We start from the raw sequence: 123,726 nt of genomic DNA, 5'->3' as shown, positions 1-123,726 counted from the left end.
AGCGCCCGCCACCACGTCTGGCTAATTTTTTGTATTTTTAGTAGAGACGGGGTTTCACTGTGTTAGCCAGGATGGTCTCGATCTCCTGACCTCGTGATCCACCCACCTCGGCCTCCCAAAGTGCCGGGATTACTGGCATGAGCCACCGCGCCCGGCTAGTGGCTTTTAATATAATCATTCATATTTTTTAGTTCTTGGATATGTTCTTATATTTTTCAAAAATTTTTTCTTTCGTTTTTCTGGTTGTCTTTTTGGAACTTTTTTCAGATGAGTATTGCATTCAGCAAATTTTCAAGGAGCACCTAAGAATGCTCTCATCCTGGGTGCTGTGCTATTGTGGGCTGCTCTGCCAGGCAAAACTGCATCTGCTCTGTTTAGTGAGCATTGACTGAGGGCGAGAATGACACTTGGGCCTAGAAAATGTTACAGGATATTACACCTGACTGTAAGGATACAAACCTGTTAAGGTTAAGATAAAATACAAATAGAAAAATATGAAAGGGGCTGGGCATGGTGGCTCACTCCTGTAATCCCAGCACTTTGGGAGGCCAAGGTGGGCAGTTCACTTGAGGTCAGGGCTTTGAGACCAGCCTGGCCAACATGGTGAAACCCCATCTCTACTAAAAAGACAAAAATTAGCCAGGAATGGTGGCTCATGCTTGTAATCCCAGCTACTTGGGAGGCTGAAGCAGGAGAATTGATTGAACCCGAGAGGTGGAGATTGTAGAGAGTTGAGATCGTGCCACTGCACTCCATCCTGGGCGACAGAACGAGACTCCGTCTCAAAAAAAGAAAAGAGAAAAGGAAATAAAAAATATGAAAGGCAAATAAAATGGGAACATGGATATTACTACAGCACTAAAATGTATTATATTTGATACTGTCTTGATCTGTATGTGTAAATCATTTCCTGTTTAGCACCTGGCTCAATGCCAGGCTCCTAGAGATGCTCAGTGTGCATAACTACCTCAGAATGGCCCAAATGTAAAGAAGTATCAAAGGCCAATCAAAAGCAACTGTTGGGCTGGGCACAGTGGCTCACACCTGTGATCCCAGCGCTTTGGGAGGCCAGGGCGGGCGGATCACTTGAGGTCAGGAGTTCGAGACCAACCTGGCCAACATGGAGAAACCCCGTCTCTACTAAAAATACAAAAATTAGCTGGGAGTAGTGGTGTGCACCTGTAGTCTCAACTACTTGGGAGGCTGAGGAAGGAGAATCACTTGAACCCAGGAGGTGGAGATTGCAGTGAGGTGAGATTGTGCCACTGCCCTCCAGCAAGCCTGGGTGACAGAGCGAGACTCCGTCTCAGACAGCAACAACAACAAACCACTGTTGGGACTATTATTCTGATCTTAATAAAAATGTAGTATGAATAAAATATCCAAAGTAGGGACTTGTTTCACTGCCTATTTAGTATAAAAAGTCATTTATTATTTACCTTAAGGTGGCAGACCAAATGTATGCCTTTGCTGGAGATCTTAAATGTCAGTGATGACGTATAAAAAAATGAACCAAGGGAACATAAGGGGGATAATGAGTGCATCAGAAATGTCGACAAATTTGTGGGAGATGGGAAGTGGATGGAGTGTATATTGACGTACAATGAGGAGTCCCAAAGAAGTGAAATGGAAAGGCAGGACCCTGGAAAGGCTGTGGGCTGAAGTCACTGAGCTGAAGGATAGGAATGAGGAGAGATGGGCACAGGAAACACGACCAATACTTGGAAGTCTTTCTGCAGATCAACTGTTACCAGTTAGGACTTTACCCAAACATGCATCCCAGGGAATACAAAGTTAAAAAATAATAAAAATACTAAAAGTAAGACTTGCCTCAAGAGAAATTGAATTAACTATTCTAGGGGAACTGAGGCTTCAACTTGGGTACTTGTTCCTGAGAATAAAGTATTTTGTATTGTTGCATTTTGGAGGTGAAGGTCTAAAGGCACTCTGAAGTGAAGGCTGTCTGACATTTGATCTTGATGCTGGAAACTTTAAAGCCACAGATAAGAAAAGATGGCCCTTGCTGCTATGTAGCCGTGTCCCAAGCTACTTGCGTAGACATAATTATTGGGTTCCAACTTTTTAATTAACTGCAGATAAAATACAAAAGACCCCATAATAGTTCCAGCACAGAATGTCACTGTGGTAAAGGTATAGTTGACAGAGGCAAAAGAGAAAAAAAGTGGAAGAAGATTTGGGTAGGGTCAACACATCTTTTTGTGGGAGGGAATCAAGAGACACTGGCTAAGGATGGAATAATAAACAGTGATTTAATGTTTCTTTAAGTTGCAAAGATATCTAGTAGAGGAGTGGAGAATAGTCATACAACAGCATATGACTGCAAAAAGTCAAGAAGAAGAAGGTAGGGACAGGGAAAGGAGTAAAAACATAAGTGAGGTAAACCCCATTTTTCATCCTGGGCAATCAATAGAGATCCAGATTTGATACATTAAGAAACTGAGGAATAAGCATGTGATTTAGAATGATCAGGGTTACCTCAGAAAAACCAAAGTTAGAAAAGGTTTAAATTTGCCGTGTCTTGGGGAGCATTGGGGGAGGGGCAATACTTTTTAGCATAAACTCTGTGTGTACTATCGTATTTTTTTACCATGTACAAATGATTTTGATCCAAAAATGAAATAAAAATCACTAGATGAACTTAATGTAAATTTGTCACACATATTTTTAATGGCTTATGTTGTTAGTTGCATATGATTAGTAATATTTGTGGAGGTTGTTTTGTTTTGTTTTGTTTTGTTAGAAACAGGGGTCTCCCGTGTTGCTCATGCTGGTCTCAAACTCCTGGGCTCAAGGGAGCCTCCCGCCTCAGCCTCCCAAAGCACTGGGATTGCAGGCATGAGTCACCACGCCCAGCCACCATTTGTGTTTATATATAAATAGTAACAGCTGTGCTACTGTTCAGTATTTTTCTACAAACTACTGACATATTAGCTGATCCCAAGGACACTAATGGCCCTCCATTTAGGGGAGTGCTTTCCTGTTCACTTGTGGGTACTATTTAATTAGGAAACGTGTAAATGAAGAGGACTAAGCTCAGACAGGCAAGGGAGAAGATATTCCTGGCCTTGTCAATGGGGTAGGATAGGGGTGAAGGCAATTGGCTGAGGTGCTTCCAGACTGTATGTGGCCTTGACCCCAGCTGGCACCTTAACAGTCATTGCTTTTGTCCACCTGTCTCTGCCATGAAGTCCACAAGGAGGGGTCACAGCTAAGCTGGACTTAGGCATCTGGGCTGGGTTGGTAGGTGGAAATGCTGTCTTTGTGGCCAAATGGGTCCTTCCAACCTCCTGGGATGAGTGAGAGAGAGAGAGAGACCTTCAAAAGTAGGGAGAGGGGAGGACTGGGGGAGAGAGAGTGGATTAAACAATTGTATGTCATGATGAAGGGGAAAAAAATGGGACAAATTTTAAAACCAGAACCAACTCCTAAACTTTAATTCTGATGTTCAAAACAGAAAGAATAAAGTTCAGATTCTGACTAGAGTCCCACCCTTAAATTTAGAGCATTGTCCTGGGAAGACACAATGTGGCAGGCCCTGGGTGATTTTAGCAGTTTATTTGCTCATTCTGCAAATATTTACATAGAAGCCACTTCCACAACAGTTTTTTTCTGATCAGGAGAGAAGACACATCCCCATAGAGTTCTTTTCCTAGCTATTTTTTGCCTTGCCAGGAAAAAGTGATTTTGGAATCTAAACATTCCCTGCTAAGCCTTGGGATTTTTGATTTGTCACAGAGCACCTGTGTTCCTTTTGGTTTAAAATAAAATGATAAATGGATTGTAATCTAAAGACATAAGATTTTGGGGGCTGATGGAGGGTAAGATTTAAAAGCCTGAGTGTTCTTGTTCACCTTCCCTTTGTGGGACTTCATGCCAGCATTTTTCTCTTTGTGAGTACAACAAAAACAGATTTGCTATCCTCTTCTCTGAGGATAGTAAATCACTTGTATCCAGTTCCGTATCAGTCCAGAGTCTTCACATGCCCTCGATAGACCAGGATTGTGTTTTTCCAGGCTGTTGGACCCATTGGTATTTGCTCTGAACATAAGAGAGATGGAGAACATTCATTTGGGGAACTGAAGTCCCCGAGCTGTTGAAACTCCGTTTTGAGATGCTGAATGTTTTCTATGGCGGTTGGGACAGGAGGTTAAATATTCTAATACTTTTTTATTGAGAGTGTGGAGTGTGGCAGACATTGTGCCAAATGCTTTATATAGTTATTTAATCCTTACAATGATGACAAAGAACATGTTGTTTTCCTCACTTAACAAACAAGGAAACTGAGCTGTGAGATACAAGGAGGTAACTTACAAGGATGTCTAAGAGACAGTATGAGTAATGGTTAGTGAAGAGTATGAGCCTTCAAACCAGGCAATACTGCCTCGTGTGTGTGTGTTTGAGTGGGCAGATGGGGTACCCAGACACCTTTCTTTTCAATTTTGGGAAAATTTTTCAAGGCAGTCTTTGCTTGAAGAGGAAATGGCAGGGGTATTTGCTGCTGCAAGTAATTGTGCTCAAGGCTAGCCTGGAGGCCAGGCACAGTGGCTCACACCTGTAATTTCAGCACTTTGGGAGGTCAGGCAGGAGAATTGCCTGAGGACAGCAGTAAGAGACCAGCCCGGGCAACATAGGAGGACCTCTTCTCTACAAAAAATCAAAAAGTAGCTTGGTGTGGTGGCACACTAGGTGAAGGATGGCTTGAGCTCAAGAGTCTGAGGCTGCAGCAAGCTATGATTGTGCGACTGCACTTTAGCCTGAGCAGTAGACCAGTACCTGGGCAATAGAGCATATATATATATATGAGCATATAAAACATATGTATATACATATATATATATGAGCATATAAAACATATATATACATATATGAGCATATAAAACATATATATACATATATAAGCATATAAAACATATATATGAGCATATAAAATATATATACATATATATATATATATATATATATATATATATATATATATAAAGGGCTAGCCTGGAATACATTTGTGTGAATCACACAAGTTTATTTTTGATATCCTACTTCAGTATCCCTTTTGAACTCTTTTCAGGATATTCAACCTTATAATCACAGAAATGCAAGGGAAAACCACGTTAAGATTCTTTTTTCACCTCCCAGATTAGCAACAATCCAAGATTTTGACCATACAGCCTGGTGGCCAGGTACTCTGATATACATTGATGGTGAGGGTATTCACTGGTACAGTCACCGACCTTCTATCTTCTTTCAAAATTCTTTTCACGGCTGGTCACAGTGGCTCACAGCTGTAACCCCACCACTTTGGGAGGCTGAGGAAGGAAGATCGCTTGAGGCCAGGAGCTCGAGACCAGCCTGGGCAGCATGGTGAAACCCCATCTCTACTAAAATTAAAAAAAAAAAAAAATAGCCAGGCATGGTGGCATGCACCTGCAATCCGAGCTACTGGGGAGGCTGAGGTAGTAGAATCTCTTGAGCCCAGGAGGCAGAGGTTTCAGTGAGCCAAGATCATGCCACTGCACTCCACCCTGAGTGACAGAGCAAGACTCCGTCTCAAAAAATAAAAAAAAATAAAAATTCTTTTCACAAGCACAGTCCCCATCCATGTTCTCTCGGAGCCAGTCTAGCTGTGTCCTTTCCTTAGGACCCAAGAACCTTCGCCACAGGGTTGTGTGAGAACTACCCTCCAGTTCCGTGAAAACTATCCTCTCTGTTCAGTTTTCTGCTAAAGGTCAGAACGAGTTACCCTTGCAAGATTTAATGACTGCATCCTAGTAGGGGCCCTTGTGGGACAACAATTTGGGCCTGGAGGGACTTGGATGGAAAGTCTACCTTAGCAGGATGCTGAGATATGCTAGGACTGGGGGGTGCTTTATGGGCATTCCATCACGCTGGCCCTGCTTATTTTCTAGCTAGTGGTTCACATTTACTAAGCATCTACTACATGCCAGGTTCTGTTTTAAGGACTGTATATTCATTAACCCAGTTAAGATTTACAGTAACACTATGAGGCTAGTGCTAGTATCATCACTCCCATTGTACAAGCGATAAACTGTGGCTCAGAAAGAACTAATATTCCCAGGAGCATTTAGTTCACAGTTTGACAAAGCCAGGATTTGGACCCAGGTAGCTGTGTTCTAAGCTGATGTTCCCTCAAAGCTCAATGATGTCCAAAACTTTTGGAAGCGGGAGGAATTGCTCATGGGTAAAGGAGAAGTGCATACCTCCAACAATTGCTCTGACACCATTAGGGTGTAAAGCATCAGCACTTGGCTACCTCACCACCTGCTCCTAGTCACCAGTACTCAGCAATCTCTCCTAGAATAGGGGCAGACCCTCTCCTTTTCACACACAACTGTTCCCAGGGGAGTCCCACTGCAGAGATGCTTGGGCTGGAAGGCCCAAGTCAGTGGCAAGAGTGGTGTCTGGGGTGTGCTGCCCTCAGAGTTTCTTTGAGGATCTGGGTCTCGGTGCCGAGTCTGGCCTTTCCGCCATACTCCTTAGCAGTCATGGAGTTTTCCCCCTAGGATCCCCTCTCTTCCTCCTTATAGCCTCACTTCCTGCAAGCCTCCCCTACCCTTCTCAAGTCCCTCATTCATATTTGTACACACCTTTATCCTAGCCATGGAAGGATTTGATTTCACTCTTGTAGAGCTCCTGACCAACTGCAGGGCTCCCTGGCTCAAGAAGCAGAAAAAAGATGGACTGCTACATAGCAGGTGGAGTAGACTTCAGGGTAACTACCAACTGACTAACTGTAATTGACATTCAAGCAGGTAAGCCTGAGGCACACCTGGGTTACACCTGTCACACAGTGCTTAGGGACTCAGACACTGTGGCCAGGTATGTGCTCACAACATCCAGTGACACTTACCTAGGTCCCACCATTAGGGCCCAGCAAAGCCCCCTCTGTAATACTTGGAAATAAGAATTCTTTACATTCCGTGGTGTCCCTAAGTTTCCAATAAACACATACATTTGCATATCAGTTGTCACTCTGTCTCCCTCAGCCTGTTTAATCTACTAGAGTTGTGGTATCTCTGGCTGGATTTTATTGCTTCTGTAGTAGCAGAAGGCGCCAGGGCTTTGGATAGAGACATGGCACTCTGGGCTGAGGTAAAGAAGTCTGGGCCTAGATGTGGAAACATGCTTTGCATGAGCAGAGGTCAAAGGCTGACTTTAAATGATAGCTTTCATAGAAATGCTTGCCATTTCTTAGAAACCATCAAAGCTTGGCATTGTTTGTGTCACTAAGAAATTGTAAACAAAACACAATTTGAACCTGTGTCTCTCTCTCTGGCTTCTGGTTTCCCTTGGCTGGGCCACATCATCACAATGTTGATGAGATATGGGCCGCAGCTTGCTTTGGGCTACTGACTCTGAAAGATGCTGCCAAGAAACCTACAAAATGCTGGCCATGAAGACTGAGATCTCAAGCCTCACCTCACAAAATAAAGCCCATTTAGGAAGGCAGACAGAGTGGTGAGAAGGTCAGGTTTGGGTAAAATGAGCACATGAGGATTAAGGATGGAACAAACAATCTGGGAAATGTCATTCACTGCTGACTCAGGAGTGTGATATCAACATCATGAACTAGAAAGGCCATAGGATTAAGTGCCAGGAGATTTTGTAGAGGAGGGAAAAAACTTTTTTCTCTATCCTTTTCAATTCTGCAGATGTGGCCCTGGAAATTAAATTGACAAAAGCCATAATTACAAGAGAAAAAAGTTTATTTCATGGGCATGTAAGGTACCTCAGAGAAATGAAATGAAAATCCCAAAGACATAGTCAGATTTGGAGGTGTATATACCGTTTTAACAAAGGGCAATGAATTTCTGGAGAACTAACAAGACAAATGAAAAGGCAGTTGAGCTTCTAGAGGCAGGAAGTTGTGAGAAGGTAAATATATGGGGAAGCTAATGGAAGGTAAGTGTTGTTTTAGTAGGGTTTGAGGTGTAGATTCCTTTTGGGGTCATCTTTGGGATGAAAAGAGTCTAGAGTTATCTCTGGTGACTAAGAGTTATTCTGCCTTTCCTGGTATGAGAGAGGGAAAGGGAACACCTTCACAAAGAAAAATATATGCCCTGCTTTTAAGCAAATAGGGGAAAGTAGAGAGCCTTTCTGTAGTGTTCTCTTTCCCAATTGCCTTCAGCTCAAAACAATCCTTTTATTAAGGCAATACACTCTGATCCCTTTCAATTTTTTATAATTTATTGACAGTCTCTTTCCTGCTAGGCTGGAGGCACTTTGAAGGCAGGAACTGTGTCTATTTCACTCACTTTTGTATCTGCAGAACCTAGCACATTGCCTGCCCTATTTACTTGACTAAAAATTAACAGATGAATGACTTTGAACATCAACTTTGAGTACAACCACCTGGGTCCAAATCCTGGCTTTATCAAGCTATGAACTAAATGCTCCTGGGAATATTAGTTCTTTCTGAGCCACAGTTTATCACCTGTACAATGGGAGTGATGACACTAGCACTAGCCTCATAGTGTTACTGTAAATCTTAACTGGGTGAATAAATATACAGTCCTTAAAACACAACCTACACATAGTAGGTGCTTAGTTTGAGTTGCCCTGAGCCTCAGTTTCCTTATCTGTAAAATGAAGGTAATGATCTTGTCTTAGCGCTTCAATAGATGCCTTCCTCCATTGACTTACTCCTCAGCAGAGATTCCCATCATGGGCATGAGAATAAACAGAATAATCCCTTATTTTGAAAAAGTAGTGTAAGTGTAAACTATCTTTTCCTTTTTTCTCTCTCCCTTTTTTCTTAAACCAGGCAGGCTCTGACCCAGAATAGGTTTGGAGAGGCTCCCAAAATGTCTTTTCTTGACTTTCATGGCAGCTATTCCTCGTTTGAATGTTCCCAGGGAAATACGGCAACTGTGGGAGACCAGAATATGCCTCCTCAAAATATGAGGATTGTTGAGCTGAAGATAATTAAGATGCAGGGGAGCTCTGTGTCTTCCCTCTGCTTGCCTAAAAGCAGGACAGAGATTTACAGAGACAAAAGGTCTTTTTATCCTCCCTGTCTCTTTTCTTACCTAAAGATAAGATGTACATTCTTCATTAATGGAGACAACCCTTGATCAGCTCCGAGATGGTGCCAGAGGGACTTGTGAGCAGACTTTACTCCATTAGTGTTTGCCCATATATTTACCTTCCCATAGCTTCCATCTTTGGAAGCCCAGGACTGCTTTCCTTTGTCCTGTCACTTCTCTGAAATTTATTGTTCTTTATTAGACATACTATATACGCCAGACTCGTAAACACTGCCTTGAGTTAACTCTTCACTGAGGTTTCTCCCACATTATGTGTCCTGTACGTGTTGATAAGCTGGACTGTTCTTCTCTTGTTAATCTTTCCTTTGTTACAGAAGTCTGTCCCAACTACAAACTTAGGAAGGTTGAGAAAGAGAGCAGACCAAGAGACATTGCAGCAAACTACCAGTGATTATTTTCTCATTTTGTCTAATTCTGTGACACATGTTCTCCGGGAAGTTTGAAATGTAGGGACAAGCACACAGACACATACCACACATCTTCCTAAGCTAAGGAAATTACACTGAGATCAGAAGTGGCTGGAGCAGCAAATGTCATGCTCCAAATGCCACATTCACAGAAGCAGAAAGGACAAAAACAAATCAGCAGCCCATTTTTGCACAGCTGTGAGATGGAGTGTCTGAAAAATGTAGTCTTGAGATATCTCACTTGTGTTTTTATCAGAACACTTTAAATGATAGCAGCAAATCTTTGGCTTAGTGGAAAAAAGTCTCCAGAGTTGGAGTTAGATGTCCTGGATCCTATCTAGAGTTCACCCTTTCCTTGTCCTTGGGCAAATCATGCTTCTCTGGGTCTCAGTTTCCTCCTTCAGTCTAAATGGCTATATGGCCTCTCATGGCCCTAACACTGTAAGACGATAATAGTGGTATTAATTTGGATTAGTCAAACAAAGGACAGCTCCCTCAGGGCATAACCTTCTGCTTCCAGGTGATGCTGGCATCCCTCCACCAGCACCTGGATCCACTCCCCCAGGAGGATGAGGGTGTGATTTGTACATCCAGCTCTCCTAGCCTGAGAACTTGAGTGACCCAGGATGCAGCTAAGAGACACTGACCATGCCCACGAAGAGAGCAGAGGCCTGAGAAGGGGCTGCAGAGAGACGGGAGAGTTTTGCTCTGCTTGCAGAAAGCCCAAGAACTTAATTTAAACCTAGTGAGTTAATCAGCTGCATCTTCCAGTTTAATCCCTTAGAGCCAAAGCTTTCAAGAAGCCTTGACAGTCATCTGGGACCTATAAGGCACTGTCCTGGGTCATGGTGGTGGTGGGGGGAGCTGGGGCAAGGAGCTGGCAGTGGGGGGCCCTGCAGACAACTTGCTTATGATTTAGTAGGAGAGAAGTGACACAAGTCAATTAGTCACAATTTTTCTCTGAAGCCTTCTGAGGTGTAGCACAGGCCAGGATGTGATAGAAAGTAAACACAGGTGAAACAGAGGTCTTTGAGAGTGCCCTGGAGGCCCAGGGGGAGTAGATTGTGTGTAATTATTTAATCATTCATTGGCTGGAGTTAAACTGTGGAAAGCCTCCAGGAGGAATAGTAGAACTTCCAGGAGGAGCTGGAGGGTGGGGAAGGTGAGATAAAGAGCATTCCAGATGCCAGCAGAGCAAAGGGGCAGGGGTAGGGAGGGGCTTTGGGTGTCCTGGGAACCAGAACTACTCTTGGCTAGCAGCAGACCTGGAGGAAGAGCAGGAGGCGAGCTGGAAAGGTAGGTCAGTGTCGAACCCGTACAGACCTAGAATGCAAAGTTTATGATTTGGGCTGTAACCTGCATACCAAGGGTCAAAAATTGGCCGATTCCACTCATCCTGCAGATGGCTTTTGTTTGACCTGTATCATGTTTTTATTTTTTTCCTTTTAAACTTGAGTTTGGTTAAACATACAACATTTCACATACAACACGGATTTCCAGCTTCTCTTTAAAAATGGGAAGGTCAGGCCTTATAGAGAATCTTCGAACAGAAGCTGAGTAGCCGCTTCCTTTTCAGACAAGCGACACAGGGTCTAGCTTGCCACTGTCTGCACACCTGGTCCACCTCACTCACTTGTGGTAGCCTCTGGACCTTCACAGGTGTTTGAGTTCATCACCCTTGCCAGAGACAGCAGGCTGTAGAAAGTTTAGAAGGTCACAACTTGCAGATAACAGAGGAAGGTTGTGCCTCAGACTAACCTGATGTCAGCGTTTTGATTGGGAAGGGGTGAGAGTACAGGAAGAATATCTGATAGGAAACTGTTTTATAGGTTCAAGCTAGAGGTGGTGAGGTCCTGACCCAGTCAGTGGCAGTGAATGAAAATAAAGAGGTGGCCTTATATGCAGAAGGAACAGAGGCTGCCGAGTGCTGTGCTTTGAGGGCCAACAAGGTCTCTGTCTCAGATTCATGCTCAACAAGCTTGAATCCCATGCTCTAATAAGAATACTACCTTAGCTAGGTCAAGGCTGCAGTGAGATGTGATCACACCACTGCACTCCAGACTAGGTGACAGAGTGAGACCCTGTCTCAACAAAAAGAAAACAAATGACCTTAGCTCTAGGTAGTGAATAACACTTTAACACTTTTATCCAATGAGATCAGGAATGTCATTCCCCACCAGAACCTTGTGAGCTTGGTATTGTGACTGTCATCCTCATTCTGCAGATAAAGAAATTGAGACTCAGCGATGATCTATTATTTGTCTACAACCGTTCAGCCAGCAAAATGGCAGAACCAGAACAAACCTTTACCCATGGGCTCCCAGTCTGAATCCATCTCCCTTGGGCAGGGTGTACTTGCGTGACACATAGCATCACTCTCTGTGCTTTTTAAAACTGCAAATACATCTAGGAAGGTAGGAGAAACACTTCACCTCCCAGTGATGGTCTGAATATTATCATTGGATCTATATTTGTCTAGAGGCACGCTAGCATTAGGGACAGAGTGTAGGCTCTGGAGCCAGCCTACCTAGATGTGAATCCCATCATAACCACGCATTGGGTAAGTTACTAAATATCTCTGTGCCTTAGTTTCCTCACTTTTAAGAAAAGGTGATAACACCCACTTTACAGGGATGCTGCAAGGATTCAATGAGTTAATGTGAATAATGCACTTAGCACATAGAAAATGCTGTGTGAGTGTTTGCACATTATTTTATTTTTGAGACAGAGCCTTGCTCTGTCACTCAGGCTGGAGTGTAATGGTGTGATCACCACTCACTGCCACTTCAACCTCCCGGGCTGAAGCAATCCTCTCACCTTGGCCTCCTGAGTAGCTGGGACTATAGGTGGGCATCACCGCGGCCAGCTAATTTTTGTATTTTTTGTACAGACAGTGTTTCGCTATGTTGCCCAGGCTGGTTTCAAACTCCTAGGCTCCAGTGATCCGCCCACCTTGGCCTCCCAGAGTGCTGGGATTACAGGCATAAACCACCACACCCCTCTGTTTGCACATTATTATCCACATTTTTCATAAGCCAGTCTGCAGTCCCAGGTTTTTTGTCATGAGGAGAGAATTGGAGGGAAGGAGTTACAGAGGAGTCTGGGGAGACATAGCGTGGATGTGGCAAGAGAATTGGCACAACTCACTCCCCATGGTGTTTGTCAACAGGAAGACACACCAGCTGCATCCATCTGGGTTGTTATCTGTGGTGGAAAGTGAGGGGAAAGGATAAAATGGGGGTGGACCTTTCTTTAGCTCTCCCTACCAGAGAGTCAAGCATGGTGCCATGTATTTCTGAGCCAGCCAGAGGAAAGGGATTGGGAGCTGATGGAAGTGCCGAAATGCAAATGTCTACAGGTGCCTGAAGGAAGACTAGATGTCTGAAGCTTGCTGGGATAATCATGGGTGCCAAACTGCTGGTATTGTGCTGAGGCTAATATTAATACCTACCCTAGTGACACCATCTTCTAAAAACTCTGAGCTCATGACCTGTGTCCAGATCCCTAGAAGTGGAGGCATAGAGTTTGAGCAGTGTTGCTATACCCAGGAAGTCATGGCTATGGTAGGCAGAATGATGGTCCTTCAAAGATGTCCACATCCTAACCACTAGAACCTGTGACAAAACCTTACGTGGCAGAAGAGACTTTATAGATGTGATTACGTTGAGGACCTTCAGATGGGAAGGCTAGCCCGGGTTGTCCAGGTGGGCCCAATCTCATCACATGGGTCCTATTGTTCCTGGTGAGTCCTGAGGAAGACACCCTGCTCCTCTGACTCCTCATTGAGAGGCAGCCACCCCTCAATTCAGTCCTCTGAGTCCTGAGAGTCTTGTGGTCAGTTTCTCTGCACACAGGTAAATGCAACCACAACTCAGGCATTTATGAATGGCAGTTACTTGGGTAACTGAAGGAGATAGTTTTAATTTTGAATAGTCACTAATTGCAAAGGGGCCATCTTTCTAGAAAACACCTCCTTATCTTTTTGGTGAGTGTATCTACTGTTTCTCCTGCAGTGTTTGCACCATTCTGACAATTATCCCCTTGACAACATCTTCCCAGGACTGAGCAGAGAATTCCAAAGACTGTTCCAATGATCAGGAACTAGAGCTAATCTTAGAACAGCATCTAATGAGTCTTTCTCCCTCTGTATTGCCCCATCACCCCTACCAATCCAGGTAAATTGGGCAGTCACTGCCTACCTAGACAAACGTGGCCTGGCAGAGGGGTGGGACCCAAGGTTGAGATTTAAAGGCACTATCAGCAAAATCTCACTGTGTGTCCTCTGTGTCCCATAAATAGATTTGAAATAATTGCTTCATTTCTAGGTTGCAGGGAACTTTGCACAATTGATCTGGTGTAAACAAAGTTCTGGACACCTGAGGAGTAAAGCAATTAGGCTTTGAAAGATGTTTCTCAAACCGTGAAAAACAATGTGTCTCAAACAGTGAAATACTTCTCCACCTGCCAGAAAGCATCAGAGAAGACTAACTGTCACCAAATTATTCCCCCGTTCAACCATTAGTGTTGCCACATCTATAAGCATAATGCGTTAAATTTACACCATGATCACAAATACTTTCCATTCCCCCACTTCTCAGCATTGTAGTGATCACCGTTTTTGTCCCCTTCCTCTGCCTCTCCCCATCCTAAACCCTGCCGGTACTGCTCCTGGTGAGAAAGTGGCAAGGAGACGCTAAGAACCTCTTCCTAACATACCAATGTCCCATAGCACGTATGGAGAAGGATGACCCGGGTACCCATCAGTCAATGATATATACTAAGCTAGTGAAAGTAAACAGTGGTTATCTCTGATGGTAAGTTTATGGGCAATTCCAAATTTCTTTTAATGCCTCTCTGCATTTGCCAGAATTGATATATTAATGTTTGCCAAAAAGTTTGAAAAACTCACAGGTGCTTCCCAGTCTGCTGTGCCATTGGAAAATGTAGGAAGAAAAGACAAAAGAATATTGGCTGTCTCAGAAAGACTTCAGTAGGAATGGTACCAAAATTAAAAAGATTTACAAAAAAAAAAAAAAAAACTTAAAAAAAAAGATTAGGGGGAGAGTTGTACCATGCCCCTTCATGCAGCTGGCCCTCGGGGTACAAGCAACAAAGTGGCCACATGAGCAGCTGTTCTCACGTCAAGAGAAACCTGCTTAATGACAGTCTTGGTAGGAGAAGAAGAGCCTGTTCCAAAACTTGTTCTTTCTTAAAGTTAAGCTCTTGATCTTTACTTTTCTCCTGACTCTTCAAGTTCTTCAGGATTATTTTTCCTAACTCAGAAGGTCTGCTTCAAATGCTGCTATTTCTTGTTGAGTTGGGGCAGGGGGCACTCAGGGCTAGGAATAGGAATTTGCTATTTATAATCTCCATGACCTCTATAAAGGTCATCTTTTCTACTCTATCATTAAGAAACAGGCTGTACTTTTTCTTACTCAATTCTGCTCAAGATTAGAGCTCTCAAAACAGATGTATTGAGACGTCATTCAGCAATTACAGGAAGGCCATTAGATTTTTGGAAGGAGCATTACTTTGTGGGACATTTAAGGCTTTCTTGCTCTCGAACATTTTGGCTGTTTCCAAGCTAGTGTTTTTTTGTTTGTTTGTTTGTTTTTTGTTTTGGGACGGAGTTTTGCTCTTGTTGCCCAGGTTGGAGTGCAATGGCATGATCTTGGCTCACTGCAACCTCTGCCTCCCAGGTTCAAGCGATTCTCCCACATCAGCCTCCCAAGTTGCTGGGATTACAGGTATGCGCCACCACACCCAGCTAATTTTTTAATTTTTTAGTAGAGATGGGATTTCACCATGTTGGCCAGGCTGGTTTCGAACTCTTGACCTCAGGTGATCCACCAGCCTCGGCCTAAAGTGCTGGGATTATAGGTGTGAGCCACTGTGCCTGGCCCAAGCTACTGCTTCTTAATCAAATGTTTCCAAAGACAAGGTTGGGCATTTGCTTTAATTTTACCTTATACTCTGTTGTGCTTCCCATCTCCTCCTGCACTTTAACTCAGCCTTTGTGGACTGACTTAGGGTTTCCCAATATTCAGAATTTTCTCTTGGCTCTTAGAGGCAATTGCTCAGGCCCTTTTGACTACTCTTGTGGGGCTGCTCCTGGGTAGAGTTAGGAAATCATTGAAATTTGCCTACATGCTATCAAGATTTCCCACAATCTTCCAAACCTTCCTATTTGCATCAGTCTTTGGCGCATCACTACCTTTCATTTATTTCCCCTAAGCTACCCAAAGTCTGAGTGCTACCCTAGACTTGCAAATTCTTCCCTGTATTAAGGGCAGTCTCATCCACTGGTGGGTGAGGAACATAGGGTAACTATTTGGCACACTTGCCTCTGCTTCCCAATCCTGTGCCCAGAGCAGGCATCGCTGATCAGTCAGCCATGGCACGCATCCCTACTGAGTTGACTCAGCAGCAGAATATTTCTTAACCAGCACTTCGGACAACCACCACCAATGGATCAAGCCCAGCCGTTGATTTAAGTTGAAGCTTAACTTGCTGTAGTGTAAAGGGATTGCTCCTATAAACTACATAGTTGAAATGGCTCACAAGTACAGTCTTAGGGTTATTGTTTTGAGATTTATGATTTTAGAGTCTTCTTTCTGGCATCTCCCAGTCATTGGTCCCTTCTTAGTACAGAGATATTTTCTCAACTGACCCTAAGTTTTACTGTCCTTTTAGATAGTAATAGATTCCATATGGAGAGCCTATTATGTGCTGGGACCTAACATTTGTAGTATTTATTGCCATAGCAACCCTGCAGGTAGTTTTCATTATCCCCAGTTTACAAATGAGGCTCCAGGTGTTACATCTACTTTGACTAAGTAGATGCTAGTAAGCGTGGGTGTTCAAACTCAGGGCTGGCCGGGCATAGTGGCTCACACCTGTAATCCCAGCACTTTGGGAGGCTGAGGCAGGCAGATCACCTGAGGTCAGGAGTTCAAGACCAGCCTGGCCAATATGGTGAACCTGCATCTCTACTAAAAATACAAAAAAAATTAGCTGGGCATGGTGCCTCTGTAGTCCCAGCTACTCAGGAGGCTGAGGCAGGAGAATGCCTTCAACTCAGGAGGCCACGCCACTGCATTCCAGCCTGGGCAACAGGGTGAGACCCCATCTCCAAAAAAAAAACAAAAACAACTAAAAACCCAGGGCTATATAACCCCAAAGTCCAGATTCCGTCCACTGTTTTATGATACTTCCCTACTTCTGTCAAATTCTGAGTTAGAGGAAGGCCTTACTCGTTCATGTCTGGGTAGAATATGATCCTTTCTTATTCAGGTCCCCAGGGACCTAAAGGAATCATGTTTAAGATTTAAAGGATCCAAAGTTGAAAGATCCAAAGCTGAAAGATCTGTAGAGGCCTCAGTGTTGGTAGTTCTCACTTGCTCTGAATGGTCCTAGCATCTACTAGGTTTGAATTGGGGGCAGCCAGGCAAAGAACTCCTCTGACACAGTGTTGGTGGAGGCCACAGAAGTCTCCCCTCCACTGCAATGGTTAACTATAATGATCTGATTGGGAATCAGCTCACATTTACTGAGTATCTACTAGGGTCAGGATCTGTGCTAGGTTCACTGAGCTCATGTCTTCTGATCCAGTTTGTGGTCTTTGCACCACACCATGCAGTTGGCTCTTTATATCGCAGTGCTCAAAATAAATCCACTCCTCTAGGAGACAGTGCAGAGGTACACACCCCTGTTGGGGATGAAGGAACAAGCAAGGAGAGGAGACTTTGCTTTTAGCCATACACTTCAAAGATATACAAACTATAAGGCAAAGAAAGATATCTCTCTGCAACTGTCCACATTAATTTGGGATTATAGGTCCAGGCCTGGAGGAAATTAGCTAGCCATTAAAGAAATCAGATGGAAATAAAGAACAGATCATGAGAAAAGTAGAAACTGTTATCTGATATGGATTCACTTTTTTAAGCTGTTGGGAATTCCTGGTACTTTAGTACCTCTGTTAGCCAAATGCAGAAGTCAGTGAGCATTCCGAGGGACTTCAGAATCCACTGCAGGGCAACAGATACATTGGACCCTGCTGCAAAGTGGTTTTCCTGGTAAAATTATGGAAATTAGTGAGGTCTAATCATCACTCTACTCATCATACACTAGGAAACACCGCTGGTATTTTCTTCTCTTCTATAGAGGAAGAAAAATAGCCAGAAAAGAATGGGTAACCTTCATTCTGAGTTACATCTGACAAAAAGCCGAATGTAGGGCACTGGCCATGCCTTGTATATAGAGTGACCATCCATCCCAGTTCGCTCAGGAGCCTCCCGATTTATGCTTGCTGTTCCAGTGCAATTACAAAAAAAACGCTACTCTTTCCTCTAAAAAGTGTCCTGATTTTGACAATAAATTGACTATTTGATCACCCTACTTATATAGCAGGTTTCAACTTACTGCTCCTTTGGCCTGAATACAATAAATTGGGCTGGATGTATTTCCAGGACTTGAGGAAAAGTTAGTCTGCACAGAAAAGCCATTTCAGCAAAAGAAGCCTGTGTTGCTTCTGCAATCTCCACACTATCGTTCTTCAATCTACCATACACACACATGCACACCATGTCCAGAACTGGCCAGCATTCTTAGGATAGTCTTGCACAGTTTTCTGAATCTCAATTCTGCTGCTAGATATTTACTGGATTCAGAAGAAGAAGGTGCAAATATGGAAGCCTTGAGTGGATTTGACAGTGATCCCCCAAAAACTCTGCACTGAGCATTAGACCACAGCAAGAGGGGCTGTGGGCCTCTCAAGAGAGTCACAAATCAGGCCACTTGCTGGTCAAATGGGGACAGGTTGGCCCCTCTTCTGGCTGTCAACAACCCCAACCTCAGATACTAATCCCAGGATCCCTCTCCTATTCATTCCAAATCAGGATATTCAATTTCCTCATGCAGCCAGGACAAACTGGCCAGATTAAAAAAAAAAAAAAAAAAAAAAAACGATGGCCAAGAAAACAGATTTCTGGACTACTTGCTGAAGAGTTGGCATGGCAGGAGTTAGGGCACTGTAACCAAAATGGCATTTCTGTTTGAATATACACCTTAAATCTTAGATCCTGTCACTTGCAGCTTTGAAGGTCAGTCAGAAAGATCTGGGGTGTTCCTATTTTCTTGTGAATGTGAAAATCAGCTCCCCCTAACACTATGAAGAATAAGAGCAAAAACAAAAAGGCTGGGACAAGAGTGTCACCTAGTGACAAAGGCATGCTTTTGTTCATTTCTTCCAATAGAGCATCAAGAGCCCATGAAATGTGTCCAGTGCTTTATAGGGATCCTTTTATCTCATGTTCACAACAGAGAGATGCTTTGGAATCAGAGATTTAAAAGAAATGGGCCCTGTCCTCAACCCACAGTTTGACGGAGTATGTAAAAACAGAATTAACATGGAATGTGATAACTGCTGGGATAGAGGCAATGTGGAATATTTTGGAGACAGACAAGGGACAACTTCTGGGGGAATCAGGAAAAGTATACATAGGTACTGAGCCTAACAATTAATTGGGTATTAGCTCCCTGCTTGGCTTACCTATCCCTATGCCAATTACACAAGGAGAGAAACTGTGAGGCTGAACTTGACACACATCATCCATTGACTCTTTCTTATGATGCACCCCTTGGTTGATGGCTGCACTGTCCATTACAGTAGTCACTGGTCACATGTGGCTATGAGCACTTGGAACATGGCTAAGCCAGTAAAAGTGTGGTGGAAGTGTAAATTACACTCCAGATTCCAAAGATTTAGAATTTTTTAAAGTGTAAAAAAATCCCATTAGTAATTTTTATATTGAGTACGTGTCAAAATGATACTGTTTTGGATAGTACTGGATTAAAATAAATTATTAAAATTAACTTCACCTTTTTCATAAAAAAATGGCTCTAGAAACTTAAAAATTACATATGTGGTTCAAATTATATTTCTAGTGGGCAGCACTGGTCTAAGCTCCAGTGGGAATTGTAACATACTGGAGTTTTGATGTTATTTCTTTAGAACTGGACTCTACTCCTGGCTCTGGCTATGAGAAAGCATTCTGGAGTTAGCCTTGCTCCACTACTTAGTAACCAGGATGAGCCTGACAAGTTTATTTAAACTCTCTTAACCTGAAATTTCTTATTTATAAAATAGGAATAATAATACCTGTGTGTTGTGAGCACAAATGAGATAATCCATATAAAAGAAGGCCTTCTGCCCCATACTTAACACATAATCGCTCAAAATTTTTAAACAATTTTATTATTACTTGCATATAATTTCTTTCTTTCTTTTGAAAATAGGGTTTACTCTGTTGCCCAGGCTAGAGTGCAGTGACGTGATCTTGGCTCACTGCGGCCTCCACTTCTCAGGGTCCTGAATAGCTGGGACTCCAGGCACGTACCACCATGCCTGGCCAATTTTGTTTTTATTTTTTCTAGAGATGAGGTCTATGTTGCCCAGGTTGAACATATAAGTTCTTGATTCTCTGCATTTTTAAATTAACAAATAATGGTACATGTTTGTGGAGTACAATGTGATGTTTTGATACATGTACACATTGCAAAATGAGCAAATCAGACTAATTAACGTATCTATCACCTCATATACTCACCCTTTCTTTGTGGTGAGAACATTTAAAATATACTCTTTTCGCCATTTAAACATGCATTGTTAATAGCTACAGTGACCATGTTATGCCATAGATCACTAGAATGTATTCCTCCTAGCTGAAACTTTACATACCCTTGGACTAATATCTCTGCTTTCCCCATCCACTCTTCCCTCCAGCCCCTGGTAACCACCACTCTACTCTCTTCTATCAGTTTGACTTTTTTAGATTTTACAAATAAGTAAAATCATGCAGTAACATCTAAGTTCTTAATAAACATTATTAAGACTAGAATTTACTGAGTGCTTACAACTGCCAGACCCTCTGCATGAATACACGCCTTTAATTTGTGAGGGTCCTGGTTATACTACCTGAGGCAAACAACTTCACCCTTCATGAGCCCCCATTTCCTCACCTCCACATGGGGATAGTTGGTCAATAAGTGACTTCTAGGGAAACTTCCAGCTTTTACATTCTATGTGTCATCTGACATTTTAAAATATTTCACTATCACGTATGTATTATTCAAAGGCTCTGACTTCCAATGTTTTCTAATAGCCTTTTGTTCTTGTTTCTTCTTCCATGTCTTTGAAGAAATAGAATTTTGTTTTTCAGATTTCTTCTACTACCTGCATTTTTTGATTTCTGTCATGTCCCCTTTCTCTGCTTATTTAAAAAGTCTGATTCTCTGTCACTCATTTAGACTTTCTCTTCAAACACCTGATGTTCCTTGCTTGTCCATTGATAGCCAAGAAAGAGCCACTACAATGTTAACTAGAAACTACGTGGGTAGGTGGTACTTGCTGAGAGGCATGGGAGAGGACCTATTCTGTTGATTCCTAAATGTCAGTATCCGTAGGTCTTTTTTTGGGGGAAGGGGTCTTTTCCCAGAGGGGAAGCCTCTACTTTCCTGCCTGATGGTGTGAGCCTGACAACTTGAGTTCTGGGAGTTGGCTGGGGATCCTTCCCGCAGGGTCTTGCTGTTTCCATGTGGTGCTTTACCTTCCATGGGAGGCCAGTTGAGTTGATTTGCACTTTTTAGCTTCCCCTGCTTCTGGCTGAGGTCTCAGATCTCTCTGGAACAGCAACAGTTATAATACATATAATGGCTGCTATTTACTGAGCACCAACTCGATCAGGCATTGTCCTATGCAATTAACGTGGAGTGTTATCTGTTACTCTTTTCAACTCTGTGGGTAGGTATTATGATAATATTTCCTCTAATTTATCATGACATGGAGAGTTAACTAACTTGCTCAAACTCAGTTGTGGATCTAGCACTTCAACACAGAGCCCATGCTTAATTATCACTTTACCACTTGCCCACCTGCTATCTATTTTCCAAATTCTAACCTGTCTTGTCTGCTTCCAGCACCTCTCCTGTCCTCCCTGTCTTGAAGGACTTAAGTCTTTTCTTTTTTTTTTGAAAGATATGGGTCTTTCTATGTTACCCACAAACTCCCTATGTTGCCCTCACTCAAGGGATCCCCTGGCCTCTGCCTCCCAAAGTGCTGGGATTACAGGCATGAGCCACCACACCCAGCCGTATTTCTTTACTACTATTTTAGTGGAGTTTCAGGAGACAGTGGAGATAAATGTGCAGGTGTTGTTCACTATACATAACCAAAGACTGAAATCACTTTTTGGATGTGGAGGCTATCATAACTGGTCACAGTGACCAATGGATGGTCACTGTGAAACTGGGATCCCACTGCATCGCCTTGGCTTCTGTTTCTGCTCTGACTGCAATTGGATTCTCTGTTGCCAGAGAAGCCTTGCAAGCCTTAGCCCATACATGTCGTGGTTGCCAACTTACCTAGAGCTGTTGCTGACACTCAGCATCTATCACTGGGGAAATGATTGGCCAGGTTTTAAGATCCAGAGCACGAAAGCATCAGATAAAGGAGACAGAACTGGAAGTGTTTCACTGTATGACTGAAAAATCACACATACATGTGAAAGGCCAGGATGATTAAAATCAAAAAGTGAATAATGGGTGAGGTGACTATAGGTGATTTACATTTTATTCTGTCTGCTCATCTATTTTCCAGTTTTTCTACAGTGTATACATTATTTACCAAAAATGTATATTTTAAGATATTTAAAAATGTTCACTCTTTGATTCAGTCATTCTACTTCTTAGAAACATCTTAAGGTAATAATTCAAGAAGTATGCAAAGATTTAGCCACAGGAATGTTTATTCCAAAAACATTTACACTAGCATTAGATTAGAAAACCAAAATGCATAAAGAGTATAAAGTTGGACTCTAAAGTCATTAAAAATATTTAACAAAATGCTTACAGGGCATTCTTATGTGAGGAGAGAAAGCTTACAAAGCATTATGTACAATATAATCTCATTTTTATAGATGCACAGAATAATCAAAAGATAAATACCGTAGGTTGACAGTGGTTAGTAGAGGGCCTGGGATTGAGGATTCAAGGCTAATGCTTTCCCATGGGGGCTGGGGGTGTAACTGAAGTGTACACCCCCAGCCCCCATGGGCCCCAAGCACCCTCACCTGGCCCTCTGCTAAGGGGTAGGAAGGGGGCTGGGAGGAAAATGCAAGACAGGAGGAGGCGATTAAACATGATGGTGCTCAGGCCAGATTCCCTCTGAGGATATCTCCTGAACACAGTTCCAGCATGATCTGAAACGTAATTTCTGTAAAATGCTTTCATTGTTTTTAAAAAGTTAATCCAGATGCTGCTGTCAGCTTTCCATAGTATTGGTTTCTGTAATGTCCTAATAGAGCAAAGGAAGGACACTCCTGAAGTTAAAAAGTTTCTACGGCAGGATTTGCAGAGACCAGAAGAAAAAGGTTACATAGCAAAAATCTTCTGGTTATCTTTGGGTGTTTTATTAAATTTTATTTTATCTGTATATTCTAATTTTCTCACAACAAATATATATTGCTTTTGTATTTTAAAAATATACAGAAAATGTAATCTGGAAAAAAGTTCCTTTTTCAAGTTCCAAGTTAAATAAGTGAAAGTCACTTTACTGCTTACAAAGAAATCTTTAAATTTGAACTTGGTATCCACCATCTGCAACAGATCATTCAATCTAGGGATGTTGCAGAACAACAGGGACTCCTCAAATCTCACTTTCCTTAGGAATATATTTTTCTAGCTATATTTGACTATGTCCTAATCATGTTCTATTTATTTGTATATCAGAAATAACAGTCATATCATGAAGAGTTACCTTATCTTAGGCAAGTTGCTTTTCTCCCTCTTTTCCAACTTGAAAAACACACTTCTTAGATTGCTACAAAAGGCCAACCTAAGAACCCTTTTTTTTCTTTTTTGAGACAGGGTCTCGCTCCCTCACCCAGGCTGTAGCACAGTGGTGCAATCTTGGCTCACTGTAGCCTCAACCTCCTGGCTAAGTGATCCTCCTGCCTTAGCCTCCCAACTAGCTGGGACCACAGGTGTGTACCACCATGCCTATTTTTTTTTTTTTTTAATTTTTAGAAGAGACGAGGTCTTGCTATGTTGTCCAGGCTGGTCTCAAACTCCTGACCTCAAGCAATCCTCCTGTCTTGGCCTCCCAAAGTGTTGGGATTATAGGTGTGAGTCACCACACCTGGCCAACTCTCTTCCTTCTGTATGCACATTTCTCCTTTAACATAACGTGTACTATCATTATTATTTTTTTGAGATAGGGTCTCACTGTGTCACTCAGGCTGGAGTGGAATGGCACAATCTTGGCTCACTGCAACTTCCACTTCCCGGGCTCAGGCAATTCTCCTGCCCCAGCCTCCCAAGTAGCTGCGACTACAGGTGTGCCCCACTGTACTTGGCTAATTTTTTTTTTTTTTTTGGTAGAGACGGTGTTTCGCCATGTTGCCCAGGCTGATCTTGGACTCCTGAGCTCAGGTGATCTGCCTGTCTCAGCCTCCCAAAGTGCTGGGATTACAGGCATGAGCCACCATGCCTGGTCTGTATGTGCTTTTTAAAAAGCCTATCCCATACTGAATTGTGGGAACCTAGGAAGTGTCTCTTAATGTCAATTAAAAGTAACAGTGGCTGCAGATATTGATTTCTGAAAGTACATGAGAATTTGTCTCTAACTATGGTTGAAACAACAAAACCAAATCTGAATCAGGTAGAGGTCTACCAGACACAAACTCTGAAATTAAACACTAATAGGACTGTTACTGGGCAGGGGGACTCCTCTGAGTAAATAGGTAACATACAGTTTTCCTAGGTGGCTGGTGCTCTCCCCCAGCTTTCATACTGGAACAAGAGTTAGGCTCAGGTTTACATGATCCTCTACTATTCTTTTGTGAAGAATGACAACTGAGTCAGTTGGTTGAGCTTGAAGTGTTCCAGTCCTACGGGATTCACTCTCACTTAATGTCATATATTGGTAAGGTGCCTACATGAGGTCAGTGTTTTTGGCTACATATAAAGACCAATGATGAAATGAGGAAATTATTTTTTTTTCTTTTAATAAGGGATGGGGTCTTGCTATGTTGCCCATGCTGGACTCAAACTCCCAGACTCAAACTCCTGGGCTTAAGCTATTCTCCTGCATCAGCCTCCCAAATAGCTGGGACTACAGGTGCATGCCACCATACCCAGCTAGAGGCAATGATTCTTAAAGTCTCCGCTGGCTATCTAGGACTCTTATTAAATATCCTGTTACTTTAAAAAGGCCATCCAAATACATTTTCTTGAAAGAAACATTTATTTATGATCTTTATTGGTGAAATAATTTCCAACAAGTCCAGAACAGGTTCTCACACTTTGAGCCTTTAGTGCAAAAACATTATGCCATGCGGGAAATAAAATGCTTATCCAGTGGAGCGCTCCCCTGATGCATTTAAATATTAGGATGCTCAAGCAGAAGATGACTTATGTGACAGAAATCTGCTCATAAATCTGCTTGAAAAAGGGCATGATAAACCTCATATTAAGGTTTCTCACAACATAAATATGCTTAAGCAACTTAATTCCAACTTAATTTCAAAACACCCCAAGAATCAACTATCCCTTTAAATAAAAAAAATAATCAATTTATATTCTTCTTAAAAGAACTCCAACAATTTAAGTTCCAATTCCATATATATATATGTGTGTATATATATATATATATACACATACATTTATAACTTAGGTGCTCTTTTGCGCTATATACTTGAATTCATGCAAAAGTGATAGAGGACTGGACTTGAGGCTCTACAGAGGCCTTTCTGAGAAAGCTGTGTAGCTCCTTACTCTGGCGAAGAACAAGGGGGTGTACATCTTGTCAATCTCAAAAGCACTGACTGCAGTCTCACCAGTTGATCTGTAAAAAAAAAAAAAAAAAGCACAAAATTACTAGTATGAGGAAATTTCAACTCATTTAAAATCCTTGTGTGTTTGGGGAAGGTTATTCTATGCTTTAGCCTTTTTTATTTTTAATTCATCTTAGGAAATTCTATATAATATAGGCATATTGTAGAAAACTCGAAAAATTTAGAAATGTATACAGAAACGTCACTCATAATTCCAACACTCAGAGCTATATGAAGGATATTTTCTAGTGTTTCTTGAGATCAAACTTAGTAATTCTTTTTATTTCATTTAATTGTACTTTCCCACATCATTATTTTGCAGAAACCATTTTTAGTGGCAGGATGATATTTCACTGTCTGCTTGTACCACAGTTTACTTAATTGGAGATTTAGGTTGTGTCTACTATTTCTCAATTAAAAATTATGTGATTTTGATGTCCTTCAGAGATTCCTAAGATAGAATTTTTAGGTCAGAAGCTATAGACATTAGGTTATTGTTAAAATGTTTCAGAAAGAACTATATTCCTAGAATAGAATTTGATTATTTAATAATTGCATGATCAACAGCATAATTATAGGCAGGGGGGAGGGAAAGTAGGTGGTAAGTTATGCTACCACTGAGAGAGACAAACGAAAGCAAGAATTCAAGTGATTTTATAAATATTACAAGGAAGTCAATGTGATAATTAGCAGCTACAAATAATGCCTATGGTAATGTCCTTTTTTCTCCTAAATAAACAATGTTTTTCTAATGGGTCAAGTATAAACTATAACCATCCATCGTTCACTTGCTTGGTTCTACTTCAGGGTTTGGTTTCTTTTTTTCTTTTTGATACAAGGTCTTGCTCTATCACCGAGGCTGGAGTGCAGTGGTGTGATCATAGCTCACTGCAGCCTTGAACTCCTGGGCTCAAATGATCTTCCCACCTCAACCTCCAAATTAGCTGGGACTTCAAGGTGCATATCACCATGCCCGGCAAATATTTTTATTTTTTGTAGAGATGGGGTAACCCAGTTTTGCCCAGGCTGGTCTCAAACTCTTAGCCTCAAGTGATCCTCTTGCCTTAGCCTCCCAAAGTCCTGGGATTACAGGCATAAGCCTTCACACCTGCTCAGGTTTCTTTCTTTGAAAAGTAGAAAAAAAAAGTTCCACAGCATTACAGAGAGAAGCAAAAAGGAGATATAGTAGAATTTGTAGGCAAAGATGAGAAAGAAAAATGTTCTGTTGTCAGGACCTTCCAAATGAGCAGGGAAAAGTTATCTGTAAAGTGGAAATGTGACACAGTTTTCAACAATGTGGTTAAGGTTGCAAAGAGGCTAATGGAAGCTGACCTCAAAACTTCTCTCTCAGAATTTTAGATTCATGCAGAACAAAGAGCCTTCAGTCACATACCAATATTCTTTGAAATCGAACAAGAGCTAACCTTAATTGCCACAGGACTTGATATTTCACTTCCCTGGTTCCTTTTTAAGTTTTATATATTTCTGTATAGCTCCTTTCTCATACCTCCCCTCTTCAGTTCACTGATTATGATGTACAGGTAAATGCTACTGCATAGAACAAAGAGTTTTAAATAGGAATCACCTAACAGATGTGGCTTTGGAATACCTCTGATCTTATTTTTTTAGCAGACTTACTTTCCTAACTACAATTTTATTCAATCAGTGTATAATCCCTGAGAATAAAACAAATGGAAATAAAGCAAAAAATGGTAACTGTGGGAAAAGAAAAATGATCTGGTATTTTAAAATGGCTTTCAGTCATGCATGGACAGCTCACAGCTGACTAAGTACTATTCTTCCCATGGAATGCTACTTTCATTTCCAAAGTGGTGGTACCAATTCACATTCCAATGGGCACTATATGAGTGTTCCAGATGCTCTGCTTCCTCAAGCATGCTTAGTCTTTTTCGTTTGGGCCATTTTCTTGGTTTGTAGTAGTTTGCAGTAGTACTGATTTTAGTTTGTAATGTAGTGTTAACTCTGAGAAATTAGAAACATATCTGAAATTCTTAAGCTGGATATGAAGTATACATTTATAGTGTAACCTTGTTATTTTTATTGCATTCACCTACTTGTAAGTAATGTGACAAGAATGATGTATCCAGATGAGTTTGTTGAACCTCTGGTGGCCACTGGAACATAGTTGTAGCCCCACATGAAAACTCTGATCTGCTTCTTGTACAGGGACACGACGAAAATATCTGTATTTATAGTCAAGTGGTTTCTGCAAAAGAAAAGATGCATAAGCTATAATGAAACCTTTACCTCACTTCCATGTTTATAGAAATATGATGCAACAGTGACACTAAAAGTAACATATTTGCACACAGTAAAGAGCTGTTTTGAATATCACAAGAATGTATGAGTGCTTTAAAAACTGTTAAATACTCTAAAAATATCAGATTTTTCCCCATAATAATCATCATCTCAGTTAATCATCACAATAACCTCATGTGTTAAATATGATTGCGTTATTTCTATTTACTAGCTAAAAAAATGAAGATCCAGGGAGGTAAAACTACTATGTAACCAACATCACATAGATGGGATGTAAAATTATTATCTCCTACCTCTAAGCCTAGTATTTCCTTCTACTGGAAAACACTTAGACATTTTTTAAGAGGGAAAGTGATAAATTGGTGAAGGATGCTGAAAAAGCACAGAGTATAACTTATCTTTTGCAATAACAGTAAAATAAATGAGCAAACAGCTGTGACAAGGTTCATTAGAATTACACTTCTGCAAATACTGCTGCTAAAAACAAAAAAATGTAAACACTATGAATGTTTCATCATATTCTGAAGAGAAAATTGACATTCTACATGGGAGTTCCTAAACTCTTTTGATTAGATAAAACCTAAGCCACTAAGGCCTTCCAAATTCCCAATTTTGACCTCAGGAAACCTGCAGTCACAGTCACAGGAAACCTGCACAGAGAGTGCAGACACACTCTGTCTCTCAGGCTGCTGCTGCCCAGGCTCTAGGAGCCCATCAGAGGGAAGTGGAGACGCCAGCAACAGGCAGCCACAAGGTGATAGGACTCGCAGATGAAACTCTGCCCTGTCTTGACATACGATGTTAGAGAAGGGGGAATTTCATACAGAAGAAATATCCTTCAAAAGCTGTATTAATTATAAAGGCAACAAGTAAATATTAATATTTATTCCAAATACCATACAACTGGCTTCTTGGGTACATATAACAATTTTTAACCAGGATTGAAAACGTGCATATGGAGAAAGGTGAAAAAATTAGGCTACCAATCTGTTAAGACAATTTAAAGCACTCTAGAATGTAATAATGTCAGTAATCATATTTGCTTGGCATTTTTTTCCTTTTGTAAGAACAGGAAGAAGAAAATTATCTGAAGTTAGGTTATTTCCAGTAGAAACTGAAGTTCTAGCAATATCCTTATGGAAAGAATTATCTATATGAGCTAATTTAGGAAGAAAAATCGCCTGTGATTTGACATGAGCAGAGCCAAAAACATATTCAGGTATAATTGTACTAGTTATTTCACAAGAGATTTCAGCTTTATATTTTCATATATAAAAAACAAACTATCTGGTAAAAAACAAAAAAGCTGATCCAATAAAAAAAAACCACATTCTAGAAAACTCTCCAGCTTTCTTCAGTGATAGCTAGAAGTTAATATACATTTTATATAACAGTATAAATAATCGGACAGGGTTTTTTTGTTGTTGTTCTAATCAAGAATGCTTGGATGAATAGGCTATTAAGATAAGAAAACTATTAATTACACCTCGTATACTCACTTCTTCTTTTTTCTTAGTTATTACAGCAAATACTTTGGTCTGATTGTCTGTGTCTTGTGACAAGCGATAGTGACCCAGTAAAATTGCATCAGTCCTTAAAAAAAAAAACACAAATTGAATCTAAATCAGTTATTAAGTGGATATAAGTAATCTAAGAAGTAACAAATTACAACAGTGTTTACTCTTGCTTGAAAAGAATCAGCTAGGATTGAGTAAACCTCAATTCCAAGGCTCCAAAGACCTGCTGAAGTAGATTTTCTAAGGAAAAGCTCAGAAATTGGTATTTTTCCTAAGCCCCCAAATGATTGCTTTTAAAATCATCCAGTATTAAGTGAAGGAAGCACTGGGTTACTTTAACCTGCAAGCAACCAAATAAAACATAGACTGGATGGAAAGCCATTTAAAAAACAAATGCTACCTGGTATTCCTAGTTCTTAAACGTGGAACAATGGACTGAGGCTCTTCAGGGGTTGTCAACATCATCACATGGCCATCAGGAAAGAATCTTATGTACCTATGTAATAAGAAAAAGAAGACCAAAACACACCCCACACACAAAGTATAAAATATGTCCTTATCTATTAGTACCTATGCCTATTCATAGCTATGAAACCAACACTGAAATACCACGGGCTAAAGAACTGCTAAAACATTAAAACAAATATGACTGACTACCTGTCAGTCCAGCAACAAAGAACCAAAGATATTTTATCTTCCTCAGGGGAAACTGTTGAACTTTTAAGTTTTACTCACTGAATAAAAGTCAAATATTGTTTTATTAAAGTTCTGTGCTTTTCCCAAAGCAACAATTTCAAACGAAGTGAGATCCACACACAATGGTTAACATGTCTATTTTTTTCTAAATGACAATAATATTTGGCAAGCAATAAGGTGGAATAAAAGCACAAGCTATTTGAAAAGGCAAGTAAATACACCCAGGGCAAAAGACAAGGAGAAGTCTAAAAGAGGCCAGAAGAAATTCTCTAATTTATATTAGCCTATTTTTTTTTTTTTTTTAGTGTAATTCCTACATTGAGTACTAGATAAAAATACTGAGGGCCATTTTACGGGTCAATCAAAAGCAACAAAGAACAGATGTCCATTTAACTAATACATGGAGAGAGAGAATTTTCCACTCACTCAGTGTACTACAGTTGTACCTGTAATATTCCACTTGGTGCCAGGCTCTATAGAAACCATCAAGAGACTGTTCCCCTTGACGAATATATGTGGTTTTACTGATATACACTCCTATGAAAATAATTTTAAAAAGTTAAAAATTATAATATTCAGACATTTCCAGCATTACATTTACTGTGGTTTCCTTTAAACATGCTTACAGTACTCAACGTTCATCACAGAAACTTTAAACGGCATATTTATCAAAATCAGCATTATAGATCAGTATTTCTGCTGAGTTCTACAGAATCCAACTTACCATCAAACCGAACACGAGGCCGTTCTAAAAACATCTCTCTCCAGGATGTGTACGGAACAAGTTTAACACAGCTTCTGCCCCAAACTTTCAAGCAGGCCAGACGCCATATTTCAGGGTCTCTAGGGAATAAAAGCACAATGTCAATAAAGACTAAGTCCCTATACATAGACATAAATATTTTTGCTATCAGCCATCTTTTATTTAGCAAGTATTTGTTGAACACCTGGGAGGCACTGTTCTGAGGAGAAACTAATGGACAAGGTAAAGGCCTTGCTCTTTTACTGTGGGAAAGCAAACTGAGAGGAAAGCTTCTGGTAGTACGCTTAGTACAAAAATCAACCAACAGACAAAGTAGAGTCAGCAGACAGAAATGATGGTGGTGAGGAAATAGATAGGGAGGCCAGGAAATGCCTCTCTGGGAAGGTGATCATAGCGATGGGGATAAGTATCTCAGGCAGCAGCCAGAGCATGTGCAAGGCCCTCAGGCAGAAGTGTGACTGGTGGGCTCACCCAAGAGCCAGCAGGAGCACACAGCTGTGGCAAAGTGGGCATTGTGCAGAGGGAACTATGATGAGGCAGTCGGGGCACGTGAGGTGGCATCTTGTAGGAAGGAGTGGTTATTTACATGAGATGGATGCCACTGGAGGGTTTTGAACATAATTTATGCTTTTATTTTAAAAGATCACTCTGGTGGTTTACGGAGAATATGGTCTAGTGGTATAAGAGTGGAAACAGGAAGACCAGGTAGGATGCCACTATGTAACCCAAACCAAACAGAACAGTGGCTGAGTTGGAAGGGTTGTTGCAGAAGTGGTAAAATAGTCAGACTGGAGATATTTTGAAGGGAGCACCAACAGGACTTTGTTTAAAAAATTAGTGCAGGGGCTGGGCATGGTGGCTAATGCCTATAATCCCAGCACTTTGGGAGGCCAAGGCAGGCGGATCACGAGGTCAGGAGGTCGAGACCAGCCTGGCCAACATAGTGAAACCCTGTCTCTACTAAAAATACAAAAATTAGCTGGGCATGGTGGTGGGTGCCTATAGTCCCAGCTACTCAGGAGGCGGAGGCAGGAGAATTGCTTGAACCTGGGAGATGGAGGCTGCAGTGAGCCAAGACTGCGCCACTGCACTCCAGCCTAGGGGACAGGGTGAGACTCCATCTCCAAAAAAAAATATTCAGGGTTTGTTTTTTTTAAAGTGATGAGGTCTCACTATGTTGTCCACGCTAGAGTGCAGAGACTATTCACAGGTATGATCCCACTACTGACCAGCATGGGAGTTTTGACCTGCTCCATTTCTAACCTGGGCTAGTTCACCCCTCCTTGGGTAACCTGGTGGCTCCCAGCTCCTTGGAGTTTACTACACTGATGCGGAACTTAATGTGGACACCCAGTCAGCATAGTGCACTAGAGCCCAGAACTCCTAGGCTCAAATAATCTTCCTGGCTTAACCTTTTGAACAGCTAGGACTACAGGCATGTGCACCACCACACCCAGCTAAGTATTCAGTTTTAAAGATGTAAAAACTAGCCTGGGCAATATAGCAAGACCCTATCTCTTAAAAAAATTTTTTTTTAATTAACCAGGCAAAAATACAAAATGAAAAAAAAAAAATTAACCAGGCATGGTGACACATGCCTGTAGTTCCAGTTACTCAGGAGGCTGAGGCAAGAGGGTGGCTTGAGGTCAGGAGTTTGAGGCTGCAGTGAGCCATGATGGCGACAGTGCACTCCAGCCTGGGTGACAGAACAAGACCTTGTATTGTTCATTCATTCATAAATAAGCAAATGAAGCAAAAACTACTTATATTGGTGTCAGATTGAAAAAGATAAGTCCCCTCAAATTTATGTTAAAATGTATATTTAAAATGTTTGCTTTTAAAGAATTACTTTTATGATGACATACGAAGTTTTATTCCTGAATATTTGCTTAACCAATTCTTTCTTTCTTTGTTTTTGTTTTTAGGCTAAGCAAATTAAGCAGTGGGAGTGGGGAAGGAACAAAGAAATCTGTAACTGGTTGTGATCAATTAGATGTAAACAACCACTGCACTCAGATCAACCCAATTCCTTCTTTATAGTATTTTCTCACATACAATTATTACAAGTTAATGGAATAACTATGAAAGTTGTCAAAATCAAAATGAAATCACTAATGTGAAGAAAATCCTGACAGAGCTGGGAGAGGCCATGAAAATAAGGTTCTCATGCTTGTATGCCTGATAACAAAAAAGACTACAAAAAACACAACCCTGCACAAAGGCCATTAAACCTTATACAAAAAATACTTCTACATGGACATCTGCCCAGCAAACTGCCTGTGCAAACTTGAACTGGCATTACCCTTGTTAATGATCTTTGTAGCCAAGGATAATTATTTCCAAAACAATTATGTAATCCTTCTCATTTTTTCCTTTAAAAACCTGCCTGCCTTTACCTCCCTGAATAAGCACATGGTTTACTATGGCATGTGTATTCCCATTGTGATGCTTTAATCCCAAATAACTTTTGGGCATTTGTTATTTAGGTGGTTTGTTATTTAGGTTGAAATACAGAAGTGTCAGAAGTGGGATCTGAAAAGATCATTACCTGAAGGAATCAGAGATTCTTGGAAACAGTGTGCAATACTTACTTGAGTGCTCTGAGCACTCTACTTCCACGGCTTGCCTTTTCTGCCCTGGTGAATCTTCTTTCAGGCTGAGCCTCCTTCCTTTTGGTAGAGGCTTCTTGATATCATTTGGGATCTGGTTTGGATAAGGTCACCTTAATAAAGGACCATACATCCCTTTTGAGATGATAAACTTTTTGTCTTTCCTGGTAAGTCCTTTCTGGTGTAAAGAAAAGTGTCTTTTTAGATTGGGTATTCTTGGTTTCTACAGAATTTACATTCTGTTCACGTCTTCTGGTGAATTTACTTTTGATTTGGTCTGTGCATTCAGTTTAATATTTTGTTTGATCTGCATGCCTGTGCTAAAATATTTGTGAACGTTCTTATTTTGGTTTTTGATTTGGTTTTTTCCCTTGCTTGTGAAAATCTTCCACAAGCAAAAATAAAGATTCTGAATGGTGGGCAGAAGATGGCTAATTAAAAACCACTAGCGCTGGCCGGGCACGGTGGCTCAGGTCTGTAATCCCAGCACTTTGCGAGGCCGAGGCGGGCGGACCACGAGGTCAGGAGATCGAGACCATCCTGGCTAACATGGTGAAACCCCATCTCTACTAAAAAATACAAAAAATTAGCCGGGCGTGGTGGCGGGCGCCTGTAGTCCCAGCTACTGGGGAGGCTGAGACAGGAGGATGGCGTGAACCCGGGAGGCGGAGCTTGCAGTGAGCCAAGATCGCGCCACTGCAGCCCGGGCGGCAGAGCGAGACTCTGTCTCGAAAAAAAAAAAAAAAAAACCCCCAAAAAAACCACTAGGGCTACAGAGGCTGAGGCAGGAGAATGGTGTGAACCCGGAGGCGGAGCTTGCAGTAAGCCGAGATCGCGCCACTGCACTCCAGCCTGGGCGACAGAGCAAGAGTCCATCTCAAAAAAAAAAAAAAAAAAAAAAAAAAAAAAGAAAAAACCACTAGGGCCAGGTGCGGTGGCTCAGGCCTGTAATTCCTGTACTTTAGGAGACTGAGGTGGGCGGATCACCTGGGGTTGGGAGTTAGAGGCCAGGCCAGCCAAAATGGTGAAACCCCGTCTCTACTAGAAATACAAAAATTAGCCAGGCGGTGGTGGTGCATGCCTATAATCTCAGCTACTCGGGAGACTGAGGCAGGAGAATCGCTTGAACCCGGAAGGCGGAGGTTGCAATTAGCCAAGACTGTGCCACTGTACTGCAGCCTGGGCGACAGAGTGAGACTGTCTCAAAAGAAAAAAAAAAAAAAAAGACAAACCACTAGGTCAGTCACCACCACCTAAAACACAGGTCTAAACTGCTGACTTTCTCTGACAGGATTTGCAGAATTTTCTTTCCTCTGGAGAGAGTAGTAAGAAACAGAATGGGATTCTCAAACGTTAAAACATGCCAGGTTTTCTGGGATTCCAGCTGACTACATCTTATAGCCTATTCTTGTGCACATTTTTAAACTGATGGGCAAAATTACATCAAGAAAAATTTACAGCTCAAATTATCATCACTCAAAAACCTGCAACTATAGAATATATATAGTCTAAGTTCTCTATTTTTTTTCTTCACACTTTGAATCTGCTGACTTTTCCATTCATGTTGAGATAAAACTCACTGCTTATGTATGGTAGATTTTTGTCCTAAAGTAAAACGACTGGTTAAGAAAGAGGAAGGTATACAACAGAGCAGAAAGTCCAAGCATGTCATCAATATAAGTTGTGATAAGGTTCATAAAAGATCTTGTGTGTGGTCAAGTTGGCTATAATTGAAAAGAATTGTTTATAAGTCTTTCTAAAGATTGAGCTTTGCTATTAGAAATAAACTAATACAAAACTAAAAAACTTGGTCCTCTGTTAGAACAATGAGGTTTTCTTAAAGTATTCATTTGCTCTTAGTATTAATAAAACTGTAAGAGGTTTTGATTTTAAATTCTAAAATCTGTTTAACAGCCATCTGCAAAACTACAGTTTCTATTTCTTCCTGGGATCTAATTAATTTCCCTAGTTCCAGGTTGGAAACGCTGTCTTTTTCACTCAGAATGGTAATTTCACTTCTCAAGGTAAAATTTTTCTTTCTGAAGCTTCTCAGATTTACATCAGAAGTTCAAATTTTGCTGTACCCCTCCTGCGCATGGTTTGCAGGTCATACACCATTGCCTTCTGTTCTTTCTCCCCTTGAAAGAGTGTATCTTTTTGCTTGGCTAGGGTGATAGCTCTCTCTTTCAACCTTTTTGTCAACTCCTCTTAATTTTTTCCCTCCAGTTCTAGCTCTGCTGTTAATAGCCTGACACTGAAATATTTATTTCTTTTTTATTTATTTATTTTTTGAGATAGGATCTCACTCTGTCATTCTTGGCTGGAATGCAGGGGCAGTGGCATCATCACGCTTTATTGTGGCCTTGAACTCCTGGGCTTGGGTGATCCTCCTGCCTCAGCCTCCTGAGTAGCTGGGACCACAGGTACACACACCACGTCCAACCATTTTTTCTATTTTATCATAGAGACGGGGTTTCGCCATGTTGCTCAGGCTGGTCTCGAACTCCTGGGTCCAACCCATCAATCCACATCAGCCTCCCAAAGTGCTAGGATTATAGATGTGAGCCACTGCACCTGTGTTTTTGTTGTTGTTCTTGTTGTTTTTGAGACAGGGTCTCACTCCATCACTCAGGCTGGTGTGGCGTGATCATAGCTCATTGCAGCCAGGCTCCAGCCATCTTCCTGCCTTAGCCTCCCAAGTAGCTAGGCGTGCACCACCACACCCGGCTAATTTTTTTGCTTTTTTAGTAGAGATGTTGTCCAGGCTGGTCTTGAACTCCTGACCTCAAGGAATCCTCCTACCTTGGCCTCCCAAAGTGCTGGGATTACAGGCATGAGTGACCATGTCTGGCCTGAAATGTTTAGTTTAAAGGTCTAGAAGAGCAATGTTTTCCTCCAATATAACTTGATTCTGTACTCTTGGCTTTATGTGATATCTGAATTACTCCATGTAACCAGGAAACTTCCTATGCTATTTAAGAGCCATGTATTCTCCTGCTCAAGTTACTAGTTTTCTTGTTTATATTCCTCTCTAATGTAGACATATAACCCTGGATACTTCCTGCCCCTAAGTAAATTCAAGTACCCTTTTTATCCGGTTTAACTTCCAAGTTATCTAAACAAATTTCCCACAAGGAGAAGCAAATACCCTATAAAAGGTATTTCTTTATCTTTTTGGCAACTGGCCTAAAAAAAATTTAATATTTTATCAATATAACGCCTGTGTTTTCTTTATTAGGTTTTTGGTTACTTAGGAAAACTGAGCTTTAAAAGGATTAAGGCTTTTACATCTGTGTAACTTTCTGCATTGCTTTTAAGATCTTTTGATTATCAGTATGGTTAAATGAGTAACTTCACAGTGGCGAGCAATTTTGTTTTGATCAAATGTTTTGAACCTTTGACATCTCTGGCAGGTTTCCCCAGAATCAAGATCCTAAATTAAGGCTTTCCGATCTAAAATTAACTTTGAGATTTTCTTTTTTTTTTTTTTTTGAGATGTAGTTTCACTCTTGTTGCTCAGGCTGGAGTGCAATGGTGCGATCTTATCTTACCGCAACCTCCACCTACCGGGTTCAAGTGATTCTCCTGCCTCAGCCCTCCCAAATATCTGGGATTACAGGCATGAGCCACCACGCCTGGCTAATTTTGTATTTTTAGTAGAGATGGGGTTTCTCCATGTTGGTCAGGCTGGTCTCGAACTCCTGGCCTCAGGTAATCCACCTCCCTCATCCTCCCAAAGTGCTGGGATTACAGGCGTGAGCCACCACACCCAGCCAACTTTGGGATTTTCTAGTTGGGCTCCTGGAAAGCCTCAAAGAACGTATCTCTCATCCTGTAGATACATCAAATGATTAACCTCACTTGGTAAATTGTATGGGAGGCACTGTTAAATAGTAAGTATTAGATCTTCTTTCAGTTACATCTATGGGTATATTATTGATATAAATGTTCCAAAACTATGTAAACTCATAAAAATCTAGTATGCTATTAGTTATAAATTTCTATTATGTCAAATATTTTCTAAAGTTAATATTTGTATAGATGTTATTAATGTGAGTATTCTAAAGATTAGATGACATTTATATAAAAGTCTGATAGTCCTGATGTGACACTGTCAGTCATGATTCTGGTTGTCTTAAAATGCTACATGTACTAGAAATAACTAAATTCCCTCATCAACTGAGAACTTTCATCAGATTTTACATGGCTATTCTAAGTTTTTGTCATCACAATTATTATTCTGAATTCTCTAAAACCATTTGCAATCAGCTACAGTCCAAAACTGCTGTTCATGGAAAAGACTCTAGCAGTACTCTTGAACAAAGATTTTTGCTAACTTTAAGATCAATGGACTAAATAAAAATTTCCAGAACTCTAATAAATTCATGGGTTCATTGAACTGCTAATAAAGATCAAGCATAATAAAAAATTACATAAAACTGATATAAATGATGAAGAGAATGTCTTTATGACATTAGAAGACTTTTGTGAACAAAGGTGGAACCATTTGCTTTTTCTCCCTACTTGATTTCTCCAAAATTGAGAAACTATTCATATTTATTTATACAAGTTCAATAAAAATCTACTCTCTTTATATGGGGATACAATTAGAAACATTAGTTATATTACCAAGGCTTTGACTGAAAATGTCATATTTAAGAATGTGCATAAAACATCTGGCTTTAAGAGTTCTCAGCCTTATCATGAGTAAAACCTGTCACTTCCTAGCAGGCCCAAGAACCTTAAGATCCTAAGTGAAGCCTAAAGTCTACCTCTCTTTGACTTCCTAGCCTCAAGAGATTTTTAAATCTGAAATTCCTATATGATCAATGTAGGAAAAAAAAAGTTTCTTAAAAAAAAAAACTACAATACACCTGTTGTTATCCACACGTACACTGGATTGTTTCATGAATTCTCCTAGTTTCCTCCAGGACTGGACTACAACACTCCAACTAAAAACAAAAGCTTCTGTTCGTAAAGCCCTATAAGCTGAAACTATTCAAATTTTAAGAAACAAGTCTCATGCCTGATATATGAGCCACACCACAATATCATGACCAGAGACATTCAAACATAAATCAGGAGGAGAATCTGATGTTTTTGTGAAAGCTGTAGACAGCTTTTCCCATGACATCAGAACCATATCATAAGACTTTTACCCCCACTTAATGCTACTTTTTTCACTTGACAGGATAATGGTGTAATTGAAATTTCATAATCAATAGCTTCTGCTGGTAACTTAACAGAACCTAACCCAAGAAATCCTTTAGTATTCATTGGTTAAAAAAGAAAATATCTGTGCTATTGCTAGTACTACATGCTGTACCTAGATAAATCCCTCTGATAAAGTTGAGACCCATGTTCACAAAATAAGAAAACAGGTCGCATGATTACATGGTCTCACCTAATTCCCTGTGGTCACTGGTCTGCTCAATTAGTTGTTCTTAAGCCTAGGTTCATGGCTCAAAACCATTATGCAAATTGGAATTGTCATATTACTATTAACTTTGTATCTGTTACTTGTTAAATTTCTGCAGAAGTACCACACCTAACAATAATGCCGGCCCAGCATTCTGAGTAACAAAAGACTATGGAACAGACAAAAATCAAACTTAATAATGGAATCCAGGTAGACACAGCCTGAGAGTCATTCCCTTCAAACGTCCCTTCTCGCCCAAATGCGGCTTAAAAGCGTTTTGACACGGACTCCCAGTCGCTAATCATTTTCCCCAACATGGGATGAGACTAGAAACCAGGATTGGTCTATGCTGGTACTATGGGATGTCAAAATCTAACTACGAGATGACTGATCAGAGAAAGATACTGATCAAAAGGGGAAAATGTGAAAGTTGTTAAAATAAAAACGGAGTCACTAATGTTAAGAAAACCCTGACAAAGAGAGCTGAGGAAGGCCATGAAGAGAAGATTCTCAGGTTCTATGACTGGTTAACAAAAAAGACTATAAAAAACACAACTCTGCACAAAGGCCATCACAGCCTTATACAAAAAATATTTTTGCTGCAAGGACATCCGCCCAAGAAACTGTCTGTCCAATCTCAGACTGGCGTCACCCTTGTTACTGATCCTTGTAGTCAAGGATTAAGTATTTCAAAACAATTATGTAATCCTCATTTTTTCCTTTAAAAACCTTTGTTTCCCTGAATAGTTTACTATGGCATGTGTATTCCCATTGCAATGTATTATTCTCAAAAAATGTCTTTTAGAGAGTCTCTCTGCTTATTATTTAGGTTGACATAACAGTGCTAGAGACTCTAGTGGCAATCCACTAGGTGTTTAATAGGTACTTGTTAAATATACTAGCACACAGAATTGTGAAAAAGAGTCTTCAAGAAATTCAAATATTTTATGAAAACTACAAGATTCCAAATGGAATTAATTTAAAAATAATGCATCTGAATTTTAAGAACAAGTTGTTTTTAAAAATTCTATATAAGAACTAAGTATATAGTTTTAGGTTTTACATTTAAGTCTTTAATCCATCTTGATTTGATTTTTGTGTATCGTGTAAGGAAAGGATCCAGTTTCCATCTTCTGCTCATGGCTAGCCGGTTATCTCAGCACAATTTATTGAATAGAGTCCTTTCCCACACATAGCAAAATTTTCAAAATATAGAATAACTTTTAATGAGCCATAAGAAAATGCTAGTGCTGTTTTAATCTAAACCATTACCACAATGAGTTTACAGTTACTATAAAAATGACTTGAATATATTTTTCCAATATAATTCTTTTTCCCAAATCAGTTAAGCTAGCATGCAAACTCTATGGAAGTAGTATGGGTTACTACATCTGTCCTACATATTATTCTATACCCTAGAAACCTAGCATATTCTAGTCTTTAAATTCTAAGTTATTTGAGAAAATTAAGTACAGCTTAGCAAAACTTGTTTATTCTAAGCTTTAACTCAGAACACCAATCAAGTAATTTTATCAGGATTGGCAAAGGACCATCTTTCTTTTCACCATTGCCTCAGTTGTTTAAAAAACAAAAACAAAAACTTAGTACCTGGCACAGATGTAGAATCCTCTGCACACCAGCGACAATTGCTCCAATGATCTGAGGTCCAAGTCATTAGACACCACCCATCGGAAGATGTACATCAGGACCTCCATTGGCAGCACTGCAAAAGAAAATCATCCTTCAGTGACTCTCCTGTATATCATTCTATTGTCACAACTACATTCCCAGTACATTTTATACCTTCCTAGAAATTTATAATCACACCCTCTGTATTGCTGAGCTAAAGCATGAATGTATTTAGCTACTCAATAATAATAATGAATGGTTCTTAACATCAAGACATAAATATCTTTGTTTTTTCAGTAGAGATCTGAAGCTACTTTTTATAAAGCACTCTTTTCCCTCATAAGATTATTTTGCCAGACATATTAAAATAAATGTTTTAGAAAAATAATCTATGTGTGTGTGATCCATATTGCATCTATTAACACTAAAGTTATTTTCATCTCCTTGAAAACTTTTAATTGTCCTCCTCTGAAAAAGCCCCGAACCAAACAACATTTAACATATTAAAAATACATTAATTTCTTTTTTTTTTTTTGAGACAGGGTCTTGCTCTGTTGCCCAGGCTGGAGTGCAGTGATACAATCTCAGCTCACTGCAGCCTCTGCCTCCCGGGTTCAAGTAATTCTCGTGCCTCAGCCTCCCAAGTAGCTGGGACTACAGTCATGCACCACCACGCCCAGCTAATTTTTGTATTTTCAGTAGAGGTGGGGTTTCACCATGTTGGCCAGGCTTGTCTTGAACTCCTGGCCTCAAGTGATCCTCCCAACTCAGTCTCCCAAAATGCTGAGATTGCAGGCGTGAGCCACCACGCCTGAACAAAAATACATTAATTTCTAAACATTCAGCCTGTCTCAGGACAATTGTCCAACATGGCTGAGATGCTTCATGATACCAGTATTCCTCCAGTTTTCTTAGGGCTACCTCAACAACTCCGACTTACCCTGTTAGATCTTTACTGAGAAAGGTATGGCATCCTTAAACAACAGCACTACAAACTGTTCTGCTTCAGATTTTAAAGCAGCTTACTAGTGGGCTGGGCGCGGTGCCTCACGCCTGTAATCCCAGCACTTTGGGAGGCCCAGGTGGGTGGATCATGAAGTCAGGAGTTTGAGACCAGCCTGGCCAACATGGTGAAACTCTGTCTTTACTAAAGATACAAAACTTTAGCTGGGTGTGTTGGCACACGCCTGTAATCCCAGCCACTTGGGAGGCTGAGACAGGAGAATTGCTTGAACCTGGGAGGCGGAGGTTGCAGTGAGCCGAGATTGCACCATTGCACTCCAGCCTGGGTGACAGGGCACGTCTCCATCTCAAAAAACAAAACAAAACAAAACACAAAACAGCTTAATAGTATATGCAAATGATAATTACAACTAGATCTTCCACCATATTCTGAACTAAAGCAGCAGTTATCTGGCAAATTATCTGACCTTATAAATTTGGAAATCTTTAAGGTTAAGATATTTCTCACTGAGTTATGAAAAACAAGTATTCACACCTGATATGTGAGTCTGACTGCTCTCAAGCTCAGGCTGACACAGTTTGAGCACAGACTCCTGAAATGTGAGTTGCTGCTGGAAGTAGGACAAGAGATCTGCCATTTTGCTGTCATCATCATTATCTTCAATGCTGAAAAAAGGGAGGTGAATAAATTAAGTGCCTCAGTCTACAAGCGTACAGTTTAGAAACTGATTTTTCATAGCATTTTCAAATTTGCTTTACAAAAAGTCACCTAAAGCTTATTCAACATGTAATACATTTTTAAATGTGATGAATTTATCCTGTCTTACAAAGGAATACCGTACCAAGTTTTTCAAAGAAAAAAGCTTCAGCAATTATCATCCTGAAAGAATTAGAATTTTTGGATACAAGTGTTGAGATTTAACTAATTTTATTGTAAAGTAGAGATTTTATGAGTTAGTGCAAGCTTTCAAATGATTTCAAAAATCTTAACATAGTATGTTCTTTAACCTTAATTTATTCTAACTGGATAAAAACCAAATCTACAGATGTCATCTGAGGTACTTACTTATCAAGGGTTTTCTAACAGGTTTGCCTTATCAGCCTACCTTCAGAGAGGAAAATACCTACTTTGAAAACATCTTAGGGTTCACAAATCATCTACCAGTATACACAAATGTGTAGTGAATGGTGCTAGAAAAATGAGCTTTCTATTTTTACTGAAGTAAACCTTAAAGATGATCAGACTTACAAAGAGGATTGGATGAAGGCGAAGTTAGAAAACCAGGACGTTTCAAGTGATGTAGACTTTAAAAAAAAAAAAAAACCAGGAAGGGCATTTTATAATACAACAAAATATAAGTGTGGTTGAGGCTAGATGGACTCAATGGCTATTCTACAAACATGTTACAGGAAAGAAAAAAAAAGGCAAACTTTTAGGGCTTATCAGATCTTATTTTAAAAAAAAGATGAATCCTTAAAGAACTTTCATAGCATCTGGGTTTGTATAAAAAATGGGAAAGAACAGAAATGCCTCTTTAATATTTTAATACAATCTTTCTTAACAGCATCTGGCACATATTTATAAAACTGGCTAAGAGCTGAGTCTAAACGACTCTACCCAAATTTAAAGAAGGTTTAGAAAAAACCCAAGTGATTCATTTTAAGTATGAACTACTTCACACTGTTAACTCTAATTTGGTGAACAGTATTATTAGCTGAAAATTTAAACAGGCTATTAATACTGACCTCGTTGGGATGTTTTTAATATGACTTATCCAAAGCTTGTTAATACCATATGCAGTTAAAAAACATTGGCAATAAGCATATGTTATCAATAAAGGTGACAATTATTTCATGACAGAGGGAATATATTAATATAATAGCTAATATAATATTTCATTACCAAAACTTTTTTCTCTGTACTGTCTATTTTTAACCTGACATTCTCTCATGGGTACAGACTCCCTTCCCTTCTAATATCAGCAAATTGAGTTTTGGGAGATAGTGGAATTAAGCCAAAACAATTTTATAATTGTCTTGCAAAAGTATTGCCTTAAAAGTAAGTTTTCTTGATCTTTATCCATATAAAACCAACGCTCCTTCAAGGCTTTGATGCAAGAGGCAACTATACAATTCAACCATGATTTCTTTTAGGAATATATTCTGCACCTGTGCTTTTAAATAAATGTTAGAGTTTTAATGTTTTACTAAAAACATTAAGAGAATAATAACGTCTTTTATAGTTCAGCATTTTCCCAATAAAATTAGAAGGCTTTTTTAAAATGTAAAATTTCAAACATATACAAAAGGAAACTAGTGTAATAAAATCCCATGTACCCATCACTCAATTTTAACCATTATTAACATTTTGCCAAATTTAGCCTAATTACATTTTAAAACTTTCTATTTCAAATAGGTTTCAGAAAGTTGAAATGTGTCCTTTAATTTACTCCTTTCAGTAACTACTGCTTTTATTTTTTTAAGCTGTTTTTTTTTTGTATCTGTTTATTTTTGTATCTGTTTAAAAGGCGCATTTCTATGTGTTATCTTTCAATTTCCCTAATTAAAAAATTTCTACAACTTTATAAACAAAGATATACTAAAGAGTATAGAGCTCAACAGAATTAGCACCATCTTAAGAGTCAACAGGGCAAAGATGCTTAACTTTAACAAACTCTATGCATTACTATCTATCAAATTATATACGCACTAGCTGTTTCCAACGCCATCACCATCTGGAGACCGGGTATAAGTAATCTTGAACTCTATATCAGGTACAAGTTGCATAGCCCTACGATAAAACTTGATGGCTAAAAGAAGAAATAAAGCTAAATTAGCTGTGACCACACATTTTTGTCATTTCCTTTGATTATACCCTTAACTGTGGTTTAATTTGGTAACTTTCTTTACAAATGGCCAAATTCTGTTTTTCTACATGCAATAGTAGTTCAGTGACACAAAACTATTTCCAAACCTTACTGCCCAGAAAGAAACTTTTCCCTAAACTTAAGATGTTGTATTTTACTCATATATATTAGCCCTTCCCATCTTTTTCCTCACCCTCTTACGTATCATGATTTTTAAATAGTTGTCTTTCTTTGGGCTCTGAAGATGCAATTGCTATAGCCAACAAAAATACTTCTCTCTTTTTTAAGACGAGGTCTCACTCTGTTGTCCAGGCTGGGGTGCCGTTGGCACGATCTTGGCTCACTGCAGACTCCACCTCCCAGGTTCAAGTGATTCTCCCACCTCAGTCTCCTGAGTAGCTGGGGCTACAGGCATGCCCCAGCCAGCACACTCAGCTAATTTTTAAATTTTTTGTAGAGACAACATCTTGCTATGTTGCCCAGGCTGGTCTTGAACTCCTGGGTTCAAGCAATCCTCCCGCCTCAGCCTGCCAAAGTGCTGAGATTAGAGGTGTCAGCTACCATGCCTGGCCAAAAACACTTCTAAGCAAACTTTTCTAAGACACAGAGTTGAGGAAAATTAAATGCTTCCTACTGGGTGAAATAAAGAATAGTTTTTGTTTTTGTTTTTTAATTATCCTTTAAATTTAACTTCTTTTAGCCCAGCTGCCTCTTATTTACCTAAGTAATCTTCAAAACTTATTTTTTACAAATTTCCTAGACAGGTAGTTTAGAGCTGTAATATTCAATAACTCTCCCCACAGAGATACACCAGTAGAACTTGGAGCTGTAGAGGCTGACTAGTTCTCTTTCCCTACGAAGAAGTTTATGATTCAATGTATTCTGCCATGTTCTATTATTCTGGATGAATTACCATACACTAAGTGGAGATGCGAATTTCACAAACCAATGAAGGCTGCAAAGGGACTTGATCAACTGGGCCTTTCTAAAAATCTAAAGAAAAATATCCCTAGAAGAAACTTGCACATAAATGCAGTAATTCTGAATGATGTTACTTTTGGGGCATTTTCAAATGATTCAAGCACAAGGATTTTTTCCTATGCATCAATTATTATCTTTACTATCACAAAATGAAAGCATAATTACAAACCTAATATGGTAAATAGTCCTATCCTTTATTTACACATTTCTGTTGGGTTAATAAAAGACACAAAGCTGACACATATATTACCACATATTTCTGTTGGTAATATGTAAATTGGAACTTAGAAAGAAAAACATGTATTTTTTCCTCAATTTATCCTTTATATTCCCATCCTCTGAAGTAATTTTCACCTATAAAAAGAGCATATTTTAAAATGAACAATTTTTAAATACTTTATTAATGAAGAATAACTAAAGCTAAATGTAAAAAAAGTTATTTTGCTCATCCTACCAACATGATGATGTTTCCCAGCAATATTTTTTTTTGCAAAAAGACAGGTTATATAGAAAAACAATTTCTATTTTTTATTTTTTAAAAAACAATTTCAAATATAGTTGGCCCTCTGTATTCATGGGTTTCACATTCTCTGATTCAACCAACTGCAGATCAAAAATATTTAAAATAAATACAAATTTTAAAAAACAATACAGTATAACAACTATTTATATAATAAGTAAGTTATATGTAAATATTACACCATTCATATAAGGGACTTGAGCATTTTGGTATCTACAAAGGGTCCTGGAACCAATTTCCAATGAGTACTGAAGGAAGAATGTATTAAGAAAAGTGATGTTCTATACCAAATACGTTATAGAAAAAAAAATATGGTTAATAACAGACTCGTTATTCAGAAATGCTATGATATGAACCTGGGCTCTGAATTTTTACCTTCATAGAGAGCTCCATTTTGTTCTTCTTCTACTGCTTTTAGGAAGAGTTCTCGAGCCTATAAAAATATAAAGTAAAAATTTTTGAAAACCTGCATTCAAAATTAGTACGGATGGCAGAAGGAGGGCCTTTTTAATAAATTGTGCAATATAACTGGACATTCATAGGCAAAATAATGAACCTTGACCTAAACCTCATACTTTACATAAAAATTAACTTGACTGGATCATGGACTTAAATGTAAAATCCATAAACCTTTTAGAAGACAACAAAGAAAATCTTGGAGACTTAGGACTAGGCAAAGAGTTCTTGACACCAAAAGCACCATTCACAAAAGGAAAAATTGATAAACTGGACCTTGTCAAAATTAAAAATTTTTGCTCTGTGAAATGCCCTGTTAAGAGGATGAAAATATTTACAAGCCACATATTCAATAAAAGACTTGCATCTAGAATACAAAAAGAACTTACAAAACACAACATTAAAAATATTAGCATCTGGCTGGGCGCGATGGCTCATGCCTGTAATCCCAGCACTTTGGGAGGTTGAGGTCGGCAGATCACTTGAGGCCAGGAGTTCGAGACTGGCCTGGCCAACAAGATGAAACCCCATCTGTACTAAAAATACAAAAATTAGCCGGTTGTGGTGGCACACGTCTATAGTCTCAGCTACTCTGGAGGCTGAGGCAGGAGAATCACTTGAATCTGGGAGGCAGAGCTTGCTGTGAGCTGAGATCGTGCCACTGCACTCCAGCCTGGGTGACACAGTGACACTCCATCTCAAAAAAAAAAAAAAAATTTTATATATATATGTAATCCAATTAGAAAAGACATCAACAGATATTTCAGAGAGAGAATATATATTAATAGATGAAAAATAAGCACATGAAAAGATGTTCAACATCACAAGCCATTAGGGAAATGCAAATTAAAATGACAATGAGATACCACTACATACCTATCAGAATGGCTATTAATAAAATTAAAGGCCAGGTGCAGTGGCTCACTCCTGTAATCCCAGCACTTTGGGAGGCTACTTGAAGTCAGGAGTTCGAGACCTTTGGACTGCTTGAGGTCAGGAGTTCGAGACAAGCCTGACCAACGTGCTGAAACCCCAGGCTCCCAAAGTGCTGGGATTACAGGCGTGAGCCACTGTGCCCAGCTAGATTGATAATATTTTTAATATTGCGTTTTGGAAGTCCTTTTTGCATTCTAGATACAAAATACAAATTTGTAAAAATACAAAAATTAGCCCAGCGTTACTGGCGGGGCCTGTAATCCCAGCTACTTGGGAGGCTAAGGCACGAGAATTGCTTGAACTTGGGAGGCAGAGGTTGCAGTGAGCTGGAATCACACCACTGCACTCCAGCCTAGGCGACAAAGCGAGACTCTGTCTTAAAATAAATAAATAAATAAATAAATAATAAAAATAAAATTAAAAAGTAGCAACACTAAATGCTAATGAGGATGAACTGGATCACTCATACATTGATGGTGGCAACTTAATACAAGATACTCTAGAAAACACTTTGGCAGTTTCTTTTAAAATCAAACATGTACTTACTATAGAACTTAGCAATTGTACTCTTGGGGTTTCATCCCAGAGAAGTGAAAATTATGTTCATGCAAAAACCTACACACATATTTCCATAGCTCCATTCATAATAGCCAAATATTAGAAACAACTCAAATGCCCTTCAACCAATAAATGGTTAAACTGGGGTACATCCATACCATGCAATACTATTCTGCAAGAAAAAGGAACAAAATACTGATATATAGTAACTTGGACTGATCTTGAGGGAATTATACTTAGTGAAAAAAGCCAATCTCAAAAGGTTACATACTGGATGATTCCACTTATACAACATTCTCGGAATATCAAAATTACAAAATGGAGAACAGACTAGTGGTTGCCAGTGGTTACGAATGGCTAGGGAAAGGGAGTATATAACTATAAAACAGTTCTGTATCTTGATTGTGGTGGCGGTTACATGAAGCTACCTTGTAATAAAACTGCAAACAACTATTTATACACATACACACAGACAAGTGCTTGTAAACTCAGGAAATCCAAGTAAACTGTGGATTGTTCCAATGTCTATCTCCTCGTTTTTGATATTGTACTATAGTTAACCAAGTTGTTACCATCGGAGGAGGCTAAAGGGTACACAGGACTTCCCTATACCTGTGGACCTGTAATTATTTCAAAATAAAAATTAAGAGGAGATAGAAGGTAAGTCATCATGGTAATGCCAATTATTTAATGACTAATTATAAACACAAACTTGGATCTGATGGTAAAAAGATGGCAGCCCCTATGGAAGAAGAATAAGAAATGAAATGGCACGCTGTGCCTACTCTGTGTGAGTAAGTACCAGAAGAGATATGTTAGACAGCATTCAAAATATTTTCAGTGTGAAAATATTTCAAAATTTTCCAGAATAAGGAAATGATTAATGCATTATTGTAAGCTGATCAATTCAAAATATAACAAAATACTGCATGAAATTAAGACCTCTGGAAAGACATTAACATGTGAGCAATCTTTTTGGTTCTATTAATAAATTCAGAAAATTCTGTTTTTTCTTTTTGGTTCTGTTAATAAATTCAGAGACATCAATCTTTTAGAAACCACATGAATCCCAGAGGTCTATAAATTAACAAAAGACAGCTCAATGAAGATAGTGTACCTACAGAGAAAAAAGCCATGCAGGAGTAGTGGTACCATCCAAAGTACCTAGAAGAAATTGTGAGAAATATATAAACTAGTATACTAGTCAAAATTTTTATTTTACAAGATATGTGTTTATGTCCCGAAAGTCTGGTTATAATGACTACTTACTGTGTCAGTGAAAATTTCCATGTGTCAAAAAAAAAAAAATGTAATTTGTTACAATATCTATAATACTTAACTTTTCTTCTTTTGCCTGTTCTTGTTTTCCTTTGGTATCTGCCGCTGTTTTCTGGAGAGAGCCTCTTGCTGCTCTGCAAGGTCGATTTTCTAAATTGCTAGAGCTTACACCTGGAGCAAGTTCAAACATCCACTGAGCTCGGAACATCTGCAGTTGTGCCTATGGGGAGAACAGCATTTTAGGACTCATCAAGGAAGGGTAGCTCAACTCTGGAACAAGGTATCAATATGTCCAACATCTACTTCCACGTATATACTTATTACTCTAAGTCCAGAAAACACTGTCTTCTGAATTATTAAATATCCATTAAATACATGTTATCTTTTAAAATAATTTCCTGCTCAAAACTTAAAGAATCAAGAAAATTAGCATAAAATACATGTCAGTACACCAAAAGTCAAATTATATTGGAGAACCAAATTTTAATTAGAATTGAAAATGTAAGCCATCACTTACAGACTGAAGTTATAAGCTTCCAATAATTTTTTAATGACTATATCATCTAGTGGACATTAAGAATGCTGCCAAAAATTCTGTAGGTAAGCCCGAAATCTTTCTATTAACATTCTGTATTTTAAAAAGAAAATGTTTTTTCAAATATTTATTATTTCAAAAATTTAAAGGCCAGGAACAGAGGCTCATGCCTATAATCCCAGCACTTTGGGAGGCCGAGGCAGACGGATCACCTGAGGTCAGGAGTTCGAGAACAGCCTGGCCAACATGGTGAAACCCTGTCTCTACTAAAAATACAAACAAATTAGCCGGGTGTGGTGACGGGCACCTGTAATCCCAGCTACTCGGGAGGCTGAGGCATGAGAATTGCTTGAACTCGGGTGGCAGAGGTTGGCAGTGAGCAGAGATCGTGCTACTGCACTCCAGCCTGGGTGATGGAGCGAGACTCCATCTCAAAAAAAAAAAAAAAAAAAAAAAAAAATTAAAAGCACATAAAAAGTGAACCCTATAAGGTAGACTCTGGTGTGTTGCCCAGATTCCCTTTCAGAAATAAAGAACTTGTTACTCAAACTGCTGAGAGTTCTATCTGAAAACACTTGAGTTGTCAGCCCTTTTGGGTATTGCCTCAGCAAAATCACACTGTCCTCTCAATCCCCGCCCAATGACTGATCAATGGCTAATAAAGGCTTGGCTCTCTGCAACTCAGGTCATCTCTGAAAGGGTATTTCATCTTCAGAACTCCCTCAAGGATGGCTAAGCAGTCCATTAAGACTGCATTGCAGCTGGTCTTCTCCCTGCCCATTTGTTTCCCTCTCTCCCTTCCATAGGTGTTGATCCCAAGAGTACTCCTTAATAAACTTCCTGCACAGCAATCTTCACCTAGTCTGCTTCCTGGGGAACCCAAACTGGGTTACACGCTCTGCCCAAAGGCAGCCATTGCTAAGAGGGATGCATGTTATTCCTGGCTTCCTTTTTTTAAAAATAGACGTATCTAGAATGTTTTAAATTAATTTTTCTCTATATTCTGTACATTGCTTTGTTGCTACCCTTTTAACCTGTTACACATAGATCTCTGACCTGCAGAATCTTTAGTAGCATTCAATGTCTACTAGACGAGCTGTTCCAAATAATTATTATTAACCTTACAAGTGCAGTGAGACACACTTAACTAGTTATAGCAACTTTTTTTCTCTTTTAATGTATAAAGATTTACTTTATCCTTTTAAATAGCTGTAGTGTTTTCACTGTATGGATGCATCATTACTTAATAACAGGTAATGAATATTTAAGTTGTATGATGTCTTTCCAGATAAACAATGCTATACTAAACATCTTTATACTTGCATATTTACTTACTTTCCCCACTATTTCCTTAAAGTTAATTTCCTGGAAGTAGAATTGCTGTATCAAGGAAATGCATGTTTTTTATTTTGATCCATATCACCAGTCTGCCCTCCAGAAAGCTGTAGCAATTTACATTTTCATGTACACTGCATGAGTGTTCTCACAGCCTGGACAGCAACGCACATTATTCACCAATCTGATTAAATTATTAATGAGGCTAATTATCTCTTCAAATATTTAATGGCCATTTGTATTATTTTGCCATTAACAGTCCGTTCATATCCTCTGTTCCTCCAAATATATGAGTGCTCTATGTAATGAGATGAACCCTCTGCCCATATATGGTAAACAGTTTTTCCAGCTGGCTATTTCTCTTAATTTTATTTATGATGCCTTTTCTTATACACAGGTTTTAAACTTTTAGGTGGCCAAACCCATCAATCTTTTCAAGATTATGGGTTCTGAGTCATGCATAAGCCTTAATTTGAATACTTTAAACCCATGTTAAACTACAAGCAGCCATTACTGATATTTCTTTTCACAAAGAAAGCTATAACATAGTTTAAGTATTCTATAAACCAGTATGAAAACAGTTAAATTCAATGCAAACAGTAATAACCTACAAATACCCATGATTATGATCAATTTCTGCATATGTATGGGAACAATGGAATAAAAATCAAAGATGCAATTGAAGAAACATGCCTGCAGATCTGTTTCAGCAGGACTTTCATTTTCTTCATCATCATCTGCTCTGACAGTATCAGAATGACAATCTTCCTCAGCTTCTGCCTGAGGGGGGAAAACCCAAATAATGTCAGGAATATACACACACCAGTTGCCCTCTGTAATCTACATTTCTCATTCAGCCATTTTCTATTTAGTACCATACTGTCAACACTTTGTGGAACCCACTTTGAGTAGCAAGGCTGTAGGGGGCACTTGAGACCTTACTATTAATTTCCAAAGGAAAATGAGTCTGAAAAGCATATTCTCTACTCCAACCCACAGTACTCACGTTATTGTGAATCCTAACATTCCCCCCCCCCCCGCCAAATTTAACATCAGTTGCATCCATCCAAAAATTTAATTACAGTTGTCCCTCAACATCCACAGGGGATTAGTTCCAGGAGCCCCCAGGACACCAAAATCCCTGGGTTTTCCTGTCCCTCATATGGCATATTTGCATATAACCTATGCACATCTTCTCATATACTTTTAAGTCATACTCTAAAAGTAAGGCATTTACTTATAATGTAAATACCATGTAAATAGTTCTTGTGGTATATTGTTTCCTAATTTGTATTATTTTTTATTGTTGTATTGCTTTTTTACCCCCAAATATTTTTGACCCACAGTTGAATCCCAGGATGCAGAACCTGCAGGTACAGAGGGCCAACTGTGTTATATAAAGTTACAATTCATGTCTATTACTATTCATAAATGATTTATGATTAATCTAATTAGGTAAATGAAACCAAATTCTTCATTAATATACATAACTACTGATAATCTATAATAAAAATTATTTTCTCTTTTTCTGGCCAGGTGCAGTGGCTCACACCTGTAATCCCCACACTTTGGGAGGCTCAGGCAGGAGCATCACTTGAGGTCATGAGTTCAAGACCAGCCTAGCCAACATAGTGAAACCTCATCTCTACTAAAAATACAAAAAATCAGCCGGGCGTGGTGGTGCACGCCTGTGGTCCCAGCTAATCGGGAGGTTGAGGTGGGAGGGTTGCTTGAGTCTGAGAGATGGAGGTTGCAGGGTTGCAGTGAGCCGAGACTGCGCCACTGCACTCCAGCCTGGATGACAGAGACCCCATCACAAAAAAAAAAAAAAAGGAAAAAGGAAAAAAGAAAAATATTATTTTCACTTTTTCTTTTTAGAAAAAAATGAAATAAAATTAGAACATCTTTGGTATTTTTTTTAGTTCTACAAGACTTTAAAACTTTTTATGAGAAAAACATTTAAAAAGAATTAATCCCTAAGTACTCATGACCCAAATTTAGTAATTATCAATGTAATTCCTTAGATTAAATACCAAGTCACAGTATTCATATTTCTCAAGATGTCATATGTAAAATACATATATTTCACAGTTTGTGAAATCAAGATTCAAATTAAGTCCACATTGTAATTGCTTGAAATGTCTCAAGTCTTTTGTAATCCTCACTCTTTTTTCTTGTAATTTATTTGGGATGAAACTGGGTCATTTTCTGTAGAAGCTAGATTTTGCTGAGGTGTCAATAAATATGTTCCTTTGACCTCTTACTCTTATTTCCTGTAAATTGTGGCAGGATCTTGAAAGGCTAGATTAGATTCTGCTATTTTTTTTTCTTTTGCAAGACTGCCTCATAGGTCATGTTGCATTTTCCATCAGGAGGAGAAATGTTCTGGAATGCAATTGACAAGGTGCTGTGACAGATGTTCCAAACATAATTGAGTCTAAGGCAAAAAGCCCAAATAATTTGTGTCCATAAACTTCTACAAGTCCCAAAACAGAAAATACTCTGATGTTTCATGTTAATGAAACACAACATTGCTTCTTTATAGCTATCTTCTTCACAGGTAAGTTTAATGATACCAATCAGATATAACTTGTTACTTGAATTTTTTTTTGATACTGTAGAATAAACAAATCCACTGGGCTCTAGGTTAAAATGTATTGTTAGGTGGCTAAAAATAACAACTTTGTTTCAGAAAATAGTAACATTTAGTTGTCCTATGGAGCTCAGCAAACAGTTTTTGCTTTCTTGCGACACAGTCTCCTTATGCAGCCCAGGATGGCCTCAAACTGCTGAGCTCCAAAGATCCTTCTGCTCCACCTCTTGAGTAGCTGAGACTACAGGCTTGTGCAGCCATACCTGGCTGTAGATAGCTTTTGTTTCATGGATCACTTAAGAGAATACAGTCCAGGCAGGGTGTGGTGGCTCATGCCTGTAATCCCAACACTTTGGAAGGCTGAGGTGGAAGGACTGCTTGAGCCCAGGAGTTTGAGACAAGCCTGGGCAACATGGCAAGACACCGTCTCTACAAAAAATACAAAAATTACCAGGGCATGGTGGTACACGCCAGTAGCCCCAGCTACTCAGGAGGCTGAGGTGAGAGGATCGCTCGAGCCTGGGAGATGGAGGTTGCAGTGAGCCGAGATTGCACCACTGCTCTCCAACCCAGGAGACAGAGACCCTGTCTCAAAAAAAAAAACAACAACAACAAACCATATATATATATATTCCATAAGATGATATCACTTCTTTTATACAGCTAGCATGTTATTAAATGTGTTCTATGCAAATATGACTTCTGTGTATTTTATATGTACTAGGAAAGCTTCGTAGTCAAAGACTTTTAATAGTAAATGCTTTTGTAAAGAAACCCCTTCTATTTTATCTGTCTATAAATCCAATTTTTATATATTGGATCAGCTTCAGTGGAATAAAGCTAGACTGGAATTACTGTGTGTGACTTGGAGCTTAATAAAGGTTTCAATCAGATGACTTTAATTTTATCCTTTTATTCTCAATAAATGTTTGCTAAATTAAACTAAATCCTACCTTCCAGCGAAAATGGCATGTTGCTTCAGTTCATTCTGTTAACTAATAGACTTATTAGCAAATAAAACTTTCTCAACACTTACTGTAAAGAAATGTGGCAATCAGGGAAATGGCCTTCAAGGTTAGCTAGATAATAATAAAAACCATTTATTTTTACTGGTTCCAAAGATGGTAAGTTTTACAATTGCAAATTTTAGTCATATGTTATTTCAGGGCGGGGAGGGGCGGTAATGTTTATATTAACACACATCTTTAACACAGCTACCAGATACACTTGCACTATATTACAGAACATAAATTAGCCTTGCCTCCTATCTTATCTCTGGCAAGCAGACTCAAAGCAGAGGTGCCTTTCAGACTTGAACCAGTTAGTATATGGTAAAATGCTGGGCACACTGTAAAGCACACATCTGTGAAGAAATAAATGAGATCAAGAACTCAGATGAATTTCTAGAAAAATTGAAAATTTAAGGATTAATGTATTGTCAAATACATTATTTTTTAGTTTCTTTAAGTTGGGAGCTTTTCCTACTAAGAACACCATTAGCAGGAAAATATGTAATGAAAGACTGAGCGTACAAATCCCACTGAGAAGTGTATTTCTCTCTCAAGAGTCTGTTTTATTATTGTAAACTCTAAGTACAGGTAATGGGAGGGGACCTGAGTTCTGTGGGGTATCCTTTGTAATTTAGTTTTCTAACTCTTGCCTAGCAGTCATTCTAAACTGATTTCAAGAGCTTTCCCTGCTCTGTCCAGTTGGCTTGCATTTGCTGCTTGCCCTATCTGGAATGCCTTTTTCCTCACTTAGCTATTTCTACTCATCCTTTAAGATTCAGCTCAGGGTTCATCTTAGTCAGAAGCATTTTTCAACATTTTTGTGTTCCCGTAACACTTGTGCTTACTTTTATCACAACATTTGTACTGAGGTTGGCTGTTTCATTTACTAGATTTAAGGCATCCAGGACAGGAACACATCTCAGTTACCTTTGTAACCATAAGGTCAAACGCATTGCTTGATTTGTAGTAAAGTCCTGTCTAGGCCTCAGCTGTCATGTCTATGGGACATCTATAAAGAGATATGGTGATCTACTGAGGTCCCTTTTCATGGACATTCTGTGATTAAAAGTTTATCATAAATCACCTTGCAGGTTTGCTTATATTGAAGATCTAGTATTGTACCAGAGTCTCACACTATTCCAGGCTGATAATAGGTACTCAAAAATATTGGCTGAATCGACAAATAAAATGCCATGTGGATAACGTGTATCTGAAGGATGAGGAAAGGAAATGGGAGAAGTGTAATATAGACAGCATCTTTCTTCTCCCCTGTGTTATAGTGGAGCTCTAAACCATTCTTTGATTTTGACAGTATGATCACAAAAACAAACTATTATATCTGGGATCGGCTGAGTTGACATTTGGTCAATTCAACTACTACTTGAAATAAGTAGGGCCTCAGTTGCCACCTGGAGGTTTTCCTTTTATTTTTCATAATCGAGTTTGACCTAAATATCACCTTCACTTGAATAGCTCATGTGTATGAGTAGCCCATGTCTTCATCATGTTACTCCCGTTTCACAGGTGGGATTAATAAATTATAAAGGCTAAGTACTTAATCCCGGTCAGAGAACTACTTCTGAAAGTTTAGGGGCAGGGGCAATTGCCTTTTCTATCCTCCAGATTAATTTAATAAAAATAAATTCAGCCATTCATTTATGCAATAAATAGTTGAGTCTACTATAAATTAATTCGTTTGGATTATTGCATCCCTGATTCTTTAAGCCCCAGCCAGAGATCCGTTTCTCAGATGAACAATTTATTCTAAACCAAAGAAAGGCATAGGGCAGAGACTACGTATTCCAATATGGAACAGTCTCATGGAGTCTGCGCTGTCAAACTCTGCAACTTAGCTCAGTCTCTCCATTTGGACCGCACCGACGCCGCGGAGACGAACCCTCCAAACCCACTCCGCCAGGACAGCCTGCCAACATCCTACCCATGGAATGACGCCTCGCAGGGCAGATGCGTTCTACACCCAGGGCTCTTCAAGGTGCCGGCAGGGCCTGTCGGTGGGCCTGGCTTTTCGGCAGAAGGGCAATCAACAAGTGTCTCCTCTTGCCAGAGCTCCCTCCCGAATTCAGGCGCTGTGACAGCTTACCTCAATCTATGCTCAATGCTTCTGATAAAATCCCTCGAGAGGACCGAGACTGGTTCAATATACTCAGTGAGCCGAGAAGAGACATTTTCCCCGGCTGTCCTGCAAACCCTCCTCCTCACATCGAGCTCGGCGGGGGTTGAGGAGGCTCAGCAGGAAGGTATCCTGGGAAGAAGCCAGGGTTGGCACCCCCGCCCCCCGACGCACTCCTTCTCAGGCCAGGGCCCTCTAACGGGTGGCAGCCGTGAAGCTCCCACTCCTTCCAGAGTCCCCGCCGACCCCCAGCCCTAGGCCCGGCCCCTCCTGCACACCACGCTCCCGCCCCGCGGCGTCCACCCTCGAGCCCCTTGGCCAGGTTACCATGCTGGCGGGGCGGCCTGCTGCGCTCGAGGGGCTCTCCGTGTCCCCTCTGCACCGCCCCCCGGAGGAGGGGTGCTGGGTGTCCCGGGTGTCTACTCCTGCCTGTCTCTGCAGCGGAGCTTAGCAGAGTTCTCGGTCGGAGAAGCGCACCAGGCAGCGGCAATAACTGCGGGCCCGGCGTACGGCAGCCATCTTCGCGGGGCAGGGGGCCAGATCGGGGCGCGCTGGGGTGGCGGCGGCTGCCGGGGACTCGGGGAGTGGAGGGACGCCCGTTGCCAGCCGAGGCGGGGGATTGTGCGAGCACCGGAGCGTCAGCCCTACTGGAGACCCCGGACGCCGCCGCGGAGCTGCCCCCTCAGCTGCGGAAACCTGCGCCGACGCGGCGAGCATGCGCAGTACCGGTGCTGCCCGTGTGCGCGGCCCGGCCACCCAGCCCCGCGGGCTGCCTAGTGGAGGGCTAAGGGTCGCGGACCTACTGTGTGCGCGCGCCTGACGCGGGGGTGAAGCTGCCAGGGTGCCGTACCTCAAGCCCAACCCGCGTGTTGGGCTGAGTGAACACTTAAGCGAACTTGAACAAGCATTACCTCAAAAATGTTTACAACCCAAATTTAGGGGTGGGCCCTTAAAGCAAGCCGCCCTGAGAAGCATCGAACTGGATGCTTGGGACAGTCGCTACAAAGTCCTCGGAGCCTCTGGCTAGAGTCCCGCGCCAGGAATGCGGGAAAACAGTGAAATTTCTCAACAATCACAGTTGTTATAACGACTAAAGTTTTTGAGAGCACAGACAGAATAGAGGTTGAGGAAAAGAAGCGTTTTTGTGCCCAGCAGGAGGAAAGAGCCAACGTAAGGCATGTCTCACTACAGATCCCATAACGCAGTGAGAAAAGGGCTTGCGATTCCATGGCCCTGAAACCCGAGTGCCGTGGAGACGGCGCCCGCGAGGCACTCTGGGATTTGTAGTCGGCAGCTCAGGTTTGAGCACCGGAACTTACGCTTGGTCCTCGGCCCCACCTCTTAAAGCCCAAACTACCTGATTTCTTCTCAGGTGAATGTACGTGTTCATAAGGCGATAATTTGCTTTTACACAATTTAAATCTTTTTAACTACGGGTTTGCCTGTTCTGTGAAAACTGATAGGCTACATAGCCTATAACCTTAATTTAGCAAACATTTACTGAGTTTTTAGTTTCTACTGGTGCCAGGAAGTTAGGCTTCCAAACATTCAACGAGTTTACAGAGTTTAAATTTCTAATCCATTCTATTCTGGAGAGATTAAAAATGCAGTACATCGGCTGGGCGCGGTGGCCCACGCCTGTAATCCCAACACTTTGGGAGGCCGAGGCGGGTGGCTCACGAGGTCAAGAGTTCGAGACCAGCCTCACCAACATGGTGAACCCCCGTCTCTACTAAAAATACAAAAATTAGCCGGGCTTGGTGGCGCGCTCCTGTAATCCCAGTTACTCAGGAGGCTGAGGTAGGAGAATCGCTTGAAACCGGGAGGCGGAGGTTGCAGTGTTCGCGCCACTGCACTACAGCGTGGGTGACAGAGTGAGACTCCGTCTCAAAAAAAAAAAAAAATTGTAGTACATCTTTGGCACAGAAACGGAGATGAAAGTGCTGGGGGAGGGGAGAGAGAGAGAGAGTGAAGGGGAGAGAGAACGAGCTACAATAAGGAAGTCCAAATGCCATGTTTTATTTTGTTTGAGACAGTCTCGCTGTAGCCCAGGCTGGATTGCAGTGGCGCCATCACGGCTAACTGTAACCTCCGCCTCCCGGGTTCAAGGAATTCTCCTGCCTCAGCCTCCTGAGTAACTGGGATTAGAGCGAGCGCCACGAAGCCCAGCTAATTCTTGTATTTTTAGTACAGACGGGGTTTCACCATGTTGGTGAGGCTGGTCTCGAATTCCTGACCTCGTGATCCGCCCGCCTCGGCCTCCCAAAGTGCTGGGATTACAGGCGTGAGCCACTGCGCCCGGCCTGCCATGTTTTAATATTGGGATCCACCCTTCGGATGCGTGTGTTTTTATTTGCACCCTAAGTCAGCTACCTATAAAAGATGCCTTCGTGTTTAAAAGAGGCCAAAAATTTAAGTTTTTTGTTTTAAAGGAGACTCTAGGGCTTAAATTTCCTCCCAATGAACTCCTTAAAATTGAATTTTGAAATTTAAATTGGGGGGAAAGGTTAAATCTAAGATTTATAATAGAATAAAATGATAAATGTGACTCTTTTACATACTGAGAATGAAGTATTGAAATAGTTTTGGAACAAATCTGTTTCATTTAAAATGTTGAGTGCTAGTTTAAAATAGCCTGGTCAATTACACAGATGGTTTCTTTTATTCTAGCAAGTAATTAAAGTTTAATAAAATTTGTAAAGATAAATTGAGCATTAAAATACTATTATGCTTCATAGCTACTAATTTTCTATTTTCAGTCAGTTCCACAGTATCCACTAGACCTCATTACAAGGTTATATTCTCATATTATATTTACAGGATTATAATTTCCTGAGGCCAGAACTACTGATCTTGGCTACTTACTAGCCTAGCAGACTCTTGCTAAAAGGTAGACCAAGACAGTACCTCTGTTTGCCAGGTAGACCTGCTTGGACAATTTGACTAAAACTGATCATTTTACTTTAGAAATTGCTTTTCATGGGAGTAGTATATGACTTGTTAGATTCCTTGTCGTGTCTCTATCTTTTCACTGATAATGATTTTCAGTTTTCATTTGCCATATGGGCTGGCTGTTAAATAGGTAAACACAAAGGTAGATATCAATGTTATACATATGTCAAGTGGCCAGATGACCTTTTTCCATTTGGGAGAGGAAATCTAAAGAAGCTTGACTGTCTTATATCTTGCATGTTTCTTCCACAAGATCAAGAGGAGAGAGGGATTCAGACCTTGGTATAGATTTTTTCAGTAAAAAGCAATCTTCAGTCTGTAGAATTCAAAAATAAAAATAGAAAAAACTGATATGATCAGCTGGGAATTGTAAACTCAGAGAACAGTCCACAAAGTGTTAAAGGGTTACTGCTTTATTAATTAAATTTGTGTTGCTTATGGCAGTGTGACCCAGCATCATTAGCACGAGAAACTCTGAGAGTGCAGCCCAGGAATTTGTTTTAACAAGTCCTCCAGGTGGTTCTGATGCTTCCCGCTGATGTTTAAGAACTGTTGGCTTAGAACAATTATGTAAATTTAAAATCAGGGACCTGGAAGCAACTTCTTTATTCAAACCGCTCTAGCCTCATAAGGATGATTTTAGGTAATGTCTACAATATCACTTATGACATAAATGAATGTGTTATAAAATTACATGTTAGTGTTAGATTCCCTATAACTAGTTACAGAGGACGATTGTTGTGTAGAGGATATCTCACTAGAGTCAGTTTCCCACCTGGCTAAGAGTCCAGTCTTTATGACTACTTGCTAACAACATAAAAACTCTTAAGAGTTCAAAGGAATGCTAACAGGCAATCAGTTGCGTTTTCATTTTATTTTTCTGTAAAGGTAACATGAAATTTGCTGTTTAACCACTTTGAATACAATTCAGTGGCATTGATTACTTTCACAATGTCGTGCCACCTCAGCTACGCTTTTTCAAATCAGAAAAATGTTTTCACAACGATTATCTTTAATTTAATGTGCTCAGAACGTCCATCGACAGCCTCCATTTCTAAGTCTTGATGGTTGATCGAGCCGATCTGCAACGAGGCGTTCGTTCGGAGTCGGAGATCGCCTTGTGTTCAGCGGGCGTTAGGGGGTCCCTGGGCGCTGGGCTGCCCTCGGCCCGGAGCTGCGCCTCGCGGCTCGGCCGCGCGAGCCGGGGAGAACAGGACGCAGTGCAGGGACGCGCCGGGCCAGCGAGGGGAGCTGCAGGGTAACTTTTCCCAGGGAAAGCGGCCGGTCGTCCCCAGTAGAAGCCACCCAGCCTTTTGTTTGTTTTCCTGCCGGAGGCTGGAAAACGGCCGGGTTCCTGCTGCACTACCATGCGCCGTGCGGCCCGTGCGACTCGCCGGACCTCGCGGGCGTCCCTGCACGGAGCCCTCGGCAGGTCCTAGCAGGGATTGTCCCCATTTCCAGCTCCGGAGCGGGCGGCTGCGCCCCGCTCGTCGAGGAGCTGCGCTCACCTCAGGGGCGGGCCCCCGCCTGCGTTCGCGGCGCCAGTAAGTGGGGCTCCGGGATTTAGGGGCTTCTGCCGGGCGACCTGTCACTGTAGTAGCTGCTGGGCTGGGGCGGCGGGGAGACCCCTGGCCGTGGCCCCGCGACGGATCGGAGGCGCAGGAAGAGGCTAATGGGTTATAGTTTCTTTCCGCGATCATGTGGATCTCTCCTTCCTGGTATGAAAACTCGGAGCCTGGAGGATTTTGATGGGTGTTTATCTTTTAGTCTTAAGGAGAGGGAAGACCCTAGCCAATTTGAAGCCTCGTTGCGGGGCACGTTGATGACTTGCTCTTGGAATTTCCCTGACTAGGCCCTTGGCTGTCCCACAAGGGGTCTGAGCAAAAATCCTCGAGTACTTATTTGCAACCATTTTTTACTGGATTTCTTTCTGTTCTGATTTCTTTCTCACTAATCTGAGTAGCTGTTATGAGAAGGATATTGAAGGATTTTCCAGAACAACTGATTCTTTTGTAATGTTAACCTTTTAAAGTTTGACTTTGACCCTAACATTAAGGACTTATATGTAATGTAGCTAATGCATCATTCTGCAGAGAAGAGTATTCCTTTCCACTTACAACTAAATAAGACCTGCTTTTGCTGAAGCTGTGCTAGGCTGAGGGAATTCCACACTGAATTTTACAAGCGGGATGGATTTCTCTAAGGTATTGGCGCTTGTGGGTTTTGTTTTTTTTTTGTTTTGTTTTTTTTTTTGGGGGGCGGGAGAACTCTTTGTAGTAACAGAAGTTTGATAGTTACAGTTTTCATTTCTCACATTTCCCAGTGAGTGGGGTTTCAGGGTGTGCTTCAATAGTGAATGGCACCATTGCCGAATATAAAGTTTAAATGAGCTTTAAATTTCTATAGTCAACATATAAATTATTAAGAATTTGTGTCTCAATCATATGCTGAACTGTGCTGGGAGTTAATATATGCATAAATATGCACATTTAAAATAGTTTCTGAACAATGCGCTACAATTTGGTAAAGACTCTTTAAGGCTTTCCTATCTACTTGAGGACCAGGACTTGTAAAACCCTAGGAAGTAGCGTAGAAAGGAAAGCAGTACTGGGATCCTTTATTTAAAATGACATCCGGTACCATTCCCCATTCTCTAAGTGACCCTGCCCACTTTTTATTTCTCCCTTTCTGCTTTGCCTTCTCCCCTTCTCCAAAGTCAAAACTGGTGGCCAGGCAGCAGGGAGGCTGCCACATTTCCTCATGAAACCAATCTAGGTTCAGATGGTAGAGGTGTGTGCTGGAGGGTTGATGGAGCCTGTCTAATTAGGTAGACCCCTGCTGTCCTTGCCAAGGGAACTCAGCATTTAATTACAAAGAAAAGGTCTTTTCACTGAAGTTTCTTCTCCACAGACTAAGTGTAAATGAACTACTAGGATATCAAACAAGCCATTTAGCAGTTTTATTTATTGACTGTTCAACATCATCAGAGCCCTTTTTATACTTTATTGTTTGTTATTCTCATTGCTTTTTGAGGTTCCTAGTACAGCGGAAATTATGTTAATCTTGAAACATTGGAATTATCTTTAACCATCTTTTCCTTCATTTCCTTCATCCTCTGTATCAATGAGTCATCAAGACCTTTGAAATATGTTTTATATGGATCCCTCCTTCTATATTCTAATCTAGTCCTCACTCTTCCTCTCCTGCAGTACTGCAACAGCCTCCCAAGCCTGACTCTTAGTAAGCTCTCATTAAATGTTTGCTGAATGAATGAATGAGAAGCATCCCTCTGGTCTTTTCAGTGTTCTATTGCCTGTCTAATCTTTAAAATGATCACCTCATCATATCTATTCTGGACGTGCAACCTTCAGTTTCTCTCCATTATGTACTATCTCAAGTCTAAAATAATATGCCTGACTTCTCAAGGCCTATCATAATCAGCCTTGCCCTTCCTGTCTAAAATCCTCTTTTCATTTCAGCATGCATCTCTGCACTCTAAGCAGTCTGGTCTTCTTGCTGTCTTGCTAATGGTGCCAGGCTTCTTCCCACTGCAGTGTCACTGCTCATAGTGCTTTCCCTAGAAACCACCTCCCTTCTCTTCACTCTCCTGTGCGACTCCTACCTGTCCTCAGAGGAGCCTAAGTCTACTTCTCTTATAATATTTCCTCTTTCTATTTCTCAAGATACTTGCTTGTTAGCCCTTCATTATACTGGCTGTATTGATCTCCAGTTGGTTTAGGTTAGTTTAAGCCTCTTTAGGGCCGGAGCCATATTTTATGCATGGTAATGTGGTATTGTGGGCTTTGAAGTACAGCAGAATTGGGGCAAGGGCCTGACTCCACTTATTAGTTGTGTGGCCTTCTGTAATTCTCCTACTATTAATCTCATGTGCAAAATAGGGAAAATGCTCCCCCCCAGTTTCACCCCCAAGTTGTGGTGTGAAGATGGTCTATAGTGCCTACCCATAACTGGCGTATACATGATAAAGGTCTGCTTATCCCTTGACAGTAACTTAACAGAGTCCAATTCCTGAACACTCAGCCTGGAGGCCTAGAGAACCAGGGTAACCATGCAGTGAATCCTTAGTAAGTATTATCCTGCCCTTACTTAAAATGGCTTGAGCTTAGGTTATTCCTGGCTGCAGCTCTGCTTCTGGGATCTGTTGCTGTTTTTCCGTCTGAACCTTGCCAGGAACACTACTGCTTAAAATTTTTTTTTTTTAATACTGCTCCTCTTGTAGCAGTCTCCTCCGTTTCATTTTGTAGGATCTTGCAGAGTTGGAGTGGTACCTAACCATTCTATTGATGCCTGCCCTTATAAAATGCATTTTTCTGCTTGTGGGATCGATGTGAGTGTGTGTATTTGCCTGGTGGTTCCTTGGGAGAATTCTTGGTATAATGACCTCTCTGTGTATGTTGATCTGAAAGCCTGTGAATAGTGTCTCATTTAACTGTTGTCTTTCACCTGTGGTCTTTGATGACTGTGGCTTTCTGAGAAGGGCCTATGTTTAGAGTATTAGAAATCTCCTATCTGTGAATCTCAGTGTTTATGGTTGATGTGGCTGACAGGGAGAATGTGCAAACAGAGGTGTGTGCCGGATGACTTATACACATGTTTTGGGATTATAGTGTAATTGTGTCTTAGTTTGTGGTTGTGCTTACCTTTGAAATACAGTTTTAACTTCCTTATAAAAGCACATGTGTTCTAGAAAACTACCTAGTAAAAAGAATTTGGTGAAACAAATCATTTTCTGGGGCAAATTGCATTAAAATGCTAAGGAAATGTTGTGGCAGGAAGAAAATCAGAGATGCCTTTGATTGCAGCCAAAGAAGTAAAAGCAGCAGCTCAGGTCTACCTCAAGGTGGTAACCAAGGTTGATGTGGGCATCCTCATTCAATCTGTCTGCTCCTAGTTAACTGCTGTCCAATATTAGGAAAAACTACTACTCAACAGGTTTTAGGGAAACACTCAACCCAAACAGAAGGCTTCTATTCCTGATTTTCTTCCAAGGAAACTGAACTATCCTTGCACAGTAAGTACCTGACTCCCTGTGCTTTGAAAGTTGAAGTCTTCCTGGGTAGGAAGAGTGTCTTGTCGTGGGACTTACCTGAGCAGGCTGAAATCAAATCCAACATATGTTGACCTGTGAAGTCATGTTTGAGTTTGAGGATAGCACATCTTCAAACATCTGCTCCCCCCTTTTTTTAAAGTGTATGGGCTCAGGATTAGCAAAATATTCATATGCTTTTTACTAAGGGGCATGTGGGGAACATTTGATACATCTTTAGTTGGCTATAAAACATGTATTATATTCACACATTTAAAAAATATGCTACTCTGAAGATAACAAGTATTCTGTTCTTAGTTGGATCTCATCTGTAGAGTGAGAATGTCAAGTAATCATTAAGATCCTTTACAGAAAAAAAAAAATTCTAACTCTATTGTCTGAAGTTTCTTCAACATTAGACTTTGAACATAGGTCCTAATGAATTTAGCATTCAAATCTATGTTAATTAGCATTCAGTTATATTTTATCTTTAAATAAGCTCATCATGGCTGCTATAAAAGATAATGCCTCCAAAACAAAAGATAAAGTATTATAAGTGTGATGTCCAACTATATTTGACAATATCATGAAAGTAACTATCTGCATGAACTTGTAGTTCCTAGCAGATGATTGTCATCCTAACTCACTTTTCTTGAAATGAAAGGGCCACAATAGTGCCTTGCTTTTCATTTGGTGCTTTTCCCACCATGTCAAGAACCCTTAGTAGCCACTTGATAAATGTATGACGATGGCCCAGAGCTTATGAGAACCACACGTTTTTTTAGGAGAGATCAGTGTGAGTTATTTTTTACCTTTCTATAGGTGAAGCATGACCTGTGATAAAGTATTGATAACATGTGACTGCCCTTGTGACTACCATAAAAGATAATGCCTGAGAACTGGAAAGGAAAGTACTATTGTATAATGCCCAAATACATATTTGGCAATATCATGAAAGTTACTATCTGCATGAACTTGTGGTTCCCAAAAGATAGTTATTAATGGTTTTGCCCTCTTGGACATTGCCTTTGCTTTGAAAGAGAATTTACTAGAGAATGATTTAACTAAGACAAAGGGGAGTGAGAAAAATGTAAGATATACATGCCTTCATGTGACTTAGCTGTTGAAAAGCAAGTTTTTTCCTAAATTAGTATAAAAGTTTTTAGAAGGAGTCATAATTTTGGTACCCTAGTCCCAGTACAGTTGTCCAGTTTGCAAAGAAGTGTGGCGCGACGGGATGACAGTGAGGGTGGACGTGGTACTATAGGAAAATCACCTATGGTCAGGATTGCCTTTTAAAGCTCCATAAATTGTTCATTCATTAGTTAATTCATTCAACATGTCTTTATTGTGAGTCCATATTTGTGCCAACTATGCCAGTTCTCTGGGAACTGAGTACTGGGAATACAGTTGTGAACATAACAACGTTTCTGCCCTCACAGAGCTTATATTCTAAGGTTAAACACAGCTTGTATGTAGCCCTGTAACCTAGGGGTAAATGAGGGCTCTATGGAGAGTACTAAAGTGCTTCTGCTTATTTGGGGGATTTCCTCATTTTCAGGGCTTGACAAACTATGGCTTGTGTGCCAGTCCTTCCTGCTGCCTGTTTTTGTAAATAAATTTGTACTGGAACATAGCCATGCCCATGTATTTACATATTGTCTTTGACTGCTTTCATGCTACAACGGCAGAGTGGAGTTGTGACGGAGATGGAGAGCCTGCAAAGCCTATCCTGTTTACTGACCCTTCACAGAAAAAATGTGCTGATCCCTGCCCTATTTTATTTTTACATTAAGCCTTTACTTCCTTTACTTTAATTCATTTTGATTTTTTGTATACATGCTAGCAAAGCATCTTACACTGAGATCAGCTCCTTAGTCAAATGTGTTGTAATAGTATATAGATACTGATAACATGTGGCTGTCCTTATAACTACCATAAAAGATAATGCGTTAGAACCAGAAAGGTAAAGTATTATTGTGTAATGTCCAGCTACTTATTTGCCAATATCATGAAAGTTATTATCTACATGAACTTGTGATATGCTCTTAGTCACTCCCCTATCTTCACTATCCCTTATCTTGCCCACCCCTGAAACACAGGCAAACAGGACTATTGCCACCGTCGGCAGTTTTCATTAAGCTGGGGACTCTCGTTCTAGCTCATCTACAGTTTCACACATGGCGGGGTAAAGGTTTGTATTTCTGGCTGTTTTTATATTTTTTATTTTTTTTAACATTTCACCTTTACTTCAGTTCTTTACAGTCCACCAAAGCCAACTATGTGTCCTAGTTTAAAAATCATCTGCAAGTGATTGAAGAACTTTTTTAAGGTTCAAGGCGTGAGCACCTTTGATATTGTAAGAGAAGCGACAGGGAGTTGTGGAAGCGTCTCATGGGATTAAGGACCTAGTGCAGGAAGAGTTCTTTTTTCAGAAGCTGGGATTGAAAGAGGAGAGGGATGGTAAAGGTATGAAGCAGTTTCTGGGGCACAGAAGAGGGCACATCATGTAACGGATTATCTTCTCTTGTTAACATCCAGTTGATGCAATAGCTGAATACATCTTTAATTCATTCCTCTGTCAAGGTAAAGACAAAGCAAGATCCATGTAAAGAAGGTCCTTTTGGCTTTGTAACTGCTATTCCTTATGCAGAAAAAAAGCAGTAGTCCAAGATGCAAAATGCTTAAAAGATTTGCTTGCTAAAATGTACAGAGGCAGAAGAATTAGGGCCAGGAGAAAAATATAAACCCAGATATACTATTTCTAGTACCTTTTTAAAAGAAATTAACAGTATTCACTGACTTGTAAAGTTAGGACACATTCAAACCTAGAATACGAAGTGTAATTATAAACCTGTAAAGGTAAAATGGAACTCAGAAGTACCATGAGAAGGGTCATCTAATGATTTTGCATATAATCCACTTTCCCTAGGAGGATAAATGAAAGTAATAGAATATTTTCAATGTAAGATAATGCAAAGGGAGACAACCTCCTTCTAAGGAACTGAATGGTGTCAGTGGGCCTGGTAAACCACAACTCCCAGAGAACCCCAAGTTTGCTGTAATTTTTTGTCTCCTGTCTTAGAAAATGTGTAATGATGGCATAATTCATTGATTAAGGTTTCAAAATAAAGAGTGAACTACAATTTTCCCTGCCCCTCGCCTCCGTTTTTTAGGCTGTGAATGAGCAAGGCACCTGATGCGAGCTGCCGGCCATGAGCAGATGTTCTTTGCCTCCACCGAGGATTGACGCTGAGGGGAGGGAATTGGGGCAAATCACAGGAAGCTTTTCCCCAATGTCACCTAGCCAGGAACATCATAACATTGACTTCAAAGGTTTGCTGGAACTCTTTGAAAGAGAGATAAAGCTGTCTTTCTTTTTTAGTTGAGTACAGCCTTACCCAAAGGCCAAAGGCCTGATCTGACCGCATGGAGGGGGACTTTCTGTGATTCTCTGAGACTCAGTCATGCTGGCATTGTTGTAGGAGGGCCCGGGCAGCCTGCCTGCCCCAGCTATTCTGTGGTATTCACTGTTCTTCCACTTCAGAACTTCAGAACTTTTAGTTGGGCCCAACAGTTTATCTTTATTTTGCGTGTGACAAAATAGAAGCACTGAGAATTTTGAGGTACTTAGCCAAGGTGGTACAGAAAATAAATAGCAAAGACTAAAAACTCACATTTGGGCCCTTCAAACAATCTTTGAGGTCTTGCTACTGCAAGTGGAGTGAGAATACAAAGATGAAGCAATCTTGGAGAGTGTCGAGGCTGAAGCAGAGGGTACACCTGCAGGTCACTGCCACGGGGAAGGGGCTGGCTGTGAGGTGAGGACAAGGCACTATGGCATCAAGGGAGAGGGCCATTCTCGGGTCTATATGTGTAGGTTGGGGCAGGAGGCTTGGAAGAGGTGATGTATGAGCTCGAAAGAGAAGGAATTGATGTTTAATGTTTACTGGGGCCTGGCTGAGGCACTGGGGCGCTTGTGCATCTCTTGAAAGAAAGGCGTGTAGCATACAGGGTCCTTCGGTGGCACTGTCTTCTCCGCTAACCTTTGTTCATGTGATGCAAAAAGCAGAAACATTTATCCGTTTTTTTTTTCTTAGACAAATGCTAGCTCGATTCCTGATACAGAGTCACAGAATCACACAGCTTTAGAGGAAGAAACCACCTTAGAGCAAGTCCAATGCCCTAATTCCACCGAAAGTAAACTCAAGGACCAAGAGACGCCCCGAGGCACAGCAGATCAGTGCTGAGTGGAAACTGGAACCAGTCCCTCACTTTGCCTCCACTGTGGGCATGTTGGTGCTGCCGACGGCTCCAGTGGATTCGCTGATGTTTGATTGCAGAATGATGCCAACTAGAACATAGCCGTATCATTCATTTCCATATTTGGGCTTTGAGATACAAAGTACTATTTCTGTTCCTCTCATTTTCAGATCCTCCAAAGATTTCATGATCTTTTGAAAGCTTTCCCTTAAGTTTGGTACAGTCAGCCTGGGTTCCTGTCTCAGTTCTGCCACATTAGTCGTATAATCTAGACATGTAATTTGTGTCTCAGTTTCCTTCTCTGTAAAATAGGGATAATTGTAATAGTACCTGCCTGGTAGAATTATGAGGGTTAAATGTACTAATATATGCATAAGCACTTATAATAGTACTATGCACATGCTAAGTACTAAAATTATCATGTTTTGGGCATATTTGATATATGAGGGTGCTAAGTGCAGATTCGTTGTAGTGAATGATTTATCCAAGTTAATTCTTGGAGTCAAAGCAGAATTTAGAAATGCTGCAAGTTAGAAATACATGCTAATTCTCAAGGTAATGGACAGGCTGCTACATTCCATTCACTTCTCAGGCAGTGTTAACTGTCTGTACCAGAAGCTGAATTTAAATGCTGTCAGGGCAGAGGAGGAAAATAAAAGACTCAAGGAAGCTGGGTGTGTGCTTGTCAAACAGTAAGAAATTGCTCTTCTCTTCTAAAAAAGAACAATTTTTCTTCTCTTCCAATTTTTCTTTAAGTATGAGGTTTTTTTTTTTTTTTCAGGCTTTTACTTTGTCACTTTTGTTATAGGCATAGGAACAGAGAAATATTTTTCATCCAGTAAAACAAGTGGCTATGAAGGCACACAAAAAAAGGACAGCTAAGAAAAAAAAATGGCAAGTGGCAACAGGGAAAAAATGGGGACTGTGGTGAGCTGCAGAGCACACACCCAGCCTGAAGAAGTATGGACATTTCTTCCACTTCTTATTACCATGAAGGGCTAAGGGCCCCAGGTCGTTAGCCCTTCAGTGTTTCCAGAGAAGCTCCAAATAGGGATTTATATAGGAAATACCCAAATTTTTTTTTTTTTTTTTTTTTTTTTTTTTTTTTTTTTTTTGAGACAGAATCTCACTCTGTCCCAGGCTGGAGTACAGTGGTGCGATCTCTGCTCACTGCAACCTCTGCCTCCCGGGTTCAAGCAATTCTCCTGCTTCAGCCTTCTGAGTAACTGGGATTACAGGCATACACCACCACACCCGGTTAATTTTTGTATTTTTAGTAGAGACAGGGTTTCACCATGTTGGCCGGGCTGATCTCAAACTCCTGACCTCATGATCTGCCGCCCTTGGCCTCCCAAAGTGTAGGGATTACAGGTGTGAGCCACTGTGCCCGGCCGAAATTCCCTATTTTTAAATCTGGGATTCAGCCCCCAGAGTGCCAGTGTGCCATCTCTGGTCTACACAGCATGGAATCTCCATATGCTAATGTCATATACTCAGAGATTTCAGGCTAGAATTGTCAAGTCTTGTTCACTGTGCAAAGTTAAAGAGAAGTATGCTTGGATAAAGAAAATGTACATATACACCATGGAATACTTCGCCGCTATAAAAAGGTATGAGATCATGTCCTTTGCAGGGACATGGATGAGGCTGGAAGCCATCATCCTCAGCAAACTAACACAGGAACAGAAAACCAAACACTGCATGTTCTCATTCATAAGCAGGAGTTGAACAATGAGAATACATGGACACAGGGAGGGGAACAACACACACCACGGCCTGTTGTGGGGTAGGTGGGGCGAGGGGAGGGAACTTACAGGACGGGTCAATAGGTGCAGCAAACCTCCATGGCATACATATACCTATGTAACAAACCTGCACATTCTGCACATGAATTCCGGAACTTAAAGTAAAATAAAAGAGATAAGTACATTCTATATTTTAAAACAGAATGTCCTTGTTCGCTGGGTAAGTAAGCACAGATTTCTGATTTCATTTCTAAAACACCCGACTTTGAATGAACACTGCTGCTGTGTAATTTAGATGATTGTATAAGTCTTTGGGATGTTTTGCTAGGGAGTGATAGGCTAAATAATAGCCTGCAAAGATACCAGGTTCTAATCCTTGGAACCTGTGAGTGTTACTTTATATGACACAACGGACTTTGCAGATGTGATTGAATCAAAGAATCGGAAATGGAGAGATTATCCTGCAGTATCTTGGTAGGCCTTAAATGAAAACACAAGTCCTTATAAGCGAGAGACAGAGGAAGATTTAAAAACAGAAGACAAGAAAATGTGATCATAGAGGCAGAGATTGGGGTGATGTGGTCACAAGCCAAGGAGTGCTTGCAACCACCAGAAGGTGGAAGAGACAAAGAATGGATTCCCTCTAGAGCCCCTGGAGGAAGTGCCAGCACCTTTACTTCAACTCAGGAATACTGGTTTTGGACTTCTGACCTCCAGAAACCTGAGAGAATAAATTTCTGCTATTTTCGGCCACCAACTTTGTGAAAATTTGTTGGAGCAGCTGTGGGAAATTAATATAACTGACAAGGAAAACTTTGTATAGTTTAAAAAAATTTTTTTGTTATTTATACCTCGATCAGAATATGGATAAGTGACATATCCTTAATAAGAAAAATTAGCTGTAGTTTAGAAATTGGTGGCCCAGAGCCTTCCTTGAGATTCCTAGCCAGTGATCCACAAAGTGACTCCTTCCTTGTGCACTGGTAGCACTCTCATTTCCACTCCATGTAGGAACTTAATCCAGTGTCCATGTATCCTGGTCATTTGTGTATTTCCCACCTCTCCAGCTGCGTGAGAAGTCCCCAGAGGCCAGATCTGCCACCCACAGCTCTGTGGATCTTATATCTCAGTACTGAACGTAGGGCCTTGTACTTAATTTTTCACTTGAGTGATGCTTTGTTGACACTTTAGTGTCTTAAGCATATTTCAGATATTGCTGTATATCAAAAATGCATATTTATATGCTTTTTTAAATTAAAAAAAAATTTTTTTGAGACAGGGTCTCGCTCTGTTGCCCAGGCTGGAGTGCAGTGGTGTGACCTAGGCTTACTGCAACCTCCGCCTCCCAGACTCCAGCAATCCTCCCACCTCAGCCCCATAAGTAGCTAGGACTAACTACAGGAATGCACCACCACACCCAGCTAATTTTTGTATTTTGTAGAGATGGGGTTTTGCCATGTTGCCCAGGCTGGTCTTGAACTCCTGGACTTAAGCAATATGCTCCCCTGGGCCTCCCAAAGTGCTAGGATTACAGGTGTGAGTGACCACGCCCAGCCTATATAATTTTATAAAATAAATATGTCACATATTTACATATATACTTATATATAATGTATTTATAATATATGAATATTATATTTATATGTATGTGAAATATGTGTGTGTATATACACACACACACACAAATGCGAGTAAACCTCACAACCATAGAAAAGACAATAGTTGGCTTTTTTTTAAACAAATTGTAAAGAACCCAACAGTAGAAACGATCTTCTACTTGTGGAGTGAGGTCTCAATGGAGTGACTTATGGGTGAAATATTGTGCTGCCAGTGTGTGGTCTCTGGTCTACACAGTGTGAAATCTTTGTATGCTAATGTCATATACTCAGAGATTTCAGGCTGGAATTGTGATGTCTTGTCAAGTATCAAATTTTTTATATTTGCCTGCTTCTTTCTTTGAAGCACTGACTCTGTAGATGTAGATGTCTCCCAGTAAGTATCAAAGAGGGATGTATTAACATTAATACACTAAAAATAGTCATTAGAGTGCTGAAACCTTTTTTCCTGTTAGAACTCCAATTGAGGCTGGGCACAGTGGCTCCCACCTGTAACCCCAACACTTTGGGAGGCTGAGCTGGGCAGAGTGCTTGAACTCAGGAGTTCAAGACCAACCTGGGCAACATAGCAAGACCCCGTCTCTACAAAAAATACAAAAATTAACCAGGCCTGGCGGTGCATGCCTATAGTCCCAGCCAATCAGGAGGCTGAGATGGGAGGATTGTCTGAGCCCATGAGGCTGCAGTGAGCCGTGATCACACAACTGCACTCCAGCTGGGAGACAGAGCAAGATCCTGTCTCACAAAAAGAAAAAAGAACTCAGCTTGAGAGTTCTGTGTTTGCCTTGGTTGCCTTTGACTGAAGCTCCGTGGTTATCTGTAGTAAGTGTCACTATGGATGGCATGCAGAGTGGTCCCCATGTTGGGCCCCACTTGTCATGCAAAGTGGAATCCTTTCATGTTTCCCACCTGCCATGTTACAGGCACATGACTGGATTGCACAAGGTCACACAGCTTCAGCTAGCTAGTTGTCCAAGCAACCTGGAGTGATACTGAGGGCCGTTTTTGGACATTCTTTTACCACAATAGGTTTGTATCTTATTTGCATCTTATTTTCTTTCAAAATGGAAGCAGATAATGGAAAGCAAATGAACATTAGGCTAATAGTTACTTCTAATTTGTCTCCAGCTGTACACCTCTTTCAGTCTTCAAAACTATGCTAACCATAAAGGTCTGTCTGTCACCTCCTGTAGAGAATTTTGTATTTTGTCATCTAAGTTAGTATAGTCCACTGTATCAGGAATGCCTTCAGCTGTACTGGATAGATTAACAGTGACTTCTCCAACAGAGACCTTCAATTAGGTTGTATAACAATAAGCCCAAAGGCATATATTTTCAGGGTTCAAGCAGCAGCTCACTGATGTCATCAAGGACTCAACCTCTTTCTATGAATACATGCTCTGCAGCTGGGATTCTCATCTTTAGAGCTGATGTCTCATAGTTGTCTCTGCCTCAGCCCTAAATATCACAGCTTTACACAGCCATGTTCAATGCAGCTTCTTTGTCAACTGTCTTTATTAGGGAGTAGATTCCTTCTCAGAAGCTCTTCTCCTTCCTCACCAGCTCACTTCCCTTTCATTCTCATAAGTAGGAGCCATGGCACCACTCCTAAACAGATTTTAGTAAGGAAGTAGAATTCCTTTGCTTGGCTTAGATCTATCATAGTTCATGCCCTGGGGTGGCTGCTGTGCCTGAGTATGTCGAATCCTGAGTAAAATCAGGGTTCTGTAAACTAAGCAAGAAGAGGAGCATTGCTATGGAGTAGAGCAGCGAAGGTGCCTACCATGGCTCCCTTCTTTTTTTCTAGTGCATTGTCCATCGCCCTATTTTCTCAGAGCAACAGTAAGTTTTTGTTCTTTACTTTCAGATTATGACGTGAGTCGTCATATTTGGGCCACCACAAAAAGGATGAATAGCTGAACAATACCATTCTCAAATGTATTTAACCGCATCCTGCTAGGATATGCTCAGATTGGACTATGAGCTGACTGGTGGTTCTTGTCTAATGCTAGTTTGGCTAATACCATTCACTTTTTTTCAGTATGAGAAATAATTCACTAATGTGAATAACAGAAAGCTCAAAGAGTGGTCATGGTTCTGTTCTCTGGAACCATACCTAGTGTAACTAACCCTTCTCTCTGATGTCCCTTTGTACACTTGGAACAATTATCATGGCTTTCCAAGTCTCCTTTGCTTCCAGCATCCGGTGTTGCTTCATCTACCCTTCTTGTACTTTCATTTAGATGCCTCACTATGTTCTTTAATATTTCTCTTGAAGTTTGGCCTCTGGAGCAGTAAACCAAGGATGTGATGGGACTATTGCATTCCTTGTTCTGAACACAGGCTGCCTTATTGAACAACTCCAGTGGGCACCTTTCACGTTGTGTTCTATGTGAATGGAGTACCCTGGAGTTACACAGTGTATCAGCCTTGTCTGAATGCTGTGTTCCCAATAAGAATTCCAATAATACTCTATCTTTGGGGAAAAATAAAACAACCTTAGAGCTATTTGCTTATTGAGCATCTCCAGTGAGAGGTTTGGTACATACCTCAAATTCAGCCCCCGAGAAAACAGAACACACATCTCTGTACATTGTCCAAATAACACAAAAACACACATTCCCTATCTCAAACCCATAGTCTCCTGTTGTATCTAAGACTCACCCAGTCCAGTGCCTTTGTTTGGGCTTTCATCATATTTCACCTGGGCTATTGGAGTAACCTCCTAATTAGTCTCTGCCTCTGATCTCTGTATTCTAACATCTGTGTAGTCTCCAGAGGGATTTTATTCATGCTGTTTCTCTGCTTTAAAAACTCTGAGGAACTCTCTTCTGTAGGATAAAAATCAAACTCCTGCGTGAGGCCAGGTGTACTCACGCCTGTAATCCTAGCACTTTGGGAAGCCAAAGTGGGAGGATTGCTTGAGCCCAAAAGTTCAAGACCAACCTGGGCAAAAAAAAAAAGAGACCTCATCTCTAAAAAAAAAAAAAAAAAAAAAAATGCCTGGTAGTGTACACTAAGTACTCCCAGCTACTTGGGAGGCTGAAGTGGGAGGATTACTTGGGCCTAGGAGGTTGAGGCTGCAGTGAGCTGTGATTTTCACCACTGCACTCCAGCCTGGGTGACAGAGTGAGACCCTATCTCAAAAAAATAACAAAACAAAAGCAAAAACAAAAAACTCCTGCATGACACACATACTTGTTCATAATTGGGCCTACCCTAACTTTCTAGCTATTTCCTGCAATTTGCCCTATCGCCCTCCATTGAATTGGTTTTACGCCCTAGCCTTGTACCCAGCCCTGGTTGCACATTAGACCTGGAAAACTTTCAGAACTCTCAAAGCTCAGCCCCCATCCTGACCTGCTTCTTGGGGCTGGGGCTAGGCATGAGTAAATGTTAAAGGTTCTCTAGGTGATTCTGTGTTCAACCAGGGTGAGAAACACTAGGCTGTGCCTGCCCTCTTGTGAACACACCAAGCTTTTGTATTCGCCAGCATTTTTACAGTTTCCTCTACTTATAATTTCTTTCTCTCCTTTTCTGTGTAAGAAAACCTTTTTCATTTTTTAATATCTCAATACTACCTCTTCTCTGAAGGATTGTCAGATCTCTCTCCTCCCAAGAGTTGGTTGCTGTCTACTGCATTCTCATAGCAGTTTCTACATTTTTTGTGTATCTGTCAGTTGTGAGTGATTTAAAGGAGAGACCCTAGCCTTATCCACAATGTGCCCAAGAGCCTTGCATAATGCTTAGCATCTTATTAAAGTTTAAATAAAATTATACCATGTGCCATCAATGCTTGAAGAGACACTAGTCTGATCCATTGTATAGTTGTTAGGTAATTACCTGAAGTAGCATTAGAAATTAGAAAGTAACTGCCATGGTATGGTGAGAGTCATATCTTGCCAGAGTAATTAGATTTTGTTCCTTGATAATAAGACTATAACAAGGAGGAATTGTTGGGGTGACTGTGCATTGAATGAATGACCCACTCTATCTGGATTTCAATGAAGCTCTTAATTCTTTCACAGATAGCTTTCTCAGTGATAATCTAGGAACCATGGTTCCAATTGTACAATTTAAGTGGATGAGGAAGGGACATTAATTATCCAAAAAAGGCTTTATTATTAATAACTGATATAAATCAGTAGTATAATACCATTGCAAAAAGCATGAGGGAAGCCCACATGCTACTGTAATATAGGTTACTATTAAGTTTTGGTCACCATAGTTCATCAAGGAGATGGAGAAATGTGTGAGGATTCAGAGATGAATGCCAAAGGTAATTAAAGGAATGGAAAATGCTTCCTCTGAGAAAAGGTCGTGTAATTAAGGCAGGAGAAGGCTGAGAGACACACGCTTGATTACTCATTTCATGTGCATAGACATTTTTATGACATAGCTTCTTTATATCCACAGAAAACTAGGCAAAAGAAATTTGCTTAAATTAGAATATGCAAGTTTTGGTTGGACATGAAGAAAAATATTCTAACTGGATTACAAAATGCAGATCTGATCATGTTAGTCCCTAGTTACAAAACTTTAGTTGACTTCCCATTGTCTATAGGGCAAAGCCTTCTTTAAAAAATAAAAATTAAAAAAAAGACATTGTTTATTAGTTGGCTGATTTTTTTTGACAAATCAAGCTTCCAGTGACTTTTTTTTTTTTTAGGAAGATGACATACAACAATGGTTTGGGAGTCTTAATTTGTTGGAAAGTGAAATAATGAATGATGGAGGATTCATACACAGATGGGTCTCAACTTAGAGTGGGGTTACATCCCTATAAACCCATTTTAAGTTAAAAAATCATTGTCAAAAATGCATTTAATACACCTAACCTACTGAGCATCATTGTAAGCCTAGCCTATCTTAAACATGTTCAGAACACTTACATTGACCTATAGTTGGGCAAATTATCTAACATAAAGCCCATTTTATAATAAAGTGTTGAATATCTCATGTATATAATGAATACTGCACTGAAAGTGAAAAACAGAATAGTATGGGCGCTCGAAATACGATTTGTACTAAATGCATGTAGCTTTGATGCCATCGTAAAGTCAAAATATCGTAAGTCAAACCATCATAAATTGAGGACTGTGTGTATGCTATATGAAAAAAATAGTTGAAGATAAATATTAAGAAGAAAAAGGGGAAAACAAATGCAGAACCAGAATTGCTTGTGCTGTGGTCCAAATGTACTTTTTGGGTTAAGGCACAGCCTGAATCCAATTTATTCCATAATACAGTAATCATGAAGTGGAGGAACCATGGTATATGATAGTGTTCTGTCTTCTCAACAAGTTGTATTAAATAAGTCTGCATTTGTATGTTTTGATCTAAGATAAAACATTTAAGATGCCTGTATCTTTAAAAAATTTCCCTTCTACCATTTTAGGGATAATTGAAATTTTTAATCTATAATAATTTTAAATTTACATCAATTGCAAGAATACCAAAAGAATACCCATAGATCCTATCTTAATCTGCCTGGGCTACCATACATAACATAATAACATAGACTGGGTGTCTTAACAGAAATTTATTTTTTCACAGTTCTGGAGGCTGGAGAGTCCAAGATCAAATGGTTTGGTTTCTGGTGAGGGCTGTCTTCCTGGCTTTTAGATGGCTGCCTTTTTCCTGTGTCCTCATGTGCTAAGGGGTGTGGGGGAGAGGTACAAGACACTAGCCCTATTGTATCAGACCCCTACCCTTACGACCTCTGTAGCCTAATTACCTTTCCATAGGTCTGTCTCCAAATACAATCACATTGGAGGTTAGGGCTTTAACGTGAATTTGGAGAAGGGATATCATTCAGTCCATAACATACACCCTTTACCCAGATTTACTTGTTGTTAACGTTTTACCCCATTTGTTCTCCCCGCAATGCACACAAAATTTTTGTTCTACCCACTTGAGAATAAATTGCATACATCATGGTCCTTTACCTGTAAACCCTTCAGAGTGTATTTCCCAAGAATGAAACTATGTTCTTACTGAATCACAGGACAGTAACTACAACTACAATAACTTTAACACAGATAAATATTTTTATCTAATCTACTGTCCATGGTTTCAGGATGAAACTGCTCCACCTCAGATCATCAGGCATTAGTCTCCTAAGGAGCATGCAACCTAGATCCCTCCCATGGGCAGTTCACAGTATGATTCGTGCTTCTGTGAGAATCTAATGCCGCCGCTGCTGATCTGACAGGAGGTGGAGCTCACTCACCCACTGCTCTCCTCCTAACAGGACTCCAGCTCCTAACAGGCCACAGACTGGTTCACAGCCCTGGGTTTGGGGACCCCTGCTTTATTGCATTTTCTTCCCCAGTACAGAATCCAGTCAAAACCTGTATTTTAAAAAATGGCATCTGGGTTCCTCCATAAACAAAACTCTGCCAACTCTTTCCACAAGCTCCCCCTTTCCCACCCCCTAATTTCAAGCCCTGTCTCTTAGTTTCTGCTTCTTGGAGTGCTAGAACCCCATTTGCCCTACGAAACACCTACTTTTCTCTTTTTTAAGACAATCTTTTATGAAGATTTTTCCTGCCCTCCCTAAGCCCAGATGGAATTAACCCAGCTGGAAACCAAGAGGGCTTTCTCCTTAATTCCCCTCCACATCCTGTGCCCTAAGCGTACTTGAAATATCTTCGTTTGTATTCATGAGTGGTACATATCTGCTTACCCCCTCCCATCCACACCCCATCCCCTGCCAGGAGACTCTAAGCTCTTTAAAAGAAGGGACCATATTTTATTGATCTCTATATCTTCAAAGCTTAAAGATAGGATCTGTCACACAGAAGGTGCTTTATAAATATTTATTAGTCATCAATGGAATACATCACCCTAAAGAGCTACTGAAGGAGGTTGTAGGGAGTCTGATCCTGAAGAGTTTCAAGAAGGAAAATGCCCCTCCAACCAGAGGCCTTACAGTGGTTCTAGAGGAAAAGGAATGAGCTGAGGGTGGGTAGAGCGGGGGCTTGATCTCTAAAAGCTTGTTTGATTCTGTGATAAAGTGTGGTGAAATCAGGCAGGAGTTTTATATGTCTTAAGATTTTTCAAGCTCACACACGGCTTTTAGGAGAACATAGTCTGGATTTATTTATCTATTTTATTTTTTAATTTTTTATTTTTTTTGAGACCAAGTCTCACTCTGTTACCCATGCTGGCGTGCAGTGGCGTGATCTCGGCTCACTGCAGCCTGTGCCTCCCGGGTTCAAGCGATTCTCCTGCCCCAGCCTCCCGAGTAGTTGGGACTATAGGCACATGCCACCACACCCAGCTAATTGTTGTGTTCTTAGTAGAGACGGGGTTTCACCATATTGGCCAGGCTGGTCTCAAATTCCTGACCTTAGGTGATCCACTTGCCTCAGCCTCCCAAAGTGCTGGGATTACAGTCATGAGCCACTGCGCCTGGCCTATTTTTAAATTTTTAATCTTGAACTAATTTTAGACTTACAGAAAACTTGCAAAAATAGTATAGAGTTCCTAGAAACCCTTCACCCCACTTTCCCTAATATTAATATCTTACATAACCTTAGAACAATGATCAAAACCAGGAAATTAGCATTGGCACAATACTACTAACAACAGATCTTACTTAGATTTTACCAACTTTTTCACTAGTGTCCTTTTCTATTCCAGGGTCCTGTCAAGGATCCCACATTGCATTTAGTTGGCATGTCTGCTTAATTGTCTCCAATCTGTGACAGTTCCTTAGTCTGTCCTTGTCTTTTGTGATCTGGACACTTTGTAGGAGTACTAGTCACTTTACATTATTACTACAATTTCTTTATTATAGGCAGACTGAATTATATAAATAAAAAATCAATGACATTATTTTTAAGACACAAACTGAATGACTTTAAAAGGAGCATACCCTGCACATAGGACTTGAATTCCTAGTTCTTTGTTTAGCTTCTGAATGTCTAGTAGTGATAATAATACCATTGATGCTTAGCCACACGTAGTTCATGGAGCACACTTAAATTCTCTATCAGGAGAACTTTAGCATTTCTTAGGTTTTGTATGTTTACATTGTTAATTGTAGCTCAAGTATATAGAACACAGTATATTTAGTGGAAATTTTCATAGCTCGGCAATTTTCATCGACCACAGTTATCTCTCAGTGTTTGCCCAGAATGGTTAGTCAGCAGAAAAGCATTGAATTGGAGCTGATTCATTTCTGAGTCAGTGACAAATTTACTTTCCAAGCATAATATCTCTAGTTGTATAAGAAATTAGAAAAGAGCGTTATTTAGACCAAGGGTTAGTGAACTGTGTAAAGGGCAACATAGTCAATACACTAAGTCCTCATTTAACTTATCAACAGGTTCTTTGGAAACTGTGACTTTATGCCAAACAACATATAACAAAACCAATTTTGCCACAGGCTAATTGATATAAACAAGAGTTCAGTTCCTACAGCATATTTCTGGTCATAAAAACATGACCAAACTTCTAAATAAAGACTAAAACACTTTGAATATTAAATGTTGGAATAAATGTGAGCTATAAATACATTTAAGAAAGATTAAAAAAAAAAAAGGTAAGGTAATTATTTACCTACTTATTCCAGTTTACGGTCGTGGGTGGTCAGAGCCTATCCCAGCAGCTTAGGGCCCAGAGTGGGAACCAACCCTAGACAGGCACCAATTGCAGGGCACATTCACACACCCCCTCTACACTCACTCAAGCCTGGGACAGTATAGACATGCCAGTTCACCTAGTGTGCACCTCTTTGGGCTGTGGAAGGAAACTGGAGCACCTGGAGAAAACCCACACAGACACAGGGAGAATGTGCAAACTCCACATGGACAGCAGCCCCAGCTGAGAATCAAGTTTTTTTCCCTCATCAACATTATAACAAAACAACATTATTCCAAAACCTGCTGTACTTTGGGCTTTGCAGGCTATACAGCGTCACACAACTATTCAGCTCTGCTGTTGTAGTCATGAATGGTTTGCAAGTATGTGGGTATGACTGTGTTCCATTAAAACACAGATTTAGACTTACAAAAATATGTATACTCAAAATGTATATTAACATTTATCCTTGTCTGTCATTTTTCTCTGCAGGCAGAAGACTGATTTTTGAAAATATGTATTTGGGAGATAGTCACGTCCTATTGAATACCTTGTGCTGGTGCTGCCATCGAAAAATCTGGTTACACTCTGGGGAGGACTGCTACCACTGCAGAACTGAACCACTTCGGCCGTGAGATGAGTGTCCGGCCTGAGCAGGCACACCATGAATAGATACACAACAATCAGGCAGCTCGGGGATGGAACCTACGGTTCCGTCCTGCTGGGAAGAAGCATTGAGTCTGGGGAGCTGATCGCTATTAAAAAGTAAGTTTGATCCTTCACTCCCATGATAATTTTAACTCTATCCTCACCATTACCCGTCTTTGAAACAGTTCTAAAGGGGAGTGGGTAGGATGCCTGGAGAAGAACCTTAGATAATGATTGCTGTGGGTTAGATGATTATTGACTCTGTAACACTCATGTTAGAGGTCTTGAAAACATTCCACTTCAGATTTACTGCTTTGCACATAGTAAAAGTACTTGTTATCAAAGTATGTTTTCTCTTATTGTGAGGTAGTAACAAGCAGGTTAATAAACATCATTTTACATGAGAGGAAACTGAAACTCTAAGAAATTAGATGACTTCATTTGGGCCATCCACATGCGTATGGTGGTCTGGTGACTGCTGTCTTGTTCCCTCTGCCCCCCCTTGCCCTTCACAACCTGAGTCCAGACACATTGTATTAGTTATCTGTTGTTGTGTAACAATTTACTCCAAGACTTAGTTGTTTAAAACAACACACATTTATTATCTCACAGTTTCTCTGGGTCAGGATTCTGGACACAGCTTAGCTAAGTTCTTTGCCTCAGTATCTCTCATGAGGCTGTAGTCAAGGTGTTGGCCAAGGCTGGGGTCTCATCCAAAGATTGGACTGGGGAAGAATCCACTTCTGAGCTCATTTTGTGATTGTGGGTTGATCTATGGGTTGTTGGCCTGAGGGCGTCAGTTCCCTGCTGGCTGTTGGTGGGAGGCTGCCCTCAGTTCCTTGCCATGTGGACCTCTAAAAAGCAGCTTACAACATGGCAATTTGCTTCATCAAGACTTGGGAGTCAAGAAGGCAATGAGAGACTTGTACTGAGATGGAAGTCATATCTTGCTTTTATAAATTAATCACAGCAGTGACATCCTTGTCAAATTGCTATATTCTGTTGGTTAGAAGCAAGTCGTTGAAGGAGAGTGGGTTCTAAAAGGCCCTGGGTAGCAGGAGGTGGGAGTCTCTGGGAACCACATTAGAGACTGCCACAACCATCTCTATCCAGTTGCCTTGTCAGCATCTATATTTGAATGCCCTGCAGACATTTCACGTTCAACGTGCCCAAAACTACACTCATATTTAGCATATTCTCTCTTAACCCAAATTTGTTTCTTCTTCAGTGTTTCCTATTTCAATAATTGGTACTATACCCTCAAAACCTGGGAGTCCTCCTGCCTTCCCTCCCCATTATGCCTCACCTTTAGTCATCTAGTACTGTCAATTCTATGTAATATTTATGTCATCCACCTACTTCTGTATATTCCCACTGCTAACCTCCATTCAACCCACTACCATTTGCCACCTCCACCGTGAGGTCCTCTGCCACTAGGGCTCCTGGCTTTTTTTCCCCCATTCATATCAGACCAAAGGGGTTATTTTAAACATACAACTTCAATCATCTAAAACTGCTTCACCAAATGTTCTTTGTGTTCCATGAACACATCCCTTGCTCCCACCTAATGTCAGTGCAGCTGTAGCTCACAGCTCTATGCCCATGCCAGCACGCCATCCCAAGTGCATGTGGGAGACTTTCAACCAAGGTGCATTCTGTCCAGCTCCTTAAAAGGTCCCCAGCAGGCCTGAGCCAATTGCCAACCCTGTTAGTGGATTACTCATACACCCATTATTGGGTTCCCTACCTCTCTTTTCTCAGTCTCCTGCTCCTTGCCCTGGCTTCCTGGAATCACCTCCCAAATAAACTACCTGCACCCAAGTTCTTGCCCAGGCCCTGCTTTTGGAGGAATCCAAACCAAGACAGTTTCCAATGTCTTCCTGTCAGTTTTAGGATGAAGCCCCGAATGTTTAATGTGACCTACAAATTGCTGCATCATTTGGCTGAGCCACTGCTCCCATCAGGTTCACTTTTATAGGCCCTTTTCCTTTCTTCACAGCACTTGGTACAGAAAATTATTGTCTGCCTTCGTGCCGTGATGTCAGTTTCATGAGGGATGTCTTTCTCATCATTGTCTCTCCAGTGCCTGACAAGGCACCTACTGTACCACATAGCAGGGGCTAAATAATATTTGGGGCATGAATAAAGGATTTGATCACTCTACCGGGAGACAGTGTGACAAGGACAGAGTGAGCTGGAGAGATGGAAAGTTTGTTATTGGCCAGCAGTGAGACCTCAGGAAAGTCGTGTACCTTCTCTGTTTCTGTTTCCTCAGCTGTCCTATCTGTTTCACAGGGCTGCTATAAGACAAATGAGACAATGTGATTGAAATGCACTGAAAAATATAACCTTGAAACTTGGATTTCTGATTAACTCTGGAATTTTCTTTTCTCCGTTGAGGCTCTAGACCAGGGGTTGGCAAACTTTCTCTATGAAGGGCCAGGCTGTAAATATTTTAAGCTACACAGGCCATATGGTCTCTTGCAACTACTCAGTTCTGCTGTTGTAGTTTGAAATCAGCCACAGGCAGTATATAAATGAATGAGTATGGTTGTGTTCCAATAAAATTTCACTTATAGAAACTGGAATTTGAATTGCACAAAATTTTTACATCGTGAAATCTTCTTTTGACTTGTCCCCCAATTTAAAAAGGTAAATGCCATTCTTAGCTCATGGACTGTACAGAAACAGATGGTGGTGAAGTTTTGGCCCATGGGTCATAGTTTGCTGACTCCTGCACTAGAGGGTCTAGAACTCTGCTGTCTAGTATGATAGCAAGTAACCATATGTGGCATTTAAATTTAAATTTAATTAAAATTAAAATTGGGTTCCCACATTGCGCTAGCCACATGCCAAAGTGCTCGGTAGCCACATGTGTCTAGTGGCTACCATCCTGGACAGCACAGAACAGTTTCACCAATATAGAAAGTTCTACTGGACAGCTCTGGTCTAAATAGAATAAGCCTGAGCAATTTCCTTCCAAAGCAAGGTTGGTTAGTTAGTGTAGAGCAAGACAGCAGTCCAGGCCTCTTTGGACTGCACCACACCACTGCTACTGGCAAAATCTGTGACTTAGGATTGATTATTGCACTGCCGTTTGAAAATAAATGCTGGTTTGGGATAGTATAATACTGGGTAGAAATTTAAACCCACTTTAAGTACTGTTAATTAGGTTCAGAATGAAAGCATTTTTCTAAAAGCAAAGTTTAACCTATTAATGAGAATAAGTGTGCTGTTTGTTTCTTTCTTCTCTTCTAGAATGAAAAGAAAATTTTACTCCTGGGAGGAATGCATGAACCTTCGGGAGGTTAAGGTATATATTAATATACCAAGGAATAATTTACGGATGATTAAAATAGCTTTGTACATGCTTAGATTTATAGTTGATATAGTCATTTCATTTGAATTTTTTCACTAATGCTGGAAAGGGAGGCCAATGATAACATTACAGCTGAAGCAGAAGATTATGGTATAATTGTATATACTGTTATTAGAAAGCTTTCATCTTTAATGGATCGCGTATATCAATGTATTTCAATATAAAGAAGTTGAATGTGTTGATTTAGTGAATTATTATTGCCTAATTATTTTCTTAATTATTAACATAAAGGAAAATCTACTTTTTGAGTGTTTTTCCTAGACATAATAGCAGTACTTACTTCAGTTTCTTGCTCTAATAATTTGCACTCCACTTTCTGTGAGGAAATTGATTGACCCCCACACCCTTGCACTTACTGAGCCTCACACAGACTTACCAGCATTGGGCCACAGCCTAACCCTGAACACAGAGGGGAGGGAAGGCAGAAGCAGGTAGAAAGGAGGCACCTTACAAGATTCCTCATCCCTTCCTTCTTGCTGAGGTCCTTCTTTTGTGCCATGTCAAGCATTGTGGAGCACCAATCTTTACTTTTATTCAGCCTTCTGACTGGATTCATTATTCTCCTCCTTTCCCCCTGCCCCTTCTTCTATTGATTTTGTTCCAATTTTTCTCTCTGTCAGAGTAGATTGACCACATTGAGTTTTACATGCATAATTCTCTTCCTTGTGCAGTGGAGTGGTGCTTCATCTAATTTTAGTCCTCTCACCCAGCCCTGTTTGAAACACCTAATAGAATATTGAAAAACACCCTTTCTTTTTCTCCAAAGGAGTCCTGTACATGGAAGTGGGGTTACAAGTCTAAAGCAGGGATCGGCAAACGTTTTCTGTAAAGGGCCAGATAGTCAGTCTTTTATGCTTCTAGGACTAAAAGGTCACATTGAAGATGTTATATAGATACATGTGTAACAAGAGCAAAAACAAATTTCCATAAAATTTTTATTTATAAAATATAAAATGTAATAATAATTTAGTACAATTTTCTGTATTAGAGATCTTCCAGTGAGAAGAATGATATTCTTTTTGAGGGGACAAGTTAGTTTTCCCTATCATCAAACTGATTGCAACTGTTCATATATAAAAGTATTCTTTTTTATCTTTTTTGGGCCGGGTATGGTGGCTCACACCTGTAATCCCAGCACTTTGGGAGGCGAGGCCGGTGGATCACTTGAGGTCAGGAGTTCGAGACCAGCCTGGCCAACATGGTGAAAGCCCTTCTCTACTAAAAATACAAAATTAGCCAGGTGTTGTGGTGGGTGCCTGTAATCCCAGCTACTCAGGAAGCTGAAGCAGGAGAATCGCTGGAACCCGGGAAGTGGAGGTTGCAGTGAGCCGAGATTATGCCACTGCACTCCAACCTGGGTGACAGAGCAAGACTCGGTCTTTAAAAAAACAAAAACAAAAATATTCTTAGCTTGTGGACCACACAGAAACACGTGGTGGGCTGGATTTCACCCATGGGACATGGGATTTCACCCATGGGGCACCCATATGCCAACCTCTGTTCTAGAGAATAAAAGTTCGAGATGATCCAAAAACATCAGATATAAAAAAACAAACATCAGAGATAAAAAACAAAGATAATCCAAGGACATTTTCTCTGTGACATGAAGTTCTGAGAGGTATCCATGGCTTGGATGTTAAACCTTTATTTTTCCATACAGCTAATTGTGTATTAGTTCTAATGCAAAAGAGATTACTCATATATACAGTTTAGAAAAACTGTGGGCACGTAGCGTCTTAGGAAGCAAGTGACTGCCTCGGCAAGATAGTTGAAGAAACTGCTCCTCTAGCTGATGACCACCAGACAACTTCTGCTCTTTTTCCTTGCCTGCACAGATGCCACATTGGCTGCCAAATGGGATCCTCCTCACCCCCACACCCCTGCGCTTGTTGAGCCTCACACAGACTTACCAGCACTGGGCCACAGCCTGACCCTGAACACAGAGGGGAGGGAAGGCAGAAGCAGGTAGAAAGGAGGCACCTTACAAGATTCCTCATCCCTTCCTCCTTGCTGAGGTCCTTCTTTTGTGCCTGCTGACGCAGAAGGGGAAGGGAAAGGAAGGTCACTGAAGGCCTCTTGTCACTATCATTTCTCATGTCCTGCCAGCTGCTTCATTCCAGCAGCAAAGGGAACTGAAGGGAAATCCTGGGTACTCGCCACTGTTCCTTCTTCATTTCCTTTCTACTCGTTGCTGCCTGCCTGTACATTTCCATCTCTGCCCATGAAGACCCTGTGGACTTCAGGGAGATTCTGCACCTGACGGCCATGGCAGGGAGGGGAATCCCTGCTCCCATGATGTCATGCGGGGAATGGCACCTGGTGCTATTTTTCTTAGAAGCATAGTCTTACATGGCACTATGCTGTTCTAGACACCATCTTGAAACCATAGGCTGCCTGTATTCTGCCTACCGTGTTCCTTTGCTGTTTTGGTTTTTTTTAACCATCTTAATTTTTTATGTGTGTAGGTTCTTGCTGCAACAATTTCCCCCTCCTTCCCATATCATTAAACTCTTTTTTTTCCACCTGCTCATTCTTTTTAGTCTATAAATGTGTCCACCATTCTCTCTAACCCAAAAAAGTCCCAAGCCCTTCTCCCTTGAGTTTCTACCTCTTTCCTTTTCTTACATTACCTTCCAAACTTCTTTCTTCAGTGCAGCTTTCCCACATCCCATTTACTTTTCAACCTCATCGAGTCAGGCATCTCTCTCTGCAACTCTACTTAAGGCAGCAGATTCACCAGAACTCAGCAGGTATATACGTGGCATCCAAATGGTTTGCCCCCTGCCCACTTCTCCAGCCAAAGTCTTACAGATGAGTCTCCCTCAGAACCAAACTAGGTTGATTCTCATCCTTTGTCCCCCAGATACAGAGTCCTCCACTCAGTTTGCATGCCTTACCTGCAGTGGGCTTCCCTCCTGACATGCCTGCTCCCTCCCAGCAAGCTCATCCAGGTGTCGCTCTTCCTTCAAATCACATCTCGGTGATGCTCCCACTGACCACTCAGGGTTTGCTGATTACTCCTTGACACATCTCTGATGGTCCTTGTTTCTGTCATTCCTTTGACACTTAACATGATCTTCTTTATTTTATTAGATGTATTTTGTATCCATGTCCTGACTTTCCAATTAGGTTGTTTGCCTCTTAAGAGCAAGCACTGCATCTTAAGCCCCAGGATAGCCTGGGGGCCCAGTACATTGTTGTTGTAATGGTTAGAAAGTGTTGATCTGTCCCTGATGTGGACAACATTGGTAATATCCAACTGAAAGCGTCATCCATGAGGATAAACAGTCCACATTTGGACTGTTGATCGGGCTTAATTTGCTACTTCTGCTTCTCCACTCTGACACAACTGACCTGCCTCTATCTCTGCTTTGGAATCCTTTCCTGAGCCAAAATAAGATGCCTCTTTCTCGAAATACATCTTCATAAAGCCAGTCACTAGACGTCCCCCACACAAAATTAATTCTTTTTATATTAAACTACTATGGACTTTCTTGTTCATGAGCCTCACCTAGAAACAAGAGCTGTGAGCTGCCGTAGAGTTGGGCCAGTAATTCATGGCTCCAAACACACTTCAGGCTAAGAGCTGGAGGCACCCCACTCCTTGCCTAGAATTCTCTCCCAGAAAAGCTTTAAAACCACTTCATTTTCTGCTGAATGCATTTTCCCCAAGGCTGCTCATCCACTAGCTACCTCAGCCGTTGCTTGTGATGCATTTTAAGCAAACAGGCATAAAAGATAGCTGCGATCACTGAGAGTTTAGTGAATACTTACAAGTTAAGCAATGTTTATATTTGTTACTCATGGAGAACCAGGAATCCAACCTGACTAAAAGAGGTAATCAGCCACTTTGGTCCATACTAGAAGGATCTAGCAAAACAATTGGCCAAAACAGCTGAGGATTCCCTGCCAGAGAAGTATGTTGGCAGGAACTATTCTTCTGGGGAGGAAGCTCCAGAGAGTCTTATTTTGTTCTCTTTTACTGACCATATTTCCTCTCTCTTGCCAGCTGCTTGAAGTAACTGATCATATTATACATTCCCAAGCTTTGAACCCTGGGTACTTTATCACTGAGTTTTCTTCTAGATGAGGATATTTGTTTTAACACTTTCCTCTTCACATGTTTTCTTAGTTTTATAAAAAGGATGTTCTTTTTAGTGAAATTCAAAGATAACTTGATATTGGACTCCCTTCTCTATGTATGAGGAAAGGGCTATTTTAATTAAAGGACTCATCTCACTGGCCAAAGTGACACTTGGAGGCTCTCATGAAGGAGACAGTAGATCAGATTCTGATTATCCAAACCAACAGTTTTAGGTATGTCTGCTGTACAAGAACAGGGATGCTACTCACTAATACAAAATTGATTTGTTCACTATCAACAGAACTAGCAATGCAAACAGCAAACAGTGTGCACATGGCTATACTCACATGTACGCACATGTCCCAGGAAGCGGAAAGGTACATATGTGTGAAGATGAGTAATCTTCACATATATAAGGCCACACATGATTTTCTGAGCCACCCTCTCATTCCTCATCCACTGCCTGACTTTTTGCCTTTGTTGTTCTTGGAAGCAGAGGGATTTCTCTTGTCTTACTTCAGGGTCCTTCCATCTCCTTCTGGTCCTCTGTAACTCAAACTCACATTGTAAGGAGTGCTCTATGCCTCATGGACATACATGAGTCAGACAAAAGTCAAGAGAAGCAGGCCATCAACCCTTCGTCGTTTTGAACAATTTCCTATTCAGAGTGTCTGCAAACTGTTAGCTGGTGATCTCAGCCCAATGCAGCTGCAAATTCTCCAGTGCTAGAAAAATCTAAGCTTCTTTTATTGATTCCCCTCTGGCTTCTTCCACAGCCTGAATTCCATCATCTGGAGGAGGTGGGCCCAAAATAGCCCTGGTGCTGGGGGCAGCCAGAAATACCAGTTACTGGTCGAATACGTACCTTCTACTCAGTTCATTGAAGTAGTTTTTTTGTGTAAAGTTACTATCAATTTCAGAGATGTACTGTTTATTAAATTGTCAATAAAATATAATTTAGGACATTTCTGTGGTTCTAAAATTAGTTGCTTCTTTCCAAGTATACATAGAATTACTTTTCTTTTTCAACAACAGATTTTCTCTAATATTTGTTTTGTTTTGTGTTTCTTCCTTGCCTTTTAGTCTTTAAAGAAGCTCAACCATGCCAATGTAGTCAAATTAAAAGAAGTTATCAGGGAAAATGATCATCTTTATTTTATCTTCGAGTACATGAAGGAAAATCTTTACCAGCTCATTAAAGAGAGGTACAGTTTGGTCGTCATTATCTTATTATAGCAATAAATAGGCAAAGCAGATGTGTTTTCTTTTTGCTTTTGTGTTTTCTTTCTCTTTCTCTTCTTTTCTTATTGCATTATTCTGATTTTTTCTCCCATCCTTTAACATTCACGTTACTGGGCTTTAATGTTGAAAGCTGCCAGTTAGGTGTGGGGCCCACCCATATTTCTACTTTAGAGGCCCTCTGATAGCTTCAGGGAAGCTGTTCTCAATGCAGTCATTTTCTTATTTTAGAGTTATTCATCCAGGCTGGGCACAGTGGCTGACGCCTGTAATCCCAGCACTTTGGGAGGCCGAGGCGGGCGATCACCTGAGGTCAGGAGTTCATGACCAGCCTGACCAACATGGGGAAACCCTGTCTCTACTAAAAATACAAAATGAGCCGGGCATGGTGGGGCATGCCTGTAATCCCAGTTACTAGGGATACTGAGGCAGGAGAATCACTTAAACATGGGAGGCGGAAGTTGGGGTGAACGGAGATCGCACCATTGCATTCCAGCCTGGTCAACAAGTGTGAAACTCCATCTCAAAAAAAAAGAAGAGTTAGTCATCCAAAGAAGCTCAGACTTAATAGACATTGCAGTTTTCCATTCCCACTAGGACATATGGGCAGAGCAACTAGAAGTCAAGGGTGGACACAGCTTCCTGGATTTTGAGACCTCTGTTGAAAAGTTCTAGGTTTATTTCAGTTCCTCTCTTGCTGCAGTACTCAGGTAATTGCATGCTGGCAAGAGGAGGCTAATAAGAAATTTATCTGCGACGGTAATTTTGAACTTTAAAGGTGAACCGTGTGGAGCCTCTTGGGCACATTTTTTGTGGCAAAATGAATGCCATTCACAGTACTCCTCTGAATGATCTGAGTGAACAAATATCATCTTTATTGACAATGACAGCAGTGTGCTGTGTGTTTTGCCCAGCCAGGAGGAAAATGTTAGCCATTGCATTGCATAAGGGCTTCATCTGGAAGACCTCAAATTTTCCCCACCAAAATTTTTTAAAGTTTTAGTTTGTATCATGGAGAGAGGAGATTTTTTGATATTTATATGCTATGTTGGAGGAAAAACCTTTTTTTTGGCTTACTATCAAATGTTTAATCTTTTTGTTTTTGTAACATGTGAATATATTTGGTGTTTATAAGGTAGCTCCCCTGTATAGACAAATGGTATTCTTTAGTATTTATTATCAAAGGATCTGGCTTTTGATTTATAACTTTGTTTTCCTCTGCCTCATACAGAAATAAGTTGTTTCCTGAGTCTGCTATAAGGAATATCATGTATCAGATATTACAAGGACTTGCATTTATTCACAAACACGGTAGGTGATTCGGAGTGTTGTGCTTTTGAAGAGCGGTGAAATGTTGTTATCAAGTAGAAGTTGTAGGAAACATTAATATTTTTTGTAGCTGACTCCCAGAAAAGGTTGAAGAGTTGAGAGGCTGACAACTTTTAAAATATACTAACTTTTATAACTTGATCTCTGAATTTCCCTCATTACTTATTGTATCTGTATGTTTTTATTCTGTAGGCTTTAACATTAAGCTTGTTGGTTATAGATCTAAATGTTATTTCTGACCATTGAGTAGTATGTTAAATGAGAAACCTACAGTTGGAATTCTGAGAAGTTTCATGTATTATGTTTGGTCCACTAACAGTGCTTCACTGTTACTTCTCATTTTTCTAATGTATTTATATTTCAACTTGTTTCAAGCGAGTTTAAAAGTAGTCTTAACAAAATGTATGTGACACAGGAAAATAGTATAAATTAAAAATTAGCAAACTAAGAAAAGAGACAAAGGCAAAACAAGGTGTGGATATAGCCAGAGGTGAGGTTAGTCCTCAAAATGCATGCCAGCAAGTTTTATTTCAGTAGAAGAAGCAGGCTAAGATTTGATTGTGAGCTCGTTGTCAGACCATGCAAAATGTGAAATATTACCAGTTACAACACACATAGGTAAAAAGAGACCAGTTACCCAAGAAAAGCAGAACTATTCTTGATACCAAGACCAGAGAGAAGCTCTTTTCATGGACCCTTTAGAGAAGACGGTATAAAACATGACTTTATCATAAACATAGTGATGGGTTTTAGAGGGCAGTTTTTTGTCATATCCCTCAATGGAGGCCAATTACATCACCTAATCAGAGAAAACATTTCTACGGGGGCCAGTCTACATCTGTTGTAGACAGTTGTTCTACAGATGGTCTGGTTAGACTGGGGAGAAATTTAGAATATCCAAAGGAACGATGACCACATACCATTCTGGAAATCCCCCATCACTGTTTTTCTTAGCTGAGCTTTTGAAAGGTATTCAGCAGCAATGAGTTTGAGGTTCTATTTTCCAGCAACTACCTGGAGTATTGCTGCTTGTTGTTGCTAACTAGACACAGACCCAGCTGGGGTTGGATCAATACTTCTTGTGAGCACAGAGCCACCAGATGGACGTATGCACAGGTGGGCCAGAAGTCTTCTCAGGAGGTCATTTGAGGTCATTGTAGTATACAGACAGATGGGCCAAGCTGATTTTGCATAGGTAGAAATCCATTTACTCTCAGTCCAAGGATGTTGTTGCCATTGTAAATATTGCACCAACAAATAAGTTTTATTACTCAATAAGGAGACTGGGTGGAAGCCCTTTGAAAATATAGTCAGTTCAGATTTTTAAACTTTTTTTAAGAGAAGGTCTTAATATGCTGCCCAGGCTGGCCTTGGACTCCTGGGCTCTAGCGATCCTCTTGCCTCAGCCTCCTGAGTAGCAAGTTTAGATTTGATGTAAATTAACAGTGAGTAGAAAAGACCTTGTGCTGAAGAAGGTGGCATAGTGCATCTGGGATCATTACCAGCCTGTCCTTTACTTCCGAGGTAGCCCCTTACAATTAGAGACTAAATGAAACATAGACAAACCTAGGCTATCTGCAAATCCTAGTCTGCCTCAGGCACATACTGAGTAATCAGCATGTACTATGCAAGACTGAGTCAAATTGTGAACCAGTTCTAGTCAAAAGTTTCTGGTACAAGTTTTCTCTGATTCCACTGACATTTGCAGAACTAGCACTTGGGCCTTTATTCACAAGAATTCACAAGAGATAGTGTGAATTTGCAAAACATCAAAAACTTCTGGCATGGTATCTTAGGGACAAATAGGAGAAAGGTCACTTATTAGATTAACAGCTCAGGGAAAAAAAATAATGAGAATTCAATGTGATTCTCAAAAGAGATAACACATTTTCAGATAGAGACCAGTCATAGTGTCTCAGTTATTCAGGCTGTTTTCTCAGTACTGGGAACTGAGTGGTAGACTTAAACAAAAGTTAATATTCTTTGGTTTTCTCTTCTTTCTCATTTTTGTTGCTATTCTTTAGACCCAGATACTTGTTGCCAGAAAGTAGCCTTCTGTCCAGGCCTCTACCTAATCAAATGTATGCATATATATATATATATACACACACACACACACACAAACACATAGACCACACATAAGCACCCCAAGACACATGCAAACATCTACATGTATACATACCCACATGCATATATACCTACATATACATTCATCTTACACACACACACACACACACTCTCATCTGTAGTACATAATTTAGCATCCATATATTACTGTGTCAAAACAGTCTGTTGGAACTCTGCACTGTGTTTCCCTCCATGCACTAGACACTCAGACCACAAGGTACCAGGGAAGGCTCAGTTTATGGAGAAGGTCGGACCTCAGCTTTTATAACCTCAACACCATTGCCATTACCAGAGATTCTTGTTGACACTTTTCCTCAGCAATTAAGTGTCCAGTTCCAGTTTGAGCTTAACATTTTATCTGTTACCTTATTTCCTTGCCAATTTATCAGGTAGAATGAATAGGTGTTATCTAGTCTTTACAAAAAAGAGGAAACTAAGGTTCAGAGAGGTTCAAAAACCTGTGAAAGGTCCCATTGCAATAAAGTGGTTGAGTGGAGATTAGTTCAGACAGCCTATGCCTGTTTGCCATGCTTGATTAGAAAAACCTGCCTGTGCTCAGTGAGAACAAGAGAATAAGAGGTGAAGAAAATAATAACCATTGTAAGTGGTATAGAGACTAATTTCAGTTTCGCTCTGTCACCCAGTCTGGAGTGCAGTCACGCAATCTCTGCTCACTGCAACCTCCACCTCCCAGGTTCTAGCGATTCTCATGCCTCAGCCACCTGAGTAGCTAGGACTACAAGTGCATGCCACCACGCCCGGCTAATTTTTTTTTTTTTTTTTTTTTTTGAGATGGAGTCTCGCTCTGTCTCCCAGGCTGGAGTGCAGTGGCACAATCTCGGCTTACTGCAAGTTCTGCCTCCCGGGTTCACGCCAGCCTGGTCTCGAACTCCTGCTGTCAAGTGATCTACCCATCTTGGCCTCCCAAAGTGCCAGGATTACAGGAGTGAGCCACTGCACCCAGCCCCTATCCCATTTTCACTGATAAATGATTTTTAGAAACTGTCTAATGGTTTTTGTATGGTATTGACTTTGGTTAAGTGCACGTGTACTTCTATATTCCTTTCCTTCAGCAATGGAAAAAAAGCACTTAAAGCACTTCAAAGATAAGTCATGTGAATTTCAGGCTTTTCTCTGGTAGCCCATTCTCACTGTGAGGAGGTGCATTCTGACCCTGGGGAGTAGACTCCTCTGAGAGGGGAGAACAGTGCTGCAGGTAGTTGCTATGGCCATACTTCGTGTCACTGAGTATTTCCTTCCTACAGGGAATGAAGACACAGCTCTACTTGGTGCTGATTGAGCAATGCCAAAGCATATGTCCTTTGCAGGAATTAAATAATTAATGCAAATGGTCTGTTTCAACTCTGACTTGACCTTACAGATATCCAGGTCACACTTATCCATGCCAGAAATAGAAATGCATTGGGCAGTCTGAAGGACAATGTTTTGCACCAAGAGATGGTTCTCTGCCTCTGTGTTTCCTCACTGTCTTCCTGTGCATGACCTTGAGACAGTCCATTGCCTTTCTATGCATTGTTGTCCTTGTAGCCTTCTTGATAAAAACATTGTAGGTTTGAATTTAATAATATCTGGGAAATTAAAGTTTTCACAGCAGGAAAGTGTCCTGTATAAATTCATAGTGTTTGAAGATTCTCTGGTTATTTCCATATATTCATATCTGATTCATCAATAACAAAATGTGGTAGAGGGGAGAAAGCCTTCTTTGTGGCTTGATGTTTTCCTTGCCCAAGGGTTATTAATGAAAAAGTAAGCACACACATTTTCTGCCAGGATGAAAGAAAATCCCTCTGTTATTCAGCTGGCATATAGGAGTGAAATTAAATTGAAGGTCTGTTCCTGTCTTCTGGAAGTCAAACAGTTTTGAACAGGAAGGTTCTTATCATAATAGCACTTTGCTGTTGTGTGATCTCTGAATGACCCCAACTAAAAGGGTTTCCATTGTGAATCAGAAGCCCAAAGGAAGAAGTAGGCTTATTGTTATAGGTCACATTGCACATATCAGCAGAACTGGAACCCTGGTATGAATCAGAGTTTTAGTACCACCTCCTCACTGATGGAGCACGTCAGATGTAATTCTTATTAGCAAAAAATGGAGCCATGTCTGCCTCCCTACTTTAACAGGTTGTGGGAGAGTAAAATGAGAGAATGTGTTAATAGTAGTACGTTAATGACCAGCTCTTGCAAGGTATTAATGTGCAAGCACTGCTCAAAAAGCTTTATAGGCTGGGCGCAGTGGCTCATGCCTGTAATCCCAGCACTTTGGGAAGCCGAGGTGGACGGATCATCTGAGGTCAGGAGTTCGAGATCAGCCTGACCAACATGATGAAACCCTGTCTCTACTAAAAATACAAAAATTAGCTGGTCATAATCCCAGCTACTTGGGAGGCTGAGGCAGGAGAATAGCTTGAACCCAGGAGGCAAAAGTTGCAGTGAGCCGAGATGGCACCACTGTACTCCAGCCTGGGTGACAGAGCGAGACTCTGTCTCAAAACAAACAAACAAAAAAAACAAAAACAAACAAAAGCTTTACAAATATAACACATTTAATCCTGCAGAACAACCCTATTAGGTAGATGCTATTATTTCCCCTTTTTACAGATAAGAAAACTAAGGCACAGGAAGGATAAGTACTTTTCAGCCAGTGAGTAACAGAATTATGATTTGAAATCAGGCTACTTGGCTGGTCTGCATACCTACCCACTATGTGGCATTGCCGCTCATAAGGAAATAGTAATGTCATGTTAAAATAGACATGAAAAGTACCTGTATATGACATAAGGATCTTATACTTTTAATTACCAGGAATAGATCTCATGCGTATAAGGCTAATAACAGCGCATTGCTATATTATTCAGTACTTAACAGAGGGCTAGACAGTCTACAGATATATTCACAATTTGTTATAAAGGCTTCTACTTGAAGTCAGTATAACAAATACAGCATATGTCAACTGACAGATACAGTTTTTCATCAGTCATTCTTATAGTCTGTTAGCAATTAATTTTCTTTCCCAGCCATTTTCCCTTGCTTGTTTTCAGCCTGAAGTAGAGCCCATAAAAAGAGAAGCTGCTTAAAGGGATATGTGGGGGAATCGGAATCTTCCTTCCCCCATTTCATTAGTGTGCATGTCCTCTGTGGAAGTATGATTAAAGAGGAGTTAGCAGTGAGGGAGAGGATAAAGCTTGGCTGATGGGAGGAGTGGCCAGTGTTTACAGGAGCATGACTACGGTGGAAACAAAGAACGAGGTATGGAGTGTGAGCACGATACTTGCATCTGAGTATGAATTGATGATAGGAAGAACTGAGCAGAGAGAAGACACAAGTTTGTTGTGGTGGGTGTTCTAGATGATGCCAGAGGGAGTTGCCATACGGGGTAGGGGCTGCAGAACAGAGGACTCATTATAAGGGAACTGCCACATAAGTTTGGAAATAATAATTACCCCAACTAAATGAGAAAAAGGGAGTCTGTGAGGGGAAACAGCATTAATCTAGACTTGAGAGGATCAAAACAACAAATCAAGATTTAGCTATATGGGCTGGGCACAGTGGCTCATGCCTGTAATCCTAGCACGTTGGGAGGCTGAGACGGGTGGATCACTTGAGGCCAGGAGTTGGAGACCAGCCTGACCAACATGGTGAAATCCTGTCTTTACTAAAAATACAAAAATTAGCCGGGCATGGTGGTGCAGGCCTGTAATCCCGGCTACTTGGGAGCCTGAGGCATGAGAATTGCTTGAACCCGGGAGGTGGAGGTTGCATTGAGCTGAGATGGCGCCACTTCACTCCAGCCTGGGCGACCAGCAAGACTCTGTCTTGCAAAAAAAAAAAGATTTAGCTATATGGATTGAAAGGGAGAGTAGAGCTGGACACTATAATAGCTATGACACATTTCTTGGTGGAATTGGGAGTAATTCATCTACCGCCCCCTGCCACTATGACTCAGTTTTCCCATCTGTTCAGTAAGAAAATGATGCCTGCCATTCCTTTTTTTCACTGGAATGTTTTGAACGCTCTGAGTTTTTAGGAAGACAAACCATGGTCTCACAATTCATCTATTTTCAGAGGTCGCAGGTGCATTGACAAAAGATCACTGTAATCACTGCTTGTATCCTTACACATTCTTAAGCCAATTCCAAAATGGAAACACACAATCAGGCCTTCTGCAAGCTGGAGGGTGCTCTGAAGAACAGAGGGTCCAAACACAATGACTCAGTTATACTAAGTCTTAGAGATGTCACCCACTGTGGTGGGCATGAATAAATCTTTATTTAATTAGGCTGATCATAAGCATCCAAATGTGTCCATATCAGAAATCTTTTCTTTCGTTTTAAAGGCCATTCTTGACTGATACTGAATGCTCTTTGCATCTGTTGAGTTGACAACCTCAAGTTTGGTTCTTATGTATAATTTTGGTTTATTTTACTATTAAGTTCACTAGGATATTTCAAGGAACTATATGAGGAAGGCCATTAGGTATGTACCAGTACAATGTCAGGATAAAGAATGAGCAGTGGAATATATATTCATAAATATTTCACAATATACATACAAACCCGTGTATGCATGTGCTATAAAATAGCAAACTTGCTGTGCCTGTCTCTGGTTTAACCCATGTCAAACTTTTTTGATCTCGTCAATGCCTTGGATTGTGGAAAATAAAAGCAACCCCGTGATGGGAAGGAAGTACTTCCTCCTCTCACCTATGCCCTCTTGAATGTATCTGATCACTTCTATACCTTCATCCCCTTCTGTATTTACTGGGTTCTAGGCTCTGTAATTACATTCACTTTGTCCATCTATGCCAGCTACTTCTCCTACAGATCCACCATTATGCCATAGTATAATACTATCCATTTGGAACTTGACCCAGTATTAAGTACTGTTGTCTTTGAATGATGAACAGAGAGGATTGTCCTTTTACTAAAATATTGTTCCTTTCCATGATAATGGCAGTTAGTGTATTTTCACATATAACCACATCACAATCACCCTCCCTTTGCTCTAGGGCAGAGACAGTCTTTGGAAAACAACCTTGACCAATAGATTTAGTCCTACTAGAGTTCCTGCCTTCATTCATTCATTCAACTAATACAACTCCCTCTGTCACAAGGACAACCATCTCTGAGCCCTCATTGTCCCCTGCACTACTGGGTCATTGTTCTCTCTCAGTTCTCAGTGCTGTCTCATGGGTTTCCTCCCTCCCATCCTCCTCACAGCTCTGGTTTGCTCTCTAGTTGACCCTGGTGCTTGGATCAGGTAGATGTGTTAACATTAAGCTGTTTAATGTTCCCTACAGACGAAAGTCCTTTGTTCAATCATCAAGAATATATTATGAGACCACGGTGCTCCTGCCACTGTGCCAGGCATTCACAAGAAATATAAATGTGGCCTCTGCCCTTAAAGTGCTTCCGTCTAATTCATAAAAAATGGTTAGCCAGGTGCAGTGGCTTACACCTGTAATCCCAGCACTTTGGGAGGCTGAGGCGGGTGGATCATGAGGTCAGGGGATCGAGACCACCCTGGCTAACATGGTGAAACCCCGTCTCTACTAAAAATACAAAAAATTAGCAGGGTGTGGTGGCAGGCGCCTGTAGTCCTAGCTACTCAGGAGGCTGAGGCAGGAGAATGGCGTGAACCCGGGAGGCAGAGCTGGCAGTGAGCTGAGATTGTGCCACTGCACTCTAGCCTGGGCGACAGAGCAAGACTCCATCTCCAAAAAAAAAAAAAAAAAATGGTTAACATACCTGAAGTTGATAGAGCTCAACTGGAGTTAGAGGGGAGGGCCTATTATGTCCATGAGGGCAAGAGTCATGTCCATTGCATTGTTTCTGAATCCTTAGAACCTAATCTGTTGCCTGGCATGGAGTAGATGCTCAGTGAAAATGTGTTGATAGAATGAATGAATGAATGAATGAATGAATGAAGGCTAGCATATTAGAATGGCATAATGGAAGAAGCGAAACTCAAAACAGGTGTTGGAGGATGGCAAAAGTTGGGATTGATGTAGACAAAAAGGAGCAAAGGGCACATTATTAATGGAAATAAGTACAGTTATGCATCACTTGATGACTGGATATGTTCTGAGAAATGTGTTGTTAGACAATTTTATTGTTGTGCAAACATCATAGAGTACACTTACTTAGACACACCTAGATGGTATAGCCTACTACATAGCTAGACTATATGGTATAGCCTATTGTTCCTAGACTGTAAGCCTCTACAGCATGTTACTATACTGAATACTATAGGCAATTGTAACACAATGGTAAGTATTTGTGTATCTAAACATAGAAAATGTACAGTAAAAATATAGTATAAAAGATTAAAAAAAAAATGGTACACCTGTATAGGGCACTTACCGTGAATGGAGCTTGCAAGAAATGGCTCTGGGTGAATCAGTGAGTGAGTATGAAGGCCTAGGACACTTTATAAACACTGTACACCGAGGCTACACTAAATTTTTAAAATTTCTTTCTTCAATAATTAATCTTAGCTTGCTGAAACTTTTTATTTTATAAACTTATACTTTTTTTAACTTTGACTCTTTTGTAATAACATTTGGCTTAACACATTATATGGCTATACAAAAATATTTTCTTTATATCCTTATTCTATAAGCTTTTACTGTTCTTAAATTATTACTTTTTTAACTTTTTTGCTAAAAACTAAGACACAAATACACACATTAGCCTAGGCCTACGCAGGGTTAGGATCATGAGTGTCATTGCCTTCCACCTCCACATCTTGTCCCACTGGAAGGTTTTGAGGTGCAATAATACACAGGGAGCTGTCATCTCCCATGATAACAAAGCCTTCTAGGTACCTCCTGAAGGACTTACCATAGGCCATTTTACGGTTAACTTTTTTTTTTTTTTTAGTAAGTAGAAGGAGTACAATTCTAAAATAATGATTAAAAGTACAGTATAGTAAATACTAGATAAGGATTTTTCAGCATCATTATAATATTATAAGACCACCATCATATATGCAGTCCATCGTTAACTGAAACTTCGTTATGCAGTGCATGACTGTACAATGAACTTACAAAGAATGAGGAGTTGTACCTGATTGGAGCACACTTTACATGTATTGATAAGTGTTGGAAAATAAGTTTCTCTCTTTAGGTAGAGTGAAAGGAGTTCAGCCCTGTTAAATATAAAAAGGAGTCATGGATGGTTTTTGTGGGTGAATGAGAGAGTGACAAGGGAAAGATAGTGTTTAAGTGGTCGGGATTATAGGAGAGAAGATGGAGCAAGGAAGGTCTGCAAGAAAGTGGCAATGCAGACATAGGCAGTGAGAAAGTAGAAAGAGACAGATATGAGATTCACCCCCCCACCCCCCTGCGCCGCTCCATAACGAAGTCTTGCTTTGTTGCCCAGGCTGGAGTGCAGTGGTGTGATCTCAGCTCACTGCAACCTCCACCTCGCAGGTTCAAGCAATTCTCCCACCTCAGCCTCCCGAGTAGCTGGAATTACAGGTATGTGCCACCACGCCCGGCTAATTTTTAAAATATTTTTAGTAGATATGGTGTTTTGCCATATTGGCCAGGCTGGTCTCGAACTCCTGACCTTCAAGTGATCCGCCCGCCTCGGCCTCCCAAAGTGTTGGGATTACAGGCGTGAGCCACCGCGCCTAGCTGATATGAGATGTTTTGATAGAAAATACTACACAATCTCATAACTGGGTAGGGATGGATCCAACATAACTACAAGGTACCTAGAAATCTTATCCAAAGTTTAGGAAGGGGAGATGATTTGGGAGAGGACAAAAGTGGTTTTGGATAAGTTAACATAGGGATGATAGTGACATCCAGTTGCTATCCAAATAGAGATTTAGGTCTTCAGAAGGGTAGAGAAGGCACATTAGAAATGTAGACTTGAGCATTGTCAACATACAGGTTGTCAAGAAATCGTGTAGATCTTCAGTGATGGCTATTAATTTCTCCCATAATGTGCTAGTTAGAATCCAGCTTTCACAACATTGATACAGATTGAGTATCTCTTATTTGAAATGCTTGGGTCCAGAAGTTTTTCTGAATTTGGATTTTTTCAGATTTTGGAATATTTACATTATATTTACATTATATTTTACCAGTTGAACATCCCTAACCCAAAAATCCGAAATCCAAAATGCTGCAGTAAGCAATTTCTTTATGTGTCAGGTTGGTGCTCAAAAAGTTTCAGGTTTTGGAGCATCTCAGATTTTGGATTTTCAGAGTAGGGAATACTCAGCCTGTAATCATAACAATGATAATGTGTAACAAATAATAGCATCAGCAGTAGCTGAGTTGTATTTCCAGTGTTGGTGTCCCATTGAGATTTGGAGCCACATTAAATGATGTCTAGGTTGGTGATACTCTCAGGAAGTGGGAGGTTTGGGGTTTTCAGAGACATATATTGCAATTCACTGGGCGTTTGAGTGAGCTTGGAAGATTGCCATGTTGACTATCTCCTGCCTGTACCTCCAGAGCTCTGCTACAGCTGAGACAGGCTTCCCACATGATGAGTTATCTTTGCCTTTCATGTGAGCTGCAAATGTACCATTGTACTTCCTCACTAGGCAAAGTAATAAGTACTTAACATTTAAACATATGTTGCAACATACACCACAATCTCAGATGTGAGTAGGTCATCTTCATAAATTCTTTCTTAAACAAAAATTATAATTGTGTTTCTGCTGTGGTATAAACTCTCAATTCCCATCAGACAGTTATCTGGGCCGGCCATGGTGGCTCACACTTACAATCCCAGTACTTTGGGAGGCTGAGGCAGAAGGATAGCTTGAAGCCAAGAGTTCAAGACAAGCCTGGGCAACAGAGCAACACCCTATCTTTACAAAAAAAAAGCAAAAACAAAAAAACTAGCTGGGCACCATGGTTTGTGCTGGTAGTCCCAGCTACTTGGAAGGCTGAGACAGGAGGATCACTTGAGCCCAGACTGCAGCGAACTATGATTGTGCCACTGCACTCCAACCTAGGCAATAGAATGAGATGCCATCAGTGATATTTTTCCCTTGAGAGACAGTTTATTTTTGCAAAGTTATCTCATCCTATAATCCAGTTTGGTATTTTAAAAGAAATTTTCTCTCTTGTAAAAAAAATTATGAAGATCACCTTTGAATGATTTGCAAAGGGAAATGAATGTAATCCTATGAGAAGTTCAAAGGACTCTATATTATCTGTGGGATGAATGCATAAAGTCTTTGGTGCCATGCCAGACTACTTTTTAAATTATAACTATTTTGCAGAGAGCAATACAATCGCAAAGAATAATACGGAAGCGAACTTGCATTTGGATTTCTTCTCCTCTACTGTCTCTATAGGCTTCTTTCATCGAGACTTAAAGCCTGAGAACCTCCTCTGCATGGGACCAGAACTTGTGAAAATTGCAGACTTTGGTTTGGCCCGAGAAATACGATCAAAACCTCCATATACAGATTATGTATCTACCAGATGGTGAATACTATTTTTCTCAAAATTATTTAATTGCACTTCTTTAAAAAGATATCATTATGCTAGGATAATATTAAAGTCACAAACGTTAACTTTTCACTAAGAGAAACAGTGCAGTCTGAAATACATATTTATAGATATGTTGGTAATGTACAAGGTTAAAAATCTTGTGTTCTAAATCATGTTAAAAGAAAACCTATTATGCTTTTCTATAATGTAAATAAAATTTTATATATAGGCCTTCCAGAGGACAGCTTAACAAAAGAATTATGTAAAATATTCTGCAAAGACCTGTCTGAGAACCATCTAATTGCTATTGTGAAAACTTTGAGACACTGGGAATTTGATTTAAGCAGTTTGCCATGACCAAGTAGTCTACACACAAGTTGTAGGTTTTTTCCTCCCTCTCCCTTTCTCTCTTAGTTTTCCCTTCCACTTTCTCTGTTCTCTCTTTTTTCCTAATTCTTACTTTCTCTGTGTTTCTCAAAGATGCCATAGAGAAGTCTCCTGTAGAGAAATGCTCAGTAGAAAATATTGTGAACTAGAGAAACACTACTTGTCAACAGCAGCCTACGGCAGTTGCCAAGTTCTCACAATTCCATTACGCCACAGTGAACTAGAGAGAAAATAGGAACATATACACCCCCTCACTGAGAACTGATTGTTATTTAATTTAATGTCTGAGCAGTGGAAGCAATAGCTAGCAGTTAACCTTTGTTCCTCCAGGTACAGGGCTCCAGAAGTACTCCTGAGGTCTACCAACTACAGCTCCCCCATTGATGTCTGGGCCGTGGGCTGCATCATGGCAGAAGTTTACACCCTCAGGCCGCTATTCCCTGGAGCCAGTGAAATTGACACAATATTCAAAATTTGCCAAGTGCTGGGGACACCAAAAAAGGTAATGATACAGAACAAAGGCCGGTGAGCCAAAGCTAACAGCTTCCCATGCTTCCTCCGCTCAGCCCTGTTCAGCACTGACATGATTAAGCACCTGCCCATTCTAGACTCTTTCTCTTGACCTCAGTCATTCTCCACTGCCCACGTTCTCAGATACGGTTGGCTTCTCTTCCTCCTCCTGTTCTTAAGTATGACATCTGTCATGGCTCCTTCTGCCTTCCTCTCTGTATCATCTCACCTCCCTTGCAGAACTTCTCAGTTCTCATTGCTACAACTCTTAACCCCTGTTCAGAAGTCTCCTGAATGTAATCCTTATCCCCTGCCTCCCTCCATTATTACTCCACTCACGTGTCTACAACTCTCTATGGGATTTTCTCCTGACTCCCTCACCATCACCTGAAACTCACCATTGCCTTTTGTTTAACACCCTACTAGCTTCCTTCTTTCATTCTCCATTTTCGTTTGTGGTCTGATCATAATCCCAGAGCCCCCACCTTGAGGCTGAATTCAGCTTTACCTTCTGTCTTTCTCTTACTCCCCTTTCCCTTCATCCAAGCGGTTGGTGGGTAAATCCTGTTGAATATTGCCACATGGCTCTTGTTCCTTCAAGTCCACTGCTGCCGTTACAGACTGGACCACAGTCACCCTCTTGTGTCTAATGGCATCTTCGCCATCTTTCTGCCTTGAAGTATTTTCACTCTGGCTTCTTGTTCAGCCTGTGGCCATATTCAACCTCCTAAAGAACAGCTCTGGTACTGACTTCCGCTCATAAAAGTATTGGTTGACACCCCATTGGCCAGCCTCGTAACTCCTATTCCTATCGTTCACTTCATACCTGTACACCTAACAGCTGCATGCCCTGAAATTTCCCTGCTTCTGTGCTCTGCACGTAACATCCTCTGACTGAGTGATATCTGTCACATGGCCGTCAGTAATCCCCCTCCTCACTGTTTCTCTAATCTCCTCCCCATCTTCAGCTGTGTGCTATGTTGTTAATATAATTATTTGTGTACATAGTTGTTTCCTAGACCATAGGCTCACTCAGGACAAGGATTTGCTGTATGTTTATTTTCCCAGGTCCCAACACCATTGCTGGTGCAAACTAGATCCTCAAAAAATTTTTTTAATCATTTGAATGAATTATTAATGCCACCTCTTCAAGAAAGTTTCCTGAGTCCAATGCTGGAATCTTTCTCCTCTGCATCTCTATCTATACCTGTACATCTCTTGCAGCTTTTTTCACTTTTTACTCTGCATTATTACTATTTTTAAATAAATGCTCTTTTCTCTTTTAAGAACAGTAATACTCTTAAGCGCAGGATTTATATTGGATCATTTTTGGATCTCCAACAACACTAAGCATATAGTAGGCATTCCAGAACTGTCAAGTGAATGAATGATAAAAGCTATATGTATTGCCACTTGGCTTTAAAAAGGAGTGGAGGAACAATTACCTTAGGCTGTATGTTATAAAATAGTAGAGTGTTAGAACTAGAAGGAACCTTAAAGAACATTTCTTTAGCATTTTCCATCATTCCCTCCAGCATTTAGTGTCCCATAGAAATGATGCATGAAAAAGTGGAAAGCTTGAGACTGGGTGAAACACCTTTCTTTACTGCTGGTCTTCTCCACATGTATACTTTGAATCATCAAGTTGAAGATACCGTAGGTAGAGTTTCACAAATTTATTTGTCCAGGAACAGAATGTTTTGTTTTATTTTGTTTTCCCCAAAAGAATATCTCATTGGCAGTTTCCAAAACTTCTGTCTCATGGAACACAGTTGGGGAAATATTAATTTGTTTCAATCCCAAAATCTCAAGAGATAGACTCTCTTATGTAAAGCTGATTAAACAAGTTGGCAAATCCAGTGTCTTTTCTATTATTCCCCCAGATTTCATGGTCTTTCTGTTAATCCAAATCTATGTCTCATTCCATATAGTGCCATAGTAGTGAATGTGTGTGGTTAATGAATGTGGGTGGGTAATGACATGGTTGCCTTTCCATTTGGGGCACACATGCCAGAATACAAACTTATATCACAGCAATTGGCTGAGCAAGATATTCTATCTTTTCCTTCTTTCAGACTGACTGGCCTGAAGGCTATCAACTTTCAAGTGCAATGAACTTCCGTTGGCCGCAGTGTGTACCCAATAACTTAAAGACCTTGATTCCCAATGCTAGCAGTGAAGCAATCCAGCTCCTGAGAGACATGCTTCAGTGGGATCCCAAGAAACGACCAACAGCTAGTCAGGTTTTCTTCCATTTTCTTCTATTATGAAGTTCATATCTAACTCTGAATAATTTCTATAAATTGCACAGGAAATATTTAGTATTTAGTATTATGGGTGAGAAATAGTACAGAATACCACTAATGGTGTACTATATAAGTATGAGAACTTAAAATAATTTGAAACTTACTGGGTATAAAGTAGTTACGATGTAAACAATATAGTTGCTTTGAAAATTGGCATATAATTCACATGATATATCACCATTTATATGGAAATGGAAATAAACATATATTTATCTGTCTTTGGAGAATGTTTTCAAATCTGTTCTCTCTGAGTTACAATTATATAGTAGTTTGTTTATAAGCCGGTACTGGTTGTTGAAAGGCAACTTCATATTATGTGAAGTCCAACTGACTCATGACCTAAAGAGATTGACAGATGAGATAGAGCTAGGATAGTAACTGCACTTAGTATTCCATAGCACTTTACAGTGTGCAAATGCTTCAATATATTTTATATGATTTTTAATCCAATAAAGATTCCATGAGACAGGCATTATTGTTTTCAATTATGTGACTGAGAAAACTCGATCTTGGAAAGTTTAAGCAATTTGCTCTAATCACTCATCCACTAATTAGTTCAAATAGTGCAACTAGCTACAATTCAAGCAACTGACCTGAAGTATGAAGTCAGGTCCACTGATTTCATAGCTCTTTTCCCAATCCATCCTCCCATGGGCCACTTAGACTTAAATAATGAAATATACCCAAAAGAGGTGTGGTAACGCCGGGGACTCTTATTACTCACAGGCATCTTGCAAACCTCCTTTTGTGGTAGTTACATCTGGCCCCTTCTCAACTTGTCTCACTGACAGTTACATTGCTCAGAGGATCAAATAAGTGACCAATTCTAATCAGAGAAGATATTCAGAAGAAGAAGAGTGATGAGGATATTTGAAGAAAAGTGCCAATGTGGTGGTAGAATCTGTGATAGCTGGGGAGATGATAGTTGGAGGAATAATTAAGGAGTTAGAAAAGCAATTTTCTGAAAGCTCAAGGGAAAAAGAACTACAATTTGGTGCCATAAGACTTTGGATGGCTCAAGGGTTGGAAAGCTCTCAGGAATGCACTTCTGGTGGTGAAATTCACAAATGGCTGCAGGGCAGAAAAGAAGCTTTTCGATGAACCCAGTTTTTTAACAGATGCATATAAGAAATGAAAAGGAAAAGATTCTGTAACAAGGAAGCAAGAGAGGAATGTATGCTTTTAAGAATAGTGTGAAAAGCTAAAAATACCCCCCAAATCAGTTAAGACTTGCAAAAATGTCTGTGACTACAGAGAAGGCTTTCAAGTTATAATAGATGCTAGAGTCTGGGACCTCTACCAGGCTATTCCCATTAATTGCCTCTGTATCTACACTTGCATGTAATTATTACAGATGTTTATAACTGTCCCAGGCCTACTTAGAAAGATTACGTTATGCTTAATAACTTTCATTCAAAAAGACAAGAGAATACCGGGAATATTTCAGAAAGAATTGTAACCCCCTAAACTTTAAGTTATCTCTTGGCTATCCAGAAAACTCAGTTATCCAGAACAACTGACATGGTTTTGTTCTTGATAGGGAAGGGTTAACTATATCATGTATTACACTCTTGGCACTTTTGGGATAAAAGCATATGTGCCTGCTTATTTTGTACTCAATTCTTCAGAGTCTTCCAGGATCATTATGTTTGGCTCTTTCAGTTTTGTATTATTTTTTTCTTCTTCTGTGGAATGAGGAAATAGGCTTGGAAGGATGAAATACCCTATTTAAGACGCGTAGCAAATAAGTTACAAAACCAAGATCTGTGTTGATCCAGAATGCTTTTTAGAAGTAGCCAGGGTAACAGCAGTGTAACTGGGTACTATATATAAATAACTTTGTGTTGCAATCATTACATATATTTTATGGTATCTTAGATAAGAAAAATCACAAGGGGTGTTAAAAATTCAAGATACTGTTTTCTAGTTGGGCTAAGAAACAGTAGTAAACTGGTCACAATGAAATATAGCCCAGTAGATCAAGACAGTGGTAACTTTCCTGGCTAGACTTTTCTGCTAAAGCCTTATTTGTCATTCCAGGCACTTCGATATCCTTACTTCCAAGTTGGACACCCACTAGGCAGCACCACACAAAACCTTCAGGATTCAGAAAAACCACAGAAAGGCATCCTGGAAAAGGCAGGCCCACCTCCTCATATTAAGCCAGTCCCACCTGCCCAGCCGCCAACCAAGCCACACACACGAATTTCTTCACGACAACATCAAGCCAGCCAGCCCCCTCTGCATCTCACGTACCCCTACAAAGCAGAGATCTCCAGGACAGATCACCCAAGCCATCTCCAGGAGGACAAGCCAAGCCCGTTGCTTTTCCCGTCCCTCCACAACAAGCATCCCCAGTCGGTGAGCAGCCCAGATTCACCAGTGAGCTTCGTGTCTGTTTATTCCTCTTCTGACCCCATTATTGTGTGAAATATTTTCTTTTTCAGTATACAGGGTCCAGTCATGGTAGATTTATTGGCAACAGCATGGAATTGTGAAAAGACCCTTGGCTTTGGAGTGAAAGATCTAAATTCAAGTTCTGGCTGTGCCTGTTAAAAACGTTGTCACTAATGGAGGCAGCTATAGGGTAGTGGCTGGGAGCTGGCCTCTGCAGCCAGACTGCCAGGGGCTCAAATCTCAGCTCTGCTGTTTAGTAGCTTGATACCTGTGCAAGTTATGTGGCTTCTCTGCTCCTCATTTTCATCATCTGTAAAATAAGGATAATAATAGTACTTACCTGATACAATTGCTTTGAGGACTAATGAGTTAATACTTGAAAAGAATTTAGAATAATACCTGGCACCTAGTTACAACTCTGTAAAGGTTAGTAATTGTTATTAATCCCTACGGATTCAGTTTCCTCATTTATAAAAGGAAGATTATAGTACATGTCTTACCTACCAGACAGGGTTGTTCATGAGGGTCAAAGGCCATGATGTTTTTAAGATGTTTTGAAAAGCATAAAGCACCATATTAATATTTGTAGATTATTATCCACATTATTGCTGTTAATCGATATGTTAATGCTGGGTTATTAACTGAGCCCAGATCTTTCTGCTCCTCTTGGGCTGGTTTTCAAAAGAAAAGAATGAGTGTTAGATTTAATAAAATAATAACCTGACAAGGGGTTCTATTTTTTATTAGCTTTGCAGTGCTGTCTAAAGAGGCCAACTGTCTATCCTTTATGAAAAAGTGGCACTTTCTGTGTCAGTTAGTATTTGCTGACTCCTGGCTCCCAACCACCACGATGTGAGATGCAAGGGTGGTATCTCTGGCCTAGTCACTTTATTGCAGCACACAATTGAGAAGTGGTATGTGTATGGAAACGTCCTGTTGTAGCTAATTCTTTATAGCTAAGAGATAGTAACCATATCTACTGAGAAGGCAAAAAAGGCATTATTTGCATTGATTTCTGTAAAAGGACAGGCTGACTGACATCTTAGCCTTAATTTCTTACATCCGTATTTATAACAGTAGAGATCATATTAACTCATCTAGGATGAGACTGAGTATGAATTTAGCCATCTTCCTGGTGTGTGAGAAGTATCTTAAAAATTTTTTTATCCTTATTTTTTTACAACTTTAACATCATCAATGGATGGCAGCTGATATGATCTGTGAAGGATGAGTGAGACAGAAAGATTGGGAATGTATTTTCTACAGTTGCCCCTTCAGAAGCAATGTTATGCCCCAGGAGCCTCCTTTGCATAGCAGAGGAAGTTCAGAATGGAGATTACTCATGGATGAGTTCTGTTAATGCCAAGTATTGCTTTCCCCCACCCTATTTGTTTACACAGAAAATCGCAGCTGGCCTGGAGCACAAAAATGGTGAGATAAAGCCAAAGAGTAGGAGAAGGTGGGGTCTTATTTCTAGGTCAACAAAGGATTCAGATGATTGGGCTGACTTGGATGACTTGGATTTCAGTCCATCCCTCAGCAGGATTGACCTGAAAAACAAGAAAAGACAGAATGATGACCCTCTCTGCAGGCAAGTGTGCTGCTCACATTTGTAAACAGACTGAATCTGGGATTCATGAGATTATGGGTACATATCTGAGGATACATACTGTCTCTCGTGCTGACCCAAGCCATGCTCTCTTCATTCAGGTTTGAGAGTGTTTTGGACCTGAAGCCCTCTGAGCCTGTAGGCACAGGAAACAGTGCCCCCACCCAGATGTCATATCAGCGGCGAGACACGCCCACTCTGAGATCTGCAGCCAAGCAGCACTATTTGAAGCACTCTCGATACTTGCCTGGTAATATAAATGACTTGGCTTTACTTTGATTATTAATAAGAAACCCTGTCCTTGGAATCACATATTCACAAAGGTTCTGTTTTAGAAGGCAGATACTAGGGGGGCTTCCCTTCAGTACTGAGGGGAACATCATAGAAATATTTGCTGAAGCCCAAGCCTCACTTTTTTTTTTTTTTGAGATGGAGTCTCTCTCTGTCACCCAGGCTGGAGTGCAATGGCGCCATCTCGGCTCACTGTAGCCTCCACCTCCCAGGTTCAAGCGATTCTCCTGACTCAGCCTTCTGAGTAGCTGGGACTACAGGTGCCCGCCACCATGCCCGGCTAATTTTTGTATTTTTTAGTACAGACAGGGTTTCACCATGTTGGCCAGGCTGGACTTGAACTCCTGATCTCAAATGATCCACCCGCCTCGGCCTCCCAAAGTGCTGGAATTACAGGCATGAGCCACCGTGTCTGGGCCTAGGCCTCACATTTTTATCTTTTATAGTCACCCAAGATAAGAAATATGGTATAGGAAACTGGGTCCAGCCTCCAGGGAGGGAGGAACTGGCAGAAGCTGGGCGGCATGTCTGAGGCCCCTCTACCAGACCAGGTTTAGGGGAAATGGCCAATAGGGAAACCAGGGTAGGAGCTTAGTCACACCGTCCCGGCAGTACTATGGGGATTAAATGTCAATGCTATAGTTTGGTGGGTATCCAAACCTCTCTCCTGATTTTCTATATTCCAAACTTACAGCATAGTGAATCATTCATTCAGTACATATGTATCAAGCATCTACTGCGTGCAAAGCACTGCGAATATTATTGTAAACAAAACAGCCAGGCAGGGCCACTGGGTCACACAACCCTGGGGAATTCCTTCACACTGTAGTCTACACAGTGGCTTTATACAGCAGCTTTGCAAACAACATCCTCACCCTCACACAGCTTATCTGCTAGTGGTGGGAGAGAGACTTTAACAAATAGACAAATAGTAATCACAGATTGTAAAAGAATGGTCAGGTAAGTCCTCTCTGAATAAGCAACTTGGCTGGGCCCCAAAGAATGAGAAGGAACCAAATGTGCAGAGAGCTGAGGGCAGAGCACACCAGGGAGAGAGGAAACAGCAAGTGCAAAGGTCTAGAGGCAGGAGAGGGCTTGTCCTGTGAGAGGAATGGCAGAGGCCAGTGTGGCCAGAGCATAGTGAGAAAGGAGGTGATGTAGTATGTAGTATGAGGCATCTTTGGGGCCTTGTAAGAAATTTGGATTTTGCTTCATGAGCGATGAGAAGTCCCTGAAGGGTTTTAACTGAAGGAGTGATGTGGTTGTATCAACACGTGTGTGCTGAGTAGGGGAGGGGCCAGCAAGCTGTAGCTGTCATCCAGGTGAGGGGGCTGGTTGCACAGGCTGAGCTGCAGTCAGAAGGGAGGAATGGGGTGAGAATGGCAGGCCCTCTTGATGCATGAAATTCCTCACCCTCTGGTTTGGAATGTGGCTTCTAAATATTGCTAGACTTCATCAGGATTGACATTTTGTTCTTAGAAGATTGGCCTGACAGGTCCCAGGTTGATCTGAAGAAGAGAGATCCAGAAGACAGGTATAGATTATGAGGGGCCAAGCCTTGAATTACAGTGACCACAGGCAAAAAGGAGCAGGGAGTGAATCAGAGAGCTATTTTATTTCTTTTTGGTTGTAGGGGAAGAAGGAGAAAGATAAAGGGGGAATTTAAACTTTCAGTTCTGAAAAAAAGCTGCAGTGCCTGTGGGAATGGGAGTAATGGTCCAGGTCGGGTGAGAAGATGGAACCCTGGGGACAAGACAGAGGAGAGCAGAGGGCTGCAGAGTTGGAGGCCGTGGGTGGGGGATGGAGAAGAAACTGAAAAGTTAACTGAAAGGAAGTAGTCTGTGAAGGGGAAGAACAGCATGTCCAGAAGCAGTGAAGCCCAGGATGGCACCAGAGAGCCAAGACGTGGGACAGATCCATTGGATCTTAGAAGCATAAGAGGCCTCTCTTGGGCCACCAACCAGTGAGATATCTTTCCTTGGACATCTGTCAGATGACATCATCAGAGTCAGTTTTTGCTTTGATTATTGCATCATAGAGAGTTTTTGACAAATTGAGTTCTGCATTAATTTTATCTTTGTAGTTTAGTGTAAGATTCATTGTGTATTTTGCATTTTAAAATCATTTCTTCTCTATCAGGGATCAATATAAGAAATGGCATACTCTCGAATCCAGGCAAGGACTTTATTCCACCTAATCCATGGTCTAGTTCTGGCTTGTCTGGAAAATCTTCGGGGACAGTGTCAGTAATCAGCAAAGTAAATTCAGGTGAGTAATGATCATTAACCCCTAAATGGCAAAAAGCAAATTCCCTGGATGCAGGAAGGTGGGCACAAGGAGTCATGGGACGAGCTTTGGAAGCACAGGGGCCTTTGTCGTCTGAAAGCTCAGGCCTCTTTTCCAGCCCTATCCTCCTCTCCTTCTCGGCAGCAGTCCCTTGGGACTCAGCCAGCTCCCATGGGAGTCTGCCTTCAAGGGTAGCTGGGGAGGAAAGCATAGTCTTCCCTGGCTCAAGAGAAAAACAAAAATACCTTTACAGACTCTTACTAGGCCTGATGGCTGAGACCCTGGCTGCAGCAGGCACCCTCCTCCTGAGGTGGAAGTCACCCTTGGCTGTGTCTGCCTTGTTCTAGCCTGTCCCCTCCTTCTGATGACCCAGCTGCAGGCCCAGAGTATCAAGATCCCTTCTAGTTGGAAGGTGGACAGTTTGGAAGACCCTCCCCACTTTTTCTGTTAAATGGATGAATGAATTTACTGAGTCCCAAGGCTGAAAAACCCTGTTCACAGTAGAGACGTTTCCTGCGTTATTTTTCCCTAATGCAGGCAGCCCCTGCCATGTGCTGCTTCCCCTCTGCACTGCCAAGTGCACTGCCTTCATCCATTAGGTGTTTATTTATTTTAAGGAATACAGAAAAGAAAGAGATAATATAGCAACACCTGTGTAGCCATCACCCAGCTTAAGAAGTCAAACTTTGGCCAGGTGTGGTGGCTCATGCCTGTAATCCCAGCACTTTGGGAGGCTGAGGCTGAGGCAGGTGGATCACTTGAGGTCAGGAGTTTGAGACCAACCTGGCCAACATGGTAAAACCCTGTCTCTACCTAAAATATAAAAATTAGCCAGGCATGGTGGCAGCAGGCCTGTAATCCCAGCTACTCAGGAGGCTGAGGCAGGATATCACTTGAACCTGGGAGGCGGAGGTTGCAGTGAGCCAAGATTGCGCCAACCTGGGTGCACTCCAACCTGGGTGATAGAGCGAGATTCTGTCTCAAAAAAAAAAAAAAAAGTTGAACTTGGCAAATACACATGAAGCCCAGTGTCTGTGCCTTTCCTGCCTCCCTGCTTCCCCTTACCTCCCCGCATGCCAGCCTGATCGAGTATTTATTTAGGTTTGTATAAACTTCATAGTGTGGTTTTGCAGGCTTTAAAATTTATTTGAAGGTAACCTTGGATCACTGCTTCATGCATTTTAATAAATATATGTGTAGCAATTATAGAGATATATATCATATTATATATTATTAACATATACAATATATATCTGTACAACACCATAACTTATTATTTATATAGACCATAATTTATGTATGCCTTCTCTTCTTGGTAAATACATAAGTTGATTGCAATTTTTGCTATTAGAAAGAGTGCTGAGATGATTATTGTACCCCTATTGTTATGCACATGTGTGAGGATTCCTCTGAGTACGAGAACTAGGAGTCAACATTTTATTTTATTTTATTTATTTATATTTATTTATTTATTTTAAGCGAAGTCTTGCTCTGTTGCCCAGGCTGGAGTGCAGTGGCACGATCTCGGCTCACTGCAATCTCTGCCTCCCTGGTTCAAGCAATTCTCCTGCCTCAGCCTCCCAAGTAGCTAGGATTACAGGCATGTGCCACCAAACCCAGCTAATTTTTTTTTTTTTTTTTTTTGTATTTTTAGTAGAAACAGGGTTTCCCCATGTTGGCCAGGCTGGTCTCGAACTCCTGACCTCAGGTGATCCACCCGCCTGGGTCTCCCATCGTGCTGGGATTACAAGTGTGAGCCACCATGCCCGGCCAGAGTCAACATTTTAGGTTAAAGGGTGTGCTCATCTTCAACTTCATAGATACTGCCAAACTGCTTGCTCTCCAGCGGGATATGGGAGTTGCTCTACATCCTTGATGCCACTTGGTACTGTCAAGACTAAAATTTGTGCTAATCTGATGAGTGAGAAATGGTATCCTATTGTGGTTTAAACTTGCATGTCCTGTTTACTAATGAGGTTCATCATCTTTTCTTGTGGTTATTGACTATAAGTTTTTTCTCTTTTGTGACTTACCTGTTCAAATTCTCTTCCCATTTTTCTTCATATTTCTTCATTCACCAAAGTGCAAAATACACCCCAGCTGACCAACACAACTCCTCACACAGGCATTCTAGACTGTGTTTCCACTCTGCCTTAAACAATTGCTGAAAAGGCTCTGTGTTGTGAAAACAGCAACTCTACTACTTACTGACTTTTCCTAATGGTTAGAATTTCCATTTCTATAACGGGCAATAATAACAGTCTTCATTATTCCATGTGTACCTTTAAGCCTAAATAATAAGAATTATATTCATTCACCCATCCAATATTAATTGATTACCTGCTATATGCAAGGCATTCTGTTATCCTCCCCAGAATACAAAGATGAGTGGCATACAGTCTCTGCCCTTAAAGCACTCCCAAGTGGAAATGACATAAAAAGTTAAGGTATTTAACATTTTAAAAAATGGTTAATTTTTCTGATGTGGATAAGAATATTTAGTGTGTAATTACTTGTCACAGCTAAATAATTTAATATAACCTGTGTGTTGATCAATAAGAAAATGGTTAAATGGATTATGGTTTAGCCATACTCTAGAATTTATATGTACTGACATGGAAGGATAACTATTCTATATTATGGAGTGAAAAAAGCAAATTTTAGAACAGTCTAAATCTACTTTTACAAAAGAAATTAAAGAATAAATGTCACATTTCCCTTTTCTAAAAAAATTTCACAACCAACCCACCCTCTATTTGGTTGCCCCTCACAGGAGCAGCACTGTCTTTGGCCCCCGCAGTCTTTCTGACGGGGTAGTATGGTGGGATGCTTGGCTCCGAACTCATTTTTATCATGATTTGCTCTTTTCCCTAAAAGTAAAAACTTAGTTTGTTATTGCTCTGCAGTGCTGTCATTTAGCCTTGTTGGTGTCCCGGGTACATGTCTTTGTTGTAATGAGCTTTTTGCTTTTGCAAATCAGTTGGTTCCAGCTCTACAAGTTCTAGTGGACTGACTGGAAACTATGTCCCTTCCTTTCTGAAAAAAGAAATCGGTTCTGCTGTGCAGAGGGTACACCTAGCACCTATTCCAGACCCTTCCCCTGGTGAGTTGTATTTTAAATTATTCATGAATTTACTCAACAAATGGTTACTCAACAACTGCTTTGTGCCAGGCATGTTTTAGGCCTGGGATCCACCAATAAATGAAACTTGCACTCTACAGACAATAAGTAAGCTAAATAAGTGCTATATAACATATAGTAAGTCAGATGCTTACTGACGTAGTGCTAAGGAGAAAAATACAGCAGACAGGAGGTAGGGATTGTGGGGGTTGGAGTGTGGGGTACAGGTTACAATTTTAGATAGAGTAGCTAAAGAAGAGCTCACTGCAAAGGAGTTGTTGAGTAAAGACCTGGAGGAGGTGATTGAGCAAGCATACAGTATGAGTGAGGCTTTTCCAGACAGGAGATTCTTCTGTGCTTGAGCTTTGAGGCAGAACTGGCCCGGCAAATTCAAGGAGCAGCAAGGAGGCCAGAGTGCGGGAGTGACAGGAGTGAGAGGGGGAGTAGCAAGATGAGGTCAGGGGCGATACGATGCCTGTAAGCACATTGTCATGGATTCTGAGTGACGTAGAGTCCCTGGAGGGCTTTGAGTCCATAAGTGAGGTGATCTGACAGCCATCTCCACAGGCTCCCTCAAGCTGCTGTTGTCATGAGAAGACTGAAATAGGGGCAAGGTAGGAAGCAGGGAATCCAATTAGGAGGATGTTGAAATTATCCAGGTAAGAAATGATGCTAGCTTGGGCCAGCGTGGTAGTAGTTCAGTTGGTAAAAAGTTGCCAGGTTCTGTAAATATTTGGAAGGTAGAACTAATAGGATATCCTGACAAATTATATGTAGGATATGAAAAAAAGAGGGGTCAAGAATGATGCCATTATTTTTGGCCTGACAACTTTAAACCGTTGTCTTTAACTGCAGTAGAGAAGATTATAAGTAGGAGACAAGATGCTCCTCTTGAACTCCTTATTTTCTCATGTTTTTGTCACCAAAATGCATTTATTTGTACTTTGCTTGCATTGGCCCCATATCAGTCATGCCGGCCTTTTTCTTTCATTGCAGGTTATTCCTCCCTGAAGGCCATGAGACCTCATCCTGGGCGACCATTCTTCCACACCCAGCCTAGAAGCACTCCTGGGTTGATACCACGGCCTCCAGCCGCCCAGCCAGTGCATGGCCGGACAGACTGGGCTTCCAAGTACGCATCTCAGCGATGACTATCTGCCTTGGTGATGAATCTCTTCATAGGGAGAAGCAGGACACTTTCCCTCAGCTGACTGGTGTTCTACCTGCAAGATGTGCAGAGGGCATAAAAGCAAATCAACACTTTATAGTTATTCTTCTGAACTAAGACATGTCAATATTCTTTTTTAAAGTTTTTTTTAAAAATATTGATTTGAATGCAGTAGGCTTTTTTGTATAAAATTATTTTATTCTAAAACTGGGTCCCATTATTTTCTTAAACAACAGCATTTTGTATATATGGATTATGTTTTAGCATTTTATACAGTCAACTTTGTAATGAACTTTTTGAAAATTAATTGATTTTCCTTTGGGGTTCCAGATAATATTTTCTACAGATTTTGAAAAATATAATAATATTAATGCAGTATTGCAACAGGGGTGCAATTTAAGGCTATGTGATAGAGGGTTATTTACTCAGTGGGTGCAGATATTTATGAAGTGGTTAAATTTCAAGTGTGGCTCACTAGGTACTTCAGGCCTTCTTGGACTGTTGTTAGAAAAGTGATCCTCTGCTTTTCTTAATAGGTCATTGGTTTGATTTTTGGATACCACTCTGCTGTTCTAAAAGGACTATTATATAATTCACTTTGTTTTACTTTTGTTCCCCAGATGAAAGAACGCTAAGTAAATACATTTTTAAAAATTTTTCTGACACTCTTTAATGTGGTTGCAGATCTCAGATGAAACCAAGCTTAATTATACTATGCCATTATATTCTAATTTATTCCATTTTTGAAATCAAGTTGTATGTGTACCAATAAAAGGAGAGCTTTCTGCTTCAAAAGGCTCTCAACATGAAGGTTAACACAGTCCATCAAACTTACATTCCTGCCAAGATGCATGGCCAAAAAACTAAGTATCAAAGCAGCAGAAGGTTTTTGATTATAGTAACTGAGATGGAATTTTGCGTCTAGCTCAGTTCTCCAGATCTGGCTAGGAGCAGTCAATGACTAATCTTCTGTCCTAGCCAAATTCTCAGGACAATTTGGGGAGCAGAAAGAGTTATGGCAGAGGTTCCACTCATCTATGAAGTCACAGTCACGTGCCACATTTGATATCCTAACCCTGGTGTAGTTTCTTTCAAGAGTGAGAACTTTATTTGTTGGGCAGAGGCTGTTCCATTGAGAGGAATGTTTACAGCAATTTCAAAAATGACAAAGCCATTTTGGAGACAGAAAAAGACAAAAGATCCAGTCTCATCCATCTCTATATGGTACATTTGCCTCACTTATGGTTGCCTTAAAGGCAAGAGGGAAGGTCACCATCAGTGAACGCAATGCAATCTCAACAGTCTATTGATTCATATTCTCCTACGGCTCAAACTACTCTCTATTGGTTCCAGGATAATGACAAATTGAACCATATGTAAGTAATCTTTTTTTTTTTTTGAGACGGAGTCTCACTCTATCGCCCAGGCTGGAGTGCAGTGGTGTGATCTTGGCTCTCTGCAACCTCCGCCTCCCAGGTTCAAGCAATTCTCCTGCCTCAGCCTCCTGAGTAACTAGGACTACAGGCACCCGCCACCACGCCCAGCTAATTTTTGCATTTTTATTAGAGATGGGGTTTCACCGTGTTAGCCAGGACGGCCTCGATCTCCTGACCTCATGATCCACCCTACTCCACCTCCCAAAGTACTGGGATTACAGGCATGAGCCACCGCACCCAGCCAAGTGATCATTTTTATAGGTTAAAATGATAGGTGAAATGAATATAGACACTTTCATATGGTTCAACCTAATGACTTGGTAAATTATTGCCTTGGTGTATTAATAATATGTTGCATTCTGAACAAATTACCATGGCTTCCAAAGGGCCCTAACCTAAAATCAGAGAGTAATTTATGCTTTGGAGAATCTGACTCAAAAATATACTTGACCAAACACCATGATCCCTAGGGGCATGAGAAAAGCACATAATGGATGTGGATGTGATAGGTGGTCTTTTCCTGTTAACAAGCTGGCAGCAAAGCTTCAGAAAATATATATGCAAGCACAACTTGAAGCTGAATTCATTTCTGTATTATATTCTCAACTCGTTATCTAAAGCATCAGAAAATGTGTTTTCAGAGTCCTTTACTATAAGGTTAATATTTATTTTCATTTTCTGTATTATATATGAAAAGTAAATTAATGTGAAACCTTGCCCAGCTTGCTGGAAAGCAGGTTTTAAATTGTAAATATTCCTTAGAGGAGCAAATGGATTGTTTAATACCATAGTCTCGGTAATCTAGCTTATATAAGGTCATTACATTTTTTAATTGAAAAACCTAGTTACCTGATTATTACACATTATAAAATTGTTTTTCTAATACTTTACAGGGCCCAACTTCAGAAAATACTTTGCTTTCTTCTTTTTACGCTTTCCTTTGTTTACCAGCAAACAACTTCCCTGGGGAAGCCAAACACATATTCATAAAAAAAATCAAGTAGCTGATGTGCAGTTGAGAAAACGAAAGGACTGCAAAAACAAATTCTAACTAGCAAATGCTGTGAAGTACTCTTCCTCCCCTTCTCTGAAATGGGTAAAGGACAAATTGTGTAAAAAACCTATGCACTATAGAAGGGAATAGTAACCATTTCTTTTGTCTCTCTGTTTCTGTTCTGACTGAGAATCTGTGCAGCCATTTCTTGTTACCTCTATTTTATGTTACTATAGAATTATGAAATGTAATGTAAGACACCAACAGAAATGATATACCTGTAACTACCTATCAGGACTATACCTCATTTACAGTCAGAAAGCTTACTGGGATGTCAGGAAATGATACAGGGTTGGTTCTCATTTTGTGCCGAAATGAGACAGAAGTTCAGTGATGAAGGTGTGTTGTGGGGGTATTGATGTGCCCCAGGTAGTGCCAGCAGAGCAGGGAAAACTGCATTTTCATAAAAACTACTCTTGACATGATCGTTCATTTTACAAAAAAATTCCATTAATTACCAAGCCCTCAGCCAGCTCATGTGTGATAGGATTTATGTAGGAAGAAACTTGATTTTCAAATAATTTTTTAAATGTATCTCTTGCCTAAAGGACTATATACATCTAATAAAGTAACGCTGTGTCATCTTCTGGAGTTATCAAAAATTGTATACAATCAAGACAACACAAAATAAGAATTATTTTATTTTTAAGTGCAAATACAGGTACTGTTGGAGTTGATGGGCACCATGCTTTCTCATGAAGTAGCATTTCCCTACAATCAAGCCATTGTTTTGTGCCATTCAGGAGAGGAAAAAAAGGAATTTATGCTGTACATTTCAGTTCAGTGTATGACCAAAAGCAATATGTTTATAAGAAGATGTTTGACATACTAATTATTTTATATCATTTAAACCATACTGTAGCAACATAATATATGGAGCTAATTTTTAGAATTATATTTACGATTTCCAACCAAATGTACTGTACTGTTATATAATTTATTGTGAGGACCTTCTCATGGAAACCATTAGGAAGACAAACTAGAGGTAAATATCACATTAATCTGTATTATCAGTTTCTCATAGACACTGTGCTAATGTGAATTTTAAATGACCTGCATCAAGTCTTCTGATCTCAGATAACTCAGTACAGATAGCAATTAGTCACCTGATTTGATTACAATGGAGTAACCGACAATATATTTATTTATAAAGCACATATTCATAATAATGAGAAGAATTCAGAAAACCACTTAAGCAAGACCCTTCTGAAATAAAAAATGTTGCTTTTTAAATAGTTTGTCCTAAGGTGTTTAAAAATGTCAACCTTATGTAAGGAAAAATTTCCTGGTCCAAATAAAGTTGAAGTTTAAGAAAAATTGATTTGAGTGTTCTGTTTTTGTTTTCATGTTCTTCCATTAGTATTTTCTAATTTTTGTCCTTTGTTAGTTCATTTGGAACTTTGATGTTTTCTAACTTCTCCTGAATGCTTAGTATCGTGTTACTGCTATGAAATTAGATGCATACACTTAGAACAGCAGAATGAAGAGTTATCCTGCAATGTGGAGGTTTTTTTAAAATTCAGCTTTTAGAAAGTTAGGCGTCTGGGAGTGGTGGCTCATACCTGTAATCCCAGCACTTTGAGAGGTGGAGGCGTGAGGATTCCTGGAACCTAGGAGTTCAAGAACAGCCTGTGCAACATGGCAAGACCCGTCTCTACCAAAATTACAAAATTTAGCCAGGGGTGGTGGTATGCACCTGTGGTCCCAGTTACTTGGGGGGCTGAGGCAGGGGAATCGCTTGAGCCCAGGAGACAGAGGTTACAGTGAGCCCAGATCACCCCCCTGCACCCCAGCCTGGGCAACAGAGTGAGGCCCTGTCTCAAAAAAAAAAAAAAGCAAAAGCAGGTGGAAACAGTTTCTTGTTCCTGATTTCACCATTTTAACTGGCCTTATATGTCTTTTAGCTTTTCACAGCACATTCCCATATACAATATAAACCTTCAAAAGAAGTTCATAACTTCATGAACTACATAAAGAATGTCACAGGAAATTCATTTTCTAAACATTCTTTGACTCCTTGACAGGATTTTCTAGGAACGTGATCTACCAATCAAACTTGCATTGGTGAATCCCTAAGTGTGCCTCTCGCCATCAGAACACAGTGACTTTACTGTGTAATCATGGGCATTTGTCTTTTTGGCATCACGTTAGGCCCATGCTGCCCCTTCAGAAACCCTGAAGAAGCCATTTCAAGCTCTCAACCATCTTTCCTGGTAAGAAAACCCACTCGTTAGAATAGGGTCTTACACCAATCGCTTATAGCTAAGGCTGAATTTAAGTCAAATGTTTCCCTCTTCTGGGAATGTACAAAGCTCTTAAACTGAGATTTGAAGCTCTTGACTTTTGTGCAAGCAATTTTACCTACTACTGAGCAGATGAGTGAAGGGTTAAGGCTAAGAAGACTTCTCAGGGCCTCTGAAATTGTATCAGGTAGGTAGGTGGGTAGGTAGGTAGGTAGAATAGATAGATAAAATGAATAAGACTGTCTCAGGATGAGCGCAACTCCAAGGGTCTTCAAGAACAAGTAGGTTGATGATGTCGGGGGCTTCAAAGGAATAAAATGCCTTTGGGGTACCTGTCATAGAGTGCCAGAACTGTTATAACAGGATTTTTCATTTCTCCCCAAGCCTGTGTAATAACAGTCATGCTGCTACCTTAGTTACACTTTCAGTTGAACAAGGCTGAGTGTTACCAGAAAAAGGTGTCCTGATCCAGATCCTAAAAGAGGGTTCTTGGATCTCACACAGGAAGGAATGTAAGGCGAGTCACAGAGTGCCATGAGAAGTAACAGTTTATTGAAAGCTACTCAGTTACAGAGTAGAGCGTCCTCAGAAAGCAAGAGGAGGAATGCCTCCTTTTTGTTTTTATTCAATAGGGGTCTTATCTATGTAAAAGGTAAGCTAAGCAATGTCTACGTGCGAGTGGGCTAACAGAATGAAAAAAAATTAGTACTTTGTTAATTTAAAGAAAGGTATCCTTGGCATTTTCATGCGTAAGTACGTGAAAGCATGACTATAATTACCTTAAAGGTGTTTAGCATTATGCAATATTGGAACATCTGGACATTCTACTGTCACAGGAATTTGTCCTTCCAGGTATTATTAAGCTATTTCCTCAGCTGTAGACATCTTAAGATGGAGCTGATTTTTTTGTTTTTAATCTTACTTTAAGTTCCAGAATACAAGTGCAGAACATGTAGTTTGTTACATAAGTGTGCCATGGTGGTTTGCTGCACCTATTAACCCATCATCTAGGTTTTAAGCCCGGTATGTATTAGATGTTTGTCCTAATGCTCCCCCTCCCCTCACCCCCCGACCCGCTGACTGGCCCTGGTGTGTGTTGTTCCCCTCCCTGTGTCTATGTGTTCTCATTGTAAGATGGAGTTGATTTTAAAATGCTGTCACCCTGGCTCTCCTACACTCCTGTTTCCCTAACTCTAGGATGATGTTGCCTCTATTTTATAAGATTGGACATCTGAAACTGCCATTTTTGAAGGTTAAAAACGGTAAGATATTAGCAATTTGGTATAATTCAACCAATTGGAACTAAGCAAATGGAGACAAGTGCTTGGCTTAAATGTCTAATAAAAGCAATCACAAGAGCCAGGTGCAGAGGCACATGCCTGTAATCACAGCACTTTAAGAGGCAGAGGTGGGAGGATCACTTGAGCCTAGGAGTTTGAGACCAGCCTGGGCAGCATGGTCAGACCCCTTCTCTACAAAAACTAAAAATTAGCCAGTGTAGTGTCATGCGCCTGTAGTCTCAGCTACTCAGGAGGCTGAGGTGGGAGGATCACTTGAGCCTCGAAGCTGCAGTGAGCCCTGATCACACCATTGCATTCCAGCCTGGGCAATAGAGCAAGACCCTGTCTCCAAAAGACAAACAAACGACAACAACAACAAACGATCACAAAAGACTATAAAAACCACAACCTTCCACAATGGCCATTGCAGTCTTACACAAAAAATATTGGTATTATTGCCCTTGTTATTCATCTTTGCAGCAAAGGATACTTATTTTAAAACAATTATGCCATCGTCATTTTTGTCCTTTAAAAATCTTTGTTTTATTTTACCTCCCTGAATACACACATAATTTACTATGGCATGCATATTCCTATTGCAAAATTCAATTTCCAAATAAATATTTTTAAAGATCCTCTTTCTGTTTGTTATTCAGGTTAACATAAAAAATCTAGAGATGATT

At 40.5% G+C, this 123,726-nt stretch overlaps 4 protein-coding genes across 5 annotated transcripts; 2 read left to right on the top strand and 2 right to left on the bottom strand.

The window, feature by feature from the left end:
- Window positions 1-24,772: 24,772 nt before the first annotated feature.
- FBXO9 (F-box protein 9) lies at window positions 24,773-56,922 on the bottom strand. The gene is made up of 13 exons (XM_054493609.2): window positions 56,784-56,922; window positions 51,416-51,502; window positions 48,916-49,072; window positions 46,000-46,059; window positions 43,967-44,066; window positions 41,792-41,922; window positions 40,273-40,387; window positions 30,598-30,716; window positions 30,320-30,410; window positions 29,578-29,673; window positions 29,160-29,253; window positions 27,456-27,607; window positions 24,773-25,391 (listed from the first exon to the last, which is right to left on the bottom strand). The coding sequence occupies exons 1-13, from the start codon at window positions 56,784-56,786 to the stop codon at window positions 25,283-25,285; spliced, it is 1,314 nt and encodes a 437-aa protein (XP_054349584.1). The 5' UTR covers window positions 56,787-56,922; the 3' UTR covers window positions 24,773-25,282.
- On the bottom strand, window positions 56,904-56,975 carry LOC129039624 (uncharacterized). Its single transcript, XM_055019517.1, has one exon. The coding sequence runs from the start codon at window positions 56,973-56,975 to the stop codon at window positions 56,904-56,906; it is 72 nt and encodes a 23-aa protein (XP_054875492.1).
- Window positions 56,976-81,183: 24,208 nt separating this feature from the next.
- LOC129038872 (uncharacterized) lies at window positions 81,184-81,303 on the top strand. The gene has a single exon (XM_055019516.1). It carries the CDS (start codon window positions 81,184-81,186, stop codon window positions 81,301-81,303), a length of 120 nt encoding a protein of 39 aa, XP_054875491.1.
- Window positions 81,300-120,837, top strand: CILK1 (ciliogenesis associated kinase 1). Of its 2 annotated transcripts, none has more exons than XM_054492342.2 (13): window positions 81,300-81,433; window positions 84,575-84,629; window positions 89,863-89,984; window positions 91,250-91,329; window positions 102,817-102,949; window positions 103,673-103,844; window positions 105,928-106,095; window positions 108,199-108,519; window positions 109,956-110,146; window positions 110,266-110,414; window positions 112,595-112,723; window positions 115,722-115,844; window positions 116,859-120,837. In XM_054492342.2, exons 1-13 carry the CDS (start codon window positions 81,333-81,335, stop codon window positions 117,011-117,013), a joined length of 1,899 nt encoding a protein of 632 aa, XP_054348317.2. In that variant the 5' UTR covers window positions 81,300-81,332; the 3' UTR covers window positions 117,014-120,837. The 2 variants fall into 2 exon arrangements, with proteins under 2 accessions (XP_054348317.2, XP_063522338.1); XM_063666268.1 differs by having other exon boundaries at window positions 102,742-102,949.
- The last annotated feature ends 2,889 nt before the right edge of the window (window positions 120,838-123,726 follow it).

This window comes from Pongo pygmaeus, chromosome 5 (assembly GCF_028885625.2).
Source record: "Pongo pygmaeus isolate AG05252 chromosome 5, NHGRI_mPonPyg2-v2.0_pri, whole genome shotgun sequence".
Taxonomy (NCBI): domain Eukaryota; kingdom Metazoa; phylum Chordata; class Mammalia; order Primates; family Hominidae; genus Pongo; species Pongo pygmaeus.
This window is presented reverse-complemented; position numbering and strand designations above follow the sequence as displayed.

What these genes read in the sequence shown, in the direction of transcription:
- LOC129038872 (XM_055019516.1), top strand. Translation starts at nt 81,184, where the DNA reads ATGTATTTGGGAGATAGTCACGTCCTATTGAATACCTTGTGCTGGTGC.
- CILK1 (XM_063666268.1), top strand. Translation starts at nt 81,333, where the DNA reads ATGAATAGATACACAACAATCAGGCAGCTCGGGGATGGAACCTACGGT. An exon ending in GAGCTGATCGCTATTAAAAA is followed by an intron (nt 81,434 to 84,574) that starts GTAAGTTTGATC and finishes CTTCTCTTCTAG; the next exon opens with AATGAAAAGAAAATTTTACT. An exon ending in TACCAGCTCATTAAAGAGAG is followed by an intron (nt 89,985 to 91,249) that starts GTACAGTTTGGT and finishes TGCCTCATACAG; the next exon opens with AAATAAGTTGTTTCCTGAGT.
- FBXO9 (XM_054493609.2), bottom strand. An exon ending in AGAACAGGCAAAAGAAGAAA is followed by an intron (nt 46,060 to 48,915) that starts AGTTAAGTATTA and finishes TTATATTTTTAT; the next exon opens with AGGCTCGAGAACTCTTCCTA. An exon ending in GCCTCGTGTTCGGTTTGATG is followed by an intron (nt 30,411 to 30,597) that starts GTAAGTTGGATT and finishes TTATTTTCATAG; the next exon opens with GAGTGTATATCAGTAAAACC.